The 104,435-nt window shown below is 45.1% G+C and overlaps 1 protein-coding gene across 4 annotated transcripts; it reads left to right on the top strand.

The window, feature by feature from the left end:
• Positions 1-24,778: 24,778 nt before the first annotated feature.
• Positions 24,779-89,164, top strand: Fgd3 (FYVE, RhoGEF and PH domain containing 3). 4 transcript variants are annotated; one of them, XM_090329918.1, is made up of 19 exons: positions 24,779-24,824; positions 37,057-37,195; positions 40,025-40,156; positions 40,987-41,570; positions 46,719-46,808; positions 48,203-48,339; positions 51,051-51,207; positions 57,643-57,781; positions 58,624-58,682; positions 59,822-59,968; positions 61,436-61,528; positions 63,227-63,306; positions 64,267-64,297; positions 64,721-64,828; positions 66,487-66,549; positions 80,696-80,818; positions 84,260-84,400; positions 87,510-87,650; positions 88,287-89,164. In XM_090329918.1, the coding sequence occupies exons 4-19, from the start codon at positions 41,145-41,147 to the stop codon at positions 88,503-88,505; spliced, it is 2,154 nt and encodes a 717-aa protein (XP_090186044.1). In that variant the 5' UTR covers positions 24,779-24,824; positions 37,057-37,195; positions 40,025-40,156; positions 40,987-41,144; the 3' UTR covers positions 88,506-89,164. The 4 variants fall into 4 exon arrangements, with proteins under 4 accessions (XP_090186044.1, XP_090186045.1, XP_090186043.1 ...); XM_090329919.1 differs by lacking the exon at positions 24,779-24,824 and adding an exon at positions 30,672-30,721 and having other exon boundaries at positions 41,128-41,570; XM_090329917.1 differs by lacking the exon at positions 24,779-24,824 and adding an exon at positions 30,672-30,721.
• The last annotated feature ends 15,271 nt before the right edge of the window (positions 89,165-104,435 follow it).

The raw sequence follows: 104,435 nt of genomic DNA, 5'->3' as shown, positions 1-104,435 counted from the left end.
GATGGTTGTCCTGTCTTGTGAAAAGGTTGTCCTGTCTCCTGGCAGAGAAGGAACTGGAAACAAGTTGAAGTTGAAGTTAGGGGGCATCAGAATGCATACAGTGGCCCCCACCTAGGGCTTGACTACTTAGCCAAAGGTTTAGGGACAAAGGAGAGTCCTGCCAGTCAACCTGCTGTGGCTTTGTGAGCAAAAGTGCCAGAGTCACATTGGAAATTTCCATATACAGATTCTCCAGTTGGGAATTGGATGATGTGCTTGACTAAGCTACCTGAACAGGCCTGGCATCCCTGAATATCCTTGCTGTATAAGATCAGAGGGGTTTTGGCCTAAATGGAAATATCACTTATTCAATAAACTCGTCTCTATGTCAGAGCTGGGCAGTGGAGTGGAGTATGGATTTAGAACTGATGGCAATACAGAAGACTTCTTTTTTTTTTTTAAGCTCTAATCCTATTCCTTGGTAAATATAAATGTTTGCTATCTTTCCTAAGCCTCATAAAGAAGTTACATCTCATAGATTGTGGAACTGAGGCACAATGAGATACATGAAGCCTCAAGTAGCATAGCTTATCACTGGAGTAACCTCAGACCTGAATCTGGTCTGTGGGTGTATGTGACTCTGTATTCTCAGCTCCTTGTTCTTTCCCCTAACCCTCCATGAATGGAACTGGACACAGATCTGCCCTTAGCTGCTCACATTGTAGGAGGCCACAGATATCACCAGCTAACTGCTTTGATGATATAGATGATGTATGTATGTGAGTTTCTAGGGGTTGGGCAGAATGCAGTTGAGGAACATGGACTGAGTCTCAAAGGATGAGCAGCTGTTTGCCATTCACTGAAGTTGTAACCAAGAGAAGGCCTGAAGAGCTATGGAAATATTGTTTTGTGGATGGGTGTGGTTGAAGCCAGATGAATTTTGGAGCCTCTGGACATGATGAAATGTGTATGCGCACATGCACGCGCGTGCGCGCGCACGCGTGCGCGTGTGTGTGTGTGTGTGTGTGTGTGTGTGTGTGTGTGTGTGTATGTGATGATCTATTGGCATTAAATTGCTGAGCTCTATCATACCAAACTAAGTTCCTCACCAAGATCATATTGACCAGAATGATTTGAGATTTGTGACCAGTTAAGATTTCTGGAAGCAAGAATCAGTTATTGACACAGTTGTTTATTAGGGCTGGGAGTCAACGGCTCATGCCTATAATCCTAGCTAGTCAGATGGCTGAGATCTAAAGACTACAGTTCCAAGCCAGCTCACACAGGACATTCTGTGAGATCTAACTTTGAATTCACATTCAAATAGCCAAAATAGAGCTGTAGCTTAAGTGGTAGAGTTCTCACCTTGAGCAAAAGAGCTTAGGGACAACATACACACACACACACACACACACACACACACACACACGACACACACGTTTTTTTACTAGGGATCAAGTCCTTAGCAAGGCAGGAAGAAGCCCCATGATAAGAAATAGAAGGGTCTGAGCAGGACCATAGCCTTGGCCAAGCCTTCAGGCCCTTTGAGGGGCTCAACTCCATGTGGTGTTTATTTAGTTCCAGCTGGTACAGCAATTGTTCCCTTTTAGTAGAATATTTTCCAAGTTTATTCATATTATAGCAAGTACAAGAGCTTTATTCACTTTTATAAAAACTTATCCATGACATGAACACATTTTTTTTATTCATTCAGCTTCTTGCAGACCATCTAGACTTCCACCTCATTGTGTATTTGTGTGTGTGTGTGTGTGTGTGTGTGTGTGTGTGTGTGTGTGTGTGTGTGTGGATCGGTGGGTGTCATGGGGCTTGAACTCTGGGCATTGTCCCTGAGCTCTTCAGCTCAAGGCTACCATCCTATCCTTGAGCCAAGCCTCACTTCCCTTTTTTTTCCTAGAGGTTAATTGGAAATAAGAGTCTCAGATCCTTTGGTGCCCAGGCTGGCTTTGAACCTTGATTCTCAGATCTCAGCCCCTTGAGTTGCTATGAATACAAGCATGAGCCACTGAGCCTGGCCTCATTGTGTATTTTTTTTTGCCAGTCCTGAGCTTGAGCTCAGGGCCTGAGCACTGTCCTTGGACTTTCTCATGGCTAGAGCTTTACCGCTTGAGCCTCAGCACCATTTCTGGCTTTTTTCTATGTATGTGGTACCGAGGAATCGAACCCGGGTCTTCGTGCATGCTAGGCAAGCACTCTACCACTAGGCCAAACTCCTGGCCCTCATTGTGTAATTTTTTTAGGTAGAAAAATATTTATTAAGCTCTTCAATAAATTCTGTGCACATTGCTTTTTGAAAAAGATAGCCTTCTAGAATGAATATTCACTAGGATAGTTAGTTAGGTAGGTAGATAGATAGATAGATAGATAGACAGACAGACAATCATTAAGATTTTATAGGCTGTCATTTAAATTGCCATCTTTTTTTCCCAAAAACTAGAGGTTTAGAATTCTTATATACAATAAACCAGACAATAATTGATCTTGTTATGGCAAAACAACTCAAGGGAGAGGGAGAAGACTGCTATTTCAGACAACACTCATTGTGTATTTTTAAATGAGGCTACTATACCAGTTCCAGAGTGAGGAATGCTTTCACTTCTTTGGAGTATTTACTTAGTAAATATTGTTGGGTTACATAATAACTCTGTTCTGCTTTTGAGGAACTGCTGTTTTTCTTAGCAGCTCTACTGTTTAACCTGTCTAGTAAGGTATGAAGTGTTGCTTTTTACACTTTCTATCAACACTTCTTATTTTCTGTTGTAAAAACAGTAGCATCCTCATGAACCTGGGGTAGTTTTCTATTGTGGTTTTGATTTGCATTTCCCTAATGACTATCGATGTTGAACATCATTTCATGTATTTGCTGATCATTTGTGTATCTTGTGTGAAGAAAATATGGGGAAAACTGCATGGAAAGTGCCTAAGACCTCTCTATCTTTTTTTTCTTAGAGAGAAAGGGTCTCGCTGTATAGCCTAGGCTGGTCTCAAACTCATAATCCTCATGCTTCTACTTTTTGAGGGCTGCAATTTCAGGAGTGTACCACCATATTGAGCTCATTTCTTGAAAGATGTCAATCTACAATGCTCTCAGAAATTTAAAACTTAATTATTAAATGGTAGCTAAGGAAATAAGGAAAAGAACTGACAAACTGATTGCACTGAATTAAAAAGTTTTTTTACATGATAGCAAACCACTGTCAGAATGAAGTGATAGCCTATAGAATGGGAGAAAATCTTAGCCTGTTACTCATTAGACAAAGGATCAATAATAATAATGGATGAAGATTCTGTGTGCCCACACCTGTAATCCTAGCTACCAAGGAAACTGAGATCTGGAAGTTTGCAGTTCAAAGCCAGACAGAAAAATTGGAGACAGTCCATCTTCAAAATAGCAAACAGAAAGAGGCTAGAAGCATGCCTCAAGTAGTAGAGCACCAGCCAAGCAAGCAAGACAAGCAATTATGAAGCATTAAGTTTCAACTCTGGACCCCACAACCCCTACACACATACAAGAATAAAGAGCTCAAGGAATTAAACACTGAAAGGAACAATGATCCAATTAATAAGTGGAAAATTTAATTGGACAGATAGTTCTAAAAAAAAAAGTAAAGGTGGCAAATAAATGCATGAAGAACTTTTATCCTTAGTCATAAAGGAAATGAAAATCAAAACAACACTGAGATGAGACAGTGGTGGCTCATGCCTCTAATCCTAGCTGCTCAGGAGGTTGAGATCTGAGGATCACAGTTTGAAGCCAGCCTGGGTAGAAAGTCCATGAGATTCATATCTCATAAGTAAATGAATGTAATCACTAATTAAGCACCCAAAATCCAGAAGTGGCACTGTGGCTGAACTAGTAAAGCACTAATCCAAGGACAGTGCCCAGCCCCAGGACTGGCACAGAACAAACAACAAAAACTGCACTGAGATTTATCTTACTGTAGTAGAATGGATATCATAAGTAAAGGATTAACATCCAGAATATACAAAGACCTCAAAAAAATAAGCAACAACTAGAAAAAATAACTCAATTAATGAAGGGGCAAACAAACTAAACAGAAAGTGGCCAGAAGATGACAAAACAGTGGTTAATAAATACATGAAAAAATGTTCAATATCTTTAGCCATAAATGAAATGCAAATCAAACTTACCTTAAGATTTCATATTACCCAAGTGAGAATGGCAATCAAGAAAACATGTTGGGTGCTGATGGCTCACAACTATAATCCCAGCTACTTTAGAGGCTGAGATCTGAGGATCAAGGTTCGAAGGCAGCCCTTTTTGTGAGACAATCATCTCCAATTAACCACCTAAAAACTGAAAGTGGAACTGTGTCTCAAGGGATAGAACACTACCCTTGAGCAAAAATTCTCAGGGACAGGACTGGGAACATGGCCTAATGGGAGAGGTGCTTATCCAGCATGCACGAAGCCCTGGGTTTGATTCCTTGGTACCATATACACAGAAAAAGCTAGAAATGGTGTTATGGCTCAAGTGGTAGAGCTGCTAGCCTTGAGAAAGCTCAAGGACAGTGCCCAGGTGCTGAATTCAAGCACCAGGACTGGCACACACACAAAAATTCTCAGGGACAGTGCCCAGGCCTTAAGTTCAAGCTCCATAACATGCTGGAGAGGATGTGGTTGTAGAAGGAAACCTCATACACTGCTGGTGGGAATGTAAACTAATGTAACCACTATGAAAATCAATATGGAGGCTCCTTAAAAAAGTAAAAATAGACATACCTTATGATTCTCACCATTCAGACCTATATCTGAAAGTGTGTAAATTAATTTACAAACAAGCTACCTGTGTACTCATTTTTTTTCCAGTTCTGGGGCTTGAAATCAGGGCCTGAGCACTGTCCTTGGACTTTCTCAAGGCTAGAGTTCTAACACTTGAGCCACAGCACCACTTCCGGCTTTTTCTATGTATGTGGTGCTGAGGAATCAAACCCAGGTCTTTATGCATGCTAGGCAAGCACTCTACCACTAGGCCAAACTACCGGCCCCAAATTCTTATCATAGTTGTTCACAGTAGTCCAACTGTGCAATCACCCAAGGTGCCCAGCAATCAATGGGCAAATGGATGAATGAATGGACAAAAAATATTGAATATCTATACATATATGTATATACATGTACATATTTTAAATGTAAACATGTGAAAATCTGAATACAAGAGACACTTGCATACTCATATTTACAGTAGCATTACTGACAATAGTGAAACTATAGAATCAGGCCAAGTGCAACCAGTGAATGGCTAAAGAAAATGTAATAGATATACACTATGAAGTGTTTTTCAGCCATAAGGAAGAATGAAGTTATGGCATTCTCAGGAAAATGGATGGAACTGAAAATCATCATCTTAAGAAAAATAAGCCAGATTCAGAAATACAAATAATGCATATATTTCCTCATCTGTGGAATCAATATCTTTTAAAAATGATTTGACATGCTTGGAGAGGAGTCAGTGGTATGACAGTGGGGCAAATCTGATTGGATATATGTATGTATGGTAGAATAATAAAATCCATTGAAAATGTAAAAAGAAGGGGGAAAAATAATAGAGGGACTGAATGTGATGAAACTATATTATATGTATACATGAAAACATCAAAATCTCTCTTTAAAATCTCTTTATATAATTAATTTGTGCTTGGTGTGTTTTATATACATTTATTTGTTTACTTGAATCAAGGAAGGGAAGGGGAAAAACAAGATGATGAAACAAAGGACAAAGGATGAACCAATGTCACAGCAATATTCACAGGACAATATGTTGGAAATGAACTTTATAACTTGGGAGGGGGTGGAGGAAGGAAAAGTGGGAGAAAAACATGGGAAGGGGTAACAATGTTCAAGAAGTACTATCTTACAAATGTAGCCCCTCTATATAGCACCCTACTGATAATCTCTTTATATAATTAATTTGTAACAAGAAAATAAAAATTAATCATAATAAAGTAAAAAATGCATGTCTCAGGAGATTTTTTAGTTGGCTATGTATATGTCCACTAAAATCAATGTGACTTTGTTTTAACTTTTCCAATACTTATATGATTGAGTTTAATAAACTGAAAAACTGTCCTGTAACTTTTAATTTGATGAGCTAGGTCTTAACCCGACAGTGGCCATTTCTATAAAGAGATAAAAATAAACCAATATTGCCAAGTGCAATAATCCTAGCTATTCAGGAGGCTGATATCTGAGCATTGAGGTTCAAAACCAGCTGGGGCACTAAAGTCCACAAGACTTTTATTTCCAATTAACCACCAGAAAACTGGAAGTAGCGCTATGGCTCAAGGGGTAGTACAGTAACCTTGAGCTAAAGAACAGGGCCGGGAGTTTGGCCAAGTGGTTAAAGTGCTTGCCTAGCATGTGCAAAGACCCGGGTTCGATTCCTTGGTACCACATACATACAAAAAAGCTGGAAGTGGTGCTGAGGCTCAAGTGGTAGAGCGGCCTTGAGAAAGTCCAAGGACAGTGCTCAGGCCCTGAGCTCAAGCCCAGGACTGGCAAAAAAAAAAAAAAAAAGAAGAACTCAGGGACAATGCCCAGGCCCAGAGTTCAAGTCCCACAACTGACAAAATAAATAAATAAAAAATAAGAAATAAATCAATACCAAAATTTCATGTACATAACTATACATGAAAAGTATTCAGAGAAAGATCAGCTCCTCACAAGAGGATAGATGTACATATCACCTTGATCACTTATTATTTATTTATTGATCATTTATTTTCACATTAAAATAGGGCATGACAGGCACTATTTGTTTGTTGTTGTTTTTCCAGTACCAGGGTCTCAACTCAGAGACTGCAAGAATGAGGAAGAAAGAATAATTTGTACCTTGTCAAATTAAAATCTGTGCTTCTAAGAGCAATTTGTGTGTATGTGATGATCATGGGTCTTGAACTCAGGGCCTGGCCACTGTCCCTGAGTTCTTTTTTTCTTCTTCCATAGATTTTTTTTTATTGTAATTAATAGAAGGGTTACATTGTATTCACCAGATAGAAGGTGCATTACTTCACAAACATTGATAGCCTTTCTCATGTCTTGGTCCCCATTTCCCTCTCCCCACCCCTGTCCCTGAGTTTTATTGCTCAAGAATAGTGCTCTGTCACTTGAATCACCACTCTACTTCAAACTCTTTGGTAGTTAATTGGAGATAAGAATCTCATGGACGGATGTTCCTTTCCAGGCTGGCTTCAAACCGTGATCCTCAGATCTCAGCCTCCCAAGTAGGTAGGATTATAGATGTGAGACACAAGTGTCTGGCTCAAAGAACAATTTTTAACAGGGTTAGAGAATATCTTTTAAATAACCTAAGTAATCCCTGCATCCCAGACTCTGAACACAGAGGTCAGCCACAAGTTGTGACCTTGGAGCCCTGCAGTGCTCATCTTCGCCCCCTACTGGTCATATGCACCCTTGAGAGCCCTACTTGGGGCCCGCCTGAGAGTGAAGCATTTTCATCTGGAATGTCAGATGAAGAGGTGGCAGAGGAGTAGAGGAAGAAGAGAAGAATGCTCTCCCATGTACTAACAGTGCACTTTAACAACACACTACTAACAGCAAGTTTATTGGTTTTCTCTGTCACCCAAAACAGATTTTATTATAATCTGAGAGATTGAAACATAATTCCTTTCCTTGCTTCTTCCAGCCTACAGCCCATCCAGTTGTTGGTGAGTCCTGCACACCACCCCATTGTGATTTTGTCTTTGCACTCTGGAGATCTGATGTTCTAGGGCTGGTGCTCTCCTCGATCAGCCCTTCTTCCATATGATCTGATCTGATTTAGCTTTTTTTTCCCCCAGCCCTGGGGCTTGAACTCTGGAAGCCCATCCCTGAGCTTTTGTGCTCAGGGCTAGTGCTCTACCACCGGAGCCACAGCTCTACTTCCGGCTTTTTAGTGGTTAATTGGCGATAAAACTCTCACAGACTTTCTTGCCCATGCTGGCTTCTAACTGCGATCCTCAGATCTCATCCTCCTGAGTAGCTAGGATTACAGGTGTGAGCCACTGCACCCAGTCTCATAGTTTCACCTCACTCTCACAGATCCTAGTAGTAGCTTTTACATATGATTTGAGAGGGAGTGGGGGATGCAATTCAATCTATAGCAACAAGAATAATATATATATATATATATATATATCAGATAGTGTGCTGGTGGATATTTAACAATCTATTCTCCTACTGAAAGTTAAAGGCCCCAAACTAGGCATGAGTGGCTCATATCTGTAACCTCAGCTACATAGGAAGCTGAGATCTGAGGATCCAGGTTCAAAGATAGCCTGAGGAAAAAAAAGTCTGTGAGACTCTTATTTTCAATTACCCAGCAAAAAGCCAGAAATTGAGGTGTGGCTTAGGTAGTAGAGTACCAGACTTGAATAAAAAAGCTAAAGGATAGCACATAGTCCCTGTGTTCAAGTCCCAGTACCCGCCTTCCCCCCACTCCCACAAAATTAAAGGCTTTGTTAATAGAACGTTGATTCCTATACCCTAAATACCCCACCCATAGCCAGTTTCAAGCTACAAATGTCAATTAAGTTGAATGCCATTGAGAAAAGACATATAGTATAAATTATTGTAGGATATTACACCTTCAGATAAACAGACGAGAATAACCTTGAGAGCACAGATAATAGCAAAATGTAGCACAATAATTAGGCAGTGATGAGACTTTTAATTACATGCTTTGTAAGTCTAATTGGCGTCGGTTTGACAAACAGGTTCAAAAGTGTCAGCCAGGCACCAGGGAATCACACTTGTAATTCGAGGTATTCACGCTCCTTGCCATGATATGCTGTCTCTCAAAATAATAAGGCCTGTTAATCATAGACTGGAACCTCAGAAATGTGAGCCAAAATAAACCTTTTACCTTTATAAGTTGATTAGCCTTTGTTGTAATGGTAGAAAGCTGACCGACACACTTTTCTAAAATATAATCATGATGATTAGGATGTAGCTCAGAAAGAGGAATCACTCCAGGTATTTCAAACAGAAAGGGATTGGGTGGGGGGAGGGTAGGGGTCAATCATGGAGCTTGAACTCAGGGCTTGGGTGCTGTCCCTGAGCTTTTGTGCTCAAGGCTAGCACTCTAGCTCTTTGAGCCATAGCTCTACTTCTGATTTTCTGGTGCTTAATTGAAGATAAGAATCTCACGGACTTTCTGCCAAGGCTGACTTTGAACCATGATTCTTAGGTCTCCAGCCTCTTAAGTAGCTAGGATTACAGGTGTGAGATACCAGTGCCTCCCTAGAAAGGAATTTAAAACAGTAGATTAGTTGTTTATAAAATGATGGAAAGGATGGAAGAGAGGAAGTCAGGGACTTGTGTCTAGACCTCGAAATTATGTCACAGCAGCAGTGCTCCAACTGTGTGTCAAGAAGCTGAAGAAAGTCATTGCCAAGGTCACAGCATCCATGACCCATAAAGCTGGCTGAGGGGTCAGTAGGACACAGAAAGAAGCCATTGCAAAAGTTCACTTCAGGCAGAGAGTTGGGCCTAGTAGTAGAGTGGAAGAATGCTTGTCTAGCATGCATGAAGACGTAGGTTTGATTCTTTGGTACTACATACACAGAAAAAGCTGGAAGTTGGGGCTGGGAGTGCAGCCTAGTGGTAAAGTGCTTGCCTAGCAAGCATGAGGCCCTTGGTATGACATACACAGGAAAAAGCTGGAAGTGTTGCTGTGGATCAAGTGGCAGAGCACTAGCCTTGAGCAAAAGTGTCTAAGGACAGTGCCCAGACCCTGAGTTCAAGCTACAGGACTGAAAAAATAAAAAAGGAAAAGAAAAAAGAAAAAAAAAAACTAGAAGCAGTGCTGTGGCACAAGTGGTAGAGTGCTAGCCTTGAGAAAGCCCAGGGACAGTGAACTCAGGGCCTGTCCCTAAGTTCAAGCCCCAGGACTAGCAAAGAAGAAAAAGCTCACTTCAGCCCAGAGCCTGTACATCACATACTACTAGTGCCCCCCAAAATTGTATCCCCTGCTCCACACCTTCTAGATCTCATGTAATCACATCTCATTGTCCATCCATCCAGTATCCTTAGAAATTTCTCTGGGAAATGTGGTTTGTTAACCTCCTGGCCCTTGCAACCCAAAAGTGGGGGAATAACTATACAAGTAGCTTGTGAATGAAAATAGATAACCAGCACAGTGACTCACGCATGTAATCCTAGCTACTCAGGACGCTGAGATCTGAGGATCATGGTTCAAAGCCAGCCCAGGGACAAAAGTCTGTGAGACTCTTATCTCCAATTAATCACCAGAAAGCCAGAAGTGGCTCTGTGCTAGCCTTGAGCTAAAGAGCTCAGAGACAGTGCCCAGGCCCAGAGTTCAAATCCCAGGACTGACAAAAAAGAAAGAAGGAAAGGAGGGAAGGAAGGAAGGAAGGAAGGAAGAAAGAAAGAAAGAAAGAAAAAGGAAAGAAGGAAGGAAGAAGGAAAGAAAGAGAAAGAAAATAGACAATGTCTAGCAGTAATAACAATAACAGAAAACTGCAGTAAAAATGTAATTTGGGAGGCCAGGAATTTGGCCTAGTGGTAGAGTGTTTGCCTAGCATGCAGGGAGACCAAGGTTCATTTCCTCCGTACCACATACATAGAAAAAGCCAGAAGTGGTGCTGTGGCTCAAGTGGTAGACCTCTAGCCTTGAGAAAGCCCAAGGGCAGTGTTCAGATCCTGAGTTCAAGTCCCAGGACTGGCAAAAAAAAAAGTAATTTGGGGGCTAGGAATGTGGCTTAGTGGTAGAGTATTTGTCTAGCATAGATGAAACCCTGGGCTCTATTCCTCAGTAGCATATAAACAGAAAAAGCTGGAAATGGCACTGTGGCTCAAGTGGTAAACTTCTAGCGCTGTGTAAAAGAATAGGGACAGTGCCCAGATCCAGGACTAGTACATACAAAAACATGTAATTTGGAGCCTCATATGTTGGTTCATGCCTGTAATCTCAGCACTTGGGAGGCTGAAATAGGAAGATCATGAGTTCGAGAGCAGAATAAGTTATACAATAAGATGTTGTCTTAGGTCCAAGAGTTTGGCCTAGTGTTTGCCTAGCATGCATGAAGACCCAGGTTCAATTCCTTGGTATCACATACATAGAAAAAAGCTGGAAGTGGGGCGTTGGCTCAAATGGCAGAGCGCTAGCTTTGAGAAAGCCCAAGGGACAGTGCCTAGGTCCTGAGTTCAAAGCCCAAGACTGGCAAAAAAAAAATAAGTAAGATGCTGTCTCAAAAAAAAAAAAAACCCAACCCAAATCAACCCTAAAACAACAATAAAGTTCCTAAAGAAATGTGAGAGCTTTGATATGATGAAGTTAGCAGATCTGTGATTTTCTTCCCTGAAGAACCTATAAATATGGAGGAATCCAAGACAATAAAGCAAGAGAGTAAAATCCTTTCAGTATTCTGGAAATGCACCAAATGCCTATTCATTAGAATTGCTGGCATTCAGGTACAAATTGAAGTCTATGTATCCCATATGACAGTGCTGTTTTTTTTTGTTTTCTGACTGAACAGCGTTTATGATCTATCTTTTAACCAGGAGTTTGTTTATCCCACCCTCTTAATCCTGTCTTTGATATCTTTAGTGAATGTTCCACTTGAGTTATTGAACTTTCCAGTTCTGGAACTGAAACTTCCTGTAGTGCTTTGTATAAGTCCTATCTTTATTAAAGGTCTCTATTGGTTGAATCATTGTTATAATGCTGTCTTTCAGCTAGTTAATGATGGATTTCCTTAGCCCTTTGAACCTATTTATAATAGCCACTTTAAAGGCTTTGTTGACGAAATCTCGTATTTGGAGAACAATCACACAATTCCTCTTGAGTCTCTTTTTGTCTCCGTGTAGACCTTTTCATGCCTTATAATGTTTTGTTGAATACTTGACATCTGAAAGAACATATTACACCGGATTATCCTTCTCTTCTCATGCAGCATTATTGGGTTTGCTCTGTTTGTTTGTGAACTATGTCTCCCCAGCAATGTGTGGTTGTTTTGTTCTTATGTTTATATGGAAATCCTGTTTCCCAGGTTTTGTCTATGTCACTTCATACTTTAGCATTTGGCCAAATGTTTATCAGATTTTACTCCACTGATGTGGATCTGTGTTTGGGCAGAGGAACATATTCTAATTGCAGCTGCTTTTAAGTTTCCCCTGTCTTTTATATTAGAATGGGGGACTCAGGAGAGAGGAGAAGAGAGGAAGAGGAGAAACAGTTTTCTGATGTTTATGTTTACATGTTATTAATTCTATCATAGAAATATGATCACCTCCTCCAAACACCATGACATGTGTGAGTAAGGGCTTAAGGGCTGGGGACCCTGATACATTGTAATTCTAACACCTAGTGATGAGATACCAGATAGGTGTCTGGTTAGATTGGGAGATTATGTGGAAGAAATGGTTGCTGAGATGGTGGGAGTAAGGTGCAAATGTGGAGGAAAATTGGATTTTTTGAATGGATTTATGTAAAGTGGTTGCCTATACCTCTTTTACCTGAAAGGGTTAATAGAATGAATAATATATGTGACTGGAGAACTCTTCTCTATATCATATTGTAAAACAGGAAGAATGTAAGTTTCTTCTGCCAATATTAACTAGACACAGGTGAAAATTTATAGAATTGCCTGAACCCATACCAGTTGTGAATGTGAAACAGTGTAAAGAGATGCACACACAGATGTAATTAATAATATGTTAAAATGTAGAATCCTAGCATGGACAAATTTGCTGCTCTTACCATTTTGTGTGGCTCATGAAAAAAAAGGCTGATAGTTCACGGCCCACTTGAACTGGCAGTGATGACAAGAGCCCACGAGTGCCACCCAGTGGTCAGCCTGGGGATTTTTGAACCAGAAAATTCTCAGCCAGTGCCATAGGATGGATGCATATTGTTTGAGAAATCATTAACTTGCAACTGGGTGTTTCCAAGCCAGTCTGGACAGGAATGTCCATGAGACTTCTTATTCCAATTAACCACCAAAAATCTGGAAGTAGAGCTGTGGATCAAGTGGTAGAGTGCCAATTCTGAGTGAATGAAACTAAGGTATAGTGCCCAGCCCCTGAGTTCAAGCTCTAGTACCAGAAAAAAAAAAGTAAAATAAGATGAAATGAAGAAAAAAATGAAAAAAATAAAAACAAAGTGTTTGGAATAGTCTTCCATATAATGCTCATTTCCTGAGATGTTCCTAGGAAAAAAGGAGGAGGGTGTCACATGAGTTTGGGTATAGCTACCCAGTGCATCTTTGGAGATAATAATAATATAATAGGGGGTCTGGGGGGGAGGGTAATGGGTACCAAGACATGTGAAAGGGTATCAATGTATGTGAATTAATGCACTTTCTATCTGGCAAATATCATGTAACCCTTTTATTAATTACAATAAAAAATTAAAAAAAAGAATAATATAATAAAAGCTTTGACAAGCCAGGTGTGGTGGCTCATGCCTGTAATCCTAGCTACTCAGGAGGCTGAGATCTGAGGATCAAGGCTCAAAGCCAGCTCCGGCACAAGAGGACCTGAGACTCGTATCTCCAATTGACCATTAAAAAGCCAAAAGTGGTTCTGTGACTCAGGTGATAGAGAGATAGCTTTGAGCTGAAGAGCTCAGGGACAGCACCCAGGCCCATAGTTCAAGCCCCATGACCAACAAAAAAAAATCTTTGACAATAGAAAACTGGCTCATCCCTGTGCTCCATTACTTGGGAGGCTGAGATCAGAAGAATTTCAGCTAAAAGTCTGTTCAAGCAACACATTTGCAAGACCCCCATCTCAACCACTAACTGTAGTTGTGTATGCCTCTTATCTTGGTTATATTGGAGAATGAGATTGGAAGGATTGTAGTTGCAGGCCAGCAATCTTCTTGAGACCCCTCATTTCAGCAGAAAAAACTGGGTTCATGGTATGCACCTATTATTGCAGCTATGACAGGAAGTGTAAATAAAGGGGATCATGGTCCAGGCTACAGAAAAACAATTGGGACTTGGTCTTCAAAATAACTAGAGCAGAAGGGGCAAGAAGCATGGCTCAAGCAGTAGAATACCTGCCTGGCAAGTTCAAAGCACAGACTTCAAATTCCAATAATTTAAAAAAAATCCTTAGCCGGGCACGGTGGCTCACTCCTATAATCCTAGCTATTCAGGAGGCTGAGATCTAAGGATCGCAGTTCAAAGCCAGCCTGGGCAGGAAAGTCTGTGAGACTCTTCAATTAACCACCAGAATATCGGAAGTGGCACTGTGGCTCAAGGGGTAGGGTGGTAGCCTTGATCTGAAGAGTTCAGGGACAGTGCCTAGGCTCAGAGTCCAAGCCCCATGACTGACAAAAAACGAAAAAAAATCTTTGACAAAATCCTTCACAACAAAGGGCTCCTAATATTGTATAGGTGGGAAACATAAAACTTATCTATACTTGGCAGAAGGAACCATTTTGAAAAAAATATATACTAATATATTAGAAGTGTTATAAGTTTCTAGTGCCAGGAAATTGACCAGGAAGAGAAGATTAGACCACTAAATCTCACTAGTATGAAGGCATAACCTGGTGCCGGTGGCTCACACCTATAATCCTAGCTATTCAGGAGGCTGAGATCTGAAGATAGCAGTTCAAAGTCAACTGGGTAGAAAAGTCCCTGTGAGACCTCTTATCTCCAATAAATGACTCTGAAAAGCTGGAGGTGGCTCTGTGGCTCAAGTGGTAGAGTGTTAGCCTTGAGTACAAAGAGGCTCAGCGACAGCACCCAAGCCCTGAGTCCTCCCTAAGACTAACCTTGATACTCAGCTCTAGCACAGTTGACATGATATCGTTGGAGGTGTTCTAATATCTAACTAATGTCTTCTTCTCAAGGACCCCTCCAGAAATTCATCTTATAGTTCATGCCAAAAGGCTCCAAAAAATCACAAACAGTACTTACTTTTATGTTCTGTTACAAATGGCATTTTGTCTGAATGACCTAGAGCCATTATTTAAACTTGTTAAGCCTCCCCTTTCTCAATTTTGTTTTAGAAGAGGAAAATCCAGTTTCCCTTTTTACAAAATGGATTGACAATGGAACTACTATGTTCTGGAGGTTGGATGTCCCTCAAAAGTGCGCAGGTAAAAATTTTACCCCTGGGGTGGCACTATGAGGAGGTAGTGGAATCTTTAGAACGTGGGGATTTGGTGAGAGGTCTTTAGGCCATTGGAGTGTGCACTTGTAAGGGATTGTAGGACCCTGTGTGAAGTCTTGCTCTGCCACCTGGCTTGTAATGAGATGCATGTCATCACTGCCATCCATTGTCCTCACCAAACAGCAGATCCACCCTGATCCGAGCTTGAACCTTCAAAATGGGGAACTAAGTAAACCTTCTTTTCTTCTATAGGTAGCCTCTCTTGGGTATTTTGTTAAAGTGATGGAAAGCTAACACTGGAAGGTATCTCACAGAGTTATGAGTGCTTGTGAAAGAATCTCAATATGGAGGTTGAGAGCAGTACTCATAAGGCTGTTCACCCTGTTTGGTGATAGATCAGCTCTTCTACAAGACAAGGACTTCCCTAGTTAAAGACAGGACATTTGTTACCCTAGTGTACTTTCATCTTGGTATGCATGCCCCTGAGCTAAGGCAGTCAGCAGAGACTGAGGGAAGCAGACAGGGTCTCCACATCAAAGAACTCATCAAAAAAATCAAAGATCTCAAAGTTCTCCTTTTTCCTTGGCAATAGCTCTTCCCCTTTTTTCAGATTGCTAGATCAGACACTTAGCATGAAAGAAACAGAGTTATAGAACACTCAGCATTCAGAGACTAAAAAAAAAACCCCAAAACAAAACAAAAAATCTGCTGAACTTTGCAGAAAACTTGTACAATACTGATATTTGAGAGACTAAGTGGAAATTTTGCAGAGATGATAGTTGAGCTGGGTAATGGTGGCTCACACCAGTAATCCTATCTACTTAGGAGGCTGAGATCGGAGGATTGGGGTTCAAAGCCAGCCCTGGCAGGAAAGTCCAAAGACTTTTTATCTCCTATTAATCACCAGAAAACCAGTAGTGGAGCTGTGGCTCAAAGTGGAAAATGTGCTAGCCTTGAGCAAAAGAATTTAAGGGCAGAGCCAGGAGTTTGGCCTAGTGGTAGAGTGCTTGCCTGGCATGCATAATGACTGGGGTTTGATTCCTTGGTACCACATACATAGAAAAAAGCTGGAAGTGTTTCTGTGGCTCAAGTGATAGAGCTCTAGCCTTGAGAAAATCCAAACACAGTCCTCAAGGCCCTGAGTTCAAGGTCCAGGACTGGCAAAAAAAAGTAGGGGGAAAGAGATTTTCTGCACTTTTGTTTTGAGTGCTATGTTGGGTTCAAGTGTGGGAATTATGGAACATTTAGCCCCTATAGATCTATTCTGATCACCCAGACTCAGATTTAGGGTCACCTGTCACAGGTTAGGGAGACTGGTTTGGCTGCCTCAGAGCCCACCCAGGCCGACAGAGAGGCCCAGTCGGGAGTCATGGGTGTCTGTGACAGCCTGGACTTCCTATGAAATTCCCATGCTTAGTAGCTGGGGTTTTTTTTTCTCCTTTGAATCTAGCTTGAGTTCGCCTTTTCTGTTCAGTTTGTTGTCTCTCCTTCCAGAAGGAGCCACAGAGTATAAATTGTATAATTGGTAATCTGTTTTTGAGCTAAATGCATTTAGCGCATTGTACATTATAAATATGAGCCATAAATGTTATGGTAATGATTACCATTTTTATTTTATTTCTGCAGTAATGGTGTTTGAACTTAGGGACTTGTGTTGCTAAGTAATTACTCAACCATTAGGCCTGTGTTTTACCTTTTCTGTTTTGCTTAGGCCAGCCTGGACCACAATTCTCCTAGTTATGTAGCTAGGATGACAGGCACAGGCACATGCCACTGTACCAAGTGTTTGATTGTGATGAGGAACTATGATCCTCTTGAATCTCCACCTCCCCAGTAGAACTACCAGCATGAGTCACCATGCATGGCTTAATTTTTCTTTATTTTGAATGAGGTGAAATTAAATGGCGAACATAAACACTACGAAAAGTCAGGAGAGAGAAAGAAATGTTGAAAAGAAGGGGAAAAGATTTGCATAGGTTACACCTTCAAGTCTGGCCTGCATTTATCTTTGCATTGGGTCTTGCATAGAACTTGTCCTAGCACCTAGCAGTTAGCAAACTCCAGAGATTGTCAATCTAACTCAAACATCAATTGCAGGTTTTATTCTAGCCAGGTTTGAAACCAGTCCTGCTCACAGCTTTGGAACAAGATTCTGCCCCCCACTCTTGCTGGCTTGTGTAGAGGATAGCTTTCCTGGCCAAGGGTGCTCACTGTGTATGGACAACAGGGCAGCTTGAAGATGGATAGCTTCCTGGGGCCTTCCTGGGACCATTTGCAAGGATGTAAGGGGAGGGCCTCATCCAGGATTGACTCTGGGGGGATTTCAGGAGAAAGGAGTTTTTTCAAGACAACCCTCACCATAGCAGCTCTCGATGCCTGCAGGCCAATGCCAGAATGGGTACTGAGTGATATCCCCATAGCTCTGTCCCCTTCAAACTCTAGAGAAAGCACCCCATCCCCATAAAGAAATTAAAAACAGCCAGGTACTGGTGGCTCATGCCTGTTTGAGCCTAGCTACTCAGAAAGGCTGAGATCTAAGGATTGGGGTTCAAAGCCAGCCTGGGGAAGGCAAGTCTGTGAGACTCATATCTATTGAAACCTCAGGACCAGCAAGAAAAAGAGAAAAGAAGGGAAGGTGGGCAGGCAGGGAAGGAAGGAAAAAATAGAGAAAGGAAGAAAGAAACCAAAAAAATTTGCAATTGATCAGTTCCTATTATGAGTAGAAATATTCAGGTATAATAAAAACATGTAGAAATAGGGCTGTGAGTTTGGCCTAGTGGTAGAGTGCTTACCTAGCATGCACAAAGACCCAGGTTCAATTCCTTGGTGCCACATACACAGAAAAAAGCTGGAGGTGGTTCTGTGGCTCAGGTGGTAGAGGGCTAGCCTTGAGGAAAAAGCCAAAGGACAGGGCTCAGGCCCTGAGTCATGCCCCAGGACTGGCAAAAACAAAACAACCCCCCCCCAAAAAAAACATGTAGAAAACAGAAAACTGCTCCATAATAGAACACTTGAGACTGATGTTGAAACTATTGGTTTCTGTAAAAGATCTGCAGTTTCTCTCTCTCTTTCTTTCTCTCAACACTAAGTCATTTTTGCTTCAGTCTTTCTTTAAGAACTCTGTTATTGGGCCTGAAATGTGGCCTAGTGGTAGAGGGCTCACTTAGCATGCAGGAAACCCTGGGTTCGATTCCTCAGTACCATATATATATACACAAAAGCCAGAAGTGGTGCTGTGACTCAAGTGGTAGGGTGCTAGCCTTGAGAAAGCCCAAGGACAATGCTTAGGCCTTGAGTTCAAGCCCTAGGATGGGCTGGAATAGAAAAAAAGAACTATGTTATTAAAAAGCTGTACTTTCCTAAAATCCACTTTCCAGCTTCCAAGCTCCTCCTTCGTTGTCCAGAGAAAACTACATCATGATTTTATCTTGTTTGCAGCCCGTTTTCACAATCCAGTACTGACACACATTTTCTTTTTTTTATTGTCTTTTTTTATTGTCTTTTTTTTATTTGCCAGATCTGACACACATTTTCATTCGTAAGTTCACACAAATGCCATACAGAAAATGGTGTGACACTACTAGAAACCTAATACTCAAACCTGACAGGGATTATGCAGAAAAGCAAGTGGCAAATCCATCTTCTCATTCATAAATGACATGAATGATGCTACGAATATCCCTAAAGAGAGCATTAAAAACCCCAATCCAGTCATGCACAATGTGATCAATTGAGTTCATCTACAGAAGTCCACAGCGCCATATCTATCCTGTGCCTACTTTTGTTCCATAGGATTTATTCAGGCAATTCTGGTCAATTCTGGTTGAATTTGCCTATACCAGTGTATCACTGTCATGAACAGCACATCTTGGAAGGTTCAACTGTATATTTCCACTTTTTTTGTGGGGGGAGGGTTACCGGGGATCGAACCTAGGATGTGGCACTTGCTAGGCACTTTGCCACTGAGCCACAATCCCAGCTCCTTTACTGTATATTCTCTTGCTGTGTTTCCTGGGCTGGTTTAATGATGACCATAAATTTGCTGCCCTAAATTAATAATTTACTTTGTCACATGAAAAGCCTCAGACATCCAAATCAAGGCATTTGCTGGGCCAGAGTGCTAGGTGGAACCCGTTTTAGACATCTATCCAGCTTTTAGTGGCTGCAGCTGGCTTTGGCAGTTATCCTTTGACTCTATCTTAATGCTCAGTGTGTGTATCTCTCCTGTCTCTTGGAAGGACATCCATCAGTCCTAATCCAGGATGATCTCATACTGAGACCTTAATTATACCTAGAAAGGCCTTACTTCCAAATAACAGGTGTAGAGAGTAGGGTAGGGAGGTTAGGACTTAACCATATCTTTTGGGGTGGGGGAGCACAACACAATACCCACGCTGATATTCTTTTTCAAACATCTTAGTTCTTGGGTTTTTAGTATTTTAGATGCATTTTAAAAATTCAGTTTCTAGTTGCCAGAAAAAAAATGTGCTTGTTTTCTATTACTGCTAGTAAATGACCACAGACTTGTGACTCAATAGAAACATATGTATTTTTTACATATGTTGGCTAAGTATTCCAATTCTGGTCTCCCAGATCTAAGAACCAGATATTGGCAGTTGTGCATTCCTTTTGGAGCCTCTGAGGAAGAAATTGGTTCCTTGCAGGCTGTTGGCAGAACTTAGTTCTTTGCAGTTGTAAGGTTGAGATTTCAATTTTCTGGCTGTTTGCTAAGGCTGTGTCCTGGGCTTACTGGCTGAGCATGGCGTGATTTCTGAGTCCTTGATGCTCTTTGCTGAGTAGAGGAAGTACTTGAGGAAGAGTTTTGTAACATGTCCTTCCTCTCATCCATCCCGCCCTTCCTCCCTCCCACTCTCCTTTTCTTCCTCGTTCTCTCCTTTCCTTCTTTCCATTCGTCAATGTCTGTCTGTGTAGGCCAGTCTATATTAGAATTCTCCATCCTCCCATCATTCCTGTGGTCGATGGGATACAGCATGAATCTCGTGGCCATGAATGCATGATGATGGCACACTAGCTTGGGAATTTGGAATAAGTTGACCCCACCACTTGCTCTTTCTCTTTTGAAGTAGCCTCAAGGGTGCAGGCGGGCGGGGGGCAGTTATCAGTGGGAGAGGCCATGGGATGAGTGTGTGGAGTGGCAGGAAGTTTTGTAAACTGTGATCAGTGAGTGGGCAAGGCAGGTGCCGGTGCGGGTAGCTGGGACTACAGTCTTAGTCACTCAGAAGGCTGAGATCTGAGGATTGTGATTCAAAACCAGAGCAGGTACAAGTCTTATCTCCAATTAAACAGCAAAAAGCGGAAGTAGCACTGGATTCAAGCGGTAGAGAGCCAGTCTTGAATGAAAAAAGTCAAGCAAGAATGCAAGGCCCTCAGTTGTAGCCCCAGGACTGGCACATACAAAAGAAAGCATGTGGGCAAAGGCAGAGGAGAATATGTCTGGCTTGCTGAGGACATGACATGTAGGCCTTTATCCCCTTGATGGCCAAGAAGAAATGTTGTATGGGCACAAGCTGTCAGGTTAGAATATTTTTGCATCTAACATTATAAAGCTCAGAGATCAAGCATGTCTGACAATTTTCTGTGTGCCACAGAGAAACCCACACTGCTCGAAGTTCAAGTATTGACACTTTTTCTTGCTTAGGTCTTGAACTTCAAAAGTCCACCATGGGATTTAAGCCCTTTGGAGTTAAGTTCTATGTGGCATGGCCAGGCTGGCATGGGATTCGTATCTCAGGAGGCTATCTTGAGGGTACAAGACTTGGGGTGAATTCTGGAAACACAGCAACACCTGCCCTAGTCTACGCTGATTTCCACTTGCTGTTTTAGGAGTTGTGATGCAGCTTGCTTTCCTGAATGACTATTGAGTATTAGGATAAAAAGATCTGAATTTGGACACCTTAAATGAAGTCATTTATTTAAAGTGTTAGAACATGATGAATGTTTTACAACCAAAGCGAATTCCCTTCTTTCCTAGTTTTTTTTTGTTTATTACATATCGTTCATTAACATCAAGAGAAAAAAGAGGGACATTTATAAAGGCCCACAGTATGCCCTGTTTTCTCCACCTTTCCAGAGACTGTTTTTGTCGGATGGCACTCTGTGTCTGTGATTCTGCCTTTCTGTGTGTGTTTTTGGTGGCCATTCCATGCTCATGGCTCAGATCTTCGGGAGCACCAAAACTCTTCAGGGGACAAAGGCTTGTGCTCTGGACTCCATATAGCTCATGACTTTATTTTTCAGGGATTTTCCCAGCATGACAAAGGTCAGATGGAGACAATTTAGAGTTAGGAAGACAGAGCTATCTGCATGGGGACCAGAAACAAGCATTTTCTGGGTGTCAAGCACCTTCCCTGGGCATGACCTCTTATGCTCTTTCTTCTTTTTTCTTTTTTTTTTATTTTGCCAGTCCTGGGGACTGAGCTCAGGGCCTGGGCATTGTCCTTGAGCTTCTTTTGCTCAAGGCTAGCATTCTACCACTTGAACCACAGCACACTTCTGGCCTTTTCTGTTTATGTGGTACTGAGGAATCAAACCAGGGCTTCATGTATGCTAAGCAAGCATTCTACCACTAAGACACATTCCCAGCCCCATGGTCTCTTATTGATACTGCCTTACCAATTATGTGAGTATAGTTGTAAATGTGAGTGATCATGTCAGAAACTTCTAGAAGCTGGTACTGTGATACTGGGGTGAAGATTGTCTAGTTATAGTGTCCATTCTTTTTTAATATAATGACATTGAAGAGAAAAGTTAGAAATATGGGCCCACAAGAAGGACCGTAACTTGGAAGACCTGTATTCCCAATGCAAAAATCTTCCAGATGCTGATGGCTCACACCTGTAATCCTAGCTATTCAGGAGGCTAAGATCTTGAGGATTGTGGTTCGAAGCCAGCCTAGGCAGAAAAGTCTGTGAGACCTTTATTTTCAAATAAGCAGTAAAAAGCTGGAAATGGGGGGTCAGGAGCATAGCCTAGTGGTAGAGTACTCGCCTCATATGCATGAAGACCTGGGTTCGATTCCTTGGTATTACATACACAGAAAAAGCTGGAAGTGGTGCTGTGGCTCCAGTGGCAGAGCGCTAGCCTTGAGCAAAACGTTTCCAAGGACAGTGCCCAGGCCCTGAGTTCAAGCCCAAGGACTGGCAAAAAAAGCTGGAAATGGAGGTGTGGTTCAAGTGGTAGAGTACCAGCCTTGAGTGAAAAAGCCAAGCAAGAGAGTGAGGTCCTGAGCTCAAGATGATGAACATGCTCTGGGCAGTGTGAGGTATGATGAGCTTGCAGTGGTTTTTCTGCTTATCTTAAAATGGCCACATAAGCATGTAACAAAGCATGAGTCACTGTTCATGCAGGACAGAGGACAGCAGCTAGGCTCAGATGGAGAATCATACCTTTTGGAGAAAGAAAGTGGTTAATCAGTAGCTCCTGTCCATTCCCATCGCCCTGTTGGAAACTCAGGGAGTAGAGGGTAGAAAAGCCTTGGGAAAAAGCTGACCAGGATCCAGGAAGGACTGAGTGAGAAGGATTTCCTGGTCTTAGGGGAATAGTAACTAATAGAAGAAAAGAGCAGTAGTTTGCTGAGTAAGAAAAATATGTTTACAACAACACATATGGGGGCCAGGAGCATGGCCTAGTGATAGAGTGCTTGCCTAGCATGCATGAAGCCTTGGGTTCTATTCCCTGGTACCATATACACAGGAAAAGCTAGAAAGTGGTGCTGTGGCTCAAGTTCTTGAGAAAACCCAAGGTCAGTGCTCAGACCCTGAGTTCAAGCCCCAGGGCTGACAAAAGCAACAACAATGATAACAACAACACATAGGGTAGATTCTGTTGGTTTGTTTTAAAGGAAAGTACGTGAAAACAGTGTCAGTACTGGCTGGCATTCACTGAGCAGTGACCTTGAGCTGGTCTCGGTCTCAGAACCATGAGCATTGGTTTTCCTCTGCATCTTCCAGCCATGAGGAGGTCGGACCTTCTAGACGTTCTCCACTTCATGGTGGGGGCAGAGTCCTACAATTAAGGGCAACTTTTTAAAAAAAATATTTTCCTTACATATATTTGGGGTTTAAGTAACACTGGGACATTCCATTTGCAAGGGCTTATCTAAAATATGCTAAAAATATCCAGAGCAGGAAGTGAAGACTTTGTAGTTCTTTGTACTTCCTCCAGGTCCTCGAAGTGCCTCGTGGTTGTTACCATGGGTGGGGGGATGGTGGGGGGAAGAACTTTAGACTTTACCTATATGTAGGGAGATGATGGGTATGGGGACCAATGGACAACACCTGACAAGCTCTCAGCTTGGAAGTGGTCAGCTGAAAGCACTGGCCACTCAGGACACGTGCCAGTCCTGGGGCTTGAACTCAGGGTCTGAAGATAGCTTTGAACTTTTGTGCTTAAACTAGCACACTCTCCCGCTTGAGCCACAGCTCTACCTCTGGAATTTTGGGTTTAATCAGAGGTAAGAGTCTCATAGACTTTTCTTCCCCGGGCTGTCATGAAATGTGAATCCTCAGATTTCAGCCTCCTGAGTAACTAGGATTATAGATGTAAGCCACGGATGCTCTGCTCAGAGCTGCCACTTTATGACTTATGGTCAGCCAGTGGGCATTCTGGGTTCTGGAACTCTGAGAGGTTGACTTGCCTTTTCCACTTATAAGAAGGGTAGCTAGGGGTTGGTGGTTCATGCCTCTAATCCTAGCTACTTAGGAGACAGAGATCTGAGGATCACAGTTCAAAGCCAGCCGAGGCATGAAAGTCCATGAGACTCTTATTTCCAATTAACCACTAGACAACTGGAAATGTGTTGTGGCTCAATGTGGTAGAGCGCTAGCCTTGAGCTGAATTGTTCAGGGACAGTGCCCAGGCCTACACTTCAAGCTCCACAACTAAAAGAAAAAGAAGGGTGCATCATGAGTATGAACCGTGTGAGCTCCTCACTCTCTCTCCCCATCAAATACCATACCTACCCACACACACACACACACACACACACACACACACACACACACACACACACACACGCACAGCCTCCACACAAAGATCTCCCCAAGCAAATGCTCATTTCTCACTATAGATCCCCTGTGCATGAAGTAAAGTGTTCACATACTTGGGTGCTTGCCTGTTGAACTATTTCTGCTGTTTCAGGAGGCTTTTAACAGTCTGCCACAGGTGGTGACTGAGCAGTGGTGTCAAGAAAAATAAGTGGCCTTCCCTCCTGAGCCCTTTCCCAGCCTAAAGCCTCAGGGACTCATCTGCTCCCGGAGACCATAGACTCAGGCTCACCACCAGCCCAAAGCCTGCCGCGTTGCCATGGGGACCAGTCTGTGGCATCCCCGGCTGAGCTTCTGCCCCTCCTCACTGGCTCTCCACGTGCGGGGGCTTTGTCAGGGCTCAATGTGTCTCTGCAGCTGTGGCCAGCAGAAGACAAGGGGGCTGCCAGGGAGGCAGGACCACCCTGCAGGACCCCAGCCAGCTTCAGTCCTAAGCTGATTGGCACCTAGAAGCACAACTCAGCCCTTGAGATCCCTGAAGAGAGACCCCACCTCCTAGAATCCTCTCCCCTTGTACCACACCCAGGGTTCTTCTAGAAGCTGTTCCCTGATTGGGAGCTCTCATCGGTTTCCAAGTTTGCCTGCTCTAGCCTGAGAGGAGACATGGCCTTTGTTTGTTTGTGTGTAACTGATTTTCATCTCTAAAGGAAGCTGGTGAGTAAGTTGGATTTCAAGTGGTTTGGGGATCCTCTGGGGGGAGGGGGTCATCCATCTCCCCTGCTCATTTCCCAGGGGGTAGAGCTGGCTGGCTCAGGACAAGGAGGTAGATAGCTGCCTGGTGTGTAATTTGATGAGGGCTTTCATCAGCCCTGTGCCCTCTTCCTGAGCCTGCTTGGGTGAAGCTGGGCTGTTAGGAGACCACCATGGCTGCCCTTGCCATGGATTTGGGGTCCTGAGCTTCTGGATGGAGTGATTTGGACTTTTATAGAACAGTATGAGATAGGATGGATTTGGATGCTGTGATGAGCCCTGTTTCGATCTCTAGATTTCTCCACCCTTGTCCCACACTTCCCAATTGTTGTTGTTGTTAGTGGACAGAAGGGGAAAGTAGAATCTTTCCAAAATCTCAGTGCCTGGAAGGTTCTTATGACAATGAGACCTCATGTCAGATGCTGGAATTGTCTTCTTTGCCTTTTGTTAGTGTGAGTGTGGCTGTTCAGCAGAAACCTTCTGTCACTTTTTCTCCTCTTTCTCTTTCTCTCCCCCCCCCTTAAAAGTGATACTAGATTTTGAATTTAGGGTTTTATACTTACTATGAAGGTTCTTTGCCACTTACTTGAGTCACACTCCTGGCTCTTTTTGTGTTATTTTTCTAATATGATCTTGAGCTATCCCAGATTCCGGTCTTCCTATTTGTACTTCCCTCCTATCTGAGATGACAGGCTCATACCACCATATATGTTTGTTTGTTGAGATGAGGGTCTCACTAGCTTTTTGCCCCAATTGGCCTCAAACTGTGATCCTCCCAATCTGTCTTCTGAGGAGTTGGGATTATAGGCATGAACTCCCATGCTTGGTCTTAAACCAACTCTTGGAAGAAAATAAATCAAGGTGAAAAGAGGTTTTCAGTGCTGCTGTGGGGAAGTTTGTGATTCGTTAAAGAAACCGACTCTTTTGGATGACTGTGGATAAGAACATTCTGAAAAGGCTACACAGTGTGGTTTCTTCTATACTTTGTCATAGATCCTTGGATACTTCAGGTTGTCTCTGCTCTTTGTATTTTCTTATGTCTATGAATTAGGGCAGCAAGGTTTCTTTCTTTTCTTTCTTCCTTTCTTTCTCTCTCTCTCTCTCTCTCTCTCTCTCTCTCTCTCTCTCTCTCTCTCTCTCTCTATTTTTTTTTCCAGGATGACCTGCGAATGCAGACATCATTGTCTGAAATCTATCTGAAGTGAAAAAAATGTGTGTACATATCTGTGAACACATGTGCATATGTAAACAGATTCACTTTTTATATTACATAAATGAGAGAAAACCCTAGCCCTAGTGAGGCTGGTGTGGGTTTTACCTAGTATGGAAAAGCTAACCATTTCTTAGCAGCAAGGAGTCCTGGCTGCTCTCTGGCCCAGACCGTGCTTCCTCATTTCCTAGGTAGGGCAGGTAGTGGTCCACTGCAGCATCACCTGATGGTCATGGCATCACTTACCCAGTGCTGGTGGCTCCTTCCAGTCCTGCTTTAGGGTGAGGCTGGGTCCTGAGGGAACCTCCTCACTTTCTTAAACTGGGACTCATGGACATCGTTGGATGGAATGTGGGTTGGGGTCAGAGGCTGCATTTTTTCTCATCTACAAGATGAGAGCTCATCGCTTGGATTCTTGGAGAAGCTCTTGGATGACTCCAGGCCTCTTTAAGTCCTCCAGGGGTGTGAATGTACTCTAGGTGTCTAGAGCCTGGGTCATGCATGGTCTAAGGGTCAGAGTAAAGCCTGTCTACTGTGAGAATTATGAGCCGGTGCCTCAATTTCTCTAGCTATACATGGGGTGTCAACTGGACAGTAAGGGCATAGGCAGAGCCCTTGCTCTAGGCTGGAGAGCATTGCTGGCTGAGGCTGTGCAGCTGCCCTGTAACAATGTGGGAATTATCCTCTATTCAGTGCTTGATGGGGTGGGGGCGTGGCCGTCTCTCTAATGCTTCCGTTTTTATGCATCACTCACTATTTACACATCGATAATTTTTTTTTCTTACAACATAAAGGGGAAAAAAAGCAGCAGGCTCTGCCCATGTGTAAGGGTAGAGCTTTTTGTGGAAGATAAGAAGAAACAATTGCTTCCACTTTAGGCTCAAATGTTATCCTAGCAGGCTGCCAGTACGACCCTGTAATTACACTCCCTGTCTGAGATGCTTTCAAAATGTCACTTTCGCTGTGTGTGAAAGCTGAGATTGCTCCTCCAGTTCAAGGCTAATGGCTCTTTATGCTAAGATGATTAAACCATCAAATATTTTAAAAACAGCACCTTTTTTTTTTTTTGCCAGTCGTGGAGCTTGAACTCAGGGCCTGGGCACTGTACTTAGACACTTTTTGTTCAAGGCGCACTCTGCCACTTGAGCCACAGCATCACTTCCAGCTTTTTCTAAGTATGTGGTACCAAGGAATGGGACCTAGGGCTTTGTGCGTGCAAGGCGAACACTCTACCACTAGGCTATGCTCCTGGCCCAAGCAGCTCTTTTTTTTGTTTAAAAAAATAAGTGAGGCATCCACTATTCCTGAATTTTTATTTTTATGTGTATGATACCAAGGAACTGAACCCTAGTCTTTGTGCACGCTAGGCAACCACTCTACCACTAGGCCAAACTCCCGGCCCTCCTGAATTTTATGTGTCTTTCTCCAGGAAATCTTCCAATGGCCTGGTGTTTTATTTTGGGGTAAAAATATTTGGAAGTTCATTTAAGGTCACTTAGCTTGGCTAAAGTCCTAACTGGGCATCATCAGATCAGGGCACTTTCCAGCTGCCTCACCAGAAGGGAAGATAAGTGAAGGTAAGTCTAAAAAAATATTCTCTATCTGAAATAAAAGCAGTTTCAGTTGAATTAAAAAAAAAAAAAACTCCTCCTCCCCCACCCAAAAAAAAACAAAACTGTTTCCAGAAAGCAAAATTACACACAGCGTCTTTTCCATCTTGGTTTCATGACCACATTTTTTTTTTCCTCAGAGAGATTTAGGACAGCTAAGTAGAAATTAAAATTTCCATACAGAAACAGACGTGGAGACAGCTGGCTTTCATTGTACAAGAGCGCTCGCCTGGGAATCTTGGATGAGCAATGAGCAGCTTTCATTTTCTTATTTTTAAACAGACTGGCTTTGTCGCAATGACAAATATTGTAAATGTTCTTTGTGTAAATGTATATGTTATTGAGAAGCTTCAGGAAGAAAATGAAAATTCCCAGAAACTTACCACTCAAAGACAGCCACATAAGCAGTGATCCACACCCTCTCCAGGGAACATTTGTTTCCTGGGGTCTAGCCTATTATTAGGTAGAGTTGTCTTAGAGGTTCAAAGGTGACAAAGATGTCCCCAGTCCAGGCTGCTTGGGAGAATGCTCTTGTCTTGACAAAACAAAAACAAAATCTAAAGGATTCCAGAAAGGATGTGAGACCATGGCTCTGAATTCCTAAAAAGAGAATAGGGTGGGGCTGGTAGAGTGCTTGCCTAGCATGCACGAAGACCTGGGTACCACATACATAGAAAAAAAGCCAGAAGTGGTGCGGTGGCTCAAGGGGTAGAGCTCTAGCCTTGAGAAAACCCGAGGACAGTGCTCAAGCCCTGAGCTCAAGCCTAGGACTGGCAAAAACAAAAAAAGAGGATAGTGTGGTTGAAGAAGCCACTGGACTCTGAGCACTAGGCCCTCTGTCACCTGTTATCAGCTTAACAACGGAGCTAAAGAGCCAGCACCAGTCATCCAGTTCAGGAGGAGTGGCAAAGACAAGGGCCTCTATAAGCCTCCTATAGTAACTGTCTTCTGGGCCTGCTGGATGAACTTCTGTATCTAGTAGCAGCTCAGCAAATGGTCAGTGATCAATTGAATGGAGGCTTTTGATTTCCCTTCACCTCAGTTGCAGATACATCTCACAGCCTGGTGCCTCTTTCTTCCCTGTCTTACAAAAAGCTGGTACACATTTGGAGTTGGAGTGAGGTCCCATTTCCTGCTGGAGTAGACAACCTTTGGGTATGCACAGAGCAACTTTCTGCTTTCTTTCTTTTTTGTTCTTTTCTTTCTTTCTTTCTTTTTCTTTTTTTTTTTTTTTTGTTGTTGTTGATCGTGGGGCTTGGACTCTGTGTCTGGGTGCTGTCTCTGAGCTCTTCAGCTCAAGGCTACTGCCCCACCCCTTGAGCCAAGTACCACTTCTGGTTTTCTAGTGGTTAATTGGAAGTAAGAGCTCACAGTCTGTGCCTGGGCTGGCTTTGAACCACGATCCTCAGATCTTAGCCTCCTGAGTAGATAGGATTACAGGTGTGAGTCACCATTCCTGGCTACTTTCCACTTTCTACTACGTAGAAATGTTCAGGAAAGTCACCCTGGATTATAGAAAACCTCCTTGTTATTGGGTCCTTTTATTTCTTCCTGCAATAGTAGCTTGATTTTCTTTTCTTTTTCTTTTTCTTTTTCTGGTTGGTCATGGGGCTTGAATGCTGGCCTGGGCACTATCCCTGGACTCAGTAGCTTGAGGCTAGCACTCTACCACTTGAGCTACAGTGCCACTACTGGTTTTCTGGTCCCTAATTAGAGATAAGAGTCTCACTGACTTTCTTGTCTGGGCTGGCTTTGAATCCTGATCCTGAGATCTCAGCCTCCTGAATAGCTGGGATTACAGCATGAGCCACCAGCTTATTTGTCTTTTATTTGCATGACATTGCTAGGTGCTTCAAGGATGGCTGTTCCTGAGGACACCCCCACCCCCATGCCCCTGTGAGTTGCTCCCTCAACAACCAGGAGACTGGGTCCACAGGTATTGCTTGTTTTAAAAATAAGTGTTTAGGATGGTTTAAGAAGACATTGATGCAACCTGGAACATTGAGGAGATGGAGTTGGGAGCAATAGGGAGAATGATGAAAGGATGACATTTGTCAAGATACATTGTACTTATAAACTGACATATTCAATTGAAATCCCTTTGTACACTATTTAAAGATAATTAAAAAATTAATAGCTGGGTGCTGGTGGTTCACATCTGTAATCCTAGCTACTCATGAGGCAGAAAACTGAGGATCAAGGTTCAAGGTCAGCCTGGTCAGCAAAGTTTGTCATACTCTCATCTCTAATTAAATAGCTAAAAGCTGGAAGTTGAGCTGTAGTTCAAGTGGTGGAGCTTTGAGCACAAAGCTAAGGGACAGTGCCCAGACCTTGAGTTCAAGCCCCAGTACCATTACATACACAAGTGTGCGTGTGTGTGTGTGTGTGTGTGTGTGTGTGTGCGTGTGCGCGTGCGCACGCGCGCGCACACACAAAGCCAGCTAAGGTAGAACAATCTGCAATTCTCCACATGTAAGACTCCACCAGCACAAACACAGGCTGTTAGCATGGCTCAATTGCTAGCCAGGAATAAAACAAGCAAGCTAAATGAGAGTGTGAGGTCCTGAGTTCAAATCCTGATACCAGAAAAAAAAATCCATTTGTTATGGGATCTCTCCACTATTGAACTATCTATGTCCATTTTACTGTTTACATTCATGAAACCCATGAAGGTTTGAGGAAGATTCTAAGGGGCTTTTGCACTTGCCTGGACTGGTCAACCCATGCCAGATGCTTCCTCTTTCGAAGCCACTGAGGCAGATGTGGGGTAGTGGTCATGGTAGGTCCCTCAGAATGCCCAGTCTGCTCTGCTACGGCCATGGGGGTGAGAATTGCATTTTCAGGGTCACCCCCACACTCTACAAATGAGGTGCGTTAGAACCAGTGAGCCAAGTTCCATCTCAGGCTGCTGCGTAACAATCCGGAAATGTAAATACACCGTCATTTTGTGACCCATATTGCGAAAATAAAAAAGGAAGTTATATTGCTATTGCATGAAGTGTCATCCCTTAGAGGAGAAGCTCGCTCTTGTTGGAGGGACGGTGAGTAGGGATAGGTTCCCAGGCTCCTCACTGAGAAGCTACCCAATCCATCTAGTGTTAGAAGTGGGGATTTTGGCATTACAGCGGGTATGTAGAACAAAACAAGAGCCACTTGAAGGAGACGGATGTTTTCAAGGCAGGAAACTGCCCTGTGAGGGGAGTGGTGTCATGCTCCGTCTTGTTGTCTGGCTGTGGATTTCTGTAGCATTAATGTGAGGCATCGAAAGGTGAGTGTGAGAAGGCTTTGTAAACTTCACAGTGCCAGGCTCATAGGATGGATGGAAATAACTGGTCAATGACTTCTGTGCCCCCAGAGGAGCCCACAATGGGAACAAACCCAAAGCTGACACTGTTCAGGGTTGACCTCATGCTGGTTGATCTGTAGAACTATGGCCTAGACTCCTCTCCTCTCTTTTGCCTAAGTGGGGTGGTCTTTTGCCTAAGTTGAAAAAAATGTTATTAATTAATTAATTTTATGTGTTTATTTTTTTGCGTGTTGGCTTGGGGCTTGAACTCAGGGCCTTGTACTTTTGCTTGGCTTTGTCACTCAAGGTGGGCACTCTACTACTTGAGCCATACCTCTGTCCATTTGCTTGTGAATTGGAGGTAAGAGTTTTCCAGACTTTTCCTGCACAGGCTTGCTTTGAACTGTGATCTTCAGAGTAGCTAGGATTACTGGCAGGAATTACTGGAGCCTGGATTTGGACTATACAATTTAAATTATAGGTGGGCCCATCTAATGGAAAGAAAGTTGAGCCCACTAACCTCTTGGGTATCAGATAGATGCCCACAGCTCAGAGCAGTTGTAAGGTTATCTTGGGAGGCTGGCAGCCTGAGGACAGGGTCATAGCAACTGTGATGATCCAGTCTGGTAACACTATGATAGTTCATGTTGTGCAGTGCCAGGGCAGGAGGGGGTGGGTAGGGCCCTAGGGACCAAGCATGTTCTAGAGACTGGGGTCTGGGCCTGTGGGATTTGTAGAGAAAGGGAGCTTTTGTTGCTGTGGATGGCTAGCCCATTTCCATTTCTTCTGGTGTTGGTGAGTGCTATGGGATGTGAACCTCTGTATGGGGAGACAGAAAGGGGATCTGGGGCTTGGGAGATGCTACTGGAGAAAGGAAGCCAGGCACAGGGGAGTAGGGGATGTGGAGCTGCTGCTGGCAGTGTAGCGCCTCTAACATTCAGCTTGGTCTTCCCCAATATCCAAGGGTGGTCTTTGTCAGTCACTCACACAAGACAAGAAACTGAGGCACAGAGCATTCTGCTGGTTTGTTTCAGCTCCCCTACCCCCCTTAAGCCTGTGAGTTGCCTGGCTGGGCCCACACACAACTTTTCTGAACCGGAAATTTACACAGTAGGTGAAAGATGGTAAGAAAGGGAGGAGGAAGTGGTTTTCCTCAGCTGTTTTCTTCTAACTGTCTGTCTAGTTAGAGGCCCAGGTTCTGCTCTTGGGGGTGTAAGACTGGTCCTTGTGTCTGTAGAGACTAGAACCCCTTCCCCCCATATATAGGATCCTTACAGCGACACTGGATGGCAAGCTCTGTGTACTCAGGCCTGGAGCATGTTGTTCTATGAGATCAGAGCTGACATGGTCTCTGGGGCCTGTGGTGTACCTGCCCATTGGGTTAGAACCATGACCTTGGCAATCTCAGAGTTCCTATAGCACTCTTCTCCTTACCTGTTCCAGATGGGCCCTTTGTGATCTCCATTTACAGATGGGGAAACTGAGGCTCTGTGGTAAGAGGAATAATCAAGTGAGGCAAATGTAGCAGATGTAGAACCCAGAGACAGTGAAGTTGTAGAATGTTTTGGAGGCAAGTGTACACTGAAAACAATGAACAAGGCCTCAAGAAAGCTCAGCACTGGCCCCTGCAGCGCTGGCCTCGTCCTGCCTGTCTCTGAGCAGGGTGACTGACAGTGGGCAGGGACTGAGCCTGTCCAGGAAGGAAACAAGAGATGAGAGGGCCCCACTTTCACCACCAACATTTCCCTCTTGGCGCTGGATCCTCTGGGTGAGAGGTGTTATGAGTCCTGGTAGGTGATGAAGAGACCACCTCAGGGTAGGGGAGGCATGGTGATGGGCAGAGTGCCCGTTATGGATAGTCTGTATTAAGAGTGAAGAACAGGGTGGAGTAAACCCTCTGAGAAATGGAGCAACATGAAGATCTGGATCTAATTAGTTGGTGAGAGGTCCTGTGCTTGTGGCACTTTTAGCCCTAAGGGTAAAGTGGACATTTGGCCTGAATCTGGTTCTTATTTTGTGTTTTTCTTTTTCTTTTTCATATATTTTTTATTGTAATTAATAGAAGGGTTACATTATATTCACCAGATAGAGGCTGCATTACTTCACAAACATCGATACCCTTTCTCATGTTTTGTTCCCCACTTCCCTCCCCCTTATTTTGTGTTTTTCTTTATTCTCTTTTCCTTTGCTGGTCTTGGGGTGTGAACTCAGGGTCTGAGCACTGTCCCTGGGCATTTTTGCTCGAGGCTAGCATTGTATCACTTGAACTATAGCTCTACATTCTGCTTTTTGGTGTTAATTGGAGGTAAGAATATCATGGACTTTCCTACTTGGGCTGGCTTCAAACTATGATCCTTGGACCTCAGATCTCAGCCCCCTGAATAGCTAGGATTATAGGCATGAGCTACCATCATCTAGCATGCTTGGTTGTGTGTGTGTGTGTGTGTGTGTGTGTGTTTTAGCCAGTCCTGGGCTTGGGCTCAGGGCCAGAGCACTGTCCTTGGGCTTTCTGAAGGACAGAGCTCTACCACTTGAACCTCAGCACCACTTCCAGCTTTTTTCTATGTATGTGGTACCCAAGGAATCGAACCCGGGTCTTTGTGCATGCTAGGCAAGCAAGCACTCTACCAGTAGGCCAAACTCCCAGCCCCCATGCTTGGTGTTTTAACTTAGATGTCAATAGCCTCTTAGGTGATCATCAACAGTCGTGTGACTTCTGAGAGTCATAAGTTGATCCTCCTTGCTGCCTACAACTCTTTCATAACCTGCATCAGACTCACTTTATTGGCTGAGTTCCGTAACTACCAGCTGTATTGGAATGCATCTTGGTCCTCCCATTCTCATACCTTCTTTTCCCCATTGGTGCTCCCCATCTAGGCAACCAGTCCCCTGGCCCAATCATTGAGTCTCTGATTCTTCCCTCCCTTTCTGCTGTCTCCAGTGCTGTTTCCTCTGCAGAAATGAGGGATCCCTTTACACATTGGTCTTAAGAGATGGGGTGACCTGGACACACATATTCCATGAGGTGGGGTGGCCTGGTCACTTGGGCACTGAATTCTGTCTAATGATGTTTTCCAGATCTGTCCTGGGTCTTTGGGGGATCCCTGCAATTAGCACCTTCAACCTATGGACATCTGTCTCCACTGTTCATGGCTGGGCCTTTGTTCATTTGGATACGGTGATGGGATGGACTCAGATGAGAAAGATACTGCTTTGGGCAGGATCTCAATTTGGGTCTTATACTTTTAAAATTTAGACACAAAGCACTTTTATTGTTGTTGAACTCATGACCTCACATTTGCTTAGTAGGCACTCTACTACTTGAGCCATACTCTGAGACCTTTACACTTAAGGGATTATTTTTATTTGTTTGTTTATTTTTTTTTTGCCAGTCTTGGGCTTGGGCTCAGGGCCTGCCATTAGATACTGGGGCTTGACCTTTAGGTCTCTCACTTATCACTTGAGCCCCACCTCCACTTCTGGCTCTTTGCTAGTTAATTGTTGATACAAAGTCCCTGAGCAAAGACCCTGAAGGATCTTTCTTGGGGCAAAGTTAGAGCTGGGGAGGGGAATGAAGAGAGAGGCAGAAGTAGACAGGGATGTGAAGATTTTTAACAGTGCAGATTGGAAGTTCTTGTTTGTCTCATTTCACTGTTTTTTTTTTTTTTTTTTTACAATGGAAACTGTCAAAATAATCAAATGCAGCTACAAAGAATTAAGTAATAAACCCAAAGTGCTAACTGGGAAGGCCGCTTGCACTCATTCATGTGAACAATGAAATTCATAGTAGTCTTAGTTTTTTTGCTTAAAGCTGGCATTCTACCACTTGAGCCACACCCCCCTTTCCAGCATTTCGGTGGTTAATTTGGATAGAAGAATCTCTTGGATTTGTCTGCCTGGGCTGGCTTCAAACCTAGATTGCCATATCTCTGCCTCCTGAGTAGCTAGGCATGAGGCACCAATATCTGGCCTTTCCCAGTACTTTCTTCTAAACAAGACAGCAAGGCTCAAATAAGTGTAGAGTGAGCATCATGTGTCTACCCTCCGAGATTCTACCTGCTACATGCCACGTCTCTTTTATTTGAAAGGTTGGAGTTTGGTTTTTTCCATTGCTGTTTATGAATGACAGCAAATGGCGATGTTTTACTCATAGCAGTTATGTTACTTCTCCATGAAATAAAAAAAAAAAAAGAAAAAGGAACAGAGATTAGCTAGAGGCATGGTTTAAGTGCTTAGAAAAACCCAGAGCTCTGAGTTCAGTCCCCAGCACCAATAAACAAACAAATAAGTCTGGCTTTCTGTTAAATGCTAACTCTTCTCCAGCTTCTGGCTGCCATTATTTACTATTTGTTTTCGCTCTGAATTTGGTCAGAGACCTCAATAAATAGAAAGTGGAAGACCTTGTTTTTTCCTGCCTGGTTTATTTCACTCTAAATAGTGTCTTCAAGGGACACCCATATAGCAGGTGTCAGAATTCCCTTCTTTTTAAAAGGATGAACAATATTCCATCATATGAACAGATCCTGTTTTACTATCTATGTATGTTAGTCAGTTTTCTGTTGCCATAGCAAATACATGAGATAAATCGTCTTATAATGAGGAAAGGTTAATGATTTTAGAGGTTTCCATTTATGGTCACTTAGCCCTAATGCTTTGGGCTGTGGTGGCATAATACACTGGAGTAGAAGCATGTGGAAAATAGGCATGTTATCTCACCATGGCCAGAAAGCAAAAAGAGAGAGCCAAGGAAGGGCTTGGATCTCCCTATCCCTTTCCAGGGCATACTCCAATGACCTAAAGACTTTCTACTAGACCTCACCTCCTGATTCTACCACCTCCCCAAAGAGCCTGGGGACGCAGCTCTTCACACATAGGCCTTCAGGGAACATGTAAGATCCAAGCTGTAGCACACTCACACATTTTTCTAATGTTTTAAAAATGGTTATTACAAAGGTGAGTTACAGAGGGGTTATACTTATGTAAGTCAGATAATGAGTACATTTTCTGTACAGTGTTACCCCTTCCCTTGATATCTCCCAGTTCTTTCCTCCTGTGCACACCCACAAGGTGTATAGCTCAGTTCAACATAGCGTCTAGTGAGTGTCACTGCTGCATTTGTTCACCCTTTGTCTCTCCATTTCTGTGCCCTCCTCTTATCTTCCTAAAGACAGATAAATACACAAGACAAGAAGACAGAATCAACAACAAAGGAAAAAAAACCCTCTTGCTTTCATTTCCTAAAGTTCATTTTGATAAATACTATCTTATATGATCAGAGGCACATGGGCATTGTGCCTTTATGTTCCTCCTCTACGAGGGTCCTCCTCTGGCCTCACTGTGTGTGAATGCCTAGAGTCCTATAGATTTATCACATCCCTAAGTATTTTAGAGTTAGCTTTCACATATGAAAGAGAATTTGCACTGTTTCAGACTCATGCAATTTTTTTTTGTTTGTTTTTTTTTGGTCCATGGGGCTTGAACTCTGGGCCTAGGTGTTCTCTGAGCTCTTCAGTTCAAGACTACCACCCTATCCCTGGGCCTGAGTGTTGTCCTTGAGCTCTTCAGCTCAAGGCTATTGCCCTACCCCTTGAACCACAGCACCACTTCTGGTTTTCTAGTGATTAATTGGAGATAAGAGTCTCATGGTCTTTAGTGCCCGGGCTGGCTGTGAACCGCAATCCTGAGATCTCAGCCTCCTGAGTAGCTAGCGTTACAGGTGTGAGCCACTGTGCCTGGAAATTTTTTTGACAGTCCTGGGGCTTGAACTCAGGGCCTGAGCACTGTCCTTGGTCTTTCTCAAGGCTAGGTCTCTACCACTTGAGTCACAGCGCCACTTCTGGCTTTTTCTATGTATGTGGTACCAAGGAATCGGAACTGGATCTTTGTGCACTCTATCATTAGGCCACACTCCCGGCCCCACACTCATACAATTTTAAACAGTATGCTTTACACAGGTTAAACAGTTTGTATGTTTAAAAAAATACAACTAAGTTTTAGAGGTGGTAGCATGAGTTGAATTTGCCAGTATCTGATCAAGGTGTCTTAGCACACAGGTTCTATGTTATAAATGTCTCCTTTTCTTCCTCTCAGCTTGACCTGGTGTCCTGTCCTGCTCTGAGGTCCCACTGACTCAATGTCATGGTCTGAGATATCCTGTCATGTTCTTAGCAAAGAACATGGAGACCCTTGACCACCTGTGCCGCTGTCCTTCTCAGGTTGAGGCTCCATGGTGAGTATTCAGTGCTTCTGGACAATTATGGATGTTCATCTGACTGGCCTTTGGTCATCCTACCTGGACATGGCCAATACACACTTTGTACACTACTGGCATGGCTGTGGGAGGTTTTAGAAGTAAAGCTATAGAGTTAAGACCAACAAAGAATCCAAGCAGGGACCAGCAGGAACTACTGTCTGTAATCACCAGGTCGTTATTAGTTGAATATAGACATACTATCTGATTTAGTTACTTATTTTTGTGCCAGCATTGGGGCTTGAACTCAGGACCTGGGTTCTGTCCCTGAGCATTTTTTTTTTGGTTCAAGGCTGGTGGATCTACCATACTTAAACTACAGCTTCACTTCTGGCTTTTTGGTGATTAATTAGAGATAAGATTCTCACAGACTTTTCTGCCCAGGCTGGCATCAAACTGCGATCTTCAGATCTCAGTCTCTTGAATAGCTAGGATTATAGAGGTGTGAGTCACTGACACCTGGCTATAATGTTTTAATATGTTCTGTCTGCTATATCCAATATCTGTATTCATTTTAGGACAGATTCAATTGACAGTTTCTTTCTCTTTTTATTATGGGATATCTAAATGTTCCTTTATACCTGGTAATTTTTGATTGGATGTCAGACATTGTGACTTTTACCTAGTTTGGTGATTATTATTATTATTATTATTATTATTGGCATTTGAACTTAGGACTTTAACTTGTTAGGCAATTGTAAAACTACTTGGGCCACACTTCTAGCCCTTTTTGCTTTTTAGGTTTTTTTGTTTTTGCCAGTCCTGGGGCTTGAACTCAGGGCCTGAACACTGTCCTTGGGACTTTTCAAGGCTAGAGCTCTATCAGTTGAGCCACAGCACCACTTCTGGCTTTTTCTGTGTGCGTGGTACTGAGGAATTGAACCCAGGCCTTCATGCATGCTAGGCAAGCACTAGGAAAGCACTCTAATACTAGGTCAAACTCCCAGCCCTTAGGTTGTGTTTGATAAGGTCTTCCTAGTGTGGCCTGGGACTGTAATTCTTTCATCTAGTTTCAATTACAGGCATGTATTGCTATACTCAGCTTCTTTCCCACCCCCTCCCCCCCCAAGTTCTGGGCTTGAGCTCAGGCCTGAGCACTGTCCTTGGCTAGAGCTCTACTACTTGAGCCACAGCACCACTTCTGGCTTTACCTGTATATGTGGTACTGAGGAATTGTACCCAGGTCTTCATGCATGCTAGGTAGGCAAGCACTCTATCCCTAGGCCAGTCTTCCGGCCCTATACTCAGCTTCTTATTTATTTATTTTTTTTATACTCAGCTTCTTAGGTGAGATGAGGATCTTGCCAACTTTTTGACAAGGCTGGCCTCAAACATTGATCTTCCTGATCTCTGCCTCTCAAATAATCGGGATTACACACATGCAGTACTGCACCTGGCTGGTCCTGGGTATTTCTGCATTCCTTTATGTATATTTTAGTTTTCTTGGGGGATGTAGTTAAGTTGTAAACTTTCTGTGGCCTTTCTGCTGAAGTTTGTTGGGTGGGATGGTGGTCACTGGAGGATTAATTACACCTCACTACTGAGTCAAGACCTTCTTAAGTACTGGACTCAAGGCCCTGTGAACCTGGAGGTTTTTCTGGTTAGATGGTGGCATAGGCACAGCCTTATCCTCTCTGAACATCAGGGAGTGCTCCCTTTGGTCCTCTCAGATGGTTTTTTCCTCTAGCTTCATGTGGTTGCCTAACACTCTGGGGCCCCTCTGCACATCTCTAGGTTCTTTCTCCTTTCCAGAGCTCTGTCCTGAGAGCTTTGGTTTGTCCCCCAGACTCCTAGCTCTGTCTTTTCAAGACCAAAGAGGCCAAAGTGTTTCCCTTCCCTGTTTCTTGGCCCAGAAATGGCTCTCATCTCTCAGGAATCACAGCATTTTGCTATCCGGTATATAGTGTCTTTTAAACTGTTTGTTAGTGTTCAGTCTCTTCTGCTTTTCCTTCTTGGAGAAGCAAAATTTGCCCACACTCTCCCTTACCCATCTCTGTCCTGCCACACTGCCACTCCTGACTCCCCCAAGCTGAGTCCAGCTCATTCTCCACCCACATACTCTTATTGGCTGGGTCATGTCTGACTTCTGGAAACTTGAGTTTATCTCCAGTACTATGAGAAGAATGCAGAAAAACATGTATTTTCTGTTTGGGAATCTTAATGTTTCTGCCCATTAAGCTCGTTAAGGATGTGGCAGTGGCAAATAGTAACTGTCCACTCAAAGTGAATTTGGAGTCATTTAGAAAGAAAAAAAATCCACTGAAAGGTAGTTTTGCCACTGGAAGGAGCCTGTGGGAGTGGGAGGAGCTCTGTCCAGGGGCCTATGGACTTCCGCAGCCCTGGGGAGGTGGTGGTAGTGGGGAGTAGAGAATGACACCACTGAGCTGACCCAGCACCCAGCCCTGTGAGGCATTCTCTATAGAGGCCCTGGAGGCAGCCAGGTGCAGCCCAGGGACAGAAAGCTCTGCCTCCTGTGAGTGGAGGAAGCTGTCAGTCAGAGCTGACTGTTGCTTATGCTGCTTAGCAGTGAGGAAGGGAACACATAAAGAAGTTGGGATAGAAGGCTATCTGAGGGTGAGTGTGTATGTGAGCTGACTGTGTGTGAGTTAGTGTATTGGACTCTGGTGCCACCTTGCCCTTCTTGGGTGTGTTGTTAGGGTGGCTGAGAATGTTCTTTGGCTGAGATCTGCTGTGCTCTGTGGTGGGGGTGCTACTCTCCTTTCCTTTCCTCCCTCCCTTTAAAACTGGGGACCTTGAGCTGCTCTGATCGCCACTCTCCCCACTGTTCCCCCCCCCCCCGCCCGCCAGGACCTTCTAAACAGCTGCACTTCAAACTAGCTTCGCAAGAGAGTTCCAAGAAATCTTTCCAACCTCTGCTGGAGTCCAGAAGGAAGCAGGCCAGTCCACCATCAATCTCCTCATTGGAGAGAGTGACATCACGTAAGTTGTCATCACCTGAAGCCCCTTGTTTTCTCTGAATCTTGGGGTCAAGAGCAAGATTCCAGTGACTGTCACTCTCTCTTCTGGTCTGGTTTTACCTCAGAGCTGCCTGATGAATTCTGTGCACTAGGAATTGAGCTTGGATTTGCCACCTGCCCAATGGGCCAAGAGATTCGGATGTACAAATGTGAGGTGGTACCCCTTACATCCCAGTGCCTGGAACATTGCAGGACCTCGTTTTCTGGCAGTATACTCACAAGAAACATCATGGGCCTAGAAGGGTGTTATGCATACAAGTCACTGCTCTTGCTGAATACTGTCATTAATTTGTGCAGATATTTTGAATGTATTGAGCAGCAAATAGCCTCATATGACACCACATGCTTGCTACTCTTTTTGGTGGTAGTAGGTTGTTTATTTAGTTATTACTTATTATTTGTTTAGTAGGGTACTGGCATTAAACCCAGGGCTTCCCACTATTAAGGTAGATGTCCTACCAATTGAGCCCCGCCCCCACCCCCAGCCCTTTTTGTATTTGTTATTTGTGGGAGAGGGTCTCAATTTTTTGCCAAGGGCCATTCTGGACTTTGATCTTATTTATTCTTCCTTCTGAGCCGGATTTCAAGCACATACCAGCAGGCCTAGTGATTGACTGAGATAGGATCTTGTGAACTTTCCCCTGGGCTGGCCTTCAACCATAATCCTTCAGATCTTTGCCTCCTACGTAGGTGCGATTAGAGGCATGAGCCACCAAACCCAGATGAGGATTACTTTTGGCAGGAAAAATACTATTCAAGTAACATATTTTTCCATTTGCTATTCTCTCAAAGCCTGTCTGAAGAGGACCCAACTGAAATCCATCAGGCTGCTGAAGTTTCACAGGCAACCACAGCCCAACTCTGAGACGCTGACTTTCTCTGGAGGCTGATTTGGGGAGGCTATCCTGAGGTAGACTCATCTCTTCCTGACAGGAAACTCAGCTTTGAGGATGGAATTAGATGGGGGATCCTCATCCTCACCAGAAGCCATCGTCCCTGTAGAGGTATCGAATGCTAGGCCTGGCAGCTCCTCCCTGGGGAAGCCCCGAGTGCTTCCCATTAAACCCGGCACCTACCAAGGGGAACTTGGCAGCCAGGGTACAGCAGGAAGCAGCCTTCTAGATCCTGGCCTGAAGGTCCCCAACCGCGACAGTGGAATTGACAGCCCATCCTCCAGCGTTGCCGGTGAGAACTTCCCCTGTGAGGAGGGCAGTGAGGTCTCCCCAGAACCCACCATGCTGGAGTTGCACCCTAAAACAGCCATTGACAGTCAGACACCACAGGACTCTCTCCAAGAAGAGGACAGCCATGATGTGGATGAGGACCTTGAGGTTGAGAACACCCCCTTGAAGGCTGATGACACTGGCCTGATCCAGGTAGGCTTCTCCTTCTATTCCAGGGCCTGAGTGCAGAGCTCTCCCTGGAGGATTTGAGATTTGGGGTGGTTGACTTCCATAGAAATGGAGTGCACAGACTTGTTCCACAAAAGGAGAAGACCTCATTCCTGAGCTTCCGTTTCCCCGTGTGCCCACCTCTACCCCAGGAAGGGATGATGATCAATCTGACTGGCAGTGCTGCTTGAAGCTGCCCATTTTGCTTTCCTGTTTTCTAAATGGGGAGACTGAGGACTAGAGACCATGGTTCTCAGATCATCACCTACAGGGCATGGCCCAGGCTGGGTGCTCTGTGTTATTCTAAATGTGGGTACATGTGTCTTGATGGGCTGGGACTGATGGATCCTCATGGTGATAAAGCTATTAACACAGTAGATTCAGGGGACAGGTCTTTCTGGTAAAGGGACAGCCAGTGTCTAGTCCACCGTGAGCTTCACAGAGTGAATACTGAGGCTTTTCTTTCTTTCTTTCTTTCTTTCTTTCTTTCTTTCTTTCTTCCTTCCTTCCTTCCTTCCTTCCTTCCTTCCTTTCTTTCTTTCTTTTTTTTGCCATTCCTGGGGCTTGAACTCAGGGCCTGAACACTGTCCTTGGACTTTCTCAAGGCTAGAATTCTACCACTTGAGCCACAGCACCACTTCTTACTTTCTTCAGTGTATGTGGTACCAAGGAATGGAATCTGGTCTTCGTGCATGCTAGGCACTCTACTACCAGAAGGCCAAACTCCTGGCCTCTGAGCTGTATTAATATAAGTAATATTGTTCAGTCATAACCAGCCAGGGAAAGCAGTTTGATGCTCGTAGTTCCCAAGAAAGGCTACCCTGCCGTGTGAAGCCACATAGGGAAGTAGCAGGGCCAGTGAGCCAGCAAGGGGAGGATGGAAGGGAAGGGCAACCTGTGGGCGGAGGCTTGCGGTTTACACAGGAAGGAACGAGTGAGTCAGGGTGAACAGGCTCAGCATTGCTAGATTGAGTAATTTCAGCCAGCTCTAGGGTAGAAGGCTCTCCCTGGCTGTCTACTACCTGGCCTTGGAGTAATGAGGGCAGGGATGTGCGGTTGGGTTTAATTGGTTTGCATTTGTATGGTACCATCAAAGGCAAATCCCTCATTAGCTCTAGGAATTGGCCAGCCCTGGGGGAGAGGGATCAGCCAAGCCCAAATGTCAAGATGCCCTGTATAGATAACACAGGGCACCGGTCACCTGAGGCTCTTGGAGGTGAGCTCCAACTAGGACTTAGCCGTATCTCTTAGCTTCCTATAAGATGGGGAAACTGTAGATGCACTCCTTGTCTGGGGAAGTCCCAAGTCCCTGCATCTGTGGTAGGAAGATGCCAATGCTCCTTTCCCGGTGGGAATGGGTTGTCTTCTCCATGTTGAGGCTTCTGGTTATAATACTGTGTACCATAAGCAAGCACTGGTCCAGGAGCCTGACACTCTGAATCTCCTCCCCTTGTTTTCATCAGCCTTCTACAAATACCTGAGCTAGTCAACATGTGAAAGGAGAAAAGTGCGTTGTATTTCTTCTTTTTTCCAATCCTTTTATTATTAAGAAGTTGTACAAATGAGTTACAATTCCACAGAGAAGGTTCTTTTCTTTTTTTTTTTCTCTCTCTCTCACAGTTTTAGAGGTTTCAGTCCAGTATCAGTTAGACTCATTGGCTTTGGGTTTGTGGAGACACATCTAGCTGGCAGCTTATGAAGAGTAAACCCACTTACTTTAGGACTGTGCTCAGGCCCTGAGTTCAAGCCCCAGGACTGGCAAAAAAATTAAAATTTCCTTCTTAGGACTGTCTTTACTGTCTTGTAGAAGTTTGTCAAGATTTCATGTAGTATTAAAGTATTTCCAGTATTCTTTATGATTTCTTTTTTTACCCATTAGTTATCATGTTATAATTTTTAGTTTTATTTCTTTATAACTAGAAAAGGTATTTTGTATATGTCTTTTTGTTGACTTGTTTTATAACTAACTTTGGTCTAGCTTGAAGAATGTTCTATGTGGTCCTGAGAAGAATGTGAGTTGTATTGTTGTTGAGGATTCTGTATTTGTCTAATAGGCATTATTGTAGCTAATGTTACAAAACTTGCATCATATATTTAGGAGCTCTGAGTTTTGTGGTACATAAATACTTATAACTACTATATCTCCTTGGTACTTGATCCTTAATCATTATGTAATAACATTATTCTTTCTTTCTTTCTTTCTTTCTTTCTTTCTTTCTTTCTTTCTTTCTGTCTTTCTTTCTTTCTTTCTTTCTGTTGGTCATGAGGGTTGGGATACCTCTCTACCACTTGTGCCATAGCCATAGCACCACTTCCGATTTTCTGGTGGTTAATTGGAGATAAGAGTCTCAAGTACTTTAGTGTTCGGGCCGCTTTGAACCACAGTCCTCATGTCCCAGCCTCCTGAGTAGCTAGGATTACAGGTGTGGTCACTGGTGCCCAGCTAAAGTTCTTTTATTTAAAGATAATTTCACTTGCTATAAATGCAGTCATGTCTGCTATGTTGGCTATTGTATGTATGGACTATCTTCTTCATCTTTTTTATCTGTATGTCCTTATATGTGAAATGAGTCTCTTGTGAGTAGCATATTTGGAGGTGTGTGTGTGTGTGTGTGTGTGTGTGTGTGTGTGTGTGTGTGTGTACCAATACTAGATCTTAAACTCAGAGCCTTGGACTCTTATTTGGCTTACTTGTTCATGGTTGGTGTTCTACAACTTGAGCCACATCTCCAGCTCAGCTTTTTGCTGATTAAGTGAAGATAGAGTCTTGTAGGCTCTTCTGCTTAGGCTGGCTTCAAACCATGATGTTCCCGCCTTCGACTTCTGAGTAGTTAGTGTACTGGTGTGAACTATTGGCATCTGAGTTATTTGCTGGGCTTATGTGGGTAAAGTCTGATAAGCACAACTGGAAGTTCTAGAACTTCCCAAGCCTTTAAGCTCCTTCGGCTTCTGCTTGCACAACTGATGCTCTAATTTGCTGCTAGTCTTTGTTTTTCTTTGCCTTTTAAATTCTAGTCCTGGTCTCTTCAGCACTCTATAAGCAAGGCAGGCCCTAGTCTTTTAGGCTGCTCTTAGATATCCTGCTCCATATATATGCATGGACAAGTCTTTTGTTTCTGCCCTGCAAGAAGAGCCCTGGGGGTTACCTCTGAGTTGTTCAATGTACACTGGATAGAGATAGGGGCATTATAGGGTGCTGCTATGTACTAAATTTATACCCCCAAATTTATATGTTAAAGCATAATCGTCAATATCATAGTACTAAGAGGTGAGAAAGTGATTAAGTGGTGAGGACAGAGCCCATATGGATGGATTAAAACCCTCATAAAGGCAAAAGACAGCTGAGTGCTGATGGCCTATGTCTATAATCCTAGCTACTCAGGAGGCAAAGATCTGAAGATCACAGTTGGAAACTAGCCTGGGTAGGAAAAGGCTATGAGACTGTTCTCTCCAATTAACCACAAAAAGCCAGATGTGGAGCTGTGGCTCAAGTGGTAGAGCATCAGCCTTGGCAAAAATGTTGAATCCTAAGTCAAGACTCCATATTGACACAAAAAAAACAAAGAAAAGAAAAGAAAAAAAAGTAGAAATAGAAAAAAGAAAAAGCAAGCCAGGCGTGGTGGCTCACACCTATAATCATAGCTACTCAGGAGACTGAGATCTGAGGATCGTGGTTCAAAGCCAGCCCAAGCACTAAAGACTCTTATCTCCAAATAATCGCTAGGAAAAAAAAAAAGGAAGTGAGGCTGTGATTTGAGGGGTAGGGCAGTAGCCTTGAGCTGAAGAGCTCAGGGGCAACACCCAGGGCCAGAGGTAGGGCAATAGCCCTGAGTTGAAGAGCTCAGGGATAGTGCCCAGGCCCAGAGTTCAAGTCCCAAGACCTACCCCCCCCAAAAAAAAGCAAAATGGGAGGGGTTGGGGTTAAAAAAAAAAAGCAAAAGGGGAGGTGTAGGGGCTATAGCTCAGTGGCAGAACATTTGCCTATGTGTTAAGTCCTTAGTTCAACTCCCAACACTATAAAACAGACACTGAGGGAGGAAGGGAGGGAGGGAAAGAAGGAATTCGTGTGTTCTTTCTGTTTTGATCATCTACCATTTGAGGATACAAAATTTAGCTCACCCCCCACCTCTTTCCCCTTTCATTTCTTTCATCACATGAGGGAAAACATTCAAAACATTATCCTGGAGACTGAGACTTCAGCAGACACCAAGCCTGCTGGTGCCTTGATTTTGGACTTGCAGCCTCCATAATGTGGAACATCAATTTTGACTGTTTAGAAGCTATCCATCATCAGGTAGTTGGTCATTTATGGCACAAGCCTATCAGCCGTCACCAATTTCTCTCCTCATTTCCCAAACCATAATCCCCTCTCTGGTTTTATAATCACAGGTGCTAGAGCTTCTTCACTGGTCTGTGGAATTCTCAGAGGGTTTTCTGTTCCATGTAATGTTAAAGTCCGTGTCACTGGGTAGGAAGGAAGGGATCTACCTTCCTAGCCCACCATTGTGTGTGTATGTGTGTGTTGCTGGGGTTATAATCTGGGGCCTTGGGCATACTAAGCCAATGCTGAGATACCTTCTAAGTGTTATATTTTGATGCTTTGTAGTCAAAGTTTAAGAAAATAGAGGCAAGAGGGGGTGGGGGGAGGGACCGGTGGCTCACACCTGTAACCCTAGCTACTCAGGAGGCTGAGATCGGAGGATTGCAGTTCAAAGCCAGCCTGAACATGAAAGTCCATGAGACTCTTATCTTCAATTAAGCACTAGAAAACTGGAAGTGGCGCTGTGGCTCAAGGGGTAGGACAGTAGCCTTAAGCTGAAGAACTCAGGGACAGCGTCCAGGCCCAGAGTTCAAGCCCTACAACTCTACAACCAACTGAGAAAAAAAGAAAGGAAAAGAAAGGAAGGAAGGAAAGAGTCACATGGGTATAGTTGCTTTGGAGCACTGGGAAAAAATAATTGAATTCCCCACTCCCTCCCCAACAGAACATTCTATGGAAATAGCATTTATGAGAACTGAGTATCACCTCCAGTCCCAGCAACCTGGGCCACCTCCATCCCCTGGTTCCCTGGTGGGTAGCCCAGGCTGGGTGCTCATTTCCCCTCTATGGAGAGGTTTCCTTTCTCTCTGCAGTGTACCCACAGTCAGAAGCTACTCCAGATTGCCCAGGAACTCCTGCACACAGAGGAGACCTACGTGAAGCGACTGCACCTATTGGACCAGGTAGCTCATACAACTCAGAGCCCATCTCTGTCCACTTTCAGAATTCCAGTCGGAAGTTTCAGGGCAGAGTCTCTCCCTTACCCTATAGCTTAGATATTACAGTTGAAGTAATGTTAAGTCTGATTAGGAAATGTGTATTTTTTTAAAGTGCTTGTGACTCCAGGGCAAAGGTCTTATCTTACAACCTTTGGGGCATTTTGTCTTAGTGACTAGACTATCTGAGCACATAAATAGGGACTAGGTATTTCTCTGTATAAATCATGCTGTCCATGAAACAACAGGGGGAAAATACCAATGGAAACCAAGCTTGATAGGTAACCAAGGGAAATAGCACAGGCCTATAATCCCAGCTGGTCAGAAGGCTAATGAAAGTGAGTAGGCTTGTGGTTCAAGGATAGCCTGGGCAAGAAATTAACAAAAAAGATACCCCCTCAATGAAAAAGATGGAGGTTATGATATGTATGTATAATCCCAGCTACACAAGGAGCATTGGTGGTTTGTCATGATCTGGGGCCAGCCCAAACAAATAGCAGAAGACCTTATCTGAAAAATAACAATATCAAAAGGACTATGGACCAAGTAGAATGCTTACCTAACTAGTCCTGAGTTCAACAACCAATACTGCAGAAAAATAAATAAATAAATACATAAAGAAAGAAAAGGAACTAGGTTTGGACAGAATGGGTTATTTCTGCTTGAATCTTACATTCCAGGCAAAGAAGACTCAACCAAGATCAAGAAAGGGATAAGGAAAGATGACCTGTTCTTTCCCCAGGTTCAGCCCCTGCCTCAGCCATAATCCTTAGCTATAATAAACTTATGATAAGATCATGAAGTGGTTTGAACCAGTCTGATGACAAGGGAGACCAATGATTCTGACATTCATTAGGAAAGGAAGTTGTGCTGTGGCTCCAGGAGTAGGGCGGTAGCCTTGAGCTCAGGGATAGCATCCAAGTCCAGAATTCAAGCCCCATGACCGACAAGCAGAAAAAGAAAGAAAGAAAAGAGAAGAAAGCACTAGGGCCAGGTGCTAGTGGCTCACACTTGCAATCCTAGCTACTCAGGAGGCTGAGATCTGAGGATCTCGGTTCAAAGCCAGCCTGGGCAGGAAAGTCTGTGAGACTCTTATCTCCAGCTAACCGCCAGAAAACTGGAAGTGGCGCTGTGGTTCAAATGGTAGGGGGCTAGCCTTGATCTGATGAGCTCAGGAACAATGCCCAGACTTCAAGCACCATGACTGCCTCTCCCCCCCCCCGCCTCGAAAAAAAAAAGAGAAAGAAAAAAATGAAAAGAAAAAAAGAAAGCAATAGCTGTTCTTGTACCCTGTGTTCAAGTGCCTACACCTGTGGCAGATGTCCAGGGTGGATCACACTCAGGGACTTCTGTATGCCTAGGTTTTCTGCACCCAGCTGACAGAAGCAGGCATCCCCCAGGAAGTCATCACTGGCATCTTCTCTAACATCTCCTCCATCTACCGCTTCCATGGGCAGTTCCTGCTACCTGAGCTGCAGACTCGAATCACAGAGGAGTGGTGAGTACCATTCAACACACCCAAGGTCTCCAAACCTGGAGTTGATGCGCTTGAGATCCAGTGCCTATGGGCCTGGGTCCAGTGCCATGGTGGCCTGGGTCCATTTTCAGTCCCTCCCCTTTCTGAATGGGAACTCTGACAAGGAACTTTATGTTTCTAAGCCATAGTTTTAGAGAAAGTTGATATAGAACGAGAGAATTATAATACCCATTCAGGACTTCCTGGAATTTAAATGAGGGTCAAGAAGCCCAAGATAAGAAATTAATAGTGCTGGTTGGATGGACTTCTCTCTTCTAGCTTATACTCCACTTTCTCCCCAGCAATGGAACCCAGATCCTCCTCTTTATGCCTTTCTCCTGTTTGCCCATTCTTTACTAATTTTTTCCATTTTCCTTTTTTTTTTTTTTGGATTGCTACTGAGGCTTGAACTCAGGATCTGGCACTTTCTCTTATCTATTTCTGCTTAAGGCTGGTATCTTACCATTTGAACCAGAGCTCTACTTTTGGCTTTTTTTTGCCAGTCCTGGGCTTGAACTCAGGGCCTGAGCACTGTCCTTGGACTTTCTCAAGGCTAGAGTTCTACCACTTGAGCCTCAGCACCACTTTCAGCTTTTTTGTATGTAGGTGGTACCAAGGAATCGAACCCGGGTCTTTGTGTATGCTAGGCAAGCACTTTAACCACTAGGACAAACTCCCAGCCCCTACTTTTGGCTTTTTGATACAGGCTAGTTGGAGATAAGTCTCACAAACTTTCCTGCCAAGGCTAGCTTTGAACTTTAATCCTTAGGTCTCAGCCTCCTGAGTAGTTAGGATTATAGCCATGAGCCACTGGTACCTGGTAGAAGCCATGCTTTGAAAATGAAATCTATTGGGCCATTCTTAGCAGAGGGATGTCTTGGAAACCACAATTAATGCGATGATGTGAGAAGGCACCGATTTGCTAATTCTCATTATGCGCCTCCTTACTGTGAGAAACCTAGCACTTCTGCTTTTCATGTCTTTTCTGGGCCTGGCTTTTCCGCGGTGACCCTTAAGGGCTGGCTAGGGCTTTTGTTTTGTTTTGTTTTTTCTTTTCACTTGTGACTCAGGCCTTGCCCACCATGTGTTCAGAATGACAGGGTCAGCTGCAGAACAAGTCAAACTATGTTCCCAAGGCTGGATATAGGCCTCTGGATGAAGAAGTCTGAGCCTGATAGAAGCCAGCTATACCCTTTGAGACCCCAGAGGTTCAACTGCAAGTGTGCATGCAGCCTCCTCAGACTTTCATGACAAGGATATGGGAATGTGGCCACTTACCTGCTGTCCTTTTGTCGTGGTTGTGGAAAAGCATGTCACCACAGTGATGGCTTTATGCCTGTGCCTTTCTTCTTTGATTTTGCCTATTTACTTAGGATAAATATCCAATAAAGAGATTTAAGTTCAATGACTAATATGATATTATATTTTCCCATTTTTGGAACTTAAGTGCAAGCTTTATCCAAAGCAGTAGGGTTTGTATTGTGCTGTTTGTGACTTTGGCAGATTGAATAGAACACTCATTGCCCTTCCTTCCTTCCTTCCTTCCTTCCTTCCTTCCTTCCTTCCTTCCTTCCTCCTTCCCTCTCTCCCTCCCTCCCTCCCTCCTTCCTGTTCTTTTCTTTTCTTTTGTGTTTGTGGGACTTGAACAAAGGGCCTGGTACTGTCCTGAGCTCTTTCATTCAAGGCTAGTGCTCTTGCGCTTTGAGCCACATCCCCATTCCTGGTTTTCTGCTGGTTAATCAGAGATAAGAGCTTCACAGATCTTCCTACCAAGACTGGCTTGGAACCAGGATCCTCAGTTCTCAGGCTCCTGAGTAGCTAGGATTACAAGTGTGAGAGCCATCAATGCCTGTCAGTCTTGCTTTTTCCTTTCTTTTCATTTCTCTTCTCCTTTTTTTTTCTTTTCTTTCCCTTAAACTCAGGACCTCATCTGCTCACTTGATTTTTTTCTGCTCAAGACTAGTGCTCTATCACTTGAGCCATACTTCCACGTCTAGCTTTTTGCTGGTTAACTGAGATAGAAGTCTCTTGATTTGTCTGCATGGACGGTCTTGGAACTGTGATCTTCAAGCTTTTGAATAGCTAGTATTACAGGCATGAACCATCAGCGTAGAGTGGTTATTTCTAATCTGTGCACGCTTTGAAGGTGCAAACTGGTACTTCATTCATCCTTTTTGATAACTGTGGCCTATTACTCTAGGGGATCCATTACTAATATCTCTCATGGTTTTGGTTTTTGCCAGTCCAGGGCTTGAGCTCAGGGCCTGAGCACTGTCCTTGGACTTTCTCAAGGCTAGAGATCTACCACTTGAGTCTCAGCACCACTTCTGGCTTTTTTCTATGTATGTGGTACTGAGGAATCAAACCCAGGTCTTCATGCATGCTAGGCAAACACTCTACCACTAGGCCAAATTCCCAGCCCCGATATCATCCATGTTTGAGCACTAGTCCTCAGCATGTTCTTCAGTTGCTTAATAGACATTTCTCCTTTAATTTCCAGTGACATACTATTTTCTACCCCACAAGACTTAAGAAAAAAAGCTTAGTGAGCGTGACCAGTGAGACCATCAGTATACTAAGTGTCAGGCCATTGCCCTCCGCCACCAACAGCTCCTTGGTAAAGTTTACGTCCACTAGCCTGAGAACCCCATTCCTTCTGGCTGTTTTTCTGATAACCTTACTCAACCATCAAGGGACACAAATCCTCGGCTTGGGGACATCTTGCAGAAGCTGGCTCCCTTCCTAAAGATGTATGGCGAGTACGTCAAGAACTTCGACCGGGCAATGGGGCTGGTGAGCACATGGACCCAGCGCTCACTGCCATTTAAGGACGTAATTCACAGCATCCAGGTGGGTGACCACAGTGGTTCGGCAGATATCCTCCCGGGCAGCACACAGAACTCTGTGTGTGTGTGTGTGTGTGTGTGTGTGTGTGTGTGTGTGTGTGTGTGTGTGTGGTATGCCAGTGGCTCATGACTGTAATTCTAACTACTCAAGAGACTTAGATCTAAGAATCTCAGCTCACAGCTAGACGGAGCAGGTGAATCTTTTTTTTTTTTTTTTTTTTTTTGTCAGTCATGAGGCTTGAACCCAGGGCCTGGGCGCTGTCTCTGAGTTCTTCAGCTCAAGGCTACTACCTTACCCCTTGAGCCACAGCACCATTTCCAGTTTTCTGGTGGTTAATTGGAGATAAGCATCTCAGGTCCTTTTGTGCCCATGCTGGATTTGAACCTCGATCCTCAGATCTCAGCCTCCTAAGTAGCTAGGATTACAGGTGTGAGCCACTGGCGCCTGGCAGATGGATCCTTTTATTTCCAATTAGTCAGCAAAACAAACAAACAAACAAGTAGAAGTAGAGGCATGGCTCAAGTGATAGAGTGCCAGCTACAAGCAAAATTTTACTCAAGGTCCCAAGATCAAATCCCAGTACTGCCTCTGCAAAAGCAATAGGTGACATTATTGAAATTTTGGAACATAGAGAAATCAGGACAATTATTAGATGTGTTATGATGCTTCATTGATGCTTTGATTTTTACAGTTAACTCCCAGAGATGAATTATCAATTTCACAGCAGAGATGGGAAAACCAAGATCCAGCAGGACAAATAATTATTTGATAGAACCTGGGTTCAGAGGTGGTCTCTGACTGTATGGTCTCCCTCAATGTATAGAGCAAGCACAATATTATATTGATCTTTTCTTTCCTTTTATTTATTTTGGTGCCAGTCCTGGCCTTGAACTCGGGGCCTAGGTGCTATCTCTGTGGGTTTTTTTTTTTTTTTTTTTTTTTGCTCAAGGCTAGTGCTCTACCACTTGAGCCAAAGTTCTACTCCAGCTTTTTGGGGTGCTTAATTAGGGAGAAGAGTCTCATGGACTTTCTTGTCTAGGCTGGCTTCTAACTTCAATCCTTAGATCTCAGCTTCCCGAGTAGCTAAGAGTATAGACATGAGCCAGCAGAGCCCAACCTGATTCTTTTATTTGTCTGCAAACAGCCTGTTCTCAATTCTTGTTGCTCTTATCTACTGCATACTGGTCTTTTAACCAATCTACAAGATTTTTTTCTTTGGTGGGTTATGAGGCTTGAACTTGGCCTGGGTGCTGTCCCTGAGCTCTTAACTCAAGGCTACCACCCTACCCTTGAGCCACTTCTTATTTTCTAGAGGTTAGTTGTAGATAAGAGTTTCAGGTCCTTTTGTGCCTGGGCTGGCTTTGAACCTTGATCCTCAGGTCTCAGCCTCCTGAGCAGCTAGGATTATAGTTGTGAGCCACTGTGCCCAACTTCTACAAGATTTTTATATGGACATAAAATATTACTTATCATTCTTCTCATAAGTAGTACTTCCCTGAGTGATCTTTTAAAAAATAATCTTGATAGTGAGCATATAAAAATTTTATTTTAAATTATTTGTATTAACTTTTATTTTTATACCAATACTAGGGTTTGAATTCAGGCTCTTACCTTCTCACTTGGTTTTTTAATCAAAGCTGGCTATCTACCACTTGACCCATACCTCTGATTTTTTTGCTGGTTAGTTGGAGATAAGAGTCTTATAGAAGTTTTTTGCCTGAACTGCCTTCAAACCGCAACCCTCCCATCTCAGCCTCTTGAGTAGCTGGCATTACAGGCAGAGGCCACTGATTTCCAGCAAAAGCACATTTAAAAAAAAATTACTGAATGCATTGAGGTGCTGTGCTGGTGACTTATGCCTGTAATCCTAGCCACTCAGGAAGCTGAGATCTGAGGACTATGGTTCAAAGCCTGCCCAGGCAGAAAAATTATTGACACGTTTATCTCCAAATAAAGCACAAAAAAAGCTGGAAGTAAAGCTATGGCTCAAGTGTTAGAGCACCAGCTTTGACTAAGCAAGCTGAGTAAGAACTTGAGAACCTTATGCCAAACACCAGAATAGGCACACACACACACACACACACACACACACACACACACACACACACACTAAAAAAAGAAATGAAAGAAAGTATGCTTTTGAAAAAGGCTACAAATGTATTTTTACCTATCAAATATGAATTCTATTTTTTCTTTATTTTTATGGCTTTATTTAAAAATGGTTAAAGCTATTCTAATGTGAATATGCATATGCACGCGTGCACCAATTCTGGGGTTTAAACTCGGGGCCTCTCCTTTGGTATAGCTGGTGTGGTATACCACTTGTACCACAACTCCATTTCTAGCTTTTTGCTGGTTAATTGGAGTTAAGAGTCTTAAACTTTCTGCTCAAGCTGGCTTTAAATCATGATCCTCAGATCTCAGTTTTCTGGGTAGCTAGGATTATAATCATGAGTCACCAGTCCCTGGCTTTTTGATGTAAATTTCAGATAGATTGTAGAGTGTAGAAAGAGCCCAGATTCGCAATAAGCTGCTTGCTCCAACATCTCTGTGGCCCAGAACGGCTAACACACACACACACCACCGAGTACATATACATATCATATATATACTCCTTTTGAACCTCTTCTGTAGTTTAATGGGCTCTTGGGCTCTGAGTGTCTCCTGTAGAAGATGTGCAAGCAGGGTCCTTCCCACAGGGGATCTATCACCAGATCACCCACGGCTTCCAAGCACCTCCAACTCAGTAGCAGTGTGAGGTCTCTGTACATTTTGGACCCTTCCTGCTGACTGGTCCCATGAAATAGTCACAATCAACCTCAGTAAGCTCCACCTTCTCCTCACTCAGCCATGAGCCTGTAACTGGGAGACCAGCTCTTGGCCTTCTATATCTACAGTGTTATCCAGATCTGTGGGGGCAGATAGGGACCAGCAGAGTAGAATTTCTTTGGGGACAGAGCATCTGGGCCAGCAGTGGTTCTGCACCCTGTGGAGGAGATAAGAACAAAGCCTCATTTTCCAAGATACAAGTTGCAACATGGTTTCTTTCCCAGGAACTATGTTCCCATTACAATCCTATCAACAGCCAAGGTGGCATAAATTATGAAGGGGAGTTATTGTCAGCCCTAACCCTCCAGCACCTCCCTCATTCAAGCCTCATGCAGCCTGAGTGTTCTTTCTCGTCCTAATGTTTAAGTCTGCTCTTTTTCTTCTCTTTCTCCTTCCTCCTCCTTCTCTTCTTCCTTCATCATTATCATTGTCCTTCTAATGCTATGGTTGCAGAAGATGAACTTTTTCTAAATTTGCAATGGCTAGGAACTGGAGATGTGGCTCGATCATGGTAGTCTTGAGTGGAAGAGCTAAAGGACCAGCACAAAAATAAATTATATAGCTGGATTCCAGTGGCCTATAATCCTAGCTATTCAGGATGCTGAAATCTGAGGATTGCGGTTTGAAGCCAGCTCAGGCAGAAAAATCCCTGAGAGACTCTTATCTCCAATTAACCACTCAAAAACCAGAAGTGGCACTATGGTTCAAAGTGGTAGAGTAGTAATGTTGAGTGAAAGAACTCAAGAACAGAGCCCAGGCCCTGAGTTCATGACCGACAAAAAAAATTCAATTTGCAATGGCCAATTTACATCCATATGGTTATTTTGAGAAAGAACAGAAAACAAATACAAACTTGGGGTTTGTCTAGTTCTCTTCCCGGGTTGCATATCAAGCAAGATGAAGGATGAGGAAGGTCATACTTTGGGATTTTGTCTGTCTCCCAGGAAATGCGGTGACACTAAACCATGTCACACAGCTTCACAGCATAATGACATATGTGTACTCAATGAGCAGCTCTCTCCTGAAAGGTACAAGTGCTTGGCCTGGCTTAGGCAGCTGTCCCCTGTTCAGATGGGGCAGACCAGATTCTTGGTTCCAGCAGGCCCATAGGTAACAAAACCTTGTCAGGCAGTTGTCTGCAATGTCTGTACCAGCACTGACTTGTCTATGGGTGATGCTAAGGACACTTACTGGCAGACATGGTCTATAGTCACAGCCAACTGTTAGATAACTTTGAGCACTGGGATGGGAGGCATAGGGACAATTCTGCACCTTACATTTACCCGAGCTCATTCTTTACAGATGACTGACCCCAGAGACCTAGACCAAATCTGTTGACTTCCACGTTGCTCCTGGCATGAGCTGGGAATAGTCTGTCATCCACAGATTGAGGCTGCAAAGGCCCACCATACACAAAATGGGATTGAATGACGCTTGCATATCCCACAACTGGTGAAGGCTTTACTTTTTGTCATTTTTAAAATTTTTCTTTGTGCTGATACAAGGGATTGAACTTGGGACCTGGACATTGTCCCTTAGCTTTTTCACTCATGGCTAGTGATCTACCACTTGAGCCATACATCCACTCTGGTGGTTAATTAGACATGAGTCTCATTGCGGTCTAGACTGGCTTCAAACCTCAGTCCTCAGATCTCAGCTTCCTGAGTAGCTAAGATTATAGGTATAAGCCACCTTCCCGGCTTACAGATTTCCTTTGTGGGGTACAAAAACATGAGAAGGCATGGTAATGTTCAAGACAAAGGTAACTGACAAACATAACTGTAACCCCTTTATACATTATCCCAACAATAAAAGAAAAGAAAAAGAAAAAATTCCTTTTTAAATCCAAAACATATTTAAACATTGCTTAAACAAAAAAATAAAACTTCAAACATTTATAGAAGAGTGGCAATAATAACAAAGTGATGTGAGCAGATAATATCTATCCTGTTTACCATCCTCCCTAAACACATAAGAATCATTTCTTTTTAGCTTTTTTGAAACTAAATTGCAGACACTGTAGCTCTTTATCAATAAACGTGAAGGAGGCAATTCTTCCACATGCACAATGATCGAAACGAGGAATTTTGAATTGATGTCATAGAACTATCTGCTCCACAGCCCACACTCAGATGTCAACAGTTGTCTCAATATTGTTCTTTCTTTGTTTCTTGGTCTATAATTCCGCTAAGACCATTATCTTTTGTCTCTTCATCTAGAACAGGCTTCTGTCCTAACTTCCTGAGAGGATCAACTCAGTTATTGGTTGACTTGCTTTCAGTTTGGGTTTGGCCACAATTGGGGTCAGGCTGTGTTTTTGTGCATTTCCCTAGAGTCAGGTTGTGTTTTCCCCATATTCATAAGTTTCCTGCAAAGGAGATGCTTGGAGACCATTACATATCCTGTGCTTTCTCATCCCTTGAGGATTCTCCCATGAAGTAATTGTTTTGATTGGCACTTCTAGTCCTGTTGTATCCAAGGCGTGTGTGTGCGCGTGCGTGCGTGCATACATGTGTGTGTGTGTGTGTGTGTGTGTGTGTGTGTGTGTGTGTGTGTGTTCTGTGCTGGTCCCATGGCTTGAAGTAAGAGCCTGGTCATTATCCCTTAGCTCGTGTACTCAGAACTGGTATTCTACCACTTAAACCACACCTTCCTTCCAGCTTTTTGCTGATTAATTGGAGAGGAGAGTCTCATAGATTTTCCTATCCGAACAGACTTCAAACTACAATCCTCAGATCTCAGCCTCCTGAGTAGGTAGGATGACAGGAATTAACCACCAAGTGCCTGGCTCCTAGACATTTTTGAGCTCATCTGAGCTAGAAGTTGCCCTTTGGGGGCAAGAACAAGTGGCTGAGGACCTGTTGCTGCTGCCAGGGGCTGGCAGTAGGCAGACAGGGCAACAGGTTCTGTCAGCCAAGATGAACTTCCAATGAGCATGTGGGGAAGGAGAAAATAAGGTGGTACAGGCAGGAAAACATAAGGGGAAATAGAGGCAATGGAGTGGTGGCAGCAGCATGCCTGCATTTGGGACTTGCCTGATGGATCAAGGGTCTGCCCTTTTCAGCAGCAGTGAGGAGGAGGTGAAACATTAGCAGAGATTAGCTGTGGTCCAGAAAGAGGAGGAGAGGTGTGGGGAGCCGTGAGTGGTGCTGGGTTGGCTTGGGTTCACCAGGGTCCTAGCGTAGAAAGATCACTCCACCTGTGTTTTTCTGCAGAAAGACATTTTAGGCCAGCTTCTAGTCCTGATTCCCTAAAGGGACTGTTGAACAAAGCTTGGCTCCATTCCAGGAAGAAGAGTGAAGTTGAGCTCAGGCTCTGGGTGATCAGACTGGGGAGAAATCACTCTAAAGGAAGGGCATCGTCCTGGCACGTGTGTTCTCAATGAGACTGTGTGGGAAGGGAGAGATACAGGGCCAGAACCAGCCTGCCTGGGCCACAGCTTCATCCTTCAGCCTCTCTGAGCCTCAGTTTCTCCAGTTATAGACTTTAAACACTGGCAGCGTTGACGGCCTCCTGTAGCTGTGGTGGCCAGAAGCAGGCCCAAGGAGGGGTGTCCATGTCTGTCCTTAGGTGCTAAAACTTCTCTCTACCCCCTCCTCTCTCCTCCAGAAGCAAGAGGTATGTGGAAATTTGACACTGCAGCATCACATGCTGGAGCCTGTGCAGAGGGTCCCCCGCTATGAGCTGCTGCTCAAGGACTATCTGAAGAGGCTCCCTGGAGATGCCCCAGACCGGAAGGATGCAGAGAGTGAGTGGCCCCAAGGCTGAAAGATCCAGAATATACCTAATTGTTAGGAAATAAGTTAGTGGGTTTTTTTTTTTTGGTGCCAGTCCTGGGGTTTGAACTCAGGGTCTGGGCACTGTCCTTGGATACTTTTTGCTCAAGGCTAGTGCTCTGCTACTTGAGCCACAGCACCACTTCTGACTTTTTCTGAGTATGTCGTACTGAGGAATTGAACCCAGGGCTTCGTGCATTCTAGGCAAGCCCTCTACCACTAGGCTATGCTCCCCGCCTCAACTTAGTGTTTCTGAATGTAGAGAAAAACATTCTGTGCATAAAGTGTGAAGAGGACATTGGCTCTGAGAAGGATGCGGCCACATAGCCCTATTCATAGCTTAGGCCCCAGCAATGGGCCCTGTGAGGCCAGCAGGGGACACACACTCATACAAGGCATTTAGAGGTGTGGCTGGATGGCAGGACAGGACAGGAGTCTATGGGGGTGGGGAGGTTGGGGAGTATGGCAGGTGGGGCTGGTGGGGGTGGGGGAATACCAGTTGGTAGTGGTCTCAGCAGCCCAGCAAAGGGACTATGTCCACAGGGCTTTGGACCCTACCCCTTCTCCAGGCTGGACCTTTGAGTGTGTCTGGGGACTTTAAAGAAAGGCCAAATACAGCGAAAACCCCTTCCCAGCGTTGGCAGCTGTGTGAAGCTCCAGAGTCAGCCTCTTTTTTTTTTTTTTGGCCCCTTTGTCTTTCTGGCCCCGCTCGCTCCGGCCCTGCTCGCTCCGGCCCGGCTAGGCTAGAGTCAGCCTCTTGAATGACACCATATGAAGTCATGTGCCCAGGCTGACTTGAGCTCTTCTCCTGCAGGGTCGCTGGAGCTCATCTCCACAGCTGCCAACCACTCCAATGCAGCCATTAGGAAAATGGTGAGTGTGACTGCTGTGAGGGTTTTCTAAGTGGTGCAGGGAGGGTGGGGGTGGGTGGGCACGTCAGTGCCTTACCACAGCACCTTCTCCAGGGGAGCCATCCCAGGAGGCTCTGTCCGCAACGAAACAGGCCTGCTCCTCACTAGATCTGTGACCCTTGGTCAGTTACTTAGCATTCTGTACTTTAGTTTCCCCATCTTTGAAGTTAGGACACTGAAGAAACTATCTTGTTAGGTTTCATGGAGATTAAAAATTGCCATGTGCTGGTGGCACATCTGTAATCCTAGCTAATCAGGAGGCTGAGATCTGAAGATCATGGTTGAAGACAGTTTGGGTAGGAAAATCTTTGAGATTCTTATCTTCCAATTAAACCAGCAAATGGGCCAGAAATAAAGCTGTGGCTCCAGTGGTAGGGCACCAGCCTTGACCAAAAAGCTTAAGGACGGTGCCCAGGCCCAGAGACAGGGCCTAGGCTTTAAGTTCAAGCCCAAGACCTATACAGAGGAGGAGAAGAAGGAAAAAGAGGAGGAGGAGGAAGAGAAGGAAAAAGAGGAAGAGGAAGAGGAGGAGGAGGAGGAGAAAGAGGAGGAGGAGGAGGAATCATTTGTATATCATGTGCTAAGAGCAGGAGCTGGCTTCTAGATAAGAGCTAGGACTGGTAGTTGCTGCCCCTATGCCATCACATCTTAGGATGCTGGCTGGTCACATGAACATCTAGTTACCATGGCCTGGGATGGTAACATATGTATAGGCCCAGTCTGAGTCACAGCCATTCCACTGATCTTTGCCTGTTGGGTAAATCGGACTAACAGTCCACCTTATCAGAATGAAATGAATTAAACACATATTGTGTAGAACAGTGCCTGACACATAGCAATGGAGAGAGTTGTTATTGTTGTTGTTATTCACTATATGATGAACTTCTAGTCAATTTACAATCAACTCAAATGTCACCACATTTTCCCTTCATTTTCACTGTCAGCAGGCTCCTTGTCCTGGTGGGGTTCTGGGTTGCAGTTGCAGAGCAAGGTTCAGCTTGCCTTTGGGTCCCCAGCAGACACTTTGGGTCCCCAGCAGACACTGAAGGCCTTTGATCACCCTGTGACCGTGCACCTGCCAAAGTCCTGTGTCTTTTATAGGAAAAAATGCACAAGCTCCTGGAGGTGTATGAGCAGCTGGGTGGAGAAGAGGACATTGTCAACCCAGCCAATGAGCTGATAAAGGAGGGCCAAATTCAGAAGCTGTCAGCCAGGAATGGCACAGCCCAGTACCGCCACCTCTTCTTGGTGAGCTGGACTCTGTTCTTTTTCCATTTACCTCTAAGTTCCATTTTCTCCTCCAACTCCTCTCCTTCTCTTTCTTTTCCCCAGCTTCCTCATCTTCGTTTTCCTCTTCCTTATCTCTGCTCCTTTCTCCTCCTTTTTTTCTCCTCCTCCTTTCCATCTTCCTTCTCTTTGTTTTCTCCCCTTTTCTTTTCCTCTTCCTCCTCTTTCTCTTCTTCTTTCTCTTCCCCCTCCTCTTCTTCCTCCTCCTCTTCCCTATTCTGTTCTTTTTCCTTCCCCTCTGTTTCCTCCTCCTCCTCCTTTTGGTGCTGCCAACTATCAAATCCAGGTCCTCCCTTGCTTAGAAAATAAGTGCTCTATACCCACTGTCCGGAGTCTATTCTTAAAGTTTAATTTTTTTCATTTTCAGCAAGACTCTCTTTAACTGGCTCTGACTAAAAATTACAACCATTGTAACTGGAATCAAGTGACAGAATTATTCCTTCCCTTCCACTTCTCAATCCCAATTCCTTTTTCCTGTCCCTGTGTGGTTAAGCACTCTCCTAGCCCCTGGTCACATTGATAGCAGTTACAATGTTTATGTGTTCTGCTTTTTTTTTTTTCATAGCACCGCATAAATGCCATGGGACAGGTCTGGCTTCTTTAACTAGACACAAGAACCATCCATGGTTGCACATGCATCCATAGTTCATCCAAAAGTCCTGTTTGCTTAGTACACAGTGCACATGCACAGCGGACAAACTAAGAACTGGATGAAAATGAAGCCATTGTCCAATCCATTCTCTAAAAGATATAACCTTAGCTAAAAATGACTGTACACATCTTTACAAAATTCCATTTCATGCCAAGGGCTGCTGACTGACATCTTTTATTCTAGCTACTGAGAGGCTAAAATCTGAGGATCATCGTCCCGAGCCAGCCTGGGACAGGAAAGTCATGAGCCTCATCTCCAATTAACTACCAACAAGCTGGAAGTGGAGCTGTGATTCAAATTACAGAGCACCAGCCCTGAGCAAAAAAGTTAAAGGGAAGTGAGAGGTCTGGAGTTCAAGCCCCACTACTGGCATAAAACAAACATTTTTTAAAAAAAATTTTTGTGGGTCATGGGGCTTGAACTCGGCCTGGGCAATGTCCCTGAGCTCTTCAGCTCAAGGCTACTGTTCTACCCCTGGGTGTTGTCTCTGAGCTTTTCAGTTCAAGGCTACCACCCTACCCTTGAGCCAAGCCCCACATCTCATTTTCTAGGGGTTAATTAAAGATAAGAGTCTCAGGTCCTTTTATGCCCGGGCTGGCTTTGAACCTTGTTCCTCAGATCTCAGCCTCCTGAGTAGCTAGGATTATAGGCATGAGCCACAGTGCCCAGCAAATGTTTTTTAAACACTATTTTACTGTGTGACTTTAAAGGAAGGCTTCCAAGGCTCCTCTGTGAGGAACTTACTATGTCCCCTCACTAAGCCATCCTTCTTGCAGTTCAACAGCATGGTCCTCTACTGTGTACCTAAACTGCGACTCATGGGCCAGAAGTTCAGTGTCCGGGAGAAAATGGACATCTCTGATATCCAGGTAGGTGAACTCCCTACCCCCACGCTACCCTTTCATATCTGCCTGCAGGGGCCCCAAGACTTCTGACTGAAGTCTTATAAAAATGCCATCTCAGCCCTGGTGCCCTGGCCTAGAAAGTCAGAATTCCTGTCTCTCTGGCTTCACCTATCTTCAAGGTCCCTGCCAGACTCATTAGACAAGACGTTGTTTGAAAGTGAACAGCTTCAGGATGTGTGTGTGTGTGTGTGTGTGTGTGTGTGTGTGTGTGTGTGTGTGTGATCACTTAATAAGGCCAGGACTAAGGATCCCATTGCAATACCCTAATGTGAGGTTTAGATTACAGGGATGAATTCAAGGTGGAGTGTGGGCTTGCTTGCCCAGCCTGAACCCTGCACTCCAAGCTTTATCTTCTGCTGCACTGTCAAAGCCAGAGGACAGTTTGCAAATGACCTGTGCATCTTTGATGTCCCTCTGGTCTAGGAGCCTGTTCTGTGTCTCATGGTGGCAGTTGGAATGGATTTTGTCCATTGTGGGAAGGGCTTTGAATTAATGAGTGCTTCAGAAATATTGCTAATACAAAATATTAAAGATTTGCTTAAATGGCAATGAAAAAAGTTCTTTTTTTTCTTGAAATGGCACTACTGATAAAAGACAATTACAGTCATGCAATAGTGGCTCACATCTGTAATCTTTACTATTCAGGAGGCAGAGGTCTGAGGATTTCCATTCTAATTCAGCCTGGACAGGAAAGTTACCAATTAACCACCAAAAAGCAAGAAGCTGTGGCTCAAGTGATAGGGTGTGGGCCTTGAGTGAAAAAGCTAAGAGACAGCACCCAACCCCTGAGTATAAGCTTTACTACATCCCCCACATGCTCCAATTACAAGCAATAACTACAGGAAATATATATCTATATATTTTTTCTATAGTCAGAAGATATCTTTTCCAGTGTCTCTCCATAAGGAATTAGTCCTGTTTTAATGAATCTGAGGTGTTAATAAAGTTCTCAGCCTGTGGTTCTGGGCTGTGTCAAGAGATTTTATTTCCCTAAATCCACCAGCTGGCTGATCAGGGATAAGAATTCTAATAAGGATCACTGTAAGGACCGCAGGGAGCCCCAGTTTTGCCAGTGTGCTCTGTGGTCTTGTGCTGAAGGGAGCAGAGGCACTCTGACAGACTTATAAGTACATGGTCCTATTTCATCAGCTCTGTCTGGGCACACATCTTCCTATTGAAGTCTCTAAACATAGGCTGCACATGCCCACACGGCTCAGATGTCTGCAGAGTGGCTGAGGATCTCCTGGCTCTTCTCATAAGATCCTCATCCCTCCTAAGGAGGGAGGCAGTGCTGCTAGGAAGTGGTGCCCATGGTGCCAATGGGGAAAGGCTGGCCATGGCTGGCTGCAGGCAACTTTTAAATTTCTAGAAGAGGCTTGAGGAGTGGGTTTGCTCCATAGCATTCCAAATACAGAGGATGAGAAGTCCCAGCTCTGGAGGGGCAGGATCCATGGCCCACCATGCTCCTGGACCAGCTCAAGCAGCAACCACCATGACTCCAAACCTTAGTTTTCCTTTCTTGCAGACTTGAGGGCCCATAGTTGCCTCTGACACATCCTCAGGGAAAAATCTTCCAGTCAACAACATAGGGTTGACATTGGGAAGCAACAAGGAGGACTGATTTGTTCTTGCTTATGTTTTGCTCCCTGCTTTGCTCTGCAGGTGCAGGATATTGTCAAGCCAAAAGCAGCACCTGTATTCACCCTAAAGGGAGGAAGAAGATCCCTGGAGCTCCAGACTCGGTATGGCACAGGTTGTCTCTAGTCTGATGCTCGGTGAATGCCTTTGATCTAAGGTTTCAGCAGATGGCTTCTTTTCTTAAATGAGATAGCCCATCAGTATGCTTTTATATATGTATTTATTTATTCGTAGTTCAACATTTCACAGTAACAAGGGGAGGCCAATGCAAAAAAATAAGCCTTTGCCTACCTCTTATTTCCCAGGTCAGGTCTAGTAGACACAACATCCCATCCAGATATTTCTAATATATATATATGGAAATATGTTATAAATGTATAGAAATATATAATATAGAGGCCGGGAATTTGGCCTAGTGGTAGAGTGCTTGCCTAGCATGCATGAAGACCCAGGTTCGATTCCTTGGTACCACATACATAGAAAAAATGTTGGAAGTCGTGCTGAGGCTCAAGTGGTAGAGCTCTAGCCTTGAGAAAGCACAGGACAGTGCTCAGACCCTGAGCTCAAGGCCAGGACTGGCAAAAAAAAAAGAAATATATAATATATGCATATATATAGAGAGAAATATAAAATATATGACATATAACAGGTAACACACATGATATGATGTGCAATGCATAATGCATAATATATTTTATATATTATAATGTATAATTTCAATAGCCACTATATTTCAGTGGCTATTGCCCAGGCCTTCTAAAGCCAGGCCTGTGCTCTCACTGGTGGTATGTGGGAAATTTGGCCCCCTCCATACTCCACCAATAGTGTGAGAGCTTTAGAGTTGCCCACTAGGGTTCAGACAAGCATTGGTATATAATCCAATCCATTGCACAGCAGGCAGATGGAACCCTACCTGGCCACAGTGTTTTGAGCCCCACCCACTGCCGCCCCAAGCCAACCTTCTAGCCTTGACCAGTGAATGGCTAGGTGTGTGCTACAGGCCTTAGGGTTTTATAATCAGTATTCAAGATGGGATCGATAAAATACTGTTTTTGTTTTTATAGGACAGAAGAAGAGAAGAAAGAATGGATTCAGGTGAAAGTTCTAAGGTTTTGATGTAACCAAATCCCCAAGTTACTGAGCAGTATGTCCATTTCATGTTAGAACCAAGAATATTAGAACCAACAGTAGAAGATCTTATCCTCCAGGCCTGCCAATGTCTGCCCCTGAGCCCCACCAAGAAGAGAGGCCTGCACTTACCCCTTCAAATGCCACATTACCTCTAAGAGCCCTTCTCCATTAAAATTAAAAAATAAGAAGAATGCATGTGAATGAACTGAGAGAGGCCTTGAGCGAGGCGTCTCTCTGGAGCAGGTCCTCTTACCCACATCATTCATCCAGAGGAAGTAAGATGGCCAGAAGCTCCGCTAGTGCCAGGACAGGGGCAGGCATGTCTCTCACAGTGTCAGTGTCCTTCCCTTACTCTCTAACAGCCCTGTGGCTTTGTTTTGTGTCCAGGTCATTCAGGCCACCATTGAGAAGCACAAGCAGAACAGTGAGACCTTCAGAGCTTTCAGTGGTGCCTGCAGCCAGGATGAGGAGTCCAGCTTGTCTCCAGACTCACCTGTAAGTCAGCAGCCTGGGCCATGGAGGGAGGGGGAGGGCTGACTGTCAGGGAGAGAGGTGCAAGTGTGTGGATGGGCCCCTCGACCACCTTTACTGAGGATTCACTGCAGCTTGCTAGGATTAGGGCCACTGATGCTGGTTCAGTGACATGACCAGACCACAGCATCTTTCCAGCATGTTCCTTTGGACTTTGGCCAGCCTAGGATATCCAGTAATGGAGGATCTCTCTCTCTCCCTCTCTCTCTTACCCCCCCCTCTCTCTCTCTTTCTCTCTCTCTCTCTCCCTCTCTGTCTCTTTCTCTCTCTCTCTCTCTCCTCCCTTCCTGTCTCTCTTCCTCTGCCTATCTCCCTCCTTCCCTCTCTTTCTCTCTTTCTTCTTCTTTTTTTTTTGCCAATCCTGGGCTTGAACTCAGGGCCTGAGCACTGTCCTTGGACTTTCTCAAGGCTTGAGCTCTATCACTTGAGCCACAGCACCACTTCTGGCTTTTTTTCTATGTATGTAGTTCCGAGGAATTGAACTCCAGTCTTCGTGCATGCTAGGCGAGCACTCTACCACTAGGCCAAACTCCCAGCCTCCCCCCACCCCTCTCCCTCTCCCTCTCCCTCTCCCTCTCCCTCTCCCATTCCTTCCCTCCTCCACTCTCTCTCAGTTGTATTATTTCCCCCAATATCCCCCTGTTCTGTGAGATGTCAGCTCAGAGGAAAGTAACAGAGTATCCCTTGTCTTTTATGGAACTGTCTTGGGGCTGCTGGGGACAGACTCCATAAAGGGAAGTAGGCTGCAGGGTCTCCATTGAGTATCTAGGAGGAGCAGATGGGGCTGAGGCCCCAGGCTGAATCTTGGTCTTTCTTCCCCTCCCTCCATCTGTGAAGTCAGGGAGAGAGAATTGGCTGTGGAAATTGATTTCTTCTTAATACAAGAAAGGGTCCAGAATGGCTGTTTCTGGGAAAGTTTGGTGGGGGGGGGGTACTGAAGCCATAGCAGAGACATCTGGAAAGCGGTGCTCACAGCGGCAGCCATGCTGTTTTCAGTGATCACTGGTGGTCCCCCACTCTTATTGGGTACATGTGGAAGAACTACCTTGCCCAGACAAACCCAGCAGCTCCATGCTCACCTCCAGTTATCCCTGTCCTCCTAACCCCAACAGGGTCTACTGATCACCTAATATTTACAGCACATCTACTTTCTCCCCCCTCCCCAACTTCTTGGATGAATTTTGGAGGAAGACTTAGCACTGTTCCTGGGAAGGAAGATTTCTTTGTGCTCCCTATATGGCGGTGACTTAGAAACCGAAGGGGTTAAGCTGGATATCACGCTGTTGTTTATAGGCTGAGCTCTGCAGGCATGAGGGTCTTTAGATTCCCCACAAAGACCCCTTGAAATGAGGAGGGAGCCTACAGAGATACCCTGCTACAGGTGTGACTTAAGAGCCTCTGATCAAGGGGGGGCCACAAAGATCTCCCCTGCCAGCCCACCTGGCTGGGAAATGCTAATTCTGCCAGATGTCGTCAGCTCAGGTCCAGGCTCAAGAAGCAGACTCCTCAGAGTCCCTGAGCTTGCTAAGCTGTGTCCCCTACCCTCAATGCACACAGCTGCTGGGATAAGAAACATTCCCTCGGGCAACCATTTTACACTCAGCTTCTGGGTTCCTTTCTAGGTGGTGAGCACAAGTTCTATGGAGCCCGTGGGGGTGACTGACAGCAGTGGGAGTGCCACAGGGGTGAGTGACACCCCCTCCTCATTGGTCAGCAGGGATAGAAGGTGCCAGGGAGGAATCAGACCAGGGTGTCCTGGATGGTGATGGCTGAGCGGTCAGTGTGTCTCTCCTCCTACCCCCTACCCCAGCTGCTCAGAGTCCGCTGTTCAAATGTGAGGCTGTGCCTGAGGTCAGGTGTTGGTGGCTTGGGGGCCAGCAATGGTCATGACAAGAGCTCTTGAGGTTATGGGAAAGCTGTTGGTGGTTCTCTCCTTGCTGTGTGCCCACGATGAATTCTCTGAGCTCTCACTGTGAACATAATACCCTTGCTTGGTGTGAATCATGCCTTGGTATAACGTGTCATAATAAGGTGCTAGGTTCTTAAAAAGCATCCCCCCAAAAATGCAAAGAAATATTTATTCCTCACCCCAGAAGCTCACCATGAGCTGGCAAGAAGAACACTGTCTCCTTACCTCTCTGTGTTCTTGTCTCCTTGAAGGCTTCCCATAAAAGCCCAGGGCCTGTGTTCATACACCCATTCATTCCCCCGGGCTTACTGTGGGCCCTTGGAGGAAGCTCTTCTCCCTTATTTAATATGGAGAGGTTAAATAGTTGATGACACAGTGATCCCCAGTGCTTGAGCCACAGTGTTAGCTGTCGGGCCTCACAATTGCCAGTACTGGTAGCAACTAGGATTCCAGAACCACCATGAGCAGCAGCTAGCTCAAGGCTGTGACATGGGCTCTTTTTCCTTCCTGGATCTTCTCCAGATAATACCTCAGGGTTCAGCCACACATCCTCTTCCTCTTCTCCTTTCCCTCATGCTTGCTCTCTCTGTCTCCCTCTCTTTCGCCTATCTCTTATCTCTCATTCTGACTTTATCTCTATATTGCTCCATTGCAGTCTTTCTCTTACAGTGTCAGTTCCATGACTTTGCTATTCCTTCCTTCCTTTCTCTTGTCTCTTCTATGCTTCTGCTTCTGTTTCTACCTGACTTATTTTCCATCCTTCCTCTGCTTCTCTGCCTGTCTGTCTGTCTGTCTGTCTGTCTGTCTGTCTTTTTCTCTCTGTCTTTCACACATATCCCAGGTCTCCCTGCATGTGGGACAGGTATGGGCCACCTGTCCTAAAGTAGCTGAAGACTCTACCTGGTCATAAATTCCAGCCCTCCAGCTCTCTGTGAACCCAAGCCCTGTCAAATTATTGCTTTGGCCCTTGAGTTCTGTCACGTAGTCCCCTGGAAGAGGAAAAGGTAGGCTCAGGGCTGGCCTAGAGGTAGGGAAGAGGGCTAGCTATGGTTGCAGAGCCAGCCTAGGGAAGAAGGCAGGGGATTGCTATGGGATCAACATTCATTCCTGTGGTGACCTAGATCGTCAGTGTGTGACATCTACTCCCTTTAGGGATAGTGTGGAGCCATGACTAAAAGAGCCTGTCTGGGTGGGCCTGCATAGTACTCTGCCTCCTCCCCTATGACCTGAATTTTCTCAGGTTTATGGGGCTTAGGATCCTAGACATGGACAACCTGGAGAATGCTTGTGAATTGTTAGGGAATGCTGCAACATTTCAGGAACAGGAAGAGGAGGAAGGGAGAGGGAGAACCCCAAGATAAGAGGCAAGAGGAAAGACCCTTTCTTTTGGGGGGTGCTGCTGTCTGGCTACTGAAGAGCTGATAAGCACCCAGAGGAGAAATTTTGCTGAAATTGAAAATCAGAAAATGTGAACATGGCCAAGGCAGGCCAAACAAATATCTCAACTTTCCCAATAGCTTCTTGCTCTCATCTGGCCATGCCTACTTCCTGCTCCCTCCCCACCCCACCTCCCAATGCCTCCCTTATCCTGCAAGACCCTAGGGCCTATTCGTTTTTGTTGTCTACCTTGCTCACATCCATGAAGTCCCATGGCCTGTCCTCAGGGCTCCTTATGTGAATCAGCCCATTATGAGTCATTCCCTCAACAACTTTCCAAATTGCTAAACTGTATGTGTGATTATACTGGCTGTGCTAACCCTCTGGAAGTTTCTTTGATCCCTTTCCTGGAGCATTTAGGAATGTGTGAAAAACACTGTGCACCCACTGATTGAGCTGCCAGAGGGGTGTATTGATTATTACCTGGTCAATAATCTGTACTGAGTATTCTATAGCTCACATACATATATACGAAGCATTCTCCAGTCAGTCAGCAACATATCCCTTGGTCAGATTGGTCAAAGAATGCCATCTTCTCTCTGATGATGCACTAGAGTGCAAGTTCCTGCAGTCCTCTGCCTTGTGGAAATGTCATTGGTCACCAGTTGGCCACTAAGGGACCCAGATATGAGAGCTACCAGATTTTCATCAGTGTAGTTCTTCCTGAGGCTGAATCAGTGGGCCTAGAGAAGGGTCCCTCAGTATCCCACAGATCCAGTATGGGGCTGTGGTTAAAAAGTGTCAAGTAGTTTGTAGGAACAGTGGTACCAGGGCTGTCCTCAGGGGCTTTGGCATAAGATGTATGCTTGGGAGATCGAGTCCTATAGTGAAGGCTGGTGAGTCAGTGCACAGAGTGTTCTAGTTGGAAGGAACCTGACAGGCCGTGTTTTAAAACATTTTGCACTGTAGAAAAACAGTCCCAAAGCTGGCCTTAGATTGAGGGCTTAGACAGGTGTTGCCCACTCAAGCTTCAGTTTCCTCTGGGCAGGGAGATTAGGGAAGTTTCTGGGTGCTTGACACGGGGGCTATGCCTGCTGGCCACCCACTTCTTTGATGGTGTTATAAGGGAAGAAGCCTTATTGTGAGAGTTTGAATCTTGGAGTCTTTGTTAGAAGGCCAGTGATTGCATGGTGGACTCCTGTCTCAAAGCAAATATACATAACAGGAAACAGGCCAGAGAGGAAAGAAAGAACAAAAACAATACCAACAAGCCAATTCATCTCCAATGGATTGCTGAATTGGGGGCACCACGGTGACCAGAGAAGAGCCAGGAGACAGGACACAGGATGTGAACATGAAGACGCGGGGCATGGTGTAATGGTGCCTGAGCTGGTCTGGGCCTAAATAGGGTCAGATCAGAAGACAGGATCACAGGATACTCCCAGTCCCAGGCACTGGACTACAGGTTTAGTAAACTATCAACCAAGAGCCCACCCTTCTCTTTAGGGATTCACTGAAAGGCCTTGGCTTCACTTCCCCAACCCTGAAGACAAGATGTCAGGCCCTACCGTTACCCATGTGGACAAAATGGTGGCAGCCAGACCTGATCTCCTTACTTCAGTGGCATCCCCAAAGTTGAAGCCTCAAACTATGTCGTATGGTCACCAGAACTAATGAGAATATGGCCACACTTAGATGCTCCATGTACCTCAATCCCTATCTCAGTGTCCGGCCTTCTATAGGATCTCTAGCATTTATCCCACAGGATCAGGGGTCACTGTTCTGGTTCTAGCTTCCTTGTCCATATCCATTCACCTGCACCCAGCTGGCATGGGCCCTTCCTCCAATAAATAGCCCAATGACAATAGGCCTGAAGCTTCTCTGTTCCCCCAGTAGATAAAGGCGCATGCTTTCCACTGGTGCTTTCCCTGAGCTGAGCTATGATTTCGATAGTTCAGAGAATATCTGGTACTGAACAACCAAATTGGCATGTTCGTGTGCTCATGGCATCAACAACATGCTCAAAAGCAAGTTTTAGAGTAGGAACAGTGGCTAAAGCCTGTAATCCTAGCTACTTGGGAGATCAGAGAGTCCCAGTTCAAGGCCAGCTCAGCTTCTATTCCCACCCCCCCCAAATTTCTGCCTCAACTAATGGCTGCACCAGTGGCCCATACCTGCTATTCTTAATTACTTGGAGAAGCACACATAGAAGGATTCCAGTCCAAGCTGGATGCAGTGGCTTATGCCTGTAATCCTAGCTACTCAGGAGGCTGAGATCTGAGGATTAAGGCTCAAAGCCAGCCTCTTATCTCCAATTAACCTCTAGAAAACGGGAAGTGGGACTTGGCTCAAGGGTAGGGTGGTAGCCTTGAGCTGAAGAGCTCAGGGACAGCACCCAGGCAGAGTTAAAGCCCCACAACCCACACACACAAAAAAAGACCCTAACTCATAAATAAGTAATGCAAAATGGTTTGTAGAGTGACCCAAGTGGTAGAAAAACTGCATAGCAAGTATGAGGCCTTGAGTTCAAACTCTAATACCATACATTTTCCCTACCCCCCACCCAGAGCAAATCTTCATGCTATTACCAAACAGTGGTCATTGCCAAGCTTTAACCTTTTCTTAGAATGTCAAAGAGGAAAACAAGTACATTCATGGTGCGATGATTTAATTTCTTGAGCTGCAGTATCTTCAGCTGTATAGCCCCAGAAGCTTCTCTTTCCTAAGAGAGGGACTTGCTGAGGGATTCAAATGGAAGAGTGCTTGCCTACCAAGCTCAAGACTTTGAATTCAAATCTCCGGACTGCCAAAGAGGAAGAAAAAGCAAAGGAAAGAGAAAAAAGAAAAAGAAAAAAGAAGCCTGAGAGAGGAGACACTGATAGCCAGGAAGTTTTTGTAAGAGACCTGACAAAATTCAAAGCCTTACTGCTTCTGCAAAAGTCCAGTTTCTCTCTCCCTCCTGCCTCACCCCAAAGGGCTCCATATCTACAGCGGGTGACGTACAGACTCATCCAAGATGCCAGTGAGGTACTGGCCCTGACTACCCTCAGGCCAATGGCTTTATTACAATGTGGCTGCCCTTCTGCATGAGGCCACACCCTGTCTCATCCTTGGGCTCCAGGGCAGAATGGCTCTGAGGGCAGTAGAGAGGCCTCTGTGGGCGACTTCCTGTGAAATGACCCTAGGTCCTGCCTGAAGCCTATTGCTTTCATCCAGGTAGATTCCTGTGGACTGGTCTTTTCACCACCTGGTGAAAACTGATGCCCTTTCATCATGGCCACTTATGGGGGTGCAAATCTGTTTTGAACCGCCCTCCTAATTCCATGCTGTACAGCTAACCTTGTCAAACAGAAGGGGAATTGCCCTGCTGGTTCTCTGTGCCGGGGCCAGCCGGCAGCAAACCAGGGTTCGCGGATTGGGATTCCTGAAATAGGGGCAAGGACTAGGAAAAAATAGAAGAGAGACAAACAGATGGAGTTCGGGAGGACTACAGCCCAAGTCAGCAGTCCAAGAAGACTGTGAGCTCCAGACTGCCGCCTAAGACTCTCTCGTTTATTTTAAGTTCCGACCTTAAATACTCTTCTTAAAACTTGGAGTTGCCAGAGGCTACATTCATACAAAATAGTAAACAAATCACATATAGGATAAATGAGAAAGGATTAACATTGCTTAAAGTCATCATGATAAGAACTGATTGACATTGCTTAAAGTCATCATGATAAGAACTGATTGACTTTGCTTAAAGTCATCCTGATCAGAGTTACTTCCTTGTGTATACAGTTGTGTAGGTCCAAGGTCAGGTCCAAGGTCATTGACCCCACAGTCGGTCCCCAACATCTCCCCCGTCTGTCTTTTAAAAGATGCGGTCTTGCTTGTCTTGGGTTGGGTGGATCGCTGACTCTGCCTTACCCGTCATGGGGAACTTCTTCAGATCAAGCTGAAGGCCCTGTCTTAGGTTGGTCAGAGAGCGTCCCCTCTTATCCCATCCTTGACTGCGATTCCTCTCGGGGGGGGAATTCATCCATCTGGGGCTTAGAACTGCGGAGTTGTTCGATTGGTGACTGTTGCAGATGTGACCATTGGACGGCTACTGGCCATAGGTGTTGATTTGTTCCCAACCATAGCTTCAGTTGTCACTTTACTTGGAGTAGAAACAACAGCAGTTGGCTTGATATTGGCTGTTGGTGGATCTGAAGTGCTGGCAATTCCTCATTCTTCAGAAGCTGCAGTCGTTTTCAACGTGATCAGTCTCTGCTGTTCTGGGACCTTACGCTGTTCTGGGACCTTACTAGTAGGTTCTTGAGGCTCTTTTCTCTGCTCCAAGTGCCTCCCTTTATGATCTCGGAGTTCTCTCTCCAATCTACTGATTCGACCTTCTTAATGGGACTTAAGAGCTGTCATACAATCATCAAGTACATTTTTTTTGATCTAACATTCCATTCTCCCCCCTCTTTAAAACAATGCAATAATTCAAACATAAATGATTTTCTTGATTAAACCTTGAACATGTTCACTCACTCATTCACACACATTCATACTCAAAGATTTTAAAGTGCACAAAATTAATATTGGCCATTCATTTTCCGGAAGTTTGTGTCAAGAGAGCTTTGCCAATTTTACTCTTGCAGGTGAGAACCAGGTTCAAAACAAAACTTTAGAAAAAACATAAGGATCCATATTTAAAACTGGTACCAATTTCAAAGACAAAACTGGACAAGAAAAAATATGTAACATAATTTTACTCTTGCAGGTGAGAACCAGGTTCAAAACAAAACTTTAGAAAAAACATAAGGATCCATATTTAAAACTGGTACCAATTTCAAAGACAAAACTGGACAAGAAAAAATATGTAACATGAACAAGACAAAGAAACAGAGACTTTTACACTTAACACAAAAACATGAATTCAGGTCTTTTCTGCATTACTGGATGCATTACTGGAGGGTTGGGGGTGAAGGTCCAGTGGGTCGCTGCTTGGATGACCACTGTCACTCTCCACAATCCGAACATAGCGTTCGGGCAGCCAGCGGGCATCATTTTCTTCCTGTGAGAAAACACATACATGCCCTCTACCCCAGGTTAGAACAGGATCTGGTCCGTGCCAAGCACCAGTTAGGGGATCCTTCCATTTTACTAAGGCAAAAGCACGCTGCTCTCTTTTTTCCCAGAATCGCTGAGCAGCAGATAAATTATTTGAATCCAGATTCAAAAAATTTAAAACAAATAAAGCATGATTAAGTATATTCACAGGAGTAGCGGGATACGACTCTCCTTTCTGTATTTTAGCAATTTGATGTTTTAATAATCCATTAGCTCTCTCCACGATGCCTTGACCTTGAGGATTGTAAGGAATGCCTGTAATATGAGTGATATTATAAGAATGGCAGAAGGACTGAAATGCTTGGCCTACATAGCCAGGGCCATTATCTGTTTTTATTTGCGAGGGAATCCCCATCACAGCAAAACATCGAATGCAGTGAGAAATACAATGTTTAGTAGCTTCCCCAGCAAGGGGGGTGGCTAGGATAAAATTAGAATAAGTATCTACAGTAACATGAACATATTTTAATCGGCCAAATGATGGAACATGTGTGACATCCATCTGCCAAATGTGATTAGAAAGCAGTCCTCGTGGATTTATACCTAAATGAGGAGCTGGTGAGAAGGGCACACAGTTGGAGCAAGTTTTAACTATTTGACGTGCCGCTTCTCTAGATAATTTAAACTGTCGGCGCAAGGCTCGGCTGTTTTGATGATGGATGGCATGTGACTGCTTAGCAAGTTCAACTTGAGTTAAATAAACTCTGGTGGAAGAATCAGTAACTGCGTTACCCTCACTTAAAGGGCCAGGAAGATTAGTGTGAGCTCGAATGAAGCCAAAAAAACAGGGGTGGTTGCGAGAACAAAGCAAAGTTTGTACTTGGCGAAATTGGGTCTGGATATTGGAGTTAGTAGTTCCAATAAAGGGAACAGTTTCTATGACTTGAAGAGCACGAATTACATATTGGCTGTCTGAGTATAAGTTAAAGGGCTCATCTTGTAACAGGACGAGTGCTTGTAAAACAGCCTCTAACTCTACCTCTTGGGCGGAGGTAAAACCCGTAACCCAAGATTGAGTTTTCCCATTAATGGTCAAAGCAGCCGTTCCATTAGAGGATCCGTCTGTAAATACTAAAGCGGCAGAAGATAAAGGCGAGGCCCGTACTATGGAAGGAAATAGGAACGTATGACACGTAGCAAATTGGAGGAGTTTGTTAGATGGGTAGTGATGCAAAATTTTTCCCGTATAATTGGCCCAAGCAATGGCCCAAGAATCGCAATGGGCGAATAGCCAATCTTGTTGTTGTGAATTATATGGGACACAGATAAAATGAGGTTCCTGACCTAAATATTTACGGGAATCCACTCGGCACATATGTATCAGATTAGCTACCAATTCGTAGTAGGGGGTCAGCACTTTGCCAGGTGTTGATGGTAGATAAAGCCATAAAAGTGGGCCATCCTGCCACAATACAGCAGTTGGGGAGTGAGAAGTAGCTAAAATGTAAACTCCCCATGGTTTAGAGTAGTCACAATAGTTCACTTGTTGCTGGGAAATTGCCTTTTCTACGATTTGGATGGCCCTCTCGGCGTCGGGATTTAAATTGCGCAAGGATGTAGGGTTGGTATCTCCTTTTAAGAGATCAAAGAGGGGTTTTAACTCTCCTGTGGACAGCTTTAGATAAGGACGAAGCCAATTTATATCTCCTAAGAATTGCTGAAAATCATGAAGGGTTCTTAAGTGTGAAGTTTTTAATTGTATTTTTTGGCTTTTAAAATAGTGTGGGCCTAATATATGGCCTAAATACGTAAAAGGGGGATGTTCCTGAACCTTTTCAGCTGCTATTATAAGGCCAAAGCGGCTCAGATCTTGCTTTAGTTGTCCAAAGGCTTGTCGTACGACGATAGGGTCAGAACAAGCCAACAAGATGTCGTCCATATAATGAACAATATAAACAGAAGAGAATTTTTCACGGGTGGAAGAAATGGCTCTAGCTACAAAACTTTGACATAAAGTTGGGCTATTTGCCATGCCCTGTGGGAGCACAAGCCAATGATATCGCTTCATGGGTTCTTTAAAATTAACAGAGGGGACGCTGAAGGCAAAGCGCTTACAGTCTTGAGGCGCCAGGGGTATAGTATAGAAACAATCCTTCAAATCTATAATAATCTTATAAGTATCCTTTGGGATTGCCATGGGGGAAGGCAAGCCGGGCTGTAAGGCTCCCATCAGTTCCATAGTTGCATTTATCTTTCTCAGATCCTGTAACAGCCTCCATTTACCTGACTTTTTCTTTATAACAAAAATTGGAGAATTCCATGGAGAGTTAGAAGGGGCCACATGTCCCAAGTCTAGTTGTTCCTGTACCAGCTGCTGAACTGCAATGATCTTTTCTAGAGAAAGAGGCCACTGTTCGACCCATACCGGTTCTTCCGAGAGCCAATTTATGGGATCAGCATGAGGGGCAGGACAAACAACAGCCCCCGTTAAAGAATACCCTAATCCTTGTCTCGTAGGGTGAGACTGGGGTTGGAGTGGCTCTAGCTCCCCCTGTGCTGCTCGGCCTAGTCCCCTAAAGGGGAGGAGGCCTTGATCAAGTAACTGCTTAGTGACCGCAGCACTAGGACTAAACATATACACTCCCATTTTTTCCATGATATCACGACCCCATAAATTAATTGGCAGATGATCCAAGACAAATGGCTGAAAATGACCAGAGTGCCCTTCTTCATCTCTCCAAACAAGGATCGCACTGCTCTGCTGTGGGTCAGTTGCTTGCCCAATCCCCTGTAGGGAAGTCATAGAGGTTGTCAGGGGCCATTGGGCTGGCCAATGCTTTTTAGATATTACAGACACATCCGCTCCTGTGTCTAATATTCCTTTAAAGGGTTTTTCTTGTATAAATATAGTCATCTCAGGCCTCTCTTGTTTTATGCTTTGTACCCAATAGATATCAGAGGATCCAAATCCTCTCTGTCCGCATGGGGCAGAAGAATTAGCAGTCTCCCCATGAGATAAAGGGACAAGTATTAGTTGTGCTAATTTTTGACCGGCTGGGATTGATACTACGTGTTTCGGGGCAGAGGCCATAACTTTGATTTCTCCAGTGAAATCCTGGTCAATTTTGCCAGGTGTAATCTGTATCCCTTTAAGGGCTGAGCTACTTCGCCCTAACAGCAATCCAGCCACTCCCGGGGGAAGGGGACCGAAGACCCCCGTGGGGAGAGCTTGTGTCCCCATCTCTGGGGTCAATACTGAGCAGGTGGAGGAACAGAGGTCCAATCCTGCGCTGCCTGGGGTGGCACGGAAGAGGCTGGAGACTGATTTTGGGGGGTTGTTAGAAGATTTACTTGTGGCCGAGAAGAGGGAGGGACTGCCCCATGGTTTTGCGGGGCCAGAGGCTGGCCCCTTCTCCAGTTTCCCGAAAGCGGGCGGCCATTGCGATCTGTTCTTGACCTGCAATCTTTAGCCCAGTGCTTCCCTTTACCACAGCGTGGACATGTGCCAGGTAATTTTTCTCTCTTTAACCTGGCCTGGCGTGGGCATTGCGTCATCCAATGTCCTATTTGTCCACAAGAGAAGCAACGCCCTGGGGGTCTAGCAGCCCGGGCCTCTGGCCTCTGGCCTCTATATTTTAGAAATTCAGTAGCAGTCTTTCCTTGAGGAGCGGCGGCTAAAGTGAGGCCTTGTACATGGGAGGGTCCAATATCAGCACATAGTGAAATAAAGTCATTGATTCCTCCCTTATTCCTATGGGGTCTGATAGCCGCCTGACAGGCGGCGTTGGCATTTTCATAGGCTATGTGTCTAACTATAATATTCCTTGCGTTCTCATCTTGTACTAGGTGGTCTGCAGTCTCCATTAATCGAGACAAAAATTCTAGATAAGGTTCATTCGGTCCCTGTTTAACTTCTACTAAATTTTTTGTACGATGGGAATTACGTAACCTTTTCCAAGCCTCTCTCGCCGCAGCATTTATTTGTAAATAGGCTTCCTTTGCATAACCCAATTGATCTTCGGTGTTTTTATAGATTCCCTCTCCTAACAACTGATCAAAAGTGTAAGGCAGGTTCTTAGACCTATTTGTTTCAATTTTAGCCCGACACTGTGCAGTGAACTCTGTCTCCCATAATAAGTACTCTCCCGCACTAAGGCATGCTCTGGCAAGCCGCTTCCAGTCATTTGGGCATACAATACCAGCACACGCGGCCTCTAATATTACTTGAGTAAAAGGGGCAGTTGGCCCATATTGGGAGCAGGCACTCTTTAAATCCTGCAATAGTTTAACAGTAACAGGTTGATGGTATACTTGTTCATCCTGATCAACTAAACTAGGGAAGCATCGAGGCTCTGAAATAACTTCCCTCTCTCTAGCAGCCTGAGCCAGGTTTAATTGCGATGCACTGTGCCTGGTTGTAGTGCCTGTTAAAAGGGACTTATTGCTAGGGCCTTTAGGCTTGAAAGGTTGGAAAAGGGATTGAGGCCGTAAGGCTGCAGCCGGAGGCGGTGGGTGTGAGGGATAGGATTTAGAATCAGAAACCATAGTGGCCTGAGGGTCATATCTCCTTCCTACTTCTGGAGGGGCTCTCTGCTCTATCCCCATTTTAGATAGTAGATGTAGCATTTCTTCTAATCTCTTTTCTATTGTAGCTATCCGGTCCTCCATCGGCTCATCATAACTTTCCTCCCTCATATTAAAATTTGAATTCTGATACTCAATATCTACTGGTTGTTGTTCCCTTATCAAGATCTCACTTAGACTCTCTTGGGCTGCGGCATATGGCTCAGTCTCAGGTTTTTCAGAAGGGTCCTTTAATTCATAAAGTTCCCTTAATTCAAATTCAGCATTCTCATGTTCAGGATCTATGCCTTCACTTACTAAATTATATACATCAATAGCCTCTACTGGGGTCTTTTCGGGGCCATATACATTATAATAATCTTTAATTCTTTTTCCTATCCCCTGCCAGGCTTTTTGCAATTCCTCCTCTATAGACCTCGGGCATGCCTCCTCGAGAAACTGTAGGAAGCTCTGAAGTGCCCCTTTTTCCACCCACATTCCGTGGGCTTCAAGTAGGCCTGTTAAGATCGGTAAATATGACATATAGCTATTAACTTGACCCATAATTTTTTTTTTCTCCTGACTATACACTCTCCTAATAGTCCTACGACGTGTTACTCACCACAGGGGGGGTCCTTCACCTTGTCCCAGATTTTCAGGTCCCTGTTCGGGCGCCAGTTGCCGGGGCCAGCCGGCAGCAAACCAGGGTTCGCGGATTGGGATTCCTGAAATAGGGGCAAGGACTAGGAAAAAATAGAAGAGAGACAAACAGATGGAGTTCGGGAGGACTACAGCCCAAGTCAGCAGTCCAAGAAGACTGTGAGCTCCAGACTGCCGCCTAAGACTCTCTCGTTTATTTTAAGTTCCGACCTTAAATACTCTTCTTAAAACTTGGAGTTGCCAGAGGCTACATTCATACAAAATAGTAAACAAATCACATATAGGATAAATGAGAAAGGATTAACATTGCTTAAAGTCATCATGATAAGAACTGATTGACATTGCTTAAAGTCATCATGATAAGAACTGATTGACTTTGCTTAAAGTCATCCTGATCAGAGTTACTTCCTTGTGTATACAGTTGTGTAGGTCCAAGGTCAGGTCCAAGGTCATTGACCCCACAGTCGGTCCCCAACACTCTGTAGTAACTAATTTGTGGGTTAGCATTGGAGCTGCTTAGCCAGTTACTATGGAAGCCTGAATTTTCAACTTCATGAGGAAGACGAGCACAGCCTTTCTGACATCCATACAGGAAACCTGAATCCACTTCCTTGGGTCAACTCCACCTCACAGCTACAGTATTGAATTGGAAAGCCTGTTCCTAGCCATACAAATGAGATCTCCTTTTGGCCATCTGGTCAACCACAATCTACAAATCCAGTCATACCTCTGTACTGAGGAACTGGGGTGATGGGAGATAAAGCCACATCAAGGTGCACCCCAATGTGCTATGAGCATCAACATTATGGGAGCAGATGCAGAGTGGGGCATTTGGCTTTGCTCTGTTACACTGACCAGGGAAGACATGTCAGATAAAAGGAACTATAGGAACCCCTAGTACTAGCCTCAGTCTTGAGGCTCTTCCTGACTCAGGAGCTTATATTTGAGCTTTGGATGAGACTGGGTTCTTGTTGGTCCCAGGGGTCAAATTCTTGGCCATATTCCTTAGCCCATCATGGTCTTTCTTATCTCCCCTCAGAAATACTCTAGTGGCTTCCATAGCCTCTTGAATTCTCTGCCACCATGAAGCACTGCCCACTGAATATCATGGCAGTGGTCCTCCACCTTCCCTGAGTTGCGTTAGGGCCACCTGACTCTCAATTGTCCCTACCAACCTGACCTTCAGATTCCTTACTTGAAACAAAGAGAGGTGGAAACACCGAAGGTGGGCATAGGATAGCGTATGGCCAAGGCCAAAGCAGATGCCTCCTTCTCTTCTCTTGTTTCTTTTGTTCTCTTACCTGCTCTGAGCTCCTGTGTCCTCTTGAATGCTGCCCCTCACTCTGGCAATCCTAAGAGACAGTCATGGAGGAGAACCCTGCACGGACTAGACAAGGCTGGTGCTTGGGAAAGAATCGAGGCCCAGGGACAACGGGGTTTGCATATGCTGTCTGGTATGCCCACCCTCTATTTGGTGGGTTTGGAGTCCTCACTGTGGCCTTGAGCATCAGAAAAATCACACAAGGTATCCAGATGATCCTGGCTAGTGGATGACAGAGCACTAGATGACAGATATGTTTTTGGCCTTGCACTGCTTGTAGGTAGGGAAACTGAGGCCCAGTAGGGCAGCCAGGTAAAGAATGTCCTATGTTGAGGCAGTATCACAGGAGACAGAGTGAGGATCCAAATATCAGCACATAACCCTAGGTGCTTCTATATAGTTGGCATATGTAGGCATATGGGCACACCCATTATGTTTGTGCATGGGGTATGCATGGATCACAGTGAGGCTATCCCTGAGTGCCCAACACAGAACAGGGGTGTGTGTGTGTGTGTGTGTGTGTGTGTGTGTGTGTGTGTGTGTGTGTGTGTGATGACACTCAGGATCTTGGAGGCCCTGTGACTCTGGAGCTGCAGATGGTGACATTCAAGCCTCAGATGCCATGTGCCATCTAAGCAGTGCACTTGGTTTTTCTCCAGCTCTGGCTCTCATTCATATTTTTTCAGACATGCCAGATAAAAATCACTGGTCAAGTTGTTCCAAACATAAAGAACCTGATATGCTTGGAACATTGTTCCACATAATGTGTGATGTGCTGGGTGGCCTGTGGGGGAGGGGCTGGGAGAGAGGGTGTGGCCATCTTGGCTCTTTTCTTCCTTTCCCTTATTTATTAATACAGTTGGTGCTTGAGTGTGTGTCACTTGTCTAATTGTGGGCTACTCTCCACATCCTGGTGAACCACCTGCTTTATAACGGGTGGCAACTTTTTGCCTCCTTGTAGTTTGAATCCAGAAAACTATCTTCTAAAACCAGACGTGACAAGGAAAAGCAGAGCTGCAAGAGTTGCGGGGAAACTTTCAACTCCATCACCAAGAGGAGGCATCACTGCAAACTCTGTGGAGTGGTGAGTGGGCCATGAGAAGGAAGCTACTGCTCAGAAAAGGGGCAGGCAGCCACTTGCTGGGTTCTTATGGTCCTGATGGTAAGGGCAACAACCACTGCCATTGGGTTGCAGGCGTTGCTTGTCACCCATGAACACAGCTGACAGCCTCTCTGTAAACTGCACAGCAGACAGGCAAAAGTACATTCACTGGGTACCAGTGGTTTATCCTGTAATCCTAGATACTCAGGAGGCTGAGAACTGAGGATTGCAGTTCAAAGCCAGCCCTGGCAGGAAATTCTTTTCTCCAACTAGCCAGCAAAAAAGCTGGAACTGGACCTGAGGCTCTAGTGATAAAAAAGCAAGTCTCGAGTGAAAAAGCGAAGGGACAGTATCTAGGCCCTGAATTCAAGCCCAAGTACTGGCACCAAAACAAAACAAAAGGGTTACATCCAGATATTATCTCTTAGATGCTGATACCCTTGACTATGAAATTGTCCCTCTGGAGTGGAAGCTGATCACATTTCTTTGATCACCCCGGTGCCTAATATTCCTTGAAGTGTTAGATTTGGAGCCACAATGAACACTAGTCTTGAGAACAGCGACCTTGAGAACAAAGGAATGATCACATTCGTGTACCCACTGTGAAAGAGGGACGGCAAGGGAAAAGCTGTGGCAGGGGTGGAAGCGCTATTCTCATCAGCACTTCTGTTCCAATGCTTCAACAGTGTTGGAGATTGCTGGGCCCATGTGATGAGGCTCTACCTCTGACTAGACCCCCAACCTCATGCCATCGCCATTCCTTCTTCATTTCCGAAGCCCTTGTCCCTGACAGTGGGCTACTAAGTGGTTGCTGAATCCTAATCATAGAAGCCTCTCTGAGCAAGCTGCTGATTATTCAAACCGTTTTAGGTTAGGACATCAAAATTGCTAGCTCCAGTAGATCACATCTGTAATCCAAGCTACTAAGGAGGCTGAGATCTGAGGATCATTGTTTGCAGCCAGTCCAAGCAGGAAAATGTGTGAGACTTAGTCACAGCGAAGAGCCAGAAATGGAGATGTGGCTTAAGTGGTAGAGAACTAGCTTTGAGTGAAAAAGCTAAGGGACAGTGCCCCAGGTCCTGAGTTCAAGCCTCAGGACTAACACACACACACACACACACACACACACACACACACACACACACACACACACACAGTCAACAATTACCTTTACCTCTGAGAATAGAAAAGAGCTCACCATAAAGATGAACTGCAACTTTTTCCAAAGGGCACCAGCAGCCTTTACTTGGTGTTCCTTGTTGTACCTTTCCATAAAAACTTGTCATGCTGTCCATAGGATAGGGAGGAATAAATAGGTGGTTGATTGGATAGATGAGTGGATGTATGAGTTGGATGAATGGTCAAATAAATGGATAGATGAATGAGTGGATGGATGAACAACAGGCTGGGTCGATGGGCAGAGAAATGTTGGGGAACATAGGATACCCACAGGCCATGGCCCAGGCCCAAAGTGAACATAGACTTAGGGAAGCCAGCAAGGCCAGGTGGAGGACTGTGCTTCTAGATTTGTGCACTGGATTCCATGGATCACAACAAATACTTAGAGAGCAGGTAGAAGATATTGAAGTCTGTTATCTCTAGTAAGGAAGGAATAGAAGAGGAAGTAAGTATATGAGAGCTAACTTCCCTTGAGTCCTTTTTTTACTGTAATGTATAGAGGGGTCACAGTTACATTTTCCAAACAGAGGGTATATCAGTTCTCACACACTGACACTCCCTCTCATGTTTTTGTCCCCATTTTCCTCCCCATTTACCTTGAGTCTTTACTACAGTAGAGTGGGGGAGGAGCTAACCAGCAGCTAACTGATATAGAGAGCAGGACAGCATGTGCCAGTGTACTGACTGGGGGTAGAGGGAGGGTGAGGATGGCTCAGTTGGCTTCTACATTCCTCTACTTCCTGCTATGCAAGGAGTCTCCAGGACATGTGAGGTAATCTAAAAGAAGTGAATATCGCAGGAAAGGAAGTTCATGTTGCAAGGACTTGCAAGTGCTAAGACCAAAATCATCCTGTAGTTAGTTACAAAGAGGCCTAGGTTGGTATAACTCAGGCAGTGTCTGCCAAGGACATAGAAATCCTCTGGAAAGAAGGGCATGGAAGGAACTGAAACAGGAGAGCTTCCAAAGTGCAGCAGAGGAAGAGATATTGAGGTAAGAGAGATAGGATAGCTGATGGAAGGAGACCCTGAGAAGCAGAGGGCTCTGGGTGGTGGTGGTGGTGGTGGTGGTGGTGGTGGTGGTGGTGTGTGTGTGTGTGTATGTGTGTGTGCACATATGCACACCAGTACTGGGGCTTGAACTCAAAACCTGGTACTGCCCCCATAGCCTTTTCACTCAAGGCTAGCACTCTACCATTTGAACCATGGCTCCACTTCTGACTTTTGCTGGTGAATTGGAGGTTCATATATATTCTTGCTTGGGCTGGCTCCAAATCATGATTCTCAGATTTCAGCCTCCTGAGTAGCTAGGACTATAGACATGAGCCACTGGTACCTGACGTTGTTTCTTTTGAATAAATGTCCAGAAGTGACATAGACATTGATGGATATATGATAATCTTTCTTCCTTCCTTCCTTCCTTTCTTTCTTTCTTTCTTTCTTTCTTTCCTTCCTTCCTTCCTTCCTTCTTTCTTTCTTTCTTTCTTTCTTTCTTTCTTTCTTTCTGTCTTTCTTTCTTTCTCCTTCTTTCCTTCTTTTTCTTTCTCCCTTCCTCCCTCCTTCTCTTCCTCCCTTCCTCCCTTCTTCCCCTCCTTCCCTCCCTCCCCCTCCCCCTTTCCTTCTCTCTCCCTTTCTTTCCCTCTCTCTCTCCCTTTCTTCTTCAGTTCAGGGGCTTGAACTCAGACCCTTGTGTTTTTCATTTGGCTTTTTCCCCCCTCATGGGTGTTGCTCTAACACTTGAGCCATGTCTCTAATCTGGTTAATGAAGACAGAATCATGCAGACTGTTATTCTCAGACTGGCTTTAAACCATGATCCTCCAGGTCTCAACCTCCTAAGTAGCTAGGGTTTCCGTCTGAGTCATTGGCATCCAGCTGTGTTTCATTTTTGAGGAGCTGCCATGTTGTTTCCCATGACAGTTGCACTATTCCACATTCTACCAGAGTTGTTATTTCCTATTTGGGGGATAGTAGTATCTGAAGGACATACGTAGCTTCCCCTTAGGGTTTTGATTTGCATGGGTTAGCTGACCAGCAAGAGGAGGGTTTTCTCATGTGAATAGTGGCTCACCTCCCTTTTCTTTACTTGCATGTTGGTCCTTAGATTCAAGGCCACCCTGGACCCCCTTATTCTCTGCCCTCAGTCAGCATTCCCGGCTCCCTGCCACAGGCCAGTATACACACACTGTTAGGTTTCTCCTGTTCCCCCTCCCAGGATGTGGGAGTCATGGATCCCCTCTATCTTGTAGGTCATCTGTGGGAAGTGCTCTGAGTTCAAGGTGGAGAACAGCAGACAGAGCCGTGTCTGCAGAGAGTGCTTCCTGAGAGAACCTGTGGCTCCCACGAACCCCAGCTCCGAGGCTCCCACAGAATCCAGCCAACTCACAGAGGTGAGCGGCCCTGGTCCCTGGAACCAGGACAAATGGACACGGGGCCTCAGTGGACTCCTCAGGTTCTAGAGAGCCACTGGGAGCAATGGAATGTGAAACATCACACATGGATGTACAAATGGCTTCTAAGGACCATTCAGGGCTAGATGGGGAATCACTTGTACCCAGAAATTAGATGTGGCAGCTTTGCTTCTGCCATGCCTACTGAAGGATATGGTGATAGAGCTGCCTTCTAATTCAGGTATTGAGTTCCATTGGTTACCTCTAACACCCTAGAAAGGCGGGGCCTTCCTCAGGAGGCGGGTGGGGGTGGGGTTGGTGGGGGGGGGAGGCTTCCCTTGTTTTCTTTTTTTTTTTTCCCTCCCGTCCTGGGCTTGAGCTCAGGGCCTGAGCACTTTTCCTTAGATTTTCTCAAGGCTAGAGCTCTACCACTTGAGCCACAGCACCACTTCCAGCTTTTTCTATGTATATGTGGTACCGAGGAATTGAACCTGTGTCTTCGTGCATGCTAGGCAAGCACTCTACCACTAGGCCAAACTCCTGGCCCTTCCCTTGTTTTCTTATCCCTTTCCTCTCACCTGTGTCTTCAAGACTGTGGCTAGTACCTTCCTAGCCTTCCCTGCTGTAGGACTCAGTTCCTGTTTTATGGAATGACAGGAAATCTGATAAAAAGGAAAGCACATTTTGGGGCTGGGAGTTTAGCCTAGTGGTAGAGTGCTTGCCTACCATGCATGAAGACCCAAGTTCAATTCCTCAGTACCAAATACAGAAAAAAGCCGGAAATGGTGCTGTGGCTCAAGTGGTAGAGCTCTAGCCTTGAGAAAGCCCAAGGACAGTGCTCAGCCCTGAGTTCAGTCACCAGGCCTGGCAAAAAAGAAAATCAAAGACAAAAGAAAGCACATTCTCCAGTATCATGTATTTTCCTTTCTCTCCAACTTGACACACTATGAGGTTCAGGCTGGACACTGGCCCTGCACTTTTTTTCCTCAAGGCTAGTACTCTACCACTTGACCCATAGTACCACTTCTGGCTTTTTATGAGTAGTTTTATTGGAGACAAGAGTCTCAGAGCTTTTCCTGGTTGGTCAAAGCCTGGTCTGGCTTTGAACTGAGATCCTCAGATCGAAGCCTCCAGAGTAACTAGGAGCTACTAGTGCCTGGGTGGAAACTTTTTCCCTGGTTCTTGGCCCTGAGTTTCTATCACTTATGCCACAGCTCTACTTCCAACTTCCTTTTTGTTTGTTCCTTTTCGTAATTTATTGAAGATAAGAGTCTCATGAACTTTCAGGCTTGAGCTGGCTTCAGTCCTTAGATTTCAGCCTCCTGAATAGCTAGGAATACTAATGTGTCCAGCCTTTTGGGGGGAATTTTTTTTTTTTAGGTTAATTGAACTCTGGGCCTGGGTGCTGTCCCTGAGCTCTTTAGCTCAATGTTAGCCCTCTACCACTTTGAGCCACAGTGCCACTTTGGATTTTCTGGTGGTTAGTTGGTGAAAGGATTCTCACAGACTTTCCTTTCCTGAGCTGGCTTTGAACTGTGATCCTCAGATCTCAGCCCTCAGCCTTCTGAGTAGCTGGGAGTACAGGCAGGAGCTACCGGCTCCTGACTAGAACTTTTTTTTTTTTGCCAGTCTTGGGACTTGATCTCAGGGCCTGAGCACTGTCCTTGGCTTTCTCAAAGCTAGCGCTCTGTCATTTAAGCCACAGCACCACTTCTGGCTTTTTCTATATATGTGGTACTGAGGAATTGAACCCAGGTCTTCATGCATGCTAGGCAAGCACTCTACCACTAGGCCAAACTCCTGGCCCAAAGTTTTCCTTTTTTGGGGGGGGGAGTCCTGGGCCTTAAACTCAGGGCCTTGGCACTGTTCTTGGGCTTTCTCAAGGCTAGAGTTCTACCACTTGAGCCACAGCACCATTTCTGACTTTTTTTCTATGTATGTGGTACCAAGGAATGGAACCCGGGTCTTTGCATGCTAGGCAAGCACTCTACCACTAGGCTAAACTCCCGGCTCCTGACTAGAACTTTTTATGTTATTTTCCCTCCCATAGTTGGTCTAGGCAGGCTGGAACGAATATGTTGCCAAAGCTCCTTGCTGTCCTGGTTTGAGGCCATCCAGAATCTCTGACCTTGGTTTGCTTAGTATGTCAAGATGTAAAGATCTTTTTCCTCCCTGTAAAAATGATTATAAAGGTGATATACAGAGACATTATAGTTACATAAGTCAGGTAAGAGTACATTTCTCACTCCTTTCCTCACTCTCTCCCAGTTTTACCCTTCTATCCGACCCCCCCCCCACACAAGTTGTATTATTCATTCTCAGTATGGTGTCTAGTGAGTATCACTGCTGCATTTGTTCACCCTTTGTTCCTCCATTTCTGTGAGAATATAGAGATTTTAGGACCAGGGGTAGAAAGTCCCCTGGCTCTCCATGTGGCTGCCTACTTTTTCAATGCCAAGATGTATTCTGAGACTCCCAGGACTGTGGCCTATGGGGTAGGTTCAAGCCTTGAGGAAACACATGGTTTTAGGGGTGATTAGGTCCAGTAAAGGGTGTCAGAATCTTGTCAGATGGCTCAGGAGACTCGTTTCCAGAATGACTCTAAACACATCAGAAGAGAAGCAAGCTGTATGTGTGAGGTGTGTGAATATGTGTTTGTGTGTGTGTGTGTGTGTGTGTGTGTGTGTGTGTGTATAAATATATATATATATATATACACTAGTATGGTATGTGTCTGCGTGTGATATATGTGGTAGGGGGCACAGGTATGGGAGTATATGGTGTGAGTTGTGTGATATGTAGTCCTTTTGTCCAATGATTCACAGATGAAACTCTTGCTATTGCACTTTCCCCTGATACCTTGATGCCATCTTGATGGGACCCATGGTCTTACTCCCTCAACTCTGCCTCAGACCAGATGGCATCTGTGACCCTCAGACCGGCCTAAAATGATCTAAGAGAAGCAAGGCCCAGCCTGAACCAACACTTCACCCGAATCTCTGTGATAAGCTTTTTCTGAAGAGTGTCCTGGCCCTGTCCTAGCCTCCTCAGTGGAGACAGTGACCATTACATGTGAGAAAACCCCTAATCTGTGTCTTTGTGTCCGCAGAAGCTACCTGCCACAGACTCCCAGCCCAGCCTACTCTGTGGCCCCTTAAGACTGTCAGAGAATGGAACGGACTGGAGTGAGGTGTGGGCTGCTATCCCCGAGGCAGACTCCCAGGTGCTGGCCCTGCAAGGAAGCAGCCAGGTGTGTGTCCCTGCCTCTACTACCATAGCCCTGAGCTTCAGGCCTGCTGAACCTACAGCAGGTTTCATTCACCAACCCTCTCCATCAGTGATCCAGCCCTTAGTTCTTTGGCTTCCTAGAATAACCCTCTGTTGTCCACTCACGGAAGGCAGGCCATCCTCCAACTCTGCCAGGAACCCATAGAGAGCCAGGATATGAGTAAGATAAAGATAGCTGAAATAGAAGGAGAGTAAATGACACAGAGGTTGCTCCTTCCGTCCCACACATATTCATCCATTAGCTGTTCGTTCACTCACACATCCTGGGTAGATGCAGTTGGCAGGTCGACTCAGAAACCTTTGCCTCACCTCCCTCAGCCTCAATTGCTACCCCACTGGCTGTCCTGCCTCGCCTTCCCTGGGGCCAGGCAATCCGAGGGAAGTTCAAGGAAGTAGGAGAGCTCTCTCTCTCAGCATCCTTCCTTAGAGAGAGCTGTGGGCCAGGGGTTCTTACGTAGACAGAAGTCAGACAGTCATAGCTACCAGGCCTTCCTATGTCTGCCTTGCACAATGTGGGATTGGGCATGGTTGCTTAGAAGATGAGGAACTGGTCACTAGGGCGAGCCAACGTGCCGCTGATCATCTCTCCATCCTGCAGGCTCCTCAACTGCCATGCACCATCCATCTCCCTGGCTGCACAGTGAGTGTACCGGACCCTGAGGAGCACCCACAGGCAGGGCATGTGTGGAAGCTGCAGCAAGGCCAGCAGACCTGGTACCTGAGTGCCTCCTCTACAGAGATACGACAGCGCTGGCTGGGGGTCCTGACCACCAGTACTCTTGAGGACACAGTCCAGGACAGTCCAGGAACCCTGTAGTCTCAGGCCATGAAAGGCATGGCCATGCCATGAGCCCAGGCCCCCCCACAGCCCTTCGCACTGCCATGTCAGAATTGTGATCTGGGAGGTGACATTGGAGGCCACGTGAAGGAATGAAGACTGCCAGTGGTCCAGAGCTTGAGGCATTTACAAGTTTCCTTTTGCTTTGGATGGAAAGGAGGAAACAGAAGGGCCATCCAGCAAATCTTGGGCATGAGCTCAGCCTCTGGTTCTTAGACTCAGAAGTGTGGCCAGAGCAGCAAGCATCGTCCACTGCTGCCAAGATAAATGTTCCTGAGCTAGTTGTGTGGTGGCATCCACTAACAAAAGGCAGAAAGGAGGGTGAGGGATGGTCTGCACCTGTCCCTGTGGCTTATCTTGACCTCTGTACATCGTGTCCACTGTGCAAGTAGACTGCGAGTCACCTTCAGAGGAGACCATCTCCCCTTCTGCCCTTTCCCAGGGCTCTGCCTCGCAGTCTACCTGCTCTGTTGAGTAACAGACCTGCCCCATCTCCTCTGGGCACGAGGTTCCTCAACACCACACTGTGAAGTTCTTTAGCAAGCTGTTCAGGCCCTGTAGGGCAGGCATGTGAAGTTTATAGCTGACCCCTTAGTGGGAAGATGCAGTGCCTGTCCATGTAAATAAATGCTGGCTGTCAGCAGCAGATGTGGCTCAGCATTCTCCACTCCTCCACCAAGCAGATGAAGTGTGGGGGGGAAAGGGTGGCTGCATGCCAGGCCTGGAAAACAGCTCTGCATCCCTGGTGCTGCCTCAAGTGGGCAGATATCTGGCCATACAGCAGAGTGTGTCATAAAGATCACAGCTTGAGAGGGTACTCTGACAGGATTTAGAGACCCATGACGAGATCTGGTCCTTCAGGACACTCCTCTCTAACATCCATACTGCTTTGTGTGCAATACCTGGGCAGACATGGGTGGCACTTCTCTGGCTGTGAGGGAGGCCTAGAGCCAGAAGTGGTGATTCTCCCAGGTAAGGTGAGGTGAGTGGGCACAGTTAGAACACAGGTAGGTTTATAGAAGATCCAGCTGGGATGACTGCACATATCTGGGCCCCTGCATGGCACTCACTATGAGGAAACAGGCAGGTATCAGGAGCAAAGCAGCTGAAGAACTTTCATATTGGATGGTGCCTCAACCAATGTTCCTCCTTAGATTTCCGCCTTCTACCTCAGGGCTTTGTACCTGCTGTTCCCTACGCCTGGGACTTTTTCTGCAGATCTTTAAAGCCTCCTGAGCTTTTGTCTACGGTTTTGTTTAACTTTATAATCTCTTGCTTAAGGTATTTCCCCAGGTAGAATACACGCATGATAGGTTGAATTCAGTAGGAGTGTGATGAGTCAAACCTGGAATCCTAGGTACTTGGAAGTAGAAATGGAGGATTGGTGTTTCAGGCCAATCAAGGCTTAAAAATGTCAAGACTCCATTTCAACCAATGACTGGATGTGGTGGTATGAATCTGTTATTCTAGCTACCAGGGAAGCACAATGGCTGAGTCTAATGGCACACAAGCCTATCCTCTCCAGTGACTCGGGAAAGCACAAGTTGAAGAACCATAGCCCAGTGTAGCCAGGACATAAGACTTTATCTCAAAATAACCAGCACAAGTCAGGCACCAGGAGCTCATGTCTGTAATCCTAGTTACTCAGGAAGCTGAGTTCTGAAGACCACAATTTGAAGCCAGCTGGGTAGGAAAGACAGTGAGAGTCTTATCTCCAATTAAACATCAAAATGTTGGAAGTGGGGCAATGGCTCAAGTGGTAGAGTGCTAGCTTTGAGCAAAACAAAAAACTCAGACACAGCACTTCCTGAGTTCAAGTTCTAGTACTGGCACAAAAATAATTAAGAAAATAACCAATACAAAAAAAGGGGCTGGAGAGGCTGGGAGTTTGGCCTAGTGGTGGAATGCTTGCCTAGCATGCACGAAGACCTGGGTTCGATTCCTCGGTACCACATACATAGAAAAAGCCAGAAGTAGTGTTGACACTCTAGCCTTGAGAAAGTCCAAGGACAGTGCTCAGGCCCTGAGCTCAAGCCCAGAACTGGCAAAATAAAATGGGGGGCGGGGGCTGGAGGTATGGCTTCAGTGATAGAACACATGCCTGTTATGACCTGAGTTCAATTCTCAGTAGCACCAAAAGAAGACACAAAAAGAAGGCAATAAGTCACCCCTCCTGTAGTACCAGGCACACAACAGGTGCCACTGAAGTACTGCAGACTTCTTTTGAAAGGTGGTGTGGGGGGAGGGGGGCGGGAGTTTGGCTTAGTGGTAGAGTGTTTGCCTAGCATGCACAAAGATCCAGGTTCAATTCCTCGGTACCACATACATAGAAAAAGCTGGAAGTAGTGATGTGGCTCAAGTGGCAGAGTGCTAGCCTTGAGGAAAGTCCAAGGACAATGCTCAGGCCATGAGTTAAAGCCCTACAACTAGCAACCCCCCCAAAAAAACCCCAAAAAAACAGAAAGGTGGTGGGTTCTCCCATTGTCCCCTATGATCCCTGAGGCCTGAAAGGGTAATTGTACAATGCAGAAATGGAGGCTACCTGTGGTCAGGAGTGCTGGCACTCTCCCACCTCATCCACTGTTCCCAGGTTCCAGGGACATTACAGACATTACATTCCTTCTAGAGACCTCGTTTCACACAGAGACCCAGAAAGCCACCATGACCAGAACAAAAAGCATGAACACTTGGACTCAGGTGGATTGGGACTCCAGCTGCACCTACCTCTCACCTTCCCATGGAGACAACAGGATGGGACCAATCCCAGGCCTTCAGGCAGAACTGGCCCCGCCTCTCTTGACCAGCTCATCTCAACCTGAAGGATAAAGCAAGCATGCATTCCTCCAATAGCCTGTAATCGAAGGTCCTTTGAGCAGCCAGTCTTGTTGCTGGGAGTCAAGGGAAGAGGGCAGGCTCACCTCTGTCTCTGCAGATGAATTCTCTCTCTGCAGATGGTCTTCAAGGAGAAATCAGGAAGAGCCCTCAGCCCAACTGGCAGACCCAGTGGTAGTGATCTCATGGCCTGATTTCCTTCCTTTCTTCCTTCCTTCCTTCCTTTCTTCCTTCCTTCCTTCCTTCCTTCCTTCCTTCCTTCCTTCCCTCCTTTTCTTTATCTTCCTCTTCCTTTTCTCTTTTCCTCTCCTTTTTCTTTTCTCCTTCACCTTCTTGGGCCAGTACTGGGGCTTGAATTCAGGACCTAGGTGCTGTCCTTCACTTCTTCAAACAAGAATAGAACCCTACTACTTGAGCTGTACCTCTCCTACCAGCTTTTTGCTGGTTAGAGATCAGAGTCTCACAGACTTTCTAACCCAGGCTGGCTTTGAATTATGATCGTCAGAACTCAGCCTCCTAAGTAGCTGGTATTCCAAGCATGAAGCTCTGGTGCCCAACTTGATTCTTTCAAGTGCTACCCTGAAATCCAGGTCCTGCAGGGCTCCTAGAGTGAAGGACCAGTTTTCTGGGTAGGCAGCACCTGGTCCTGGGTGGGTGGGGTCCAGTCCTATCCACCCTCTCAGAATTCCCCTCTCTCCCTGGAATGAAGCAGCCTGGGGGCCCTGTAGCAGTTAGCTGTCTCCTGCCTATAACACTTACCATTGTCACTGGGTTAGAGAGTCCTACCTGCAAACCCAGGGCAGAAGAGTGAGAAGGGAAGGGACCTAAAACCACAAACTCCTCCTCTGAGACCAGGGCTCCTCACTCAATTTTAGTGACATCAGATGAAGCTGAGGCTAGAGGCATGAGTAAGCCAAGGAGGAGGCGGTGGGGTTAGGCTAGGCCATGGAGGAAGAGCCAACTCACCCCAAATTTTGTATATTCATCACCCTAGATGCCTGGCTTCCAAGCCTGGCCTGGCCCCTGCACTTTTCTGCCTGGTTGACCCTGGGACTTTCTGGGCTGGGAACCACCTCCCAGGTGAGAGCTTAGACAAAGGCGCAGGCAGTCATTGGAAGGCTACATCTTAGATACAGTAATAACAGCATGTGACCAATGATCTATATGGACTGCCTCCCAGCCTGACAGGTTTCCCTAGAACTCAGTGTGCTCAAACCCCTTCTTTTCAGATCACAGATGCACAGATGCTGCCCTAAGCACAAGTATTCCCAGGGGGTTTAGAAAATGGCATGTATCCTCTCTTGTGGGTCTTTGCTATCTCTATGTCTTATCTCCCCCCTCACCCAAGGGTGCCCAGTCCAGCAGTTCAGCCCCAAGACTCATCCTATGGTTCAGGCTGGGTACAGCCTTTTCTCACCATCCAAGGTAGTTCAATATGAGGCTGTGCCAAAGGGCTGTGTGTCAGCAGTGGGAATCAATTCAGAGAAGAGCTTGAAGTATGGCCCCAAAAGATATGTCATGAAATGTACTCCAAGAGCTAGTGACTCAGACCTGTAATTCTAGTTAGGAAGCTGAGAACTAAAGGATTGAAGTTCAAAGCCAGCCTGGGCAGGAAAGTCTATGAGACTATTAAGAAGCCAGAAGTGGAGCTATGACTCAAGTGGTAGAGTGCTAGTCTTGAGCACAAAAGCTCAGGGACAGCTCCCAGGCTCTGAGTTCAAGCTCCAGGACTGGCACCAAAAGTAAGAAGGAAAGTAAGTAAGTTACCTTCTGTATAAAGTGACATGACAGGACTAGCAGATAGCCCTTGATCATCAGGATTAGCATGTGACCTGAGATGCAGAGTCACATGACCATGAAAAGAGCAGATGCTCCTGAGCACATAACCAGAAAATAAGAGGCAACAGATGAGCTACAAACTGAGGCAGCAGCTCTCATTTCATCTAAAGCAGTTACCTGAGCAAATCAATTTTCCTGTGAAGTCTGATCTGCTGACCATTTTGCCACACCCCATCTAATGGATTCCACTTTTCAGCCTCTGTCCCCCCAAATCTCTTGCTCTGTCTATGCTTCTTTCACTCAGATTCTAGGCTCACAGCAGTTCTACGGGGAGCAAAGTTTTCCTGTTGTTCCAGGATCTGTCCTTCGGGAAGTTGTCTCAGGGCTCCTGTTCTATAAATACTACATGCTTCTCATGAACCCCACTCCACTCCTTTATCAAGATTCAAAACAGGAAACTGTTCCCCCTCCAAACCCAACTCATAGCCTCAAAACACATTGGAGATTGGGTGCTCAGTCCTGTAATCTTAGCTACTCAAGTAGAACTGAGAACTGACAATTAATTGAGGCAATAAGCCAGTCCTGGCAGAAAAGCTCATGAGACTTTTCTCTTCAATTCACCAACAGAAACCTGAAGTTCAAGTGACAGAATGCCAGCTTTGAGTGGAAAAAGCCAAGTAAGATCACAAAACCTTCAGTTCAAGTCCCAGTTCCCCCCCCACACACACACTCACAACAGCTAATGCATTTGTAAAGAAGATAATTTCTCATCGTAAATCCACAAATCACCCTGCTTCGCAGAGTCACTGTGCTGTTCAGGTTCCCATGTCTAGGGCCCTGAAGGGCCCTAATAGAAAGGGACAACTTGCTCCTCCCACTAACAGAGGAGGCCTCTGCTGCTCAGCATGAGGAGCTCATCTCAGAGGCAGACCCTGCTATATTGTTTTGGATGCAAGGAGTTTCTTTGGGAGGTGCTGGGGGAGTAGAGAACAAGTCAGGGAAGGGACGGAAGCCAGTACAGAACGCCATGTGTTGCATTGTGTCTCTTCTCAGTTCATATCTTCCTGGAGTGGAACTTCCTAGAGCCTTGGGGTGTGTTCACAGATGCAATCAATTTAACCAAGATGAGGTGTGTAAAATGAGGAATTTAAGTTTAGGTTTGGTGTCGTCAGCTGTGGCAGTTAGGGACATTCATATAGATTGGTGAAAAGACAGTTTCTTACGGAGCCCAGAGAACAAGAAGCAGCCCAACCCACAAGTCAGATAGGGTGATGAAGGGCCTGTTGAAACATGTATGCTCAGCAAGCAGATGGAGTTCAAGAGAGGGGACCTGTAGATCCAAGCTTTTAGTGGGATCCCAGGGGCTGCCAAGGTGGTAGAATACTAGCCTTGAGTGAAAAAGCTAAGGGACATTGCCTAAGTTCTTAGCTCAAGTTCAGGTAGTAGCCAGAGAGAAAGAAAGAGAGAGAGAGAGAGAGAGAGAGAGAGAGAGAGAGAGAGAGAGAGAGAGAGAGAGAGAGAGAGAGAGAAAGAAAGAAAGAAAGAAAGAAAGAAAGAAAGAAAGAAAGAAAGAAAGAAAGAAAAGAGGAAATGGAGAAGACACACAGAGATACAGACAGGAAAGTGGTCCATAGAATGGTAGAGGTTGAAGACAGGAGTGATGTAGCCATAGTCCAAAGAATTCCTAGAGTCATCCAAAACTTAAAAGACAAAGGAAGGCTCCTTCCTTAACATGTTCAGAGACAGTATGACCCTTCAGACACCTTAATTTCAGACTTCTGGCTTCCAAAGCAGACAATAAATTGCTGTTGTTTTAGACTATCAAAAGGAATGGCTTGTCTTATCAAGCCCTCTATGATCATTTGCACAATATCCTAGTAGACTAATATAGATTTTATGCTAGACATTGGAGTGGTGCTATAACAATGCTTGGAAAGTCAGAAGCAGGTAAAGATTAAAGGACGGAGATTTTGCTCATGCATACACATACCTGGACCATATTCATCTTTATTCACTCTCTTTGTTATCCTTTCTCCTTTCAACTGGTATCCATCCCCCAACAGGACCTATTTTACTTTACTGACATTGATTTGTTTTAGCGTGTATTAATTATACCAAGAGTTTTCATTGTGGCATTTTAGACATGCACTTATTATGTTTTGCTCAGAAAAACCTTCTCCATTGCTTTCCCTTCCCCCACCATCTCAACAGCTTTCATTGAGGTTATTTATGATTTATTTATACATATTTTCACTGTATTTTGAAATTACTCATCTTTCTTCTTCCTTCTCCCCTTCTCCTAATTATCCTATATAGTCCCATGGTTAGAATCGTGTGTGTGTGTGTGTGTGTGTAAATAGTTAACAAATGTCAATGAATATGCATGTCTTTGAGGTTTTATAGGATCTGCCCATCTTCCTTTTTCTATAAAATTCCACATATGAGTGAACACATGATATTTGACTGTTTTGAGCCTGCTTTTTCTCTCACAACATGATACTTTCTAGTTCCATCATTTTCCTACAAATGATATAATTTCATTTTTCTATATGGTAGTGTAGTATTCAAGCCAAGTGGACAAAAATGGACAAACAAGGCTCTTAATAGCAAAATCCCAGTGTTATTTCTTTTGTTTGTACCAGTACTTGGCTTAAACTGAGGGACTGCGCATTGTCCCTTGGTTTTGTCCCTCAAGGCTCGTGTTCTACCATTTAAGCTGCAGCTCCACTTCTAGCTTGTTGTTCTCTTTTGGGGTAATTAATTGGAGATACAAATCTCTTGGACTTTCCTGTCAGGGCTGACTTCAGTACACAGTCCTCAGAGATCTCAGCCTCCAAAGTAGCTAGGATTACAGATGTGAGCCACCAGCACTTATCGTGCTATGGTTTGAATGAAAGTTTGTCACCATAGTAGCAGTGTTAAGAGGTAGGACTTTTTAGGAGTATGAATTGAAGTTAGGAGTATGAATTAAAGTTGTTATCATGGAGTAGGTTCCTTATGAAAGATGAGTTAAACTCCTTCCTATCTTTGTCTCTCTCAGTTTCCCCTTTGATGTAGGTTACAGTGCAAGAAGATACCAGCACTTTGAGAAATTTGTTTGTAAATTTCCCAGTCTGTGGTGCTTGGTGATAGCAGTCCCAAATGGGTAAGATATTCAGATTTCCTTCAGATAATTGTTGGTAGAAATATGGACATTTACTTAAGGGTGTCTTTGTAAGGGCTTAGACAGAAATAACAATAAAATCTGGTATCACCCCAGAGAGTCCATTAATCATAAGGAACAGAACATTAACAGAAGTCGGAACACAAGGTGCTTCTACTGAAGCTTTAAAACAACATCTTATTAGACACTGGAGAACAAATGATCTTTGTCATAGTGTGGCAGTTGTGGCAGAAAACTTGGCAGAATTGCTTCCCACTGTTGGATGAAAAATAGAGCTCAAAGGCAATGAACCTGAATACAGAGCCAAGAAGATTTTCAAGCATAGTGCGGAACATGTGGCCTGGCTCCTTCTTGCTTCTGGCTTCTTCTAGAAATGACTGAGAGGAAAGAGATAACAACTTGTTGGAGCTCTTCAGCTCCAAGCTACCATCCTACCCCTTGAGCCACAGCACCACTTTCAGTTTTCTGTTGCTTATTATATCGAGATAAGAGTCTCACAGACTCATTTAGTTAAGACTAGTAGATATATGGCCAGATTTTTATTTTATTTTACTTATTTATTTATTTAGTCCATCATGGGACCTGATCTCTGGGCCTGAGAGTTGTCCCCGAGCTCTTCAGCTCAAGGCTAGCCCCCTACTCCTTGAACCACAGAACCATTTCCAGTTTTCTAGTGGTTAATTGGAGGTAAGAGTTTCACAGACTTTAGTGCCTGGGCTGGCTTTGAACCGTGATCCTCAGAATTTCAGCTTCCTGAGTAGCTAGGATTCACAGATATGAACCTCTGTGCTCAGCAAGACTTTACTCTTGGACTCTAGGCATCTGAGAGGTCACTGAGATTGACATATTGTTCTCACAGCCAGGCACAACATAGTTCTGGTGAGTACTTGAAAAATGGACATATAAGATTGGGAAGCCAGGAAGAAGCTACTGGAAGATCTGAGCACAGGCTGGATGGCATATGTCTGCTTTCCAGAAGTCACAGCTATCAGCCTGGGAAGGTAGCTTGTGGCTGCCCCCTGCAGGATGTGTGAGCCCTCAGTCCCTTGAAGCAACACATTTGCTAATGAGTTCATTTGAGGAAGTAGTCCACTGCACAGGGGCTTTGGAGAACACTTAACATTCCCTGAGATCTATCCTATGCACTATTCACAGGGCTGTGGCCTTCTCCAAATTGGCACAAAGCCCCCAAGTGAACTAACCTTGGCTTACCTTTGTCCTCTGTGAGTCTCTGAGAAGATCAAGGATGGGGTTATTTAGGAAGGCTCAGGACTCTGGAAACAGTCCAGAAATAATACAGAGACCCTGGATCATAAGAGCTTGGGCCCGCCTGGGTTGAGCTAGGCCTGAAAGGGAGAGAAAACACTGTGCATGTCAATATCAGGATTCCAGATAATATATGTCAATAATATGTCAATATCAAGATTCCGGGGATAATCTTGACTCACCTCTATGCCTTCTCAAATGGTGGTGTTACAGACCAGAAGACAGACACATGTCCTTCCCTTCACACAGTTTGGGGAAAAGATATATAGGCACCATAAGTTTACCCATTGCCTCAATGCCACACCCAGCAATATCAGTGTTTTGGTTTCTGTGTGTATATTTTGAAGAACAGTGGGATCACTTTTTTTTTTTTGCCAGTCCTGGGCTTGAACTCAGGGCCTGAGCACTGTCCTTGGGCTTTCTCAAAGCTAGAGCTCTACCACTTGAGCCACAACACCATTACCAATTTTTTCTATGGATGTGGTATGTGCAAGCTAAGCAAGCACTCTACCATTAGGCCAAATTTCTGGCGGGATCACACTGATCTTTCTGATCTTGGTCCTAATTTGAAGCAAGATCTTGCTTCCCAGAGGTTCAGCAGATATCCAAAAAGACATGGAGACAGCCTGGCCCACTGTTTAGGCCCAAAGCACAGGCTTAGGCCTTTGTGAGGACCTTTCATCTCAGTAAAAAGTGAGGCCTCTTCCACCTTCTATCTGAGCTCATTGCTTGAGTACAATAGAAAAGACAGTGGGCTAAGACCTTGAGAAGCTAGCAGCTTCTAGTTCTGATTTCCTGGAATTGGCTAGCTCTTCAGTCTTATGCTAGCTTCCAAATCTCATGCTTCCTTACAAGGAAGCCTTGGGGTCCCTGTGGAGAGGTGTCAACAGCCATCATCAACTTATCAACCTATGATGAGAATGGAGCCTCCTGCTTTAGTTGAGCATCTGAATGAACAGAGGCAAGATGCCAAGCCCTGTTTGAACTACAGGTTAGTAAGCATACGACAAGATCATTGCTGTTTCAAGATGTATTGGGCTGGGGCTGTTATTCAATGGCAGAGTGCTTGCTGAGCATATGTGAGACGCTGGGTTCTATCCCCAGGACTGCAAAAATAAAACCTTCACCTTTTCTGCTATGTAGTGTTGGATCCTGAAGCCCTGGCCTATCAGAGATGATCTGCCTGGCCATAATGACTGGTCCATACAGGGTGGTCCACACTGAGCTGAGTTGTTAGGATGCTTGGAGTATGCTTACCTGATCTCAGGAAGCCTGGTCTACAGTGTTCTTACTTAGAACCTTGAAGCCATGGGTTGCTATCTTCTCACTATGATGGGTGTAATGGGGCCGAAAGAGAGGAGGACGCAAGCCTGCAGATGTCCCATGTAGGAGAGAGTTTTAATTTGGGGTTATCATTCTTTGAAAGTGACTGAAACAGCCATCTAGCACATAGACCCAAGCCTCCTTTTCCAATCTATAAAATGGAGCAGTGAAGCCCTGGCAATGGCAGGTACTGGCATCACAAGTGGAGTGAAGACTACATGTAGACATAAAGCCTATGGGCAGCACCCATCACACCACCCCAGTATGAGCACTGAGGCATCGTCTTTAGGCCTTTCTTTGCCTTAGGTTGTCATTCTTTCATGTTAGATTTTGTTGTTGTTGTTGCTGTTATAGTTGTTTGTGCCATTACTAGGGCTTGAATTCAGAATCTGGTGCTGTCCCTTAGCTTTTCCCGCTCAAGGCTGGTGCTCTACCACTTGAGACACAGCTCCATTTCCAGTTTCTTGGTGATTAGTTGGAAATAAGAGTCATGGATTTTCCTGCCCAGGCTGACTTCAAACCTGGATCCTCAGATTTCAGCTTCCTGAGTTGCTAGGATTACAGGTTGGAGCCATCAATGTTTGTCTGTCATGTCAGATTTGCAGGTGGGGAAACAGAGGCAGAAAGAGCTCAAGTCCTATATGCTGAGCCCAGACAGACTCTTCCATGGAATGAATTGTATTGCTCAGACAGACCTTCATTCTCTAGGCCTCAGTCTCCTGATCTGTCAAACAAGAGACCAAGCCACTTCTGGAATACACGTCTCTCTGATGTTCCCATTTGGAGGGGCCTTGGCCGGCCTTACAGGCCACTAGAAGCCTTGCCCCAAGGAAGGCCCAAGGAAGGCTTCCTCAAGCCTGAGAAAACCTTTTCCAGGGATCAGTAAGAGAAAAGACTCAGGCTCAGAGAAGGGTGGTGGCTCACTCAGGGCTGAGCTGAGACTGGGTGTGACTTGCTAGGATAGTAAAGAGGCAGGATTGGAGCATGGGTGCTCACAGCTGCTGAGATCTGAGTGGCTACTGGCTGGTCTGGGAGGTAGGTTGGGGGAGCCCAAGGGGAGGCAGGGGAGGAGATGAAGAAGCACTTTGATGACCGGGCAGTAGGGGCCAGCCCTACTCACTGGACAGGTGTTAGGTCTCAAAGAAGCTTAACAGGCTCTGAGCATTAAGCTTCTGGTTGCCCTTGACCCACCTGGGTACCTTCTTACCTCCCAGCTTAGCTGGAGCAGCTCCAGCCAATGAAGACACAGACATGCCCCCTGGAACTCTATCCTTAGAAGGGAATGCCTTCGATCATAATAAGGTATAATCCTAACATCCCAGTGACCTCGGACAAGATGGTTTCCTTCTTAGAACCTTAGTTTTTTTTCACCACTTGTAATATAAGAGTTCAGGTCATATCTTCTGTGACAAGTGCAACTCTAACAGCTTTGGGAATATTTGTAATTATTTACATGTAGGAAGTGATGGAAAGCTTTGTTTCCTGTTTTCATTGTAGCAAATTCAGGAAATGCAGAAAAGAGTCAGAAAGCAGGAAGAAAGACAGGCAAAAGCACCCCGAAAATGGGTTTTATCCCATCTTGTGGCACATTGTGTCCCCACTCCTCTATTGGACTGGCATGCAGTCAGTTGTCAGTGTATCAGTTCTTTTTTGTATGTGTGTACTAGTCCTGGGGCTTGAACTCAGGGCCTTGGTACAATCACTCTCTTAGCTCTTTCACTCAAAGCTGGTGCTTCTATCATTTGATACATAGCTCCACTGCTGGCTTTTTGGTAGTTAAATGGGAATACGAATCTCATGAACTTTTCATGCTGACTTGGCTTTGAACTGCAATCCTCAGATCTCAGCCTCCTGAATAGGGTTTCAGAGATGAGCCACCAGCACTGGGCCAGTGTGTTGGTTCTTTAAGCCTGTCACCCCTCTAACCTGTGGGTGTCAGGACCCTCACTACCTGTATTCAGTCATCATGTCTGAGGCAAATGTTGGCTGCGCCTGAATTATCTGCCCTGTAGGGAAGCCCAGTGGTGAGTGACCAGGTCTCAGCAGGGGAATGACTGAATGGTGCCAGCACCTGCTCACCTCCATTGGGGCAGCTAGTTATGCCTGCAATCCTAGCTAGCTAGTCAGGAAGCCAAGATCCAAAGGTCATGGTTTGAAGCCAGCCTGTACAAAATACAAAATCTGTGAAACTCTTTTGTGTGTGTGTGTGTGTGTGTGTGTGTGTGTGTGTGTGTGTGTGTGTGTGTGTGTGTTGTGGGGCTTGAACTCAGTCTGGGCACTATCCCTGAGCTCTTCAGCTCAAGGCTACCACCCTACCCTTTAGCCAAGCCCCACTTCCCATTTTCTAGAGGTTAATTGGAGATAAAGAGCCTTAGGTCCTTTTGTGCCAGGTCTGGCTTTGAACCTTGATCCTCAGATCTCAGCCTCCTGAGTAGCTAGGATTACAGGTGTGAGCCACTTCCCCCATGCAAAATCTGTGAAACTCCTATCAGTTAACAACCAGCACACACACCCACACATGAGAGTGAGACAGAGACAGAGATAGAGACAGACAGGCAGACAGACAGACAGAGACAGACAGAAACAGACACAGAAGCATATCAATCCAAGGCCCCTCTGCCCACCAGCAGGCTTATGTGTGGCCCTGGCTCTTCCAGGTCTTTGGGGTTCATTGTGGTGAGTCAGGTGAGGGGCACCAGGTGAGACAATGCCTGAGTTAAGCCCTGAGTCCACACCAGACCCTTACCTTCCCTGGACATCTCAAGCAATGCATACAAAGCCATTTTTCAGAGCAGAACACTGAGACCCATGACCTCTGACATCCCCTCTCTCCCTGCCTCCTTCCCCATCACTAACAGAGCTCCTTTACAGGGTACCTCATGCTCCCCCTAGCAAACAAAGATATGGAGAGGCTGCAGTCTCTGTTATCTCATAGGCCTGTATGCCTTACTTGACTGCACTTCCTTCTCTCTGTCTCCCATGCCAGCAGCCTCCATTTTCCTCAGCCTCTGTCTCTAGCAGGCAGATCTGACAGGCCTTGATGGTTCTGCCAAAGCACAATATCATGGAGGGTTCCCTAGAAGAGGAGACTGAGATTTAGAGACGAGGACACACCTAGCCAGGTATGGCTCAGGCACTGATCCAAATTATTTACACTAGGAGAGATTGGGACCTGGGCCACTGGTAGTGCCAGATTACACCTGCCTAGCCCAGCCTGGAGGCCATTGTTCCAACTCAGCATGTCATAATCTCTTGTTAGTCTGGGGAATATGGAAGGGTTCTCTGATGAGAATACTCCGGCTATTGAAAATGTACCCAACACTGACCAGGGGAGGTAGCCTTTCAGAGCTGAGGCCTCCCATGGAATGGGCTCCCTAGACAATCTATTACCGTTGGTGAACTGGTGCCTTCCACTCACCAAACCTCAGCTTCCTTCCCTAGGTGTAGTTGACATTAGTAGGCTATTCAGAAATATGTCCTAATAAAATGCTCTAGGAAAAAGTGGGCTGGGGATACTTCAGATTGGGGCTCAAATTTGCCATGAGTTCACCTCTTTTCTTCACTTTTTATTTCTTTTGTGTGTGTGTGTGTGTGTGTCCTGTTACTGGGGCTTGAACTCAGGGCCTGAGTGCTGCCCCTGAGCTTTTGTGTGCAAGACTAACCATCTATGATTTGAGCAACAGCCAAGTCTTCTGGCTTTTTGTGGTTACTTGGCAATAAGAGTCTCAGCCCCATCCGGGCTGGCTTCAAACCGTGATCCTAGATCTCAGCCTCGTGAGATTTCAGGCGTGAGTCACAGGCGCCTGGCTTTCTCTTAGCTTTTTGCTTAAGACTGACCCTCTACTACTTGAAGCCACAATTGCACTGCTGAACTTTTGGTGACTAATTGAAGATAAGAATCTCACACTTTGCTGTCTGGGCTGGCTTCAAACCACAATCCTCAGATCTCAGCCTTGACAGTCTCATTGCTCTGAAGGTGGCTTTGGTGGCAAGTATGTTTGGAAGCACAACCAAGTACAGTTTCTTTTTTTTCTTTTATGTCAATGTATAGCAGGGTTACAGTTATATTCCAAGTACACAGTTTCTTGCAGAATGTGGGAGAGGTCCTCTAATGCAACATATTGGAGGCCTAGTGCCATGTAATTTTCAGGATATGTAGATGAAAGTACAGCTGCTCAGATGAGCATGTAGCTTTTACAAACGTTCATTAAGGACGGAGTTTTCCCTCCCAAGTACAAACACTCAGGACCTATGAACTTGATCTGATTTGATGTTAGGGTCATTATAGATACAACTAATATATCCATCATCAGTACACTGGAATAGGTGAAAATCTAATATGACTGGTATATTAAAAGGCTAGGAAACCTTTTTTCTGCCAAGAACAATTTGGATATTTATAATATAATTTGCCAGCCATACAAAGTTATTAAACGTAAGTGTTTAGTCATAGACAGCAGACGCAAACCATATAAGCAACATATAGTTCTATACCATCATGTGCCAAATGATTTTTCAGGACTTATATAGACAGCTCTCACACTGGACATCCCTCATCTCAGAAGCACATTTCCAGAGAGACATCTAAACTTAGGCAGCTGCCACAGGTCAAGGGACTGCCCAAAGTTGGAAGGCAAGAGGAGGTAAGAAGAAAGAGAAAAGCCTTCCTCGGGAGCCTTTGGGGAAAATAGGCTCTTCCCACACCCTGAGTTCAGACTTCTGGCTTCCTGAATGGTGAGATAATAAATCTCTTTTGTTCTGAGGGCTCTATCTGTAGCCTTTTGTTACCCAGGGCTAGGAAGCACACACCCCCTAAATGGTCAGATGGTCAGTGTTGTTGGATTCCTAGAGGCCTGAGCCACAGCATAGTGGTATGTGGGGAACTCCAGAGAGTGTAGACTTTTTACATTCTACACAGCTCCAATTGCAGTCCAAGGTTGCTCTAGACCTCCCCTCCCAGCCCCATACATGGACAGACAGGTAGCTACCCTTCAGGATGGCTGAGGAGGGACATCTAGAAAGGGCCCACACAGTTTTCATACAGTAGGCTGGGAATTCTGGGGTTTGGGAACTGTGTTCTGGAGGGGGTAGAGTCACAGCGATATGGTATATGGTCTTATCCTTCCCTGTTAGGCATGGAGGAAATTGAAGAAAATTATCATGTGTGGCCCACAAGTTCAGAATGAGATAATAGGGAGTGAAACCAACCCTGACAGAGAATGAGGGAAGTCCCTCTTGTGTGATCCTAAACCTCAGCTTCTGTGAGCTTACAAAGCAGAGGTCAGGAGAGCCTGTCTTACTGGATCCCTGCTCTGTGGTCTCCCAGATTAACTACATTCCTCATGGTCACTTGCCTATTCAGAGCTATACCTGTCTCAGCTTTGCCAGTGTCTGGGTTATCTTCCTAGCCTTCTTAAGGCATGCTTTAGCCATCCACTCTGGGATTCTGATTGCCCTTGGAGCAACCAAATGTATTTCTGACCCTTGCACTTCCCACCTCTGCTGGGGTAACTTCCCAAGAAAATCCAGATTCCCCTGGCTAGGCA

Source organism: Megascapheus bottae, chromosome 3 (assembly GCF_031878675.1).
Source record: "Megascapheus bottae isolate mThoBot1 chromosome 3, mThoBot2.hap1, whole genome shotgun sequence".
Classification (NCBI taxonomy): domain Eukaryota; kingdom Metazoa; phylum Chordata; class Mammalia; order Rodentia; family Geomyidae; genus Megascapheus; species Megascapheus bottae.
This window is presented reverse-complemented; position numbering and strand designations above follow the sequence as displayed.

Bases quoted from the DNA above. Each gene is read 5' to 3' on its own strand.
- Fgd3 (XM_090329918.1), top strand. From the start codon at position 41,145: ATGGAATTAGATGGGGGATCCTCATCCTCACCAGAAGCCATCGTCCCT. The intron at 61,529-63,226 runs GTAGGTGAACTC...TTTGCTCTGCAG, and splicing joins TGGACATCTCTGATATCCAG to GTGCAGGATATTGTCAAGCC. The intron at 63,307-64,266 runs GTATGGCACAGG...TTGTTTTTATAG, and splicing joins TCCCTGGAGCTCCAGACTCG to GACAGAAGAAGAGAAGAAAG.